Consider the following 139,572-nt stretch of genomic DNA (forward strand, 5'->3'; position numbering starts at 1 on the left):
ATGAGAATCCAGAATAAAACACAATGAGGAAAAGTTTAGAAATGTGCACTTTGCCCAGGAAGCAAGGGCGTGTGAAACTGGGGCTGAGGAGAGTGGCTGCTGGAAGGCTTGGTGCCATGAATAAGGAGAGAGCTCAAAACTGGCGAGGCGGCCTGAAGTGAAGAGCACTGGACACAAGCCAATTCCCAGCATATCTGTGGCAGCTCACAACTGTCTGCAACTCCCGTTCCAGGGGATTTGATGCCCTCTTCTGGCCTCTGCAGGCCTCAGGCATGCACATGGTGCATGGACACACATGCAGGCAAAACACCCATTCACACAAAATAATAAAATAATTTACAAAAATAGTAAGATAAATCTTTTTTAAAAGAGAGCTTGTGTTTGGAGAGAAAGCTCTGTCGGTAAAGGGCTTGAATTGCAAGCATGAGCACCCGAACTGAACCCCCAGAACTCACATAAAAATGCTAGACACATAGGCATACATTTGTTTGTTGTTTGTTTAAGACGGGATCTCACTCTGCAGACCAGGCTGGCCTTGAACTCACAGATCCACCTGCCTCTGCATCCCGAGTGCTGGGACTAAAGGTGTGCACTACCACAGCCAGTAGTGGCATCTTTGTAACCCAGGCACTGGGGAGATAGAAACAGGCAGATTCCTGGTCAACCAGCTTACTGGTCAACCAGCTTACTTGGAAAGCTCTGGGCCAATGAAAGACATTCGTATCAAAGAAGGCAGATGCTTTTCCTGGGGATGACAGCAGACGTTATCCTCTGCCCTCCACACACATGCCTGCACACACACCAACGTACATTAAAAAGGAGAGAGAGATTTGGTGAAGTACATCTTGGATGTATCGATGAGGGCATTTCCAGAGAGGATTAGCTAAATGGGGACAACTTGCCCAGAGTGTGGGGTCACATTCCATAGGCTAGGATAAGAGAAGTGATTCCCTGAGCACAGGCAAATATTCTCCATCTACCCGCTTCCTTTCATGCTTTGGGGCCATGACCTGCTCTGCTGTGTCACATTCTCCCTGCTAAGATAGACTGAGGCCTCTGAAATGATGGGTGAGCAGAGATCTCTCCTCCCTTAAACAGTGTATGTCAGGTATCTGCCAGGAGCTCTGTTCCTAGTAAACACTGACCCATCATTCCCCTCTCCCAGCCCACAGAAGCCCCCATTATTCTCCCTCCTGTTTTCTGTGGTTCTGACCATTCTGGGGCCTTTGAATTAGTGGAATTACTAAGTGTGTGGGGTTTTGTTTTGTTTTGTTTTAGGTTCACCCATGCTGAAGCATTTGTCAACATTTCTTTCTTTTTTAAGATTAATAAAAGTTTATTACACATACACACATGGAAATTTTTTCAAGATTAATGATAGTTTATCACACATGTGCACATGAAAATTTCTTTTTTAAGATTAATAATAGTTTCTCACACATGTGCACATGTTGTCTAGCCACTCACCTGAATAAAGACAGTTCTGCTTCCACTTTTTGGCTGTTGTGAATAATTCTGCTTAGAAAGTGAATGTGCTACTGAGGAATCCCCCCTCGCACCCCCCCAAAAAAAATCTCCTTCAACTTCATTTGCTCTTATTGGCTTAAAGTCACTGATTTTGGAAGCCGCACAGCTGGGCAGTACATTATTGGTGTCCCAGTAACTTCAGCAGCAGTAGCTCAGATTGTGAGCTGTGATAACAGCTGCCTGAGTTACTTTCCCGGGACTCAAAGGTTGCACCTCCTGGAAACACTGACTCTTGGGGCTATGGATGTCTGATGGATGGCTGGACGTCGTTGAAAAGATTTGGCATCTGTCTTCCTCTTTGCTGCTTTAACCTTTAACCTCTCTTCACCCTGCGAGGAGACACATTGATCATGGTTGACCTCGCCTTTCAGCACCGGCAACAGTGTTCGCAGCCACAGTCCTCTGGTGACACCCTCCTCCTCCACCACCCCACCCTACACTCTTCCTGAGCACCTAGAGTCCTTCAGGCAACAATGATGGTGGCTGTTAGCCTATCCCAGCAAACCAGTAAGAGTCCGCTCCTCACCTGGGTACCAGAGCAGCTTGGGCTGGCTGTCTCCCTTCCACTCAACAGCCAAGGCCTCATCAAAGCCAGGCACCTCTCCCTACACACTTCCTTATTTCCATCGCTTCTGAGCCTTTCAAAAGCCCCAAGTCTGCAGTGACGTGTATGTGTGTGATGATACCTCAACTTCTGGTTCTTTTAGGTGACTACCCCCAAGTGAGACTGAAGGAGCACATGCTAAGTTTAAACTTTCTGCCATTTCTGTAGTGACTGAACTATTTTACAAAAGTTGCCCAGTTCTCCACACTCTCCTTGGTAATTGCTCTGTTTGGGTAGTAGACATCTTGATAGGTATGAGGTGGTCTCTCATTGTGGTTCTGATTTGCATTTCCATAGTGGTCAGTGGTGCTGGCCATTTTCTTCATGTGAGTTTTGGCCATTTGTGTTTATTTATTTATTTTTATTTTATTTTTAATTTTTTTATTAAGGAATTTTTTATTCATTTTAGATACCAACCACAGATCCCCTTCTCTTCCCTCCACCTGTCCCTCCAGCCTCCCCCTACCCAACACACCCCCATTCCCTCCTCCAACAAGGTAAGGCCTCCCACAGGGAGTCAGCAGAGCCTGGTACATTCAGTAGAGGTAGGTCCAAGCCCCTCCCCCTGCATCAAGGCTATGCAAGGTGTCCCATCATAGGCAGTGGTGTCCCATCATAGGCAGTGGACCCAGCTCATGCACAACTGTCTCATTTATGCAGAGGGCTTATCCAGTCCTGTGTTTATTTATTTATTTTAGACATATCTAAAGTCTTTTCAAGACTGTGGTTATGCTTAGTGTATCAGTCACTCTGTGAGAATCGGTACCTCACTCCTTGGTTTTCCTTACTTGGTGTAGCATGAAACTTAAAAGTTCTTATTAATAAAATCAAACCTGTGAGCCAGGTATTGGGGTGAAGCTGGAAGATCAGAGATACAGAACAAGCCACAGCTACCTCACCTCGCCGGATCCTCAGCTGGGCCTGTTTCCTCAGACTGGAAGCCTCTGAGTCCTCATCCGGAATGGGTCTCAGCTGAACTGTGCTGCTCAAAAGCCTGAATGCTTAACCAGGCCCAATGCTTAACCAGCCAAATGCTTCTAGTTCCTGGTCCTCACGCCTTAGATACCTTTCTGCTTTCTACCACCGCTCCCTGGGATTAAAGGCTCGCTTTCTGAGATTAAAGGCGTGAGTCACCATGCCTGGCTGTATCCTTGAACACCTGGATTTCTGCCTCTGGAATGCTAGGATTAAAGGCATGGGCTACCACTGCCTATCCTAAGTATCTAGTGGCTTTTCTGTTCTCTGACCCCAGATAAGTTTATTAAGGCACACAGTATTTTGGGGAACACAGTACCACCACAGCTTGGTCTATGTGTTCTTAGTTTAAACGATAGGAAGCCTGTCCACTCGGCGTGTCTAAGTGTCACCCCCAATGAAGACTAACGCTACCACTAGCTCTGCTGGTCAAGTCACTCCAGGGTGCTTGGCCCCTTCCCATCCGGTACTACCTTCCCAGCAGCCTCCCCCAAACCTGCCCTCATGTTTATGCTCCCAACCCAGTGACAGCTGCCCAGCTGGCAGGGACCTCAGTCAGAATCCAGAACACCATGCCTTCATCCCCTGTCCTTCACCTTGGAGGAAGTCACAATCCAGGTAGAGAAAAAAAAGTTTACAAACATCCATTACTAAGGAGTGAACCAAGGGTAGGCAAAGCTAAGAAAGGACTGTCCTCAGAACAAAGAGGATGGGAAAGGGCCACGGTCAGGAGTCGGGCTCAGAAACAGGACAGCCTGTGCCTGCTAAGGAAGAAGCCTAGGAAATCCCCATACGGCTCCCAGAAGCTGGGGCTAACAGCCCTGGCAAAGGCAGGAGGAGCCGGAAGGGAGGAAAGTCCCAGCTCCCCTCTCTCCAGGACCTAACAAGTCCGCCCTCCCCACCATCTCCATCTCTTTCAGGCCCTGGCCTCTCCTAGGAGTCCTGGCCTCCCCCTCAAAGTACTCCCATTCTCCCACGTGGACATCTAGAGCTCTCTCCACGGCCTTCATCTGAGCAGGTCTCAGCTGGCACAAACCTCCTGGGCTACACTGTCCTTGGGATGGCGTCCAAAGCTCGATCACCAGGCTACATTCCTTTTCTGCCTCCATCACAATCCAGGCTCCTCTATTGGGGCCTTCACTGTCCCCCTGCAGGGCCCAACAACCCGGCGCATTCTCACGGAGCTTTTTCTACCTGACTCTTCCTGGCGGGCTTGCCTCCACTCTGAGGTTGTGTAGGAGCCCTTCCATCGAAGGACAGGGCTGGGCAACTGTGACCACAGGCTCTGAAGCCTGGACTTCGGGGAGGGGTGGACTGGGTTGCAACCTTGCAGCTCCTCTACCCGCCGGATGAAGCCCACATTCCCAGGCTTGGAGTCCTGCTCTGCATGCCACTTCCGCCAAGGCCCTCACCCCTGACCACAGACTCTCCACTACTTCTTCAAAGCCGCCCCGCCCAGCGCTAATCCCTTCCTCCTAGGCACTCGAGGGACACCTGATACCTCCATTGTTGCACCTGGCACCAGCTAGCGGCCAGTGAGAACTTACCTCGGGAACTGGGAGAACCTTCGGAGTTCCCCGCCCCTCCCTGCCCAGCCCACTGCGACGTCCAGGTAGGTTGGCGTCTTTGCCCACCACCCAGTCCCGAGTCCATGGCCTGTCCTGCAGCGTTGAGGGAGCAGGAGGAAGAGACCCAGCTGGACGCACAGACCTCTGGGACTCATCCTACTTCCTTCGCCCTGCACCCCTCGACTGGGCTGAAAGGCCAAAGGTTGGGGCTGGGAGCGCGGCTGGAGCCCTGGCTTCTGGAATGTGGTTGTTAACCCTTCGGCCCTGGGCCAGGGCGCTGGGCATCTGTACGCCGGGTCCCGCAACCCTAGCGGAGCCGAAGCCGGAGGGGAGAGGGGGTCAGGTGCACAGGGTGGGGAGACGTGCGGGGCCGAGCCGGGCCGGGGACAAAGGTGACCGCCAGTCTGGCGGCCCGATCGATTGCTCTGGGTCGGGTGGACAGAACGGGAGTTGGTGCGCTCAGCCTGTGGGGTGGCGCTGGAGAGCCTAGCTCACCTGCTGCGGCTGGCCCGCCCTAACCTGGTTTCCGGGGGGCGGGGCGATACGGGGGCGGGGCGCGCCGGGGCGGAGCGTGCCGCCGCAGACGTCAGGGGACCCGCCGCGCGAGGCCGCGGTCCGGCGCTCTGCCCGTGGGCTCGGCCGGGGCTGCCGCCAGCGTGCGGGCCGCGCCGGGCATGTCCTAGGCGGCGGCCCCGCCCAGCGCTCGGCCGGGCGGGCGGAGGGCCGGGCTGGGTCGGGCCGCGACCAGGCGGGCGAGCCGCGGGTCTGGCGGGAGCACAGGTAAGACGCAGGAGGGCCGCGCCGGCCCTGCGCTCCCGGCGGCTGGGCCTCCAGCACCGCACCTGCGCGCCTCGGGGCCACACCGGAGCGGGGAGGGCCTGGACAAAGGCGGCGGCGAGGAGGGCGCTGGGCGAGGGCGCCTGGCACACCTGGCCCGGCCAGTGCCCTCCGCCGCCGATGCTGTCCAGGTCTGTGCGCGCCCGGGAGGGGCCGCCTGGCACCGGCGACAAGGCCTGGCCCCGCGCGTGTCTACGCGGCCTGCCGAGCGGGTAGACCTGGGCGCCGGGTCCCCGCCCGGGCACGGCCAGCGCTGATTCAGGAGACAACGCCGCTCCCTCCCCCTCTGGGCCTGGCGCGCCCGCCCGCCTCCCGGCCTCCTCCCGGCTGCCCGGTCCCCCCTCCTTCCCGGTCCCTCCCTCCGTCTTCCTTCTCTCGTTTTCCTTTAGCCGCCACCGTCTCCCGGCTCACCCTGCCTCCTCTGGGCCTGTCGGCGGCCGGGAGGGGACCTCGTTCTGTCTGCTCCTTTCATCCGCTGTGCTGCCCCCTGCCTCCTGCTTCTCAGCATCCGCATCGCCACCTCCTCCTTCACCTTCGGGTGGTGGCTCTTCTGGCTGGGGCGGCTGAGGGGACAAGTTTAGGGTGTTTATTATTCTCCCTCCTAGCAACGATGGCCGGGCTAGCCCAGCCCCAAACCTCTTCCAGCAGGCCCTGGCTCCGAAGCCTTTCCAAGTTGGACTGGCGGTGGCCGTGGTCACCCCATGACCAGGGTCCGGGCTTTGGCCTCCCCTCCTTTGAGGGACTCCCTGTGCCTGCTGCCCACAGTGAGATGGCAGCAGGTGATGTCAGAGTGGGAGACATCCAGGCTGGGTGGGGCCGGGCTGCTCAGTGACCCTCTGGGGGCTCCCTCGACAGCCCTGACACCTTTGCTGGTAGGATTGGGTCTTTCTGGGAGCTAGGACTATGGGGACGCCATGGGGGTCTGTGTCCTGGGGGCTGCAAGGGCATTGAAATCTTATTCCTTTAGTCCCTGCCCCTCTAGAAGCCGGGCCCTAAGGAAAGGGGGGCCCAGAGTGGAGTCAGGGGGTGTGTTCCTGCTACCTGGAGCTGTCTTCTACTGAGGCAGGTTTTTTTTTTTTTTCCTGATTTCTGATGGAGTGCTGTGGGATGCTCGGTCCCTCGGGCCTTCACAGATGGGCAGAGCCCCGTGTTCTTGCCCGCTGCTTACCCTGAAGGGAACTGAGACCTGGGTGGGCAACCCTGTGTTCGGGCCTCCAGGCATGGCTACTGGACATTACAGGACAGGGCCTGTGCTCTAGGATCACTAGTGTGTATGATCACACTTCCCAGAGAGATGAGGGAGGGCCTTGCATGGCTGTGCCTGCCTCAGTGATGGCTCCCACCCAGCCAGCCCTGTGCAGGACCCAGAGTCTTTGTGCACTGCTCTGCTTCTCATCTAAGTTCAGACTCTTGCATGCTGTGGCCCTGCCTTCGCCTCTGCTCCCGGGTGGTGGTGGGGTAGGGGGGAGGTGGGGGGTGGGGGGCAGCCACTCTCCTCTACCCCACATTGATGCCTTATACCTTGATGAATCTTCCACTTGTCTTAGTTATTCCTGCTATTTCTCAGTCTCCTGACTCAGTTATTTCCTTGTGAAGTGTGTGGGTGTATGTGTGTGTGTGTGTGTATGTGTATCTGTCTGTCTGTGTCTGTGTGTGTGTCCGTGTTTTAAGGTACAAGGGTTCAAATCCAGGGCCAGGCACCCACCGGGAGGGGCTATGCCACTGAGCCACACCCCAGCCACTGTACTTATTCTTCACAGTATGAGCTAGATTGTGATGCACTGGGACTCAGGAGCTCTGGACTGCCCTCTTGAACCAGTATGCCAAGACCATACCAGTTTGGTAACAGTACCAGCACAGAGCCACTGCCCAGACCCATGCTGGGGTTCATGCTCTGCTCTTGAAGCTAATTTCCTGTGTTTGAATAAGGCTTGGGTTTTCATGTTGGACTGGGCCCTGTAGATGGAGCCAGTCCTGTGCTCCGAGGACTTCTTTCTTGCCCCAGGATTTGCAGAGTGGCCTGCTGGGGGAAGCAGACCCTCTGGTATGTCCTGGAGACCTCCGTGGGCCATGTTGGGTACTACCTGGGAGCTATTTCTCAAGCTGGCTTTGGGCATATCCAGGGGACCAAAGTCCAGGCTGGGGGGCCCCACTGTTGGCTCTTTCCCTGCAGGGCCAGGCAGGCCTCCTCAGTGCCAAGATGAGCGTCACATCATGGTTCCTGGTGAGCAGCAGTGGTACCCGCCACCGGCTCCCACGTGAGCTCATCTTCGTGGGGCGTGATGAGTGTGAGCTCATGTTGCAGGTGAGTGGGGACTTCTTCCGTTTGGGAAGGTGGTTCAGGGACATCAAAGCCAGGAAGAGACCCCTCATTGCCTGGGCCCTAGACCCACAGGTGGGCACGAGCAGGGGTGTGAGTGAGTGTTCACAGACCTGGGCGTTTGCTCCTTTGTGTCAGACCTGTTTCTGACAAGAACATGCTCAGTGCCGGGGTCCAGGAAGGGTGGGAGGGTATCCCATGCAGATGGCGCTGAGGGGGCATCTTAGAGGGTACTGGAGGTGGGTCATTGTGTCCTTATTGCTACACTATAGGGGTAGCCCGAGGGCGGTCCTGGAGGTCTTGTTCCCAAATGTGTCCAGATGGTGGATAGTGCTGATGACTTCTTCATGTGCCCCGACAGCATAGGTCCCCTCCATGGGCCACCTGGCTCTCAGAGCCTGAGGTGGGTTTCTTGGGGCTTGTGCATCTAGCTGGGGAACAAAGGGTGGGATGGTGTGCTGCAAGGTCCATCCTGGCTTGGGCGTACAATGGACTCCCTGCAGGTCTGAACTGCTCCCACCCCAGCATAGAGCATGGGGTCCTAGCCTCAAGCCTCTGGGCTCCATGTCCTGTCATGGGACTCTGAGAAGGAAATGAATGTCCTGTTGGGCTCATCTGGTCCAGCTAGGGGGTCTGCTCAGGTACAGAGTGCCCCGGGAGTGGTGGCACCCAGATGGGTCTTGTACTTAAGTTTTCATGTACGGCATGGCCACCCCGCACACTCCTAGGGTATGTGAGGTTCCCAAGAGTGGGCTGAGCTTGAGCTGAGCACAGACAGCCGGACAGCCATCTTGATGCACCTGCCCAAGGCTAGCACAGCCCAGTGCCATTGCTGCTTTCTGAGAGGTGATGTTGGAGCTGGTCCCTAGTGGTGTGATATTAGGAGGTGGGGACATAAGGGTCCTCAGGCGTGGGATTAAGGTCTGTCTTAGGTTTCTGTTGTTGTGATAAAAACTATGACCAAAGGCAACTTGGGGAGGACAGGATTTAGTTCACCTTACAGCTTATACTGTGTCACGAAAGGAAGTAACCCAGGGGCAGGAACTACTGAAGTAGGGGCGGTGGAGGAACACTGCTTACTGGCTTGCTCCTCATGGCCTGCTCAGCCCACTTTAGTACTCAAGACCACCTGTGCAAGGAGAGGTGCTATCCACAGTGGGCTGGGCCTTCCCCTGTCAATTAGCAGTCATTCAAATGCCCCAGACTTGCATGCAGGCAATCTGGTAGACGCGTTTTCTCAAGTGAGCCCCCCCCCCCCATTCGACGCTACCTTGTGTCAAGTTGACAAAAAGCTAGCCAGGACAGGGTCCTTCAAAAGATGCCTGAGGCAACTTGTCCACCTGTTACACCATGTGAGGACCCAGCCAGAAGGTGCTGTCTGTGAAGTTGCCTGTCTTCGGCACCTTGATCATGGATACCCATCCCTTAGCACCATCAACAGTAAGTTTCTATCATTTACACATTCCACAGTCTAAGGTATTATATCACTCCACAGGCTAGAATGGGTCTGGATATTGTGGCTTTTCCCCAGATGATGTCTGGTGAGCTTCAACTTAACAAAAATGTCAGCTGCTCCTCCTGCTGGGAGACTCCTAGGTTCCCTGTACAGCCCTCTGTCCCTTCATGACTCTGCAGGGGGAGAGGAGTCAGATCTGTCCTGCAAAGTGCTGTGTGGGTCATGCAGTTTCTGCCATGCAGTGTGGCCTTGTTTACGTAGCACGAGAGAGTGCGGAGACTGTGGAAGAATACACAGCGACGCTTATTTATTTATGGACATTGGTTTCCCGAAGCCTGAACTAGCTCTGGATGGTTCTTCATCATTGGAAAGCGTAAAGACTGAGGAGCAGGTGGAGCTGCAGGCTGTGCTCCCAGCCTGGTACCCACAGCCCTAGCTGGCTGGGTGCTTCCTCATGGCCTTGGCAATGCTATCTTCCCCAGGGTCACCAGGATGGCTCCATGGAACAGGCAACACTTTGGGGCCTATGAGAGGAGCTGGAGTGGTCCTGGGGACCCAAGCAGGCACTGCTTCCTACTTGGACCTGGCCTTACCCCTGCACCAGGTCTCCTCCTCGGGGGTCACAGTACACAGAGCAGGTTTGGGGTCAGGTTCTTAGTTTCTGGGCTTGTCAGTGGTGGAGCTCTAACAGGACCATGCTGGGCAGCCCCTGGTCTGGTGCCCCTGTATCTCTGCCCTCCTTACCCCTGAGGAATGTGATTATTTATGGAAGGGGTGCCTCCCTCTCTCTCTCTCTCTCTCTCTCTCTCTCTCTCTCTCTCTCTCTCTCTCTCTCTCTCTCTCTCTTTGGTTTTTCGAGACACGGTTTCTCTGTGTAGTTTGGTGCCTGTCCTGGATCTCGCTCTGTAGACCAGGCTGGCCTTGAACTCACAAAGATCTGCCTCCCGAGTGCTGGGATTAAAAGCATGCACCACCACCACCGCCCGGCAGAGTGCGTCTCTTTTACATGCAGACACTGAAGTTTGGGAGGTCATGCAGGAATAGAATTAGTACAGAGAGGCTGAACCATCCAGCACTGCAGCAGGCCTTGCCCCCGCCCTGCCCAGCTGGCCCTTGTCCAGGCCACCCCTTCCTCTCAGCTGCCTGGTGGCCAGAGGAGTTACATATCGTTTGGACCCTCCCTGACCCAGCTCTGGGACCTTTCAAGTAGCCTAGGCTTGTCATCCTCTGTCCCCTCTATCTCCATCTCTGCCGGGGACCACACCCATCATTGCCCTCTGTTCCCTGACCCTGCACTGGGAGCCTCCAGCGTTTTCCCGCCCCACCTTACACCATCCCTTACTCTTCAGGGTCCGATTCACCGTCCACTTTCCTATTCGTGCTCTCCATTTCTCCCTGTCACCGCCATTGCCCCCCACCTCCCCCAGGCAGCTCCTCCTGTTCACTTCAGCTCTTGGAGAGTCTCCCTCCCTGTGGGTCCTTCTGTCTGGTGTCCGCTCCTCCACCCTTGGCCAGCCACAGCAATACACCTGCTTCAATCCCTGTGTGGGGAGAAATGTGAGAAGATGCTACTGTGGGTGGGATCGGAGGGCCGAGGACTGGCCAGACACATCTGCATGAGTGAAGAGCAGTGAGGAGGGGAGGGGTCACAGGGTTGTGTGGGAAGGACCTCTGCATAAGGAGCTGCAAGGTCCACTGAGGACAGAGGGGCAGCTAGGGGAGGCGAGCAGTCTCAGCAGGGCCATAGCTGGTTAAGAGACTATGGATGAAGTCTGGCAGAGGGGCCAGAGGAACCTTGGGGCTGTGCTCTCCAGGGCCTGCTGTTTGTTCAGCACGGTATTCCCAGTGCAGACCTGCCTGGCACAGAGCCAGCACCCATTAGCGACATGCTGTGTCATGCAAATGTGAACATATGCATACACATGCGTACATATTTTAGGTGTCTGCAGGTGGCTTTTTTTTATGTGTTATGTATGACATATGTGTGTATGTGTGTCTGCTGTTAGCCGAGACCTGGCTTCTGCCTCCACCTAGTCTGTTCTTTGGCTCTCTTTGGTTATGTGTGACACCCTAACCCAGAAAGCACATCCCAGAGCCAAGCAGCCTCAGAGGCCTTGTGCACAAAGCAAGTCCAGCCAGCTGCTGTGGGTACCTATGGCTCTGCTCTGGTTGTACTGGAGATGAGCTGGCAGGAAGGCATGCCCAGAGGTCGGGTGTGGCCACTGCTAGGGTCAGCACAGCCAGGACAGGGCTCTTCCCATGGAGGGTGCCAGGCATGAACTTTATAAACCTATAATTTTAACATTTTAAGTAAGCCCAGGCCATTAACTTCTCCTTTAGTATGTGTTTGGTGCTCTTCTGGCCACTTCGAATGCCTGTGATTGTCCACTCTCTGAGGCCAGCCCTGAGTGCTGGCCCAGAGCTACATCTGGCTGGGCTGGCTTCTAGCTTCTGAGCATGTGGGTGTGGCTAGGTGAACTTTACTACTGGCCCTAGGTGTTGGTGAGGGAACATTTCTGGCTGGGGGTGGCAAGGAGGCAACTACATTCCTACCCTCCCTGAGAGGGCCTTGTCAGGAGGGACAGTCCTAGGAGTTGGTGGGCTTCCAAACCTACCATGAGTGGGGCTCGTGGGAATCCTGTGTCAGAGGTTTTGGAACTAAATCAGAGTAGAGTAATACTGTGGGAGGAGAAGGGTGGACGCAGGGGAGGAAGGTCCTGGGTGGATGGCATCATGAGGGCTGGAACCCAGGCCAGGTGGGGATGTGATGTGACTAGAGCCAGTCTAGCCTGGCAGGGAAAGGGGGGTGTGAAGAGGCCTCCATGGCTTTGGGGCTCTGGATATGCGAGCCCAGGGGGCTCAGGAAGTTGCTCAGTACTGGGCAAGGACTGTCAGACCAAAATGGGGGGAGACCATGTTTTGGATGTAGACTGAAATCTGCTGAATGCAGAGGTCAGCAGAGTACCCCCCTAGGAATGCCCAGGGGCATGCTGGGTGGGCATTCCTGGAAGCATCCTAGAGGGTAGAAAGGGCTGAAGTGCCCGGGGCTGTCCAGAGTGAAGGAGGTCATCAGGTTCAGGGCATGGGAAGCTTCAGGCAAGAAGCTCTCCAGCCTGGAAGGGTCAGCCTGAAGCGCTACCTTCCCACCCACCCTGTCGGGTCTACAGAACCTAGGGCTGTCTTGGACCACACCTACATCCCTGCGCCTTCTGGATGTTGGCCCTGAGGCTGAGCTTCCCTGAAGCAACTGGTCTCTCTTGCCCCAAGAGCGTTTATGTCTGCTAGGGACTGAGAGGTGCTGGCCTGTGCACAGGGTTATCTGGCCTGGCCCTTGACCTGTGCCATCCAGGGCCAGAGAAAGAAGGAGGCATCTGCGGGTGCAGCTGTAGACAAGGAATTTGGACCAGACCAAGATGGCCCTTGGGGATAAAGCTGGCCAGCTCAAAGACGACAACACACTCTGTCGAGACCTGTAGCTTTGAGAACAGGTGAGCTGGACCAGGAACAGGCCTGGGGAAATCACAGGGAGACATTGAGCAGGTGGAATCTTAACTTGTATGTCCCTAGCGGGAATATGGGCTATGCTGAAGGAAGTAGCTAGAGGATGACCACCCCTAGACACTGCCCTCCAATTATATCATCCTTGTATCCCACCCACTCCCAGAAAGGACTGAGGATCCTGACAGGATGAGGTGTCTCATCCCCCAGAACCTGCCTCACTGCAGCCAATTCATCCTGGACAAGCCAGCTACCTTGGGCTGCAGAGTGCTTATTCCCCAGGGTCAGTGGCTGTGAGGCAAAGCGGCTCTGCTAAGGGCTCCTTGGAAGCCACTCAGCTGCAGTCCTGTCTTTAGAACCTCCCCTACTATCTCCTCTGAGGCTGGAAATATTCTCCTCTGCCAAGCTGGATGGCTAGCAGTAGAGGTGGGCTGGGCCAGAGCCCATGTCCCTCTTCTCCCTAGTCTCTGCTGGAGGCATGCTCACCCTGAATGGATTAATTATTGTTGGGGGCAGAGCAGGGTGATGGTACCTGGAAAGAAGAGGGGCTGGGTTCTAGTGATGGGCAGCTTGAGAGGCCCTGAGTAAGCAGCTGGAGGGGCCCGTGCCCTGACTTCTGAGCTGAGAACCCACACCCTGATACACCCTCTGTCAGCTGTGGGGCTCTCACCAGTGTGCTCTGGAGGTGGACCTTGTTTTTGGGCAGTCACTGCCTGGGTCATATATGCTTCATCTGAGCTCAGTGGCTTCCCTGAGTTGACTGGTTCTATGGTCCTCTCTTAGGCTGAGCTCCTCGGGGCAGGGAAGGGGGCCAGCCAGACACCACCGTGGCCAGCAGTGTGGGGCATATGTGGCATGGGGATGGAGATGAGCACTGGTGCTGGGTGCTGAGATAGTCAGCCTCGCAGACAGGGTGACGTGGACCCACACTGACAGTGCCTAAGCAAGTAGCGTGACCCTGTTCCCGTCTACATCCTGGGGGTAGAATCTGGGCCTCAGCCATGTGAAGAGCTGGGGGACTGACTAACTTGGGAAGGGTCCTGGACAGGTTGGTGGTCAGGAAAGGTAAGACCAACTTGGAGTAGAAATACCACATGTATGTTGAAATTAGTGCCACAAGCCCTGCTGGGGTGGCCAGTGGAAGCTGGACGGGGGAACCAAGAGACAAGTGAGCACTGCTGGCCTCCGTGTGTGCCCATCACGCAGGTCTGGTTGCTCCTGTGGCCTCCGTGTGTGCCCATCATGCAGGTCTGGTTGCTCCTGTGGGCTCCGTGTGTGCCCATCACGCAGGTCTGGTTGTTCCTGTGGGCTCCGTGTGTGCCCATCACGCAGGTCTGGTTGTTCCTGTGGGCTCCGTGTGTGCCCATCACGCAGGTCTGGTTGCTCCTGTGGGCTGGGCCTCCCCTGCCTGCCCGTGGGAGGGAACAGCCTGTTTCAGATGACCAGAGGGTTCCCATGCCCTCCCACACTGACCTAGGAGCCAGTGCTTTGCCCAGGGTGCTGGGGAGGACGCTCATGGAAGGAGAGGCTGGGGAGGCAGAGGACGGAGTGGCCCTGGTGTCTTGCACAGCTCTCTGCCTTGCTGCGGCAGCTGTGTGGTTTTGACTGCACACTGTGGGGGAGGGGGAGGGGGCGCGGGGACTTGAGGCCCATGGGTGTTGGTATCATAATAGGCATTGACAGCATGGGATGGGGCACCTGAGGACCACTGTCTGTTCCCTCCAGTCCCGTAGCGTGGACAAGCAGCATGCCGTCATCAACTACGACCAGGACCGTGATGAGCACTGGGTGAAGGACCTGGGCAGTCTCAATGGGGTGAGTGTGCTGGGCTCTTGCTTGGCCCCACCCCAGCCCTGATCGTACCCGCCTCTGGCTCCCTCCACTCCAGGGACCCGTCCAGAGCCCCTGTTCATCAGCTGTACAGGCCAGAGCTCTGTTCAACTAGGGAAGTACAAAGCTAGGAAAGAGACAGACAGACAGACAGACAGACAGACACACACACACACACACACACACACACACACACACACACAAAAGCAGTGAGATGTGCCCAGCCCAACCTGAGAAGGGGAGTGTGTGCCCTTTTCTCTTGTTCACTGAATGTGACTAGGGAAGGAGGGAGGATTTGGGTGCGAGGAGCTGGACATGGACTAGAAGGACAGCGATGGCCTCTCTGGGACATCATGTGTTTGTCCAGTGTAGACATGTCACTCTACGTTCGTTAGACGTGGTCCATCCCAGAACACTGTTTCAATCAGAAAACAGACGTGTGCGGTCCTGAGCAGGACCTGTCCCACAGCCACCCCAGTGTGCCTTGCCTACACAGCGTGAACCCGGGACCAAGGCTGGACATCACCTTCCACGCCCCTCCTCCCTGGTCCACCCTTCAGATAATGTAGTCCTTCCTACAGGGGCTCTGTGACAAGTAGGCCTTCCCTGCCACCCACTGGGCTTTGGAGGCCCCCTGGGTCATCTGGCCCAGTCCCAATCGGGACTCCACCTGGGCCCTGCAGGCTCTGCTACCTGAAAGGTCTGCTCAACTGCTCTAGGATAGTGAGCCAGGAATGCAGGAAGGCAAGGAGGGTCTGCTCAGGCCTCCTCTTCCCCTTTCTTCCTTAGACATTTGTGAATGATGTGCGCATCCCAGACCAGAAGTACATCACACTGAAGCTCAATGATGTCATCCGCTTTGGCTATGATATCCTTCTCTACTTTGCTCCCTCAGGACCCAGGCCCCCACAGTTGCTCTGCTGACTTAGAGCAGACTGGGGATTTCTTAATCACTGCTGAGGCTCTCAGGCTTAGAGGTTACCTGAGGCTGGACTTCCTCTGCCGGTGGGGCATTCTGTAAGACTCTAGCTCCTGCTTGTCTGCATGCTCAGCTTGAGGTCACAGAGGGGCTGAGGAACAAGCCGGCACCCTTTGGGACCCAGAGTCCTGCTTGGACCTTGAGTTGTAAAGCCTGGACATCCTGTATGAGTACAGTGGGGGCATGATTGGTGCTCCCCGAGAAGGGCCCTTTTCCCACCTCCAGGAGTGTTTGAGTCCACCTACTCACCGCTGACTACAGTGCTGGCCTCCATGCTCCAACCACAGGCCCTTCCTGCTCCTCCTGTTCTGTGTTCTCCTTAACTTGTAGCTACATTCCAACATGTACGTGCTGGAGCGTGTGCAGCACCGTGTTCCTGAGGAGGCGCTCAAGGTCAGTGTCAAGCAGGCCCACGGGCTAGGAAAACCCCGCTTTGCAGAGCTGGCTGTGAGGGCTCGGACCCATAGCCTGCTGTTCTCTGCTCCTGCTTTGGTCTGTTTCCCAGACACATTCCCCAGGCTCCTGAGCCACCCTCTGCTGGCTGCAGGTGCCGTGAACCAGTGCTGCTTGGCCTGTCCTGCTGGATGGCCCGGTCCAGCAGGTGAGAAGTAGTCATTACCCTCACTCAGGCTTATATAGCAACAGATGGTAGGGACAGCTGAGGAGGGGACGGGAAGGTGAGGCTGAGTGGAACAGATGGGGCTTTTTGAGCCCTACAAGATACGGCCTTGGACCTTGTAAGTCAGGAAAGGAATGGGAGAGTCTTGGCTCAGGAGATAGCCCAGCATGTGAGCTGGGAAGCAAAGGATGTAGGTGGGGCACTGGGATCACCTAACAGGAGGCCAGGCTCCACTGGGAGGAGAGTGTACTACCGGTGGGCCAAGCAGGGCGGAAAGCCAGACCGCACTCCTTCCTGGGGCCCTGGACCCACCCAGGGGAGGACACAAGGAAGGACCTAGTCAGGCCAAGAGGGACAGGAAGTAGAGTGTAAATGGAGGCCACTGGTATGTCCTCTGGGTTGGTGTCTTTGAGACTGCTAAGGTCCCATCAGTCGGCGTCTCATCCAGGGAGTTAGGATCCTGGGGGCTGTGGCAGGCCAGTGTTTTCCTGTTTGTGTAGGTCGTGGAGCTTTGAGCTCTGGTGTGAACCATGTCTGGTCTGTCTTTACCCAGGTTTCCAAATGAGTTTGTAAAGTTCAGGGCCATGTAGCTAGGCCCCTGAGTGCTTACCTTGCCAACGGCCTGTTTCGGGTGGGGCCTGGAGGATGGTAGTCTCTAAGACTCTGCTCTTGTGATCCTTGCTGGCTTTTTCCCTTCCAGAGAAGTGAACTACAGTTCTCTCACTAGCTCTGGGAACTAGAGAGTCAGTCTTCCATAGGTCTAGACCTTCAGCTGCCCACCAGATGGACTAGTCTTAGCTTCTTTCTGTTCTTTGTGGAGGAGAGGCAGGGCTGCCTGGGTTGTTTGAAAAGGCTGGCACACCACCCTCACCCTGTGTGCTTGTCCACAGCACGAGAAGTACACCAGCCAGCTGCAGGTGAGTGTCAAGACCTCTGCACCCAAGAGGGGTGAGACACTGCCAGAGCACACCCCCTACTGTGAGTCCTCACAGCCCAGACCAGAGAAAGGGGACCGAAGACATGGAGCAGGTAGGCCATGGGTGTGGGGACCGGGGTGGGTGGGGAAGGGCAAAGTTACAGAGCACCCCAAGGCCTGTCTGTCTCTATTTCCTGTCTCCCATTGCCCCCCTGTGTACCGTCTCCCCCTGTTTTACCGTACCCCCCTTCCCCGTGTGACTCCTCTCCCCAGCTTGCACTCCCATTCACAGCACAGCTCAGTAGTCAGGGCCCAGGCCTGCTTAACCGTGGGCTTGTCCTGTGTATCTGCACACACCTCCCCAAGCATGCCCACTTTCCTCAGGTCCTGGGAGCCTCTGATCATCAGATGGCCACCCTGGGGTCTGCAGCAGGACAGAGGCAGGCAGGTCTAAATTGCCCAAAGTCTGATTCTGCAGATCACATGGCCACTGGGGCCAGGGTGGGTAGGTGAGTCCAAGGTAAGGACCGGCTCATACATTTAGGGAGCTAGTGCAAAGGTGGGCAGTGGTATGTGAGTCCGGGTGGGTCTGAGGATGGCATAGCAGATAACAGGTGTAAGTCCTGCCTGGGTGTGCAGCGGCGGCGGGCTGCACAAGCTCTAGGTGGAAGAAGGTGTCCCAGGAAACCAAGGCTCATGTTCTTCTGTATCAGGAAGGTCACCTTGCTGCCCCAGTCTTGACCAGCATCTGCTGTGCTCTGTGGGTCAGCCCATGGACCCATTGAACTGCTGGCATGTGGCTGGGATGCAGGTGTGCCCTGCGCAGTGAGCCATCTGCCTCTGAAGCCTGACCCGTGCTTGTCTTTGGGAAGACTACTGGGAACTGGGCAGGTTTCCAGAAAGTCACCTGACCTGCTCAGAGCACCTGTCAGTGTCCAGGCTCTGAGTATACACAGCTGTGACAGTGGCTCGGAGCGGTCCCCGAGGTTACAGCAGGTGCAGCCAGCTGGGCAAGTGAGTTTCTCAGTCCTACAGAGCAGACACAGCACTTTGGGAGACTCAAGATAGGCTTGGAGCCAAACGCTTAGAGAGTACTACGCAGTGACAGACGCATGCTGCCTCAAGGGCCCCTACGTACAGCTCTGGGCAAAGAATGAGGTCCTTAGGCCAGTGGCCAGGGTGGCAACAGGAGAGGGGAGTGGATGGTGGAATAAGATAGTGTATGTGAGCCGGGCAGTGGTGGTGCACGCCTTTAGTCCCAGCACTCGGGAGCAGAGCCAGGCAGATCTCTGTGAGTTCAGGCCAGCCTGGGCTACAGAGTGAATTCTAAAACTGCACAGAGAAACCCTGTCTAAAAAAAAAGATCAGTGTATATAGTATACCACAGGGGAACGACATAATGAAACCCATCATTTGTTTAAGGAATATGTGGTAATTTTGTAAAGAGTAGAGTCCCTCGGGGAGCAGGAGACATGTACACAATACCAAGGGATAGCCTCCATTCTACAGGGACACTTGCTGACTGCAGGTAACCCAGCCTTCAGACCCTCTTGCTGCCTGCTGTGTGAGCAGCTGGGCCAGTAACCTGACTGTTGGACCCAGCAGAAATGGAAAGGGCTTATGGGGGACAGAGCTGTTTGTACATCAGAGCCAACACCCTGCCCGGGGGCACTGGACTCTGCTCTTGTCCAAATAGGAGCTGAAAACCTAGATTCATGGGAGGTAGAGTGTTAACTTCTAGACAGAGATCCAAACATTAAAATAAACTCACCAAACTGTCACATTGTCTACTCAGACCGTGGTGGCCCTCAGCCCCAGAACCATTGTGGCAGAGCCGTTTCTAGAATCTTAGAAGAGGCTGAACCTTGTTTGTGGACTCTTGTTGCCCTGTATACTGTAAGGCAGAGGGTGCTCCTCCTTGCCCCAGGATTCAGTGTCCTAGGATAGTCCTTCGTCACTACCCAAGAGAGGCCAGGCAGGGCTAGTGGTCATCTTTGCCCACAGATGTGGAAACAGGCCCAGAGTGGTCAACAGCTGGCCAGGGGCTTGAGGAGCTTCAGGTCCCCGCTGGGAGGTGAGACTAGGGCCTGGTCCACAGACTGGCCCTGTTCCAGATCGTCCTGTTGGAGGCCATAGCAACCTGAGTTCCGAACTCTCCCCTCCAGAGGCAGTAGCCTACCGCACCCCCCTGTATGGGCAACCCTCCTGGTGGGGTGAGGATGACAGTACCACACCACCTGAAGACCGGCACCCGGAGGAGCCCTACCCAGGTGAGTCGGTGCCCAGGCTGTGACGGGGTTGGAGGGGGGCTTTTGAAAGGCTTGGCCTGAGAACCCCTCCCTGCAGAGCGTCCCAAGGGCCTGGCCCAGCAAGATGGCGAACTAGACAGCTGCCACGCTCCTGCTGAGCCGCCGGACTGCTCATTCAGACGGGAGCCCAGCTACTTCGAGATCCCCACGAAGGAAGCCCCACAGCCCCCACAGCTCCCTGAGGTGCCAGCACAGGAAGTACCCACAAAAGACCAGGAGGCAAGCGGGGGTGGGACGGCCCCTGTGGTACAGAGCCACGCCTCCTTCACCATTGAGTTTGATGACTGCAGCCCAGGCAAGGTGAAGATCAAAGACCACATCACCAAGTTCTCACTGCGCCAGCGGCGGCCCCCCAGCAAGGAGGCCACACCTGTGGAGATGGTCTCAGCCGAAACCAAGGTGGCCGACTGGCTGGTGCAGAATGATCCGAGCCTGCTGCGCCGGGATGGCCCAGGGGATGACCGTCAGAGCACCAAAAGCGATCTTCCTATCCACACCCGTACTCTGAAGGGTAAGTACCTGCTGGCACCTGGCAACTTTTTTTTTTTCGTTTGTTTGTTTTAGACAGGGTTTCTCTGTGTATGCAGCCGTGGCTGTCCTGGAACTCGCTCTGTAGACCAGGCTGGCCTCGAACTCAGAGATCTGCCTGTCTCTGCCTCCCGAGTTCTGGGATTAAAGGCGTGCGCCACCGCCGCCTGGCTAGGCAAGTTCTTAAGCTAGCAGGCGGTCCATGTCTGCCTGTCCCCACACACTGACCGCATCAGTGAGGGCCCAGGTGGTTTAGCTGATTTTCCTTTCCCAGTGAATTGGCCAAGCACCGCCTGCCTGGTCTCGGGGGCAGTGTCTGGTGTCTTCTACGTCACTGAGCCACACATGCCCGGTCCCCAGTGGTACAGAACTTCCTTCCGCGTGGGAGTCAGTGTGGATCCATTCCCCGTGGGCGTGGGGTAGTGAGGCTCCCTGACGCCGCTCACTGTGTGCTGACGAATATGGGTTCCCTCAGGCCACAAGCACGAGGATGGCACACAGAGCGACTCAGAGGACCCCTTGGCCAAGGCTGCTTCGGTGTCTGGAGCCCCAACAGAAGCCAGTGGGGAGCAGGTGCGGCTGCAGAGGCAGATCAAGAGGGACCCCCAGGAGCTGCTGCACAACCAGCAGGCCTTTGTCATCGAGTTCTTCGACGAGGATACGCCCCGCAAGAAACGTTCGCAGTCCTTTACACACACCCCACCCGTGGACCCCAAGGCTGACAAGCGCCGGGGCACCGGGACTGCCGACAGGGAGCGTCCGGGTGTCACGGTCCGTGCGGCAGGGAGCAGCTCGGGACCCCAGAGGGCCAGCTCGCTCAAGAGAGAGAAGACGGAGGAGCGGCTGGGCAACACTTCCCCCATCCCCCGTGCCCCCACACGCCCCTTTGGCAGTGTGGGCCGCCGCTCCCGCCTGGCCCAGGACTTCATGGCCCAGTGTATGCGGGACAGCTCCCCAGCCGCCAGGCCCGTCCCCGAAAAGACACCTCCAGTGCTGCCTGCCCCCCTGACACCCCGTGGGGCCAGCCCCGTGACCCCCTCAACCACGCCACCGCCCCCCGCTGACCCCCAGCTGACCAAGGCACGTAGGCAGGAGGAGGAGGACAGCCTTAGCGATGCGGGCACCTACACCATCGAGACGGAGGCCCAAGACAGAGAAGTCGAGGAGGCCCGGAAGATGATCGACCAGGTGTGGTGTAGGGCCAGACGTCCCCTCGTGCGGGCTGTGGGGCGGGAGGGGACTCCAGGGCTGACGGTCACGTTGGGGGAACAGGTGGTGGCCCACTATCAAGTCATGTGTCTAGTCCAGCTGGGCAAGAGGACTCGGAGGAGGGAGGAGGGAGGAGGGAGGAGGGAGGAGGGAGGAGGGAGGGCCCCCACCCCTGCCTCCTACCTCCTACCTTGTCAGAGTAAGGCTTGTTTCCCACCCGCCACGCCCAGCTGAGTAGCTGGGGCCACATCTGGGTGGGAGTAGAGATCCAGGCACCTCTGACCCTTGCTCCTGTCTCCTTTCGGCAGGTTTTTGGGGTGTTTGAGTCCCCTGAACTCTCTAGGGTGTCCTCGGCTACCTTCCGCCCAGTCATCAGAGGTGACAGAGATGAACCCAGTGATGGAGGTGTGGCCCAGCGGATGGCTCTGCTGCAGGAATTCGCTTCCCGGGCACCAGGCATGGCCCCCCAGATGGAGCAGCAGGTATGAGGCTGGCCAGCCACCCCAAGAGCAGTCACGGGAGCAGAGGCCGTAGCTGCAGACCCGGCTGGGACTGAGTCCTGATACACTGAGGAGGCGGAGCAGTTGGTGGTGGCCGGGGTCACACGGGCCCTCCTGGCGGCTCTGGGAGGGGGTGTTGCCTGGGGCAAGTACAGCGTGGGGGGGCCTCTTCTAGACCCTGGCCTCTGTTCTGGGCGTGCGCCCCCCTTGCCGTGGGTCTATCTTCTTGCCCCTCTCCCTGCAGAGCCTCTTGGTCCCAGGCTCCCCTGGAGGTCAGAAGTGGGTTTCCCGATGGGCTAGCCTGGCTGACAGCTACTCAGACACTGCCTTGGCAGGTACGTGAGCCCGGGGTGGCTGTCAGGGTTGGGGGCCGTACCGAGCCGGCCTCAGATCCTGACTGTGCCGGCCTCAGATCCTGACTGTGCCTGGAAGAGGGTTGGGGCTCTGTGTGCACGTAGGACCCGCAGGCCTGCGGCCGCTCTAACCGCATTGGCCTTGTGCTTTGCAGAGGACGGTCCTGGGCGAAGAACTGGAGAGCCTGAGGGGGCCTTGCCTGTGCGCACGCGGCGACTGCTCCCTCAGTTGCCCAGTGACAGGGCTGACAGCCCCGCGGGCCTTGAAGCTGCCAGGCGGAGTGGCCCAGGGCCACCTGAGCTGGGCAGTGAGCAGGCTAGTCGCCTTATAGGCCAGGAAGATCTGGACCCTGATAGCCTCAGTGATGCCAGCGGATCAGATGGCGGCCGTGGCCCAGAACCAGGCCCAGAGCAACAGGAGGAGCTAGCGTGGGCCAGGGGTCGGCGCTCACCAAGAGCCCCTGGGGAGCTAGCCCCCACCTCTTTCTTCATTGGTGATCAGAATGGGGAGGCCACCTTCCCCAAGAAATCGTCTGTGGCTCCTGGAGAGGTGGATGGCCCGGGACGGGTGGTCCAGACCAGCCCTTCAGCAAGGGATGGCCTCTACGTCAGTGCCAATGGGAGGATGGTGATCCAGCTCCGCGGTGGTCGGTCCCCAGAGCCTGACACGGCTCCACCCAAGGAGGCCCTGGCCTTTGCCCGGCAAGAGAGCTTCACCAAGGAGCCAAGCAGTGGCCCCCCAGCACCTGGGAAGCTCCCTCACATTTCTAGTCACCCACTCCTACAAGACTTGGCTGCAGCGCGGGCCTCTCGCATGGACTTCCACACGCAGGACACCCACCTGATCTTGAAGGAGACTGAGACGGCCCTGGCAGCCCTGGAGGCCCGACTACGCTCCAAGTCTGCAGATGAATGTGAGGGGGGCAGCACCCCCAGGCCTCCAGAGGACTCCCTGTCTGGGGATTCAGATGTGGACACGGCCAGCACCATTAGCTTGCTCAGTGGCAAGAATGGACCCAGCCCAACAACCCCCCCGACTCCAGGGCCACAGAAGGAGAGCCTGCTGTCTCCACCGGCAGTTCCAGACCCAGGGGGTGCTGCCCAGGGCAGTGCCCGAGATCGACTGTCGGAGAAGCAGCACCGCCCTCCGGGCCCTGCAGACGTGGGCCATGGAGAGCCATCAAGGCGCCTGGCTATGCGGCGTGGCCATGGGTCCCGAGGGTCCCTGGACTGGCCTGAAGAGGAGCGAGGCTCTGGCCTTGCCCACCTGCCCAATTCTAACCATGAGAGCCCTGAGGCCACTGGGACAGGCCGACAAGGGCCCCGCCGGAAACCAGTGGCCCCTCCACCCTCCCCGGCTGCCAGTTCCACCACCGCTCAGAAGGTGCAGCAGGCACTGACCCGCTCCAACAGCCTGTCCACCCCGAGGCCCACCAGGGCCTCCCGACTCAGGCGGGCCCGTTTGGGGGATGCCTCGGACACCGAGGCCGTGGATGCCGAGCGGGGGACCACAGCCAACCCCGAGCCAGCAAATCGACCAGCCCCTGAGCAGGCCAAGAAACTGACACGCTTGGACATCCTGGCCATGCCCCGGAAGCGGGCAGGCTCCTTCACGGGACCCAGCGATTCTGAGACAGCCCCGGCCCGCACTGGCTTCTCTGGCCGCAGTGCTGAACTCTACAGCACCAACCGCAAGCCCACGATGGCCGAGGCCCGGGCTGCTGCCAGGAAGGCGGCTGCTGCTGCCGCCGCCAGCACGGGCCCCCGCCAGCCCTTCAGCAGGGCCCGCCCGGGCAGTGCCAGATACTCTTCCAGTGAGTGTGGGGTGACGGTAGTGGGGCGGTGGGGGGGAAGGATGGCCAGCAGCAGCCGAGCCCCGGGGTAAATGTGTTGTGGACCTGCACACACGTGTACACTGGCCAGATGTGCCCATGGCGCCTATGTGGCAGAAGACCCTCCCCAGGGTGCCTCCCCTCCCCCCAGGGGTCTCGGTGCCAGGACCTTGAGGTTGGCACTGCCAACCTTGGTATCCCGAGGCTAGCACTTGTAATGACTGCAGGGGCCTAAGCTGCCCACCTGGGAACCCGAGGAGGGCTCCCCAAGTTCTCTGTCCCCTGTGCTGCTGTGGCTGTGAATCCCAGGGAAGGGTATCTATCTAAGGGGAGCCTTTCTGACACCCTTGAATGCCCACAGAGCCCCTGGCCCGAGAGGGTTGTGTCAGTCCACATGAGCAGTGACCGCTGCTCCATGCCCTGAGCTCTGTGTGTACAGTAAGAAGGGACAGACAGACTGCTGCAGATGCTGGAGCTGGCCCCATTCCTGGGATGGCCGGGCCCAGTCAGTATAGCCTCTGTCCCCGCCGAGCCGGGGAGCTGTGCCATGGCCCAGTGGATTGAGGGGATTGGTTTGAGCCAAGGTGCCACAGCCCCACCCCTTGGCCTTGCTGTTCCTGGCTGACTCCACTTCCCCCCTCTGGCCCCCAGCATCTTCTCATAGACCCCTGCCTGCTGGGCCCACTGGGAAGGGACACTGTGGCTGCCTTGACTGGGGACTTGATTTGGCAGAAACTGCTGTCCCTGACCTGCCAGCACTGCTTAGCATGCAGGCCACCCACCCCTCATCCAAAGGGTTTGCTGTCGGAGCTGTTTGGGTCTCACAGCAGCCCTAAGCCAGGAGCCTATGATCCTACCTGGCAGCCATACCTGAGGATATGTGTCTGATGCAGGCTGTGGGGGCCTGGCCTCACCCGCCGGTGTGAGCCAGCTGTGTAGGACCATAGCTGGTCCTTGTGTGCGGCTTACCCCATTCTCTGCCCAGCACCCTTTCCTGGCGCCCAGGGAGCAGCTCACAGGCACAGCATCTACTCCTCTGACCCCTCCCACCCCCCTGGATGTTGCACCGGCCCCAGGAGTGCCCAGTCCCTGGCTCTGCATGTCCTCTGGGCTGGTGGTGCTTCTGCTGGGGGGGGGGGGGGGGGGCGGTGGTGGTGGTGTCTGGGGACAACTGTGATGCATCTTGTCCTTCAGCACAGGGCCCTCCTCCTGAGGGGCCCTGGGGCTACCGATGCACTGAGTGTTCTCTGTTCTGTTCTCGCTTCTGAAACCAACCCACTCACTCAAGGCACACGGCGGCGGCAGCAGGGTTCGGATTACACGTCCACCTCCGAGGAGGAGTATGGGTCCCACCACAGCTCCCCTAAACACACACGCTCCCATGCCTCAACAGCCACACAGACCCCAAGGGCCAGCAGCTCTGCCCGGGCTCGTTCCCAGGCCCCCGGCCCCCGGGACACAGACGACGATGAGGAAGAGCCTGACCCTTACGGCTTCATTGTGCAGACAGCGGAGATCGCGGAGATTGCTAGGTGAGTGATCAGGCCGTGGGTTCTTCCCCTTGGCTGAGTGCTCGCCTGGGCTCCTGACCCTCAGTAGGTGTGGAGAGTGTTTGGTGGGTGGTGGATAGACGAGTGGATGGCTGGGTAGGTGGACAAATGAGTGATAAATGGGTTGATAAAAGTGAATGAGTGAGTTCATGGATGAATGGATTGGTCCCTAGGGGATGGCTTAGTAGGTAAGTAGATTCTTGGATAGATGGATGAGTAGGTGGATGGGTGAATGTTTGTCTAGGACGGTAGGGAACTTTGAGTTCAAGCAGCTAGTGTGACCACAGTTTTTATTCTAAATAAACTTACATGGTCTTCTCTGGGTGTGTTCTGGGGAGGGGTGTGCAGGGGTGGGTCTAGTTGAGCTATGGCCAGTGCCCTGGTGGCCGGGCTCTGAAAGGTAGAGGACCCCCAGGACCTATGTGGACATCCGGGGGTTTTGTTGAAGATGCTGAACTTGGGAGCTTCTGAGGCACTGAGAAGGTGACCAGAAGCAGATGGCTCTCGGGAGAGTGGCCGCGTGGGGGTGGGGACCCAGTTGCTGGAATGAGGTCATCTAGGGGACAGGGTAAGAGATGGGTTGAAGAAGAGAGGCCTCCTGAGAAGCAGCGTGGCCTGTGGGGGTGCACGGCCTTCGGGCGAGAAGCAGAGGGATGGGCTCCCCGGGTCTCCGCCTAGTGTAAGGAGGAACACAACGAGGCATGGTCCTGTGGGATTCTCAAGCTGGACCCAGGAGACGGGCGCAGTGTGCCTCTTACAGGAAGGAACTAAGAGTGGGACCACTGGGGGAAGTGGCGGAGCCCTTGGAAGTTGGGTGTCGTCCAGAGTCAGGGGCCTGCTTCTGTGTCCTCTTGATTTCAGAACCATGGGACCAATGACGGGCCCAGACAGCCCTGTCGGGAGACCATGAGGGACCTTCTAGAGAGGGACAAGTGTAGTAATGGCCCTGGGGCAGCTGGGACCAGATCGCTGGCTAGGGTGCAGGTCCTAGGTAGACCCCTGAGGATAGCCATAGGGTAACCCGAGTCTGGTGGTAAGGGTTCAAGTGGGTGGACCGTGATGGTAATGAGCCCCAAGAACCTTTAAGGTAGGCCGGGCGATGGTGGTACACGCCTTTAATCCCAGCACTAGGGAGGCAGAGGCAGGTGGATCTCTGTGAGTTAAAGGCCAGCCTGGTCTACAGAGCGAGATCCAGGAAAGGCACAAAGCTACACAGAGAAACCCTGTCTCCAAAAACAAAAACAAACAAACAAACAAACAAAAAAAAGAACCTATAAGGCAAGAGACAGACTGTGGGACCTCCCTAAAAAGGGGTTCAGCCATGTGCTTAGGAGCTTGGGTAGACCCAACCGGGGCCTCAAGGCAACAAAGTCAAGGAATTGCTGCTGCCTCCTTGGTCCTCTGTCTTCTGGCTGCCCTCACTGGGACAAGCCCAGGACCCTTGTCAGCACAGAGATAGATATGTGTTCCCCCATGGTGTGAATCAGAACTGAGTTCTCAGCCATATTGGAAGAGCCACAAGGTCCCTTGACCCAACTCTAACCCTTGAAATCAGGAGCCCCGTATGGTAGCTATGGTGGTCTCCATCCCCACACCTCCCCTGCCTCCATTTGCCTGCTTGCCAAGGTGGTACCCACACTCTGTGCTTGGGTTGTATCCATGCCGGGGGCCCAGCAGCCACTGTGTCTCGGTTTAGTGTGCAGGGAGAAGAACCTTGGTCTGGAGGATTCCTTCTCACTCTTCTTTCTGGAGCCTTCCCCAGTAAGCCCAGCTCTGACAGGCCACACACCCCGGGCCAGGCCTTGACCCAGCACTGCCTCAGACAGTGAGGTTGTGCTCCCCTAACTCAGTGTGCATGGGAGGTTTGTGGGTCCCCACCACCCCAGAGGACCCCTAGCAGAGCTCATTTTTTCCTGTTGGCCACAGGCTGAGCCAGACACTAGTAAAGGATGTGGCCATCCTGGCCAGGGAGATTCATGATGTGGCGGGAGATGGGGATTCACTGGGCTCCCCAGGACCCACTCGCAGCCCATCTCTCGGGAATATGCCCAGCACCCCTGCCTCGACCATCTCAGCCCGTGAAGAGGTGAGTCCCCAACTTCTCGGGTGCACCACGTTGGGGAGGGTGTTCATCCTCCAGGGTAGAGGTCTCACCTTGTGTTTCTGAATTTGAGGGCTCCCTGCAGAGTCCCTGAGGGTTTGTGGTGTGGGAACTTGTCCTCAAGCTTAGCTTTCTACTTCAAGAATGTAGATGTTGGGAGGAATCTTGAGCAGATGGGACTTGGGGCTTGGCTTAGCCCTGGTCCATTTGGAGCCTTGGAGGCTCTCTCCACCCCTGGTGCCTGTCTGCATCAGGCAAGCCAGTGGTGCCTGGCTCTGTTCTCCGCAGCTGGTACAGCGCATTCCAGAGGCCAGCCTCAATTTCCAGAAGGTGCCACCTGGCTCCATGAACTCTCACAACTTGGATCAGAACATGAACGACAGCCGTGAGGATGCCCTGGCCAATAAGACAAGGCCTCGGAACCGTGAGGAGGCACGGTGCCCCCCACCCCCCCACACACACACACTGTGTAGCTGAGGGTCGGGGAATGCCTTGGACAGTGTGTCTGGGTTGTAAGATGGAGGCCAGCTAGCTGGGGGGGGGGGGGGGCGCGGTAGGGCTGCAAGCATACTAATGCCCAGGTCCCTCCAGGTGATCTTTGATAATCTGATGCTAAACCCGGTGTCCCAGCTGTCACATGCCATTCGTGAAAACACAGAGCATCTTGCTGAGAAGATGAAGTAAGTAGGCAGCCCCTGGGTGCAGTGCCAACAGGGTTACATGTGCTGGGCCTAGCATCAGTATCCGAATGTGCAGCCTGGTAGGCCGTGTGTGGGTAGCAAGCTCCTCATGCCTACACTGCTCCCTGAGGTTGGGCCCGCCTCCTCTCTTCAGCCCTCGTCTTGATCCCAGCTGCCCCTGCCAGAGTTGTTCCTACCTGGAGCATCAGGCAGCTAGTCGAGTTCCTGTTCTGGACTTAGTTTCCCTCTTAACTCCAGAAAGGGATGGCATCAGCTTCACTATGGCAAGAGAGAGGTCTGCGAAGGTCCCATTCCATGTCTCTGTCACTGCCCTTGTCCCTGCTCCCTTCCCAGGATCCTCTTCCAGAACACAGGCCGGGCATGGGAGGACCTAGAGGCCAGGATCAATGCTGAGAATGAAGTGCCCATCCTGAAGACATCCAACAAGGTCAGAGACAGAAGGACCCATCCTTGGACATGGCTCCCCACCCTGTGGGCTTGGCTGAGCTGGTCTGGACCATAACCTCAGTCTTGCTCCCAGTCTATCCAGAGGATATGAGGCCCTGCATGTTCTTACTGTAGCTTACCTCCTCTCTGTCCTTCCCAGGAGATCAGCTCGATCCTGAAGGAACTAAGACGTGTACAGAAGCAGCTGGAAGGTGGGTGTGGCCCAGGCCTAGGGCAGGCAAAGGCAACCCTTATGGGCTTATAGCCAGGTTCTCAACTGGCCTGACTCTTGGCTCTCTTCCAGTCATCAATGCCATCGTGGACCCTAGTGTGAACCTCGACCTGCTCATGGGAAACAGAGCTCCTGCAGGACCCACTCAGCCAGGGCTTGGGAAAGTCCGGCCAGCAGCTCAGAGCTCAACTTCACCTGCCTCGGTGGACACCTTGCTGCCAGCCCTGCCCCTCAGGAGCTTCCCACAACGGGCAAACTGCGGGCCCCCTGGCCTCCCGGAGCCTGCCTTTCTTCCTGATGCTGAGAGGTTCCTGATCTAATCTGTGGATGGGCAAGGCCAGCCTTCTTATGCGTGTGTCCTGTGCCTGCCTGTGCATCATCCCACAGCCCACCTGCCTGGCTGCAGGCGGTCCTCTGTGAAAACCCCACATGTGCCATAACCCCATGGACGGGTGCCTCCCAGGCCCCTCCTCAGCCAGCACCCCAACCACTTCATCCAGCCCATGGCTACCCCCTCCTTCACAGGCCTCCTAGCCTAGCCCCTGGGGTACCCACTGCCAAGGGCCAGCCGCTGAGGCCCCGTATTCACCTCCTCTCCATCACTTGTTTTGTCCCTAGCTTTCAAGGAAAGAGTGTTTCGCCCCACTGCAGGGCTCCACGGGCCTGACTTAGGTGCAGCTCCAGCCCGAGGCCTGTGTCGTCTCTATGTTGTGCTCTTAGGCCAGACAGAGAAAGGGGCTGACCCTGGGGCCAGTCAGTGCCAAACCCAGAAGCTGGATGGCTTGGCAGGTCCCCCAACCGTCCAGGAAGGAGGCTACTTGCTTTGTGGCCCCTGTCTGAATCCATGGCCGGAGCTGCTGCCGAGTCCGTCAGCCTGGGCAGATGAGTGGCCCCGGGAGGTATTTGGGGCAGGAACCCCACGGCTCTAAGCCTTTGGTGCCAATGCAACTGCCAAACCCACTGAGTTTGGGTACCGCCCCAGCGAGTCCTCCTGAGTGGGTTCTTCCCTACTAGGGACCTTGGACTTCCTTACAGTGGGACTGGATGTAGCTGGGTGGGCTAGCAGTCCCTTTGGTTGTGGTGAGTGCTTTACCAGTGTGGCGGAAAAAAGAGATTTGGAAGCTCCTGGCTTTGTGATCTAAACCGTATACCCCTGCCGTCCCAGATGCTGTGGGCACAAAGTGGTAACTGCAGCAGGCCCCTGTGGCCTGATGCTTTGGGGGGGCCTGGCAGGGACAGGCCCACTACTGGTTATGCTTTCTCAGGATTTGTTTGGCTGGGGCCTGCCAGGTGAGCAGAGTGTGGCTGCCCTGCTGCTGCCCCTTGCTGGTGTTTCTGGAGGCACTAAGCCAAAGAGCCCGTTGGCTGGAATGGGATGGGGAGCGTCCCATATCAACCAGGCTGGCGTGGGTATGCGCTATGCCCTGCCTGATGTGTGTGTGGGTGTTGCTCCTGAACAGGGAGCTGGGGCCGAGGTAGCTGCGGCGGGAGACCCGGAGCCCTCAGGGGCTAGCATGGGTCTCCCTGTTTACACTTAGATGATAGAGATTCATGCACGGGTCCTGTGTGCCTCTGCCTGGCCCACCTGATGTTTACGTGTGTGTGTACAGCCTGCCGTTTGTCTGGAGGAGGTGCCAGCCCAGCCTGTTGGCTGCTCCCTCTGCATGTCCCACACATTGCCCACAGCCTGCTCCCCATAGGAAATGGCTGTCCTTCTGCAGAGTCCATGCCTCCCGCCCCTGGTCGTCACTGCACAATTTTTTTTTTTAATGCACAAATTGGTGTTCCTCCTCACATTTAGCTCCTTCGTCCCTCCAGCCTTCGACCTGGCATTGGTATCCTACTTGCCTGGCTTCTTGAAGGTATCTCTGTACATTGTTCTCAGGTGGTCTTGTGGATGTCTATCAGAAAATGGTTATTTTATATGATTTGTCATGGAATTTGTTCTAATAAATCATTCTTCCACGTGGCAGCACACCAGCGCCTGCCGCCTTGGCTCTCTGGGGATGGTGTTGGGGTAGCTATGTTGTCTTGGCACAAGGAATCTCTTTGTGGGCTCAAGACACCAACTCAGCTTATGCCTTTGAACCAAGAACTTGGGAGGCAGGGATCTCTCAGTTTGAGGCCAGCCAGGGCTACACAAGACCCTGTATGTATGTGTATGCGTATATGTGCGTGTTTAAAAATCCATTCATACAATAATCCCTACTGCAGCCCCCCTCCTCCCAGTTGCCCCCCTACCTCCCTTCTCCAGCAGATCCACTGCTCCTCAGTTTCCCTTCAGAAAAGAGCAGGCCTCCCAGAGATGTCAACCAAACATGACATAACAAGATGCAACAAGACTAGGCAAAAACCTTCATATCAAGGTTGGGCGAGGCAACCCAGTAAACAGGAAAAGGGTCCTAAGAGCGGGCAAGAGAGTCAGAGATACTTCCCCTCCCACTGAAAAATCCCAAGCTAAACAACCATAGTATGTATGCAAAGTACCTGGCACAGGCCCAGGCAGGCTCCTTGATTGCCCCTTCAGTCTCTGTGACCTCTGTTAGCCCTGCTTAGTTGATTCTGTGGGCCATGTTCTCATGGTGTCCTTGACCCCTCTGGCTCCTACAAGTCTTCCTCCCCCTCTTCTGAGGGGTTCCCCAAGCTCTGTCTAATATTTGGCTGCTGTGGCTCTCTATATCTACTCCCATCAGCTGCTGGAGGAAGCCTCTGAGAGTGAGTGACTCACAGAGTGTAAGTGACAATCAGGGAGCCCGTATGGGTCTGACCTAGGTCTTCTGCATTTATGTTATAGCTGTGTAGCTTGGTGTTCTTGTGGGACCCCTAACAGTGGGAGTGGGGGTGTCTCTGATTCTTTTGCCTCCTCTTGGGACCCCTTTCCTCCTACTGGGTTGCCTCGCCCAACCTTAATGTAAGGATATTGTGGGAGGCCAGCTCCCACCTTTTAGATAGAAAGATAGTGAAGAGAGAAAGACAGAAACACAAGATAGCTTCAGGGGACCTGGATCAAAACCCAACAGTCCTGTCTACCTCTTCAAAAGGGCTTTTTATAACAATGCCAAAGGGCAGGGCAAAAGACCTCCCCCTTGCTAGATCAAAGCACATTGCACAGCCATGTGGAGACCCTTCCAACCACCTGGTCACCACGCCCCTGGTCAAATCCATCCCCTTATGCAGCCCTGCTGGGTAAAGCAGACTCAGATTCTCGGACCCTGAGTAAGCTCTCACCAGGAAACCTCTGTGGGTCTCTACAGGATAGGTGCCGGTCACATTGTAACTTGTCATGCTGTGCTTGGTTGGTATCCCCAGGACACCTGCTCTTTTCTGAAGGGAAGCAGAGAAGAAGTGGGTCTGGGAGAGAGGGGAGGTGGGGGAGGGACTCGGAAGAGAGGACGGAGGGGAAACTGCCCATCAGGATTTAATATATGAGAGAAGAAATAATTATTTTTTTAAAAAGGAAATAAAAAGCCATTGCTGAAATTCAGATGTTGCCACCAGGTGGCAGCCTAAGCCAGGGAGCAGCAGATGTTTGCTTTGTTTAAAAACTGCGTATCGGTGTTCTGCCTCCGTTCATGTGTGCACTTGCGCATGCCAGTGGAGAGCAGAAGGGGCCGTTGGATCATCTGGAACTGGAATTACAGCTGCCATCTAACTAAATCTGGTCCTAAACACTGAGCCAGCTCTCCAGGCAGTTGCTGACAGATCAGAGAGCGAACAGAACCAGGGCTGAGCCGTCACCTCAAAGGCCCTACTGTCCCGCTTCTGCCGACCAGGCCCCACTGGCTGCATCCACAGTCTCTGCAAACAGTCTTACCTGCTGGGGTCCAAGTAGCCAAATCGTGAGCCTGTGAGGGGACAGTCCAGATTCAAACCATAACGAGGAGTCATGGGGGTGACAGGACAGACTCCCTCCACCCCCAACACACACACACACACACACACACACACACACACACACACACACACACACAAAGCAGCTTTCAGATGTGGGACAACAGACAGAGCAGGACTGTCATCCTCCTGAAGGGACAAGTGAGCTGTTAGCTGTCTCTACGGCATGGAAAGGGCTAGTTACCCCAGACATCATGGTACCCCGAGGAGAGAAATGTCACGGTTACGGAGGACAAAGCAACCCCACGTGACAAGGAGAGCGTGGGAGAGAGCAAGCTCTGGGCTGCCTAGATTGTCCGTGACCTGCGCCTGTGTGAGAAACTGCAGAAGGCTATGGACGCCAGCAGGGGGCGGGGATGGAGGCTGTGCATATGTCACCATTGAGGAAAGAGAGCTCATGACAGGCACACGGGGCACGGGCCTTGGTCTCCAGCGTCTTAGTAACCACCCCAGTGATGCTTACAGACAAGTCTCAAGAGGACAGCTTTGGCAGGATAAAGTCAGTATTCATTCGGGGGATACAGCAAAATCCAGCACCCAATAACACGACCCAGCATGCAAAAGTGCACGCGCGCGCGCACACACACACACACACACACACACACACACACACACACACAATGCAGTGAATGTGAGCCCAGCAGGGAGGCATGTCATAAGAAAGCGTCACGCTTTGCTGTTTTTGTTAGGAATGGAAAGATTATCCTCCAGGATTCCCTGCCGCCCCCATCTTGGTTCTTTGCACTTCTGAAGGAGAATTCACGCTGGGCACAGGTGGGTTAGGCAGTAGTCAGGGTTTATTTTTCGGTAGATAAGAAAGCAGAAGTGGGTGGTGAGCCCATGGAGCCAGGGCGGGGCAACGGCAAAGGGCTCAGGTGCCTGCACTTACGGGCCTCTGTTTACCAGTTCTGCTGCCTGTGTCCACTCCTGTGGTGGTCTGGGTGGTCTTCCCGGAATCTCAGAAGCCCTCCTTACCCACAATTCACTGTGTTGCAGTTAGATGCATTGAATGCAGAAAAGCATATAATAATATATATAAAGATGTAAAGACCCATAAACTGAGAAGTTTGCTAGAAGAGAGAGCAGTGCCCTTGTGTGCTCCCCAGGAAGGGAGCCATGAGGAGCCAGCTGAAACTTGCTTTGTGGTTTTTCCCGGAGCCCTGACCTTCCTCTGGTTAGCGTGGGTACCTCATATCCAGATGAAGCCTTCTTATTTATTTCCTCATGTCCCTGACCTTGTCATTTAACCCCAACTTTTATTTGAACTGTAACAGTTTCATATATTGTAGATAAGGCATGAACAACACTCAAAATGTATCACAGAAGAAAACAACAAAGCATTCACAGTTTGTGATAACACCAAGAAATCCAATTTAAGCAGGACAGCGGTGGCACACACCTTTCATCTCAGCACTCAGGAGGCAGAGGCAGACAGACGTCTGAGTCTGAGACCAGCCTGGTCTATAGAATGAGTTTCAGGACAGACAGGGATACACAGAGAAACCCTGTCTTGGGAAAAAAGAAAAAAACAGAAATCCAACTTAAAAGTAACCACAATTCCAGAAAAAGTCATGACAGAAAAAAATGTTCAAAGAAACAATGACAAAATAATTTCCAAGTATGATAAAAACTATAAACCCATGAGTCCAATAACCCAACCAAGAAAAGTACAAATGAAAATACTGAAAAACCCTCTGAGATGGCCTTTTGACACCATGACGTGATACCTGCCGATGGTGGAAGGGAGAGAGTTTTGCTTTGGTTCTTGGTTTCTCACATGTTGGTTCAAGGTCAAGCACATACGAGATGCTGGGTTTGATCCTTCACACTGCTGAAAAGGCAAGGCCCAGTCAAGGTTGGCTGGGTCCATTGCTCTGGGTTGGGGGTCAAGCAGGACCCACAGCAGTGGGAGCTTGTGGCAGAGGTGACCGTTCACCTCCCAGCAGCCAGGAAGCAGGCAGAGGGAGAGGAACCTGCTGTGGGATGTTCTGTATGTCCTGTGGGAGCCCATTCTCAGGTTCCTCGTGGCTTTACCCAGCAGGTCCACATAGAGGATGATTAGGACCACAAGCCTGAGTGCAGGTGTCTGAGATGGTCTGCACTTGGCTGTGCTGGGGGATGGTCTATATGTCAAGTTGCTCTGATTGGTCAATAAATAAAACACTGACTAGTCTGTGGCTAGGCAAGAAGTATAGGTGGGACTAACAGAGAAGAGAAATAAAAGAACAGGAAGGCAGGAGTCACAGCCTGCAGCCGCCACCAGGACAAGGAAGATGTAAAGTACCGGTAAGCCACGAGCTACGTGGCAAGGTATAGATTTATGGGAATGGATTAATTTAAGCTCTAAGAACAGTTAGCAAGAAGCCTGCCACAGCCATACAGTTTGTAAGCAATATAAGTCTCTGTGTTTACTTGGTTGGGTCTGAGCGGCTGTGGAACTGGTGGGTGACAAAGATTTGTCCTGACTGTGGGCAAGGCAGGAAAACTAGCTACAGGAACCAGCCTGGGAAGAAGTTCAGATCCTAGGACTATACCCTCAGTGACCAGCTGCCACCAACCAGGCCCAATCTCCAGAAGTTTCCATCCCCTCTCAATAATGCCATCAAATTGTGATCCTACCAGAGGATTAACCATATGCCATAAAGTCATTTGGTGGATCACACCTGTCACCTGACACACGGGCAGCTGAAGCATGGGGATGAGGATTTCAGGTCTACATAGTAAGACCCTGCCTCAAAAACAAAAAGTAGCTGGGTGTGACAGTGCACACCCTTAATCCTTGTTGTGGAATAGAATATTTGTTTAACTAAGTAAAGACGTGTTGCATTTGTTTGTGTTGCAGAATAATTGTTTAACCTTCTAAAGATGTGCTGCATTTGTTTAATTATGTAAAGATGCATTGCTGTTTTACCTTGCCTGCCAAAGGCACCTGATTGGTCTAATAAAAAGCTGAATGACCAATAGCTAGGCAGAGGAGGGATAGGCGGGGCTGGAGGGTAGAGAGAAAAGGGGAGCCAACTGTCAGCCAGCCAGCCAGACACAGAGGAAGCAGGAAAGCAGGATGGACAGTACATAGATGAGGTAAATGAGCTTCAGGACAGCACATAAATTAATAGAAATGGGTTAAGTTAAAGGAAAAAAAGCCAGCTAGAAACAAGCCTAAGCTAAGGCTGAGCATTCATAATTAACAATAAGTCTCCATGTCATGATTTGGGGTCTGGTGGTCCAAGAAAGCCTGCTACAAATCCTAGCACTGGAGAAGCAGAGGCAGGAGGATCTCTGTAAGTTCAAGGCCAGCCTGGTCCTATATAGTGAGTTCCAGACCAGCTAGGGCTACAAAGTGAGCACCTTTCTAGAAAAAGATGAAGAGGGGGGAAGATGAGGAAGGAGTATATTGCACTGTGATTAGAAAAGCTGCTTTGAAGGGACCTCAGGAATTGGCCAGAGCCAGGCTCAAGAGTGTGAGGGCAAAAGCTCATTTGACAGGCTTTGCACTGAGCAGAGTGCCAGGATACCCATCGGTGCTGTCCTCCGTCATAAGCTTGTTTTATTAGTTATTACTATCACCACATAAACAGCAGATTAAACTGTTTTGTGTGATACAACCATGTGTTTATTTCCTGACACCAGAGTTGAAGACTTCTGATTTGTCCTAATGTCAAGAAAGCAAGAATCATAATAAAACACTCTTTTACAACCCCCAACACCAAGGCAACCCTCACAAACCTTTTTGTATAAAAAATGAAAACTGCATATTTTTAAAAGAAAATACTGCCGGGCGGTGGTGGCGCACGCCTTTAATCCCAGCACTCGGGAGGCAGAGGCAGGCGGATCTCTGTGAGTTCGAGGCCAGCCTGGGCTACCAAGTGAGTTCCAGGAAAGGCGCAAAGCTACACAGAGAAACCCTGTCTCAAAACCAAAAAAAAAAAAAAAAAAAAAAAAAAAAAAAAAAAAATACTGTTTAACTTCCAAACCATTGGACATACAAGATCAAGAAAGTGTTAAAAAAAATTCATTAATTTCAACAACGAAAAAGGAAAAGGGCATCAAGGAGGCTGGGGTGTGGCTGTTTGCAGACTGCTTACCTGGTGCCTGCTGTGGAAGTGGAGGCAGGAGGATCAGAAGTTCAAGGTGATTCTCAGCTACACGGGCAGCTCTGTGGTCACCCTGGGCTTTGTGAGACCGAGTCATAAACAAAAACAACAAAGACCCCGCCTTCTGTTTCCTCTTTTAAGCAGAGAGGAAAAGCGTAGGAAATCAAGCTCAATGCGGGTGTTACAGGCCCGTGAACAAAGGCATGTCAGTCAAGGAGAGAGCACATGCCATAGCTGAGAAGACAAGGGGGCTGGAAGCTCCCTCACACCTGGGGATTCCACAGCCGCCATCAGGGGCCAGCATATGACTCACATGTGTGTGTGGCACTGGTGTGAATCAGCCCACAGCATTGCCCATCCTGTGAAAGTGTGGCCTGTTCTTCATGCACAGCATGTTGTACTTGTGATGGTGATGTCATGCTGATGGAGTCACCCTGCTGCATTCTGAATCAGTCCTAGAGTGTGCTCCATCAAGTGTGACCAAACAAAACGGCGATTTCACCAGCAGCAGCCTCATGCACTTTGGGGTTTGTGTGTGTGTGTGTGTGTGTGTGTGTGCGCGCGCGTGTGCGCACTTCAGGGGTTCTGTGTGTGTGTCTCTGTGTGTATTTCAGGGGTTCTGTATGTGAGTGTGTGTGTGTCTCTGTGTGTATGCACTTCAGGGGTTCTGTGTGTGTGTGTGTGTGTGTGTGTGTGTGTGTGTGTGTGTGTCTGGGTCTGTGTGTGTGCATGCACTTCAGGGGTTCTGTGTGTGTCTGTGTGTCTGTGTGTGTGCACTACTTCAGGGGTTGTGTGTGTGTGTGTGTGTGTGTGTATAAGCCAGAGGAGTCTATTATGTTCTGACATTTTCTCTGTGGCCACTTTGTCCTACAATGTGGCATGAGAAAAGACAAACCCCAAGGATGGTTCAGCATCCCAACTGTTTAGATGCTGTGTGGTGAAGCTGAAGTCTGCTGAGCTCTGAGTGGCCAGGAAGGACCACGAGGGAAGAGTCAGGCTGCTCCACAAAGCAGAGGCTGGAGAAGAACCAGCTCCTCGAGGTGTGGGGAGACGTGGGGACAAGTGGGTCTCACTTGGGTCCTCATGGACAGTTGGTCTCCTTCAGTCTCCAATGATCAAAACCAATCTATCTGTTTGTCCAATCTGGACACAGGGTATCACCAAGCTACCAGTCATCACGTTGCCCAGAGACCTGTGCTGGGTGTCCACCAGCCCCTATAGGTCCCCAGGCTCCCTTAGATAGACTCAAGCTGAGTCTATCCCAAGGTGGTGCCGCATGCCACGCCCAGACCTGCCTAAGATGTGGTGGAGGAGAGGAGCTGTGGCTGATGGGCTTGGGCTTCCTTGAAGCCACAGGGCCAGTCAGTCCTTCCATACCTGAAAACTATTTATTGAGAGCTTCAGGAAACCTAAGGTTCCCTGCCTGCCCTGCCTTCAGGAGGAAAGTCCACTGACCAGTACAAGAAGACGCCGACTGAGTTCTATCCTGCCATGTTTATTGTGGTCTGTTTCATTCAAAATCCCTGAAGAACCATCCCTCAGGGTGGGTACCTGGAACACAGTGGTATTCAGGAATGCAGTGTCTTAACCTGAAGAGGCTACCTTCTGTGTCCTAAAGAGGATAACCAACTCCAAAGTTATGCCACAGGAAGTGAAGGACGGGACTCTTCCATGCACTTTCCGAACACAGGTCACTGAGGTCAGGCCCTGCCCTCAGGAATGCTACCCACCCTGTGAAGTTGGCCTCCTTCCCCTGAGGACAGTCTGAGGCCAGACCCTGAAGAGAGGCCCACTTGCCTGCCGAGGAGGAGGGAAGTCAACCTAGACCCTATTCAAAGTAGGGGCTGTTCTCAAGACCCTGATCTAAAGGTAACTAGGTTTGGCCTTCAGGAGGTCCATCTTGGAGCGTGTGGGGAGACAGAATCACTGCAAGGAGCCACTAGCCACCCTAGTTTTATGGTCAGGCCAGGGGACAGCCCGACTTGAATTCATCAGCAGGGTAGGTCATGGCTGCCTCCACATCCCAGCTTCCCTTGCAGCTAGGTCTGGCCCTGTGACCAAGTCTAGATCAAGTTGTAGGTAATAGATAAACGGAAGTACCTTGTTAAACCTCCAGAGATCTCCTCTAGGGTTGCTTCATTCTCTCCTAAGGACATGGAGGTGATGGTCTGTGAAGTTTGGATCCCAGGGTTTGGAGGCTGAAAGCTAGATTCCCAGTGACTGCGGCACTGATAAGTCCTCCAGACACGAGTCCCCGGGTATGGTTAGTGCATCAGTCAGTTTCTCTTCATTGTGACACACACCTGAGACAAACCATTTAAAGAAGGAAGGACTTATTTTGGCTCACAGCTTTGGAGGTTTCAACCCATGGTCAGCTGTTGCCTTTGCTGTGGACCCATAGTGAGGCCAGGCATAGAGGCAGGAGCAAAGAAAAAGGAAGCAGCTTGCCCTGAGGCAGCCAGGAAGCAGAGAGAGAGAGATGAAGAACCCAGGCACACAATAATACAAGATATGGCCTGCAAAGTTCCGCCCCCAGAAACCTACGTCCTCCAGTCAGACCCCATCTTCCACAGCCTCCACCTCCTCCCACTAGTCTACCCATCATGAATGTATCAATGGACCAATCTGTCAATTAGCTCGTGATGCTGTTGAGTCCCTGGTGCCTACAGTCGAACTTAATTCTGACATTAGGCATGTGACTGAGGGGCCCTCTCTAGGAGTAGGCAGGGTAGATTTTCTCTAGAGGAGAAAGTTCTCAGCTCCACCCTCTAGAGGCCCACTTGGTCCTGAGGTGGGGGTGGGGTGCTCAGAACAGAGAGGAAGTGGATGGAAGGGGAAGCAACAGGCCAGAGAGCAGGCAGGTGCCACACAAGCAAAGCCTGCAGGCGGTGGCTGGAGCCATGATGGACAAGCCAGGGCACCTAGAGGTAAGTGCCAGCCAGGCTGGGGCCAGACAGAGGACCTCGGGAGGGGCTTCTGTCTACCTCCCACAGCTCCATCCTCCCAGCACCCCATATCCCACAAAACACCCAGATTGGCCTGCAGACAACCACTCTTCACTTGATCTATGAATCCAGGACCTGGATACCAGGGTCTCCAGTCACCGGGCAGCCAAATCCTGTCCTGCAGCTTAGCCCACAGAGCAGGAACTCCAACCTTTGAGGCTAGGGAGGCTCAAAAACCCAGCTGCCAGCTCACCCCACTCCTGAGATGCCAGTACCAGAGAGTGATTTTAGATAGACAGCCCCACTCAAAGGATGAGAAAGATCCAAAGCCCCGAGATGGGACAGATCTGCAGCTACTTAGAGACACCCTTCCTGGCTCTCCTTCCCTGGCCTCAGGTTCCCAGTGGCCAGAAAGAGGTCAGAGCTCTGTGGCCCTTAGGGGTTCTAGATTAGGGCTGCTGTGTTCTTGTCCTTCTGTCTGTCCAGGAACCTTAGGGAGTGAGAACATTCTCTCAGAGGAGCCAGGAGAGGTGGGCCAGCAGCTCTGTGAGGGCTATCTCTAGTGACCCTGGCCCAGAACCTCATGTCTATACCTCCCCTGGAAGTTATAAAGATGGGTGGAAGCCAGAAGCTGGGCTTCCAGAGCTGCCCAAGTCACCTGAGCTGCCCCCTGTGAGTTAGGGTAGCTCCAAGAGCATGAGCGCTGCTCTGGGGTGGAAGTGACCTCCTGACTCCCCACTTCTGGGAACTCTTGTAAGAGGGTGCTGGGCCTCTGTGGGTGACTCTGCCTCAGCACCCCCCTCAACTCCATGCTCTCACTGTGGTTTCTAGGCTCCACTTCCCTCTAACACTGTGCTCCAGGGCAGACACAGCCCCAGACCTGGCTCATGAAGTCCACTCCCTGTGCTGAGGCTAGCCACATTCTCTGTAGTGCTGAGGCTAGCCACATTCTCTGTAGGCCGCCTTCTAGCACAACTCCTAGTGGACAGTGGGATGGGGCTACTGACCCTCAGAGCTGAAGAAGCCCCCAGATTCCAACACCCAGCCACCTACAATCATCCAAGGCATCCAGGCTGGGAGTGATGTCAGCTCCTGTCCTTATGGGTGTCTTTGCCAGGGCTGGGTGACCCATTTGCTGTGACAGGATTTCCCCATCTGAGGCCACACTCAGAGCTTCAGGGCCTCCTGAGGGGGCTGCCTTGGCTCTGTGTAGAGTGACCACTCTGAGCTCACAAAGCAAGTTCTCCATCCCAAATAGCTGCAGCATCCCTTCCGGTCCCTTGCCCTGGACAGCAGTGCAGGGGTCCAGACTCAGCTCTCAGTGGCCCTTCTGTCGTGACCCACTTTTCAGCCAGCTGTCCATCCTGGGGCCAAAACAGGGGGCCAGTTGGGGAAGGGAAGCAGCTGTTCATGGCTAATAAGGAAGAGTGGATGAGGCAGACAAAGCAGAAATGGTACTTTCAGACCCGGTTTCACTTGTGGTTGGAACAAGGAACCGAGACACACACACACTCAAGATGTCTGCATCGGGGAGACCAAGGGGAGCCAGCGGGGACAAGCAGCACCCAGCCTGAGTGGGCCCCACAGAAGGCCTCGTCTGTGGGCCAGATGTCTGGGGTCTGGAGTCCGGGCTGGCCCCATGCCTGAGCTGTGATTGGCATCTGAGCGTTGGGGTGTGCATCTGTAGGGACTGCTTAAGGAGGTGACACTCACACTGTTCTGTACAGACGCTGGCACCTCTCCAGACAGCAGTGGAGGTCCCCAAGTGGCCACGCTATGCTTCACCCCATGGTCCACACGGCAGAGCTATCATGGTAGGCAGGTGAACCTAAGGGAGGGCTGGCTGGGGACTCAGCATTCTAAAAACAAGTTTGAACCCAATTTCCAAACAGAACCATGTTCAAATTTTGTTTCCTAAATATTAGATTCTAGGGCTTGATTAAAGAGTACAAAACCAGCCCGGTGATGATGGTGGTGGTGGTGGTGGTGGTGGTCATGGTGGTGGTCATGGTGGTGGTGGTGGTCATGATGGTGGTGGTGGTGGTGGTGGTGGTGGTCATGGTGGTGGTGGTGGTGGTCATGGTGGTGGTGGTGATGGTCATGGTGGTGGTGGTGGTGGTCATGGTGGTGGTCATGGTGGTCATGGTGGTGGTGGTGGTCATGGTGGTGGTGGTGGTGGTCATGGTGGTGGTGGTGATGGTCATGGTGGTGGTGGTGGGTGGTCATGGTGGTGGTCATGGTGGTCATGGTGGTGGTGGTGGTCATGGTGGTGGTGGTGGTGGTCATTGGTGGTGGTGGTGGTGGTCATGGTGGTGGTCATGGTGGTCATGGTGGTTGTGGTGGTCATGGTTGGGTGGTGGTGGTGGTGGTCATGGTGGTGGTGGTGGTCATGGTGGTGGTGGTGGTGGTCATGGTGGTGGTCATGGTGGTGGTGGTGGTGGTGGTGGTCGTGGTGGTCATGGTGGTGGTCATGGTGGTGGTGGTGGTGGTGGGCGTGGTGGGTGGTGGTGGTGGTGGTGGTGGTGGTTGGTGGTGGTGGTGGTGTCAGTGTGGTGGTCTGGTGGTGTGTCATGGTGGTGGTGGTGGTGGGTGGTGGGGGTGGTGGTGTGGCGTGGTCTGGTGGTGGTGTGGGGTGCCATGGTGGTGTTGGTGCTGGTGGTGGTGGTGATGATGGTCATGGTGGTCATGGTGGTCATGGTGGTGGTCATGGTGGTGGTGGTGGTGGTGGGTGGTTGTGGTGGTGGTCATGGTGGTCATGGTGGTGGTCATGGTGGTGTATGTGCCAGGCCAGACCAAGGCCATCTGGACTGCTGCATATCTTGTCCATGCCTCATCACGGCAGGTAGGACTGTAGCCCACCGACTCCATCTAGGCCGTGCTCTATGTACCCCTCATCTCCCCTTGCTTACCCCCAATCCCTTCCCAGAAGCCTGGACATCATCTCTTGCAGTATAGGGAGCGATGTCTTGGCTGCTAGGAAGTCTGTGGGGATGTCTCCTCCTGCAGGTTCTGGGGATGCTGGCTGTACTGGGGCTCAGCTTTGTGACTCTCACACTGATCCTGGGGCAAGTGCCCATTCCCCTCACCCGTCACCAGATGTGCCCTGAGGAAGTGCCCTCCAGGTCCTGGGAGACCCTGGGAGGAGATGCTGGGCAGCAGAGTAACTCCTGTCAGTGAGTGAACGCTGGGGGGTCTCTCGGGGTTGTGGGGGTATGTGTCCTGGCTGGGTGCATCAGTGGACCCCTAAGCGGGTGATGTAGGTCACAGAGAGGCCTTGATTATCCCAGGAATGGAAGCTGGATTCCCCAAGGGAATTCCTTGTGGCCTCTTCTAGGCTGAGCATGCCCCTCCCTCAGGATCCTCGCTGTAAATTCTCCTGAGTATCCCCACACTTAGGGTTTGCGGGGCTCAGCCTAACCCTCCCCACTTCACTGCCCCTCTTCTGTACCTCTGACCTGGGTTCGGGCCCTGGAGCCACACTGGGGCCAGTCCCTCCAGCTGGGCAGCAGGAATGGAGCGCACAGGTGACTGGGCCCCTTTTGGTTCTGTCCCAGGCTCATCCTTGTGGAGAGTGTCCCCCAGGACTTGCCGTTTGCATCTGGCAGCCCGGCTGCCCAGCCCCTGGCCCAGGCTTGGCTGCAGCTTCTGGACTCTGCTCAGGAGAGCGTCCATGTTGCCTCATACTATTGGTCCCTCACTGGACCTGACATTGGAGTCAATGACTCATCTTCCCAGCTGGTTGGTCCTCGGTTTTACGTTCTGGTTTTGCTTTTTTGCACTCAGCAAGTCAGGCTCAGCCAGGCCCAGGGCTCAGCTCTGGACTGGGGCTGATGTAGAGGAGCAAGGCCAGCCGCACCCCCCCCCCACCGTGGCTCCTGGGAGCGGGGGCGGAGGGACTGGGACAGAGCACTTGGCTGTGCATGATGTCGTTTATTTGGCTTCTAGTCATGGGCCAAGACTTGGCCTACCTTGAGCTGTGAAAGGGGCCAGCCTGGGGCAGCTTCTCATGCTGGCTTGGCCTTTCAGGGAGAGGCCCTTCTACAGAAGTTTCAACAGCTCCTGACTAGGAACATCTCCCTGGCAGTGGCCACCCACACCCCAACATTGGCCAGGACATCCACTGACCTCCAGGTCTTGGCTGCCCACGGTAGGTGTCTGCACGTTGAGGCTCTGCTGCACTGTGTGGCTGGCACCATGGCACAAAGTCAAAGGCTAGCAGGATTGCGAGGTGTGTGGGAAGGCTCCCCTATTTGCTAGGACCCTGGAGGACTTGAGCCCAGGGTCCACGGCGCAGAGAAGGGGGACTTAGATAAAGCCTGGGGATGGAGGCTACCGTGAAAAACACAAGGTGGTCGGCATAGCCATCTCCAAGGCTCTGGAGCTGGGCTGCCTGGAGGAATCTCAGGTCAGCCTGTGCCTTTACCTCCTCACTGCAACAGCCTGGATCAGCAAGGTCGTTCTGAGGGTGAACGAGTGAACTCAAAGGCACATCTCTCTGTTAGGCTGTCCTGAAGTCAGCATCAAAGAGCCAGATCTCTGTCTGTCTGTCTATCTATCTATCTATCTATCTATCTATCTATCTATCTATCTATCATCACAGGTGCCCACATACGACAGGTTCCCATGAGGCAATTTACAGGAGGTGTCCTACACTCCAAATTCTGGGTCGTGGATGGGCAGCATGTCTTCGTGGGCAGTGCCAACATGGACTGGCGGTCCCTGGCTCAGGTGGGTTCCAAGACCCAGGGATGGGAGCCCAGGAGCAGTTTCTCTCCTCTCCATCCTCAGGGGCTATGTTTGTGTCCTCGGGAGTCCGAAGAAAGCTGGTACTGTGACAAGTTAGCAAGCAGAAACTTGGGTCACATGCCAATTTTGTCATGTCTCCATAGTGGGGACCAATCGTAGAGCTGGTTCCGCCAGTTCTAGGATTTTACATGACCTTGCACTCGGGCCCTGGAACAGCTTTTAAGAACTTGGACAGGCACTCAGGCCACCGCTCACAGGGAGAACACAGCTCACAGTTTTGGGGAGACAGCTCAATCGGTGAGGCGCTTGCCTTGTGTAAGAACCTGAGTTCTAGCCTCAGAATCCATGTGAACAGCGGGGCATGGGAGCAAACACTTGAGGTTCCCGTGTTGGGGGAAGTGGAGACTGGTTGATCCCTGCGGCTCGCTGGCCGGCCAGCCTATCAGCAAGCCCCAGGTCCCAGTGAGGGACCTTGTCTCTAAAAGCAAGATGGAGGGTTGAAGAGATGGCTCATCAGTTAAGAGCACTGGCTTAAGATCTTCCAGAAGACTGAGGTTTGATTCCCAACAGCCACATGGCAACTCACAATAAACTGTAACTAGTTCCAGGGGATCTGATGCCTTCTTCTGGCCTCTGTAAGCACCAGGCACACACAGGCATACATGTAGGCAAAACATAGTCATACATATAAAATAATCATAAACAAGGTGGACAGCTCCAGGAGTATGATACCTAAGTTTGTCTTATGGTTTCTACACATGCACATGTACCTGCACACACATGGACACACTTGCTCGCATGTACATACATGTGTACAGAAAGCAAATGCAGGTTACAAAGCCCAAGGCTTTTTAGAAGTGATGATTTCAAAGACTTGAGTAGAACAGTATGTGATTAGCATCTGCACATCCCTGGGTTCAATCTATGTCAACACATGCATACATGCACACACATACACACACAGCTGTTAGTGCAAACGGTAGATATAAACATAGCGTCAGGAGTTACGGCTCGACTGAATTTAACAACGGTTTTATTTCCTTTGTGTTTTCATGCATTTTCTACTGTATTTGCTTTGAGCATTGGAATAGCATTAAGGAAAACAGGGACCCTGGTGCCCCTATCCCACCCTGGAGTTGATGCTGCCTAGTGTCTGCTAGCTGAACAGGAATTGCCCCCCTGCCTTACATCCCTGGTGGTTTCCACACAACCCCAGGGGATCTTTGCTCTCCATGTCTACTGACCCTGATCCCTGCAGGTGAAGGAGCTGGGTGCTATCATCTACAACTGCAGCCAATTGGCTCAAGACCTTGAGAAAACATTCCAGACCTACTGGGTGCTAGGGACTCCCCAAGCTGTTCTCCCTAAAACCTGGCCTCGGAACTTCTCGTCCCACATCAACCGCTTCCATCCCTTGCGAGGTCTCTTTGATGGGGTACCCACCACAGCCTACCTCTCGGTAAGATAATGGCCCTGGGGCTGCTGCAGGAGGCAGGCTCCAGGCTAGGCAGCATCCACACACAGCACCAGCAGTGAGAGGTGCTGGGAGGTGGCAGACCTGAGGTCCAGGAACCTCCAGGCTGTTGAGGGGGGTTGGGAGCCCAGAGGCAGTGGCTGGGCTCTGGAGAGGGTAGGAGAGGCCCAGAGCACAGGTTACTCTTTACTCCGAGGGTAGGAGAGGCAATCACAGCAGCTACCCTCCCACCACAGTGGAGGAAAGCTCCATGTCAGCCCAGACACTGGCCCAGACCAGAGACCGCAGCAGATGGAGCAGAGCCCACTTAGGTGTGTAGAGCCCATCTGGAGAGAGCAGGTCTATTTCCCAGGCAGGACAGCCCATGAACAGTTAGGCCAGCCCCCGGGAACCCAGGATGGCCAGCTGCTTTAGTGGCTCCTATCCAAGCCTCAGGAGCACCCCTGCCTGGGCATTGGGAGACTGCCTCTCTCACCACACGGGATTTCTGAGGGTCACGCAGGGTGTGCAGTGGGGTCAGGGAAAGGCTGATTCAAGGGTGGTAGTTAGGGGGCGGTGTTCTGAGAGACGCGTCTCCCCCACTACAGGCCTCACCACCCTCATTCTGCCCCTATGGCCGCACCCGGGATCTGGACGCAGTGCTGGGAGTGATGGCGGATGCTGGTGAGTTCATCTACGTCTCCGTGATGGAGTACTTCCCTACCACGCGCTTCACTCACCCTGCCAGGTGGGTCTAGATGAGGTCCGCCCTCCTGACTGGCAGCTCCTAGGCACAGTTTGCCTCCAGCTGAGACTCCTGCTCATCCTGGCTTCCGGCAGAACTCTGATCCCCTCTTCCTAGGTACTGGCCGGCACTGGACAATGCACTACGGACAGCGGCCTTCAGTAGAGGTGTGCATGTACGCCTCCTGATCAGCTGCTGGTTCAACACAGACCCCACCATGTTTGCTTTTCTGAGGTCCCTGCAGGCTTTCAGCAACCCCTCAGCTGGCATCTCGGTGGATGTGGTAAGAAGCTGACCTTATGGGTTGGGGGAAAAGGAAGTTTCTTCTCCCACCCTGCCCACCCTAACTCACTCTTATTCTCGGAAGAAACTCTTCGTTGTGCCTGTGGGCAATCACTCCAACATCCCATTCAGCCGTGTGAACCACAGCAAGTTCATGGTCACAGACAGGGCAGCCTACATAGGTGAGTGACTGGGATATGGCACGGGAGGACAGACAGCTGGACAAGAGAGATGCACTTGAATGTTCTGGGAATCGCGCACTTGGCCCAGCTTGCCAGGTGAAGTCCTGGTGAAGAGCCGACTGCGCCCGCATGAGGGGCTGCCCTGTCTGCAACCTGATGGCAACAGACTAATCAGTGTTCTGAGCTGCCCCTCAACCTGTGGCAAGGGCCACAGCACAGGCTGGACCTGCCGGGGACACGGGCTCAGGGACCGGGGTCTCTCTCCCTCCAGGTACCTCTAACTGGTCAGAAGACTACTTCAGCAGCACCGCTGGTGTGGGCCTGGTTGTCAGTCAGACGACCCCCGATGCCCCGCCAGGCGTGACCCCGGTGCAGGAGCAGCTGAGGCGGATCTTTGAACGCGACTGGAGTTCCCGCTACGCTATGGGCCTGGGCAGTCAAGTCCCAAGCCAGGACTGCACCTGAGGCCTGACCCCTTTGGCTCTGGCCTGCTGCTCGAGGTGGACACCAGGCTGCCATTCACTCAAGCTCGGAAGCTTAGAAAGCAGAAGTCCGTCCCTCGGGGCCTGAGGTCGTCATCTGCTGAGAGAGCTCCGGGTGGCTTTTAAAGGAAGGATAAAGCAGAGGAAGGCCCTCCGTGACACGGAAAGAAAGCCACCACACATAAGTGACCCCAGAACCCAGCTGTCCCCCTCTGGCCCATCCATGATCCGTTGCTATGGTTGTCCCCAGATGTAACGTTAGTGCTGCCAGCTGTAACCACCAATAAAACCCTGCCACTGGCTTGCAGACCCGACCCAGGTCAAGAGTAGGCATCTCTGTGTCATTTATCCCCCACTCTTATTTGGGGTGTGTGTACCTATGTGCATGCAGGTCCACATGCCATGCATGTACAGTGGCCAAAGGTTGGCACTGGGTGTCCTCCTCCACGTCAGTTTTTCAGACAGGGTCTCCCTCTGAACCCAGGGCTTGCTGGATTGGCTGGACTAGCTCGTCCACAGGCCCCAGGAATCCTGTTCCTGTCCCACCCCCACCCCCGGCATCAGCATTACAAGGCACTTGGCTTAAACCTGGGCGCTAGAGATCCAAACTCGGCTTCTCATGCACTCACAGCAGGAGCTTTACCTACTGGGCCATATTCCTATTCCCTGTGAGTCACTTTCTCACTGTGTGTGAGCCCTGATTTCCTGCCAGCCTCCAAGTGCATGCTTTATCATGACCGCACCCACAGGCCTCTCCTGCCCGGGCAAGGACTCTGCCGGCAAGTGCTCCCAGGATCAGGAAGGCTTAGCCCCTACAATGGACGTAAATTCACCCCCTAGGCCTACCTCCATCAGGAATCCCTCAGGATATCCCTCTTTGGATACCCCCAAACAGCAACGCTGTCTCATAAGCAAGGTGCCCTGCAGAGTGTCCCGGCACCCGAAGCAACCTCTGTCTCTGCAGGGAGTCCCAACGACTTCATGAATATGGCCCTCCTGCCAAGCCCTGTGTTCATGAAAGGAAGTCTTGTCCAACCCTGGCCCTCAGAACTGGGGCTGGGTCGGGTGGGCACAAGCAGTATGAGCAACTGAGGAGCCCACTTTCCAGCCTCATCAGGAGCTGGAATTGTGGCCACTGTTGTGTGGGGACAGGGCTGAGGAAGTGGGACAGGGTGGACCGATAGGGATGAGGCCAGGGCTGCAGGGGCATGGCTATTATGGGGGTGGGATCAGGACCTGTCCAGAAATAGTGGGTGGCATCCTGAAGACCAGTATTAGAACTTTTGACGTCAATCCAGAAGGACTGGATGCAGCCTGCAGGAGCTCACTCTATCCTGTGTGCCAAGGCAGGACATGAAGCCATGTTTAGAATGGAATCCTGACTTTTTAAAATCTATTTATTTTAATCCTGGTCGAAGACTCCCACCCCACCCTCCCCTCCCAGTACTTCTCCCCCGTTCTCTCCCCCGACTCCCCAATCCCTTCCTCTTCCATGTCCATCCAGGAAAGAGCCGGTCTCCTATGAGTATCAATAAAACATGGCCTATCAAGTTGCAGTAAGACTTAATACAGTACCATGTATTAAGGCTGGGCAAGGAGACCCAGTATGAGGAGTAGGGTTCCAAAAGCCAGTTAAACCGTTGGAGGCAGCCCCTGTTCCTGCTGTTAGGAGTCCCGTAAGAGGACCAGGCTTCCCAACTGTAACATAGATGCAGAGCGCCCAGGTCAGTCTCAGGCAGGCTCCTCAATCGTCAGTCTCAGGCTCTGTGAGGCACTGTGAGCGCAGGTTAGTTGGTTGTGTGAGCCTTCCCGCGGCATCCTTGACCCCTCTGGAGTCCTGGCTTCTGGTGCTGGACTGTGTGATACTGAGTTGGAAGCCTGCCTCAGCACCCAACCTCCCCCTTGTTTCTGACCGAGACTCAGGCCCACCTGCTCTGCAGCTGTCCCAAGGGTCAGAGTGACAGGAAGGTTTGGTGGTGTGAAGATCCTGAACGGAAGTCCAGGGTCCTCTGGGGTCTTGAATGGCCTTCTTTGCCCTCTCCGTCCCTCTGCACTCAGGGAGAGCTAACACGGTCACACCAGGCGGGGATCAACCCTCTTGCTATTTCAGCAGGCGCCCTTGAACCCACCTGCCTGAAGGACACCTCAGGCATCAGCATCCCCATCTGTGCAGAGGTCCCCTAACCCAGCCTGCCTCCCTACGGATTGTGTGCGGGCCTGGAAGTGTGGCTGCCCGAGGCCCGGAATCCACACAACCCTGCAGGACTGGACAGTTGCTGGGGATGAGCCAGGCCAAGCTCTGCCACGGCTGTGGCTGCTCCCTGTAGCATCCCACCATGTTCCAGGTCCTCCGGCTGAGAGTCACACCTCACTCAGGAGCAGCGTCTGCCCCTCCAAGAGCGCACACATGGGTTTGCTCTGTGGGCCCTGCATGGCTCTCAGACATGCTCCAGGAGAGATCCGGGTTCGCGCTGTCCTGCCGGCTCGGCCAGGAAGGTTCTGTCTCACTCACTGGTGTCAGTACTAGACTTCATGGTCTGTTCTAAAAGAGACCCAGCTTGACAGGCTTAGGAGACCCTGGGGGTATGGTACCATGACATGGCCTTTCTTTCTTTTTTTTCGGTTTTTCGAGACAGGGTTTCTCTGTAGCTTTGGAGCCTGTCCTGGACTAGCTCTGTAGACCAGGCTGGCCTTGAACTCACAGAGATCCACCTGCCTCTGCCTCCCGAGTGCTGGGATTACAGGCATGTGCCACCACCGGCCGGCGACATGGCCCTTCTTGATGTGGCAAACTAACTCTTAATGGGCTCTGTGGTACCCAACTCCTGGTACTCACACCTCTATGTACTATCACCTTGAGTGTGGGCAAGACTCATGCCTTGTTGTCTCTAAAAGGACATACAAGGGAATGTCACCTTGCTGTGGGATAATGCTCTTGTACACTGTAAAGATTTGTCACTAGAATTGGTTTAATAAAATGCTGATTGGCCAGTAGCCAGGCAGGAAGTATAGGCAGGAAAACCAAACTGATAATGCTGGGAAGAAGGAGGGCGGAGTCAGGAGTCGCCAACCAGATGAAGAGGAAGCAAGATGAGAATGCCACACTGAGAAAAGGTACCAAGCCACGTGACTAAACATAGATAAGAATTATGGATTAATTTTGCTGTCCAGACACAGAAACTTCTGCCTACATCACCTCCTCAGCTGAGTGACGTGAGAATGTACCATCATCTGGCTGGACGTCTGTCCCTTGATGGCTACGCGGTTAAGTCCATGTGATAGAGTACCCAGTGGCCTCCAGGCAACAAGAAGCTGAGGCCTGTTGTGTTCACCACTCCCAGGTAACGGACACAGCCAGCAATCACGGCAACCGCAGTGGCTCCTACCCTTCCATCTGGAAATAAGACATGGCCCCTGCTTACATCTGATGGCAGCCTTGTGGAACCTTGGACAGAGGGCCCACCTAAGACAGGCAGGACTCACGACCCTTAGAAGCCAGAGATCACAAATGTGTGCTAGACAGACACGCTCTGTAGTGCCATTGGGCACACACCAAGTTTGCCTGGTGTTTGGAAGTCAGGCCAGAGGGAAGCGAGGTACCCTGGGCAAGGATGACAAGCTGACCAGCTTCCCAGAATTTTCTGTCTCCTCAACTTGGATGACACTCCCATACTGTGTAGCTACTCATGGGGACATGGAGAGAAGGCCCAACCTCTCCTCCCTGACCAATCCCTGTACCTGTCAGCTGCCACGCTTCTGGCTCTCTCAGGGCATCCTTGGGGGTGGCCAGCACCGCCCCCCGCCCCCAGTCTTCCAGGATAGCTCAGTCAAGCCACAAGCCATCCTGTCTGAGACAAGGAACACCTGTTTGCAGGGCCGTGGGAATGTACAGTAGGAACAACTGGTGTTTAACAGGCTGACCCGCCAGACCCGCCTGATGGGGAGCCCCACCTGATGGGGGGCCCCACCTGGCCAGGCCATGGGTCACTGCTGTGGAAACCGGTTGTTTTCTGTCTGTAATTTCTCTCATGTGCTACCACATTTCTCCACTAAGAACTGCTATGGGTGTCTCCCACTGCTTGTGTGTTTATCTCAAGAATATACTCCATCTTTGGGCACACGTAGAGCTGAGGATGTTCTGGAAGATGCTTTCTGTGTAGGCTGTATAATCCTGATGTATAGAAACAGAACTAGGATATTTTACATTATCAGGCTGACATAAGGTTCTCAGTCACCAAGACAGCCTTGTACAGACAGCGAATTTTGGACTTCAGAACAAATTCAAAGCAGACTAAACTGCCCCTGCAGAAAATACTTAAAGTGTTTTAAAACACTTGATTCCCAAGTGTTGTTTATTGCTAAATCAAGGCCAGGCTGTTTACACTGAGACACAGTTTCTTGCAGTAGCCCCCTTTCTGCGCATACCCTGAAGGCTCAAGGCTCAGTCACTTGTTTACTGTCTGGGATCCCTCGCCAGCTTAGAGCTACGTGCATGGGTCACTGTGACATTACGAGCCTAAGAGAAACTATGTGACTTATCTTGTGTGAGGAGAATGCATAGGGCGCTGAGAATGTAACACAATTGTCCAGAGTTTGGCTGTGAGGCAGCGGAGGCGGAGTGGAGAGAGACGGCTGTGGGGAGCTGGGTGGAAGAGAGAGCTGTGTGAAGGAACTGTGGAAAGAGCAGGCCGTGAGTGTGTGTGTGTGTGTGTGTGTGTGTGTGTGTGTGTGTGTGTGTGTGTGAGTGTGTGGGTTAGAGTGTGTGGGTTAGAGTGTGAGTGTGTTAGAGTGTATGGGTTAGAGTGTGTGTGTTAGAGTGTGAGTGTGTTAAGAGTGTATGGGTTAGAGTGTGTGTGTTAGAGTGTGAGTGTGTTAGAGTGTGAGTGTGTGGGTTAGAGTGTGTGGGTTAGAGTGTGTGTTAGAGTGTGAGTGTGTGGGTTAGAGTGTGAGTGTGTTAGAGTGTGTGGGTTAGAGTGTGAGTGTGTGGTTAGAGTGTGTGTGTGTGGGGGTTAGAGTGTGAGTGTGTGGTTAGAGTGTGAGTGTGTGTGTGTTAGAGTGTGAGTGTGTGTGTTAGAGTGTGTGTTAGAGTGTGTGTGTTAGAGTGTGAGTGTGTGTGTTAGAGTGTGAGTGTGTGTGTTAGAGTGTGTGTGTTAGAGTGTGAGTGTGTGTGTTAGAGTGTGTGTTAGAGTGTGTGTGTTAGAGTGTGAGTGTGTGTGTTAGAGTGTGTGTGTTAGAGTGTGAGTGTGTTAGAGTGTGTGTGTTAGAGTGTGAGTGTGTTAGAGTGTGTGCGTTAGAGTGTGGGTTAGAGTGTGTGTGTTAGAGTGTGAGTGTGTTAGAGTGTGTGTGTTAGAGTGTGAGTGTTTGTGTGCAGAAGGAGCTGAGGCAGGAGAGAGAGCAAGAACGATTTTCAAAGAGAAGGGGGCGTGTGTAAGTGTGTGTGGAAAATGTACATAAAGAGATGTAACTGTGTGGAGACAGAGGTGTTTTCAGAGAGGGGATTTCTCAAGTTGAAGTAAAGAGAAAGTTATCACCAGAAAGCATGTGTGTTTCCTTATTATTTACTCCTCAGATAGAAAAAGTCTAGCCGTCAGATATGTAAGAATTTTTCCTAAGCCCTGGCTGCCTTCGTGGACTTTCTTGCATTACCCTGGTGGTAGTTGGGGGCTGCCCCCCCTAAAGCTACCAATACTTGTTGCCAAGAGCCTCTGTGCATCAGGAGGGAGCTGGGTCCAGGTTCCAGTGGTACCCTGGGAACAATGAATACCAGCAGGGTGTCAGCGGGCAGTTGGGGAGGGGGGGGGTGCCCCCAGCTCGGCCCCCAGGTCAGTTGCTCTCTGTTGTCCCTCCTGTATGTGCCGTGCTCCATCCTAGCCCTGATGACCAGCTGCCAGGAGGGGGGCCCTATGGTGAACTCAGAGCCCCGTTTTCTTCTTCTGTAGCCATGGAGGTCTCCGGCCATGGGTGTGGACAAACATGAGAAGTGGCAGTCTCTCTCTAAGATGAAGCTCAGCTTTGGTTTCTGGAGTTACACAGGAGAGGTGGAGACTGAAGTGCGGGGGAGGGGGGCAAGCATCGGCATAAACCAGGACACCAGAGCTAAAGACCTCAGCACACTGGACACTGGGTGCATATTCTCTTTATTGCTCAGTAGGAGGTGGCTGCGTGGGACTGTCTGTATGGGCCGCAATCCGTTCACGAGGTGCTCAGGAGCCAGAGCAAAGGGCTTGTACACACCTGGGAAAACGGTTGACACCGGCAGACAGGTAGACAGAGAGACACATACCAACAGACAGTAACAGCAGACCCGTGTCTGCGATGTACTGGGTCGCAGATAACCCACAGTTATCACTGAGCGCAGTCAGCCACCGCTCAGACCCTTCTGCTACACACACCAGCCTAAAAGAAACTACGTGACCTATCTTGTGTGAGGAGAATGCATAGGGCGCTGAGAATGTAACACAACCGTCCGGAGTTTGGCTGCGAGGCTGCAGCGGCGGAGTGGAGAGAGGCGGCTGGGTGAACGTCACCACAGCCAACGTCCCAAAGCTTGCCAGTAGTGAAAACGGTCAACAAAGGAGGAAGTTCGTGAGCAACAGGGCAAGGGCTTTCCCAGGCCGCACCGCGTTCTGCCTGACAGGAAAACCGAGCTCACCAGGATACAGCGACAGTGCGGCAGAGGTCACACCAAAAGCTGCTTCAACTCACAGACACGGGAGCGTCCGAGGCAATGGTGCTCTCCTGGCATTGGGTGGCCTCTTGCGACTTACCCCACAAAGGCCAGCGGAGTTCTCCAGCAGTAACTTGCGGCCTTCATTGCTTCCAAGGCTCGGAAGCAGCTAGCGTTATTTTCGGTTTCATGTAGGAGGGCTGTGTGATGTGACAGACGCACTATTCATTTCTGCGCTGTTTTCGAGTCTGTGGATCAAGGTGGACAACATGCATCCTAGGGGAGGGTGCTTTCGCGGTGCCCAGCTCCTGGCTTTTAGCTTAGCTTGTCACTTGCACTGACTCTGACCTCCGGCCCTCACTGGGCCACAGGCCTGGGTGCAGATTTGTCACGGGTGTCTTTAGTCTGTTCCAACAGTACTAGTTCTGTTCTTGCAGAGGACGCCACCATCGCTTTGGAGCTGGGCCTGGCATTGGTCACCTCTGTCTCGGCTTCCTCCTCCTCCCCTTCCTCGGGAGAGAAGCTTTCTCGAGCGTCAAAAAAGGTGATAGTTTCTTCCTGGGGTCTCTGCTCTGCCTGCCCTTCCTCACCTTCAGTGCTTTTGCTCTTCTTGGTGGGCGAAGAGGAGAATCCTAACTTGGGAAACCGGAACCAGCCTGCCCTCTCCTGTTTCCGGGGCAGGTCAGGGTCCGGCCGAGCTGCAGGCTGGACGTGGACTGGAGCCGGTCTTTGGGCGGCGTCTCTGGAATCAGCAGCCGTCTCTTCCACAGAGGAGAAGCCAATGCTTGGAAGCCAGGACCACAACAGGCTGGCCTTTTTACCTTCTGACTTCTGTTTGGTAGCCATCTCAGGGGTCTTTACCTCCTGGCTGTCCTCGGGAAATTCAAGAATCTCGGCTGGCTCTTCATCAGAGGTGCTGTCTGCAAGCTGGGGCCCAGGAGGCACTTCCGGTGATAGCGGCGGCATGCCAACACTGGAAGAGATCATTTCGAAGGGTTCGCCGGCATCAGGAGGGATATCGCCAGCAGCTGGCAGGGGAGCTCCACACAAGCCCTCTTGCGCCTGGGAGTCGGGAGCCACAGTATACACACTAGGCTGCACAGGGGGGTCTGGGATTTTCACTTTCAGCAAAGAAAACCCATAAGAAGGAATCTGAACTGTAGAAGCAGGAATCTCTGACTCCCGCACAATCTGAGTGGAAAAGGCTCCGTGTGCTGAGGAATCCGCACCCTCTCGTTCCACCCTGCTGCAGATCATGACTTCTTGACTCTCGCCTTGAGACCCCTGAATGTGCACTCTGACCTTAGAAATTGGGGATGCTTCCAAGGACTGCTCAAGGCTTGCTGGTGGCGCTCTGGGATCCTCAGCTCCCGTTTTTAGAATGCTGGCTTCCCAGAGCCCAGGGCTGTCTTTATGCACGGCACTGCCAATGCTGGCCTCTGTACACTGCACCTCCCTCACCACGGGGAAGAATACATCAGCCTCGGAGCTGGAGGCTTGGAAGGAGAACTTGGGCACCTTTAGTTTGGGGAATGTTACAGTCAACACAGAATCCTCCCAGAGCTGACTTGTGCTCACCACAGAGACCTGGGATGGCATCTCAGTGAGGGAAGCCTTCAGCCTCAGAGGCCCTTGCGGCTGGGAAGGCCAGCTTCCTGTTCTAGCCTCCGCCTCAGCAAGAATGTTTCCTCCTATTCCTTCTGGAGGAAGTTGGGGTTCTGAGACTCTCACACCAGACATCTCAAGGGAGAAGGAGTCCTTAGCTGGATGCGTCCCTGACCCAGGGGTGGACAGATGTGTCTCGGACATCCCAGCAATGGAGCTGTGCAGCCTAGGGCCTGTTCCATGGAGATCACGTTTTACAACATCTGCATACGTCAGGCTTTCTGGGGTCTTCACACTGGTCCCTTCCTCCGGGGACCCCAGGGAGACATGTGCCCCTACCTTCGGCTCGGGCGCGTGGGACAGCTGCACAGTGGCTAGTGCTCCTTCTGCCTCTAAGGGCACGCTGGCAACAGGAGTCTGGGTCTGAGCGGCTTCCTCTTCTCCAGCCCCATCCCGCTCCTTGGAGGAAGAGCGCCTAAAACCAGGGACTCGGAACTTGGGCATTTTGAACCAGCGCTCATGCGAGCCTGTTGACATCTCCTTTGCTGTGGGATCCATCTCAGGGCTTTCCGTGGTGGAGGCATGATCTCTTTGTCTACAGGATGGCTGCCGGTCTCCAGTTATAGATGCTGTCAGTTCCCCAAGGGGCTCACTTGCAGACACACCCACAAACATATGACTCTCGCTGTCACCTCTGACATCCAGGTCAGTCGCCCCTGAGGTCATGGAGGGGGAGATGACACAGGGCGCTGGAGTGACATCTGTTGAATGAGTGCTCCCAACATGCGTATCACTGACAGTGGTTTCTATGACTACCAAGTCAACTCCAGCTGTGGTACCAGTAAGTGAGGGCTTCACATCTCCCTGGAGCATGCCAGCCCGCCCCTTGGAGCCCTTTATCTTGGGTAGTGCAAGTCGTGGCATGGAAAAGCTCAGCTTCCGGGTCCTCCCCTTCTCTGTTTCCTTCTCCATAGATGCAGGCTGGTGGGACTCCACTGGGGAAGAACATGTCCCAATTTGAGTGTCCGTTTCAATCATAGAGAAGCCTAAACCAGTTACAGGGTCAGCCTGAAGGGACTCAGAATCACTTGCAGACCCTCCTTCCTTTTTCGGGGACCAGTTGAATGGAGGGAGCTTGATGCGTGGCAATTTGAAGGAACTTCCCTTTCCTTCATGATCAGATCCTTCAAATGACGATGTCATGGCAAAGTCAATGGAGGATTCATCCAAAACAGGAGAAACAGGGGGACCTGAAGATGGAACCATGGAGCCTAAAGAATCTGAAATAGCGGGAGGAATAATGGAAGAGGGAATGCCATGCTCAGAAACAGGCAAGTCATATTCTGATAATGATGGTGGAAGGGAAAACACAAATTTTGGTTTATAGAACTTAGGAAATAAAATCTGAGCTTTAAAAGAGTCAACAGAAGTATCAGAAGAGTCATGAGATTGCACAAATGTACGTGAAGAAGAAGAAACAGGTGAAAGAACACTGGGCAAGGATACTTCAAACTCAGGGCCGGTCAGCACACCCTTGGGGCCCCTCACGTCCACTTTGGGGCCCTTCAGCTCCACGTGCGGGCCCTTGAGGTCCACCTTGGGCATCTTGAGGCTGGGCATCTGCACCTTGGGCAGGTGGCCCTTCAGGCCGGCTCCTGCAGCAGCCTGTGCGGCCAGCTCTCCCTCGGGCAGCTGGCCCTCGGGCAGCTTCACGCCCACCTGGCCGGCCTTGACCTCCAGGTCGGCGGCGGGCAGCTGAATGCTGAGGTCAGGGGTCTTGAGGTCGCCCTGCACGGAGGGCAGGGCCACGTCCGCCTCCACCTTGGGCGCCGCCACCTCCAGCGAGGCCTCCACGGAGGGCTTGCCAGGCGCGGACACGCCGAAGGAGGGCATCTTGAACTTGGGCATCTTGAACTTGCTGTCTTTGGCGCCCGCGTCCTTGTCGGCCAGTGCCAGGTCCCCCTCCAGCTTGGCACCCGGGGCCTGGATGTCCACCTCCACGCCGGGCAGGCTCACGTCCACGTCGGGGCCGCTCAGCTCGCCCTTGGGGCCCCTCACGTCCACTTTGGGGCCCTTCAGCTCCACGTGCGGGCCCTTGAGGTCCACCTTGGGCATCTTGAGGCTGGGCATCTGCACCTTGGGCAGGTGGCCCTTCAGGCCGGCTCCTGCAGCAGCCTGTGCGGCCAGCTCTCCCTCGGGCAGCTGGCCCTCGGGCAGCTTCACGCCCACCTGGCCGGCCTTGACCTCCAGGTCGGCCGAGGGCAGCTGAATGCTGAGGTCAGGGGTCTTGAGGTCGCCCTGCACGGAGGGCAGGGCCACGTCCGCCTCCACCTTGGGCGCCGCCACCTCCAGCGAGGCCTCCACGGAGGGCTTGCCAGGCGCGGACACGCCGAAGGAGGGCATCTTGAACTTGGGCATCTTGAACTTGCTGTCTTTGGCGCCCGCGTCCTTGTCGGCCAGTGCCAGGTCCCCCTCCAGCTTGGCACCCGGGGCCTGGATGTCCACCTCCACGCCGGGCAGGCTCACGTCCACGTCGGGGCCGCTCAGCTCGCCCTTGGGGCCCCTCACGTCCACTTTGGGGCCCTTCAGCTCCACGTGCGGGCCCTTGAGGTCCACCTTGGGCATCTTGAGGCTGGGCATCTGCACCTTGGCAGGTGGCCCTTCAGGCCGGCTCCTGCAGCAGCCTGTGCGGCCAGCTCTCCCTCGGGCAGCTGGCCCTCGGGCAGCTTCACGCCCACCTGGCCGGCCTTGACCTCCAGGTCGGCGGCGGGCAGCTGAATGCTGAGGTCAGGGGTCTTGAGGTCGCCCTGCACGGAGGGCAGGGCCACGTCCGCCTCCACCTTGGGCGCCGCCACCTCCAGCGAGGCCTCCACGGAGGGCTTGCCAGGCGCGGACACGCCGAAGGAGGGCATCTTGAACTTGGGCATCTTGAACTTGCTGTCTTTGGCGCCCGCGTCCTTGTCGGCCAGTGCCAGGTCCCCCTCCAGCTTGGCACCCGGGGCCTGGATGTCCACCTCCACGCCGGGCAGGCTCACGTCCACGTCGGGGCCGCTCAGCTCGCCCTTGGGGCCCCTCACGTCCACTTTGGGGCCCTTCAGCTCCACGTGCGGGCCCTTGAGGTCCACCTTGGGCATCTTGAGGCTGGGCATCTGCACCTTGGGCAGGTGGCCCTTCAGGCCGGCTCCTGCAGCAGCCTGTGCGGCCAGCTCTCCCTCGGGCAGCTGGCCCTCGGGCAGCTTCACGCCCACCTGGCCGGCCTTGACCTCCAGGTCGGCGGCGGGCAGCTGAATGCTGAGGTCAGGGGTCTTGAGGTCGCCCTGCACGGAGGGCAGGGCCACGTCCGCCTCCACCTTGGGCGCCGCCACCTCCAGCGAGGCCTCCACGGAGGGCTTGCCAGGCGCGGACACGCCGAAGGAGGGCATCTTGAACTTGGGCATCTTGAACTTGCTGTCTTTGGCGCCCGCGTCCTTGTCGGCCAGTGCCAGGTCCCCCTCCAGCTTGGCACCCGGGCCTGGATGTCCACCTCCACGCCGGGCAGGCTCACGTCCACGTCGGGGCCGCTCAGCTCGCCCTTGGGGCCCTCACGTCCACTTTGGGGCCCTTCAGCTCCACGTGCGGGCCCTTGAGGTCCACCTTGGGCATCTTGAGGCTGGGCATCTGCACCTTGGGCAGGTGGCCCTTCAGGCCGGCTCCTGCAGCAGCCTGTGCGGCCAGCTCTCCCTCGGGCAGCTGGCCCTCGGGCAGCTTCACGCCCACCTGGCCGGCCTTGACCTCCAGGTCGGCGGCGGGCAGCTGAATGCTGAGGTCAGGGGTCTTGAGGTCGCCCTGCACGGAGGGCAGGGCCACGTCCGCCTCCACCTTGGGCGCCGCCACCTCCAGCGAGGCCTCCACGGAGGGCTTGCCAGGCGCGGACACGCCGAAGGAGGGCATCTTGAACTTGGGCATCTTGAACTTGCTGTCTTTGGCGCCCGCGTCCTTGTCGGCCAGTGCCAGGTCCCCCTCCAGCTTGGCACCCGGGCCTGGATGTCCACCTCCACGCCGGGCAGGCTCACGTCCACGTCGGGGCCGCTCAGCTCGCCCTTGGGGCCCCTCACGTCCACTTTGGGGCCCTTCAGCTCCACGTGCGGGCCCTTGAGGTCCACCTTGGGCATCTTGAGGCTGGGCATCTGCACCTTGGGCAGGTGGCCCTTCAGGCCGGCTCCTGCAGCAGCCTGTGCGGCCAGCTCTCCCTCGGGCAGCTGGCCCTCGGGCAGCTTCACGCCCACCTGGCCGGCCTTGACCTCCAGGTCGGCGCGGGCAGCTGAATGCTGAGGTCAGGGGTCTTGAGGTCGCCCTGCACGGAGGGCAGGGCCACGTCCGCCTCCACCTTGGGCGCCGCCACCTCCAGCGAGGCCTCCACGGAGGGCTTGCCAGGCGCGGACACGCCGAAGGAGGGCATCTTGAACTTGGGCATCTTGAACTTGCTGTCTTTGGCGCCCGCGTCCTTGTCGGCCAGTGCCAGGTCCCCCTCCAGCTTGGCACCCGGGGCCTGGATGTCCACCTCCACGCCGGGCAGGCTCACGTCCACGTCGGGGCCGCTCAGCTCGCCCTTGGGGCCCCTCACGTCCACTTTGGGGCCCTTCAGCTCCACGTGCGGGCCCTTGAGGTCCACCTTGGGCATCTTGAGGCTGGGCATCTGCACCTTGGGCAGGTGGCCCTTCAGGCCGGCTCCTGCAGCAGCCTGTGCGGCCAGCTCTCCCTCGGGCAGCTGGCCCTCGGGCAGCTTCACGCCCACCTGGCCGGCCTTGACCTCCAGGTCGGCGGCGGGCAGCTGAATGCTGAGGTCAGGGGTCTTGAGGTCGCCCTGCACGGAGGGCAGGGCCACGTCCGCCTCCACCTTGGGCGCCGCCACCTCCAGCGAGGCCTCCACGGAGGGCTTGCCAGGCGCGGACACGCCGAAGGAGGGCATCTTGAACTTGGGCATCTTGAACTTGCTGTCTTTGGCGCCCGCGTCCTTGTCGGCCAGTGCCAGGTCCCCCTCCAGCTTGGCACCCGGGGCCTGGATGTCCACCTCCACGCCGGGCAGGCTCACGTCCACGTCGGGGCCGCTCAGCTCGCCCTTGGGGCCCTCACGTCCACTTTGGGGCCCTTCAGCTCCACGTGCGGGCCCTTGAGGTCCACCTTGGGCATCTTGAGGCTGGGCATCTGCACCTTGGGCAGGTGGCCCTTCAGGCCGGCTCCTGCAGCAGCCTGTGCGGCCAGCTCTCCCTCGGGCAGCTGGCCCTCGGGCAGCTTCACGCCCACCTGGCCGGCCTTGACCTCCAGGTCGGCGCGGGCAGCTGAATGCTGAGGTCAGGGGTCTTGAGGTCGCCCTGCACGGAGGGCAGGGCCACGTCCGCCTCCACCTTGGGCGCCGCCACCTCCAGCGAGGCCTCCACGGAGGGCTTGCCAGGCGCGGACACGCCGAAGGAGGGCATCTTGAACTTGGGCATCTTGAACTTGCTGTCTTTGGCGCCCGCGTCCTTGTCGGCCAGTGCCAGGTCCCCCTCCAGCTTGGCACCCGGGGCCTGGATGTCCACCTCCACGCCGGGCAGGCTCACGTCCACGTCGGGGCCGCTCAGCTCGCCCTTGGGGCCCCTCACGTCCACTTTGGGGCCCTTCAGCTCCACGTGCGGGCCCTTGAGGTCCACCTTGGGCATCTTGAGGCTGGGCATCTGCACCTTGGGCAGGTGGCCCTTCAGGCCGGCTCCTGCAGCAGCCTGTGCGGCCAGCTCTCCCTCGGGCAGCTGGCCCTCGGGCAGCTTCACGCCCACCTGGCCGGCCTTGACCTCCAGGTCGGCGGCGGGCAGCTGAATGCTGAGGTCAGGGGTCTTGAGGTCGCCCTGCACGGAGGGCAGGGCCACGTCCGCCTCCACCTTGGGCGCCGCCACCTCCAGCGAGGCCTCCACGGAGGGCTTGCCAGGCGCGGACACGCCGAAGGAGGGCATCTTGAACTTGGGCATCTTGAACTTGCTGTCTTTGGCGCCCGCGTCCTTGTCGGCCAGTGCCAGGTCCCCCTCCAGCTTGGCACCCGGGGCCTGGATGTCCACCTCCACGCCGGGCAGGCTCACGTCCACGTCGGGGCCGCTCAGCTCGCCCTTGGGCCCCTCACGTCCACTTTGGGGCCCTTCAGCTCCACGTGCGGGCCCTTGAGGTCCACCTTGGGCATCTTGAGGCTGGGCATCTGCACCTTGGGCAGGTGGCCCTTCAGGCCGGCTCCTGCAGCAGCCTGTGCGGCCAGCTCTCCCTCGGGCAGCTGGCCCTCGGGCAGCTTCACGCCCACCTGGCCGGCCTTGACCTCCAGGTCGGCGGCGGGCAGCTGAATGCTGAGGTCAGGGGTCTTGAGGTCGCCCTGCACGGAGGGCAGGGCCACGTCCGCCTCCACCTTGGGCGCCGCCACCTCCAGCGAGGCCTCCACGGAGGGCTTGCCAGGCGCGGACACGCCGAAGGAGGGCATCTTGAACTTGGGCATCTTGAACTTGCTGTCTTTGGCGCCCGCGTCCTTGTCGGCCAGTGCCAGGTCCCCCTCCAGCTTGGCACCCGGGCCTGGATGTCCACCTCCACGCCGGGCAGGCTCACGTCCACGTCGGGGCCGCTCAGCTCGCCCTTGGGGCCCCTCACGTCCACTTTGGGGCCCTTCAGCTCCACGTGCGGGCCCTTGAGGTCCACCTTGGGCATCTTGAGGCTGGGCATCTGCACCTTGGGCAGGTGGCCCTTCAGGCCGGCTCCTGCAGCAGCCTGTGCGGCCAGCTCTCCCTCGGGCAGCTGGCCCTCGGGCAGCTTCACGCCCACCTGGCCGGCCTTGACCTCCAGGTCGGCGAGGGCAGCTGAATGCTGAGGTCAGGGGTCTTGAGGTCGCCCTGCACGGAGGGCAGGGCCACGTCCGCCTCCACCTTGGGCGCCGCCACCTCCAGCGAGGCCTCCACGGAGGGCTTGCCAGGCGCGGACACGCCGAAGGAGGGCATCTTGAACTTGGGCATCTTGAACTTGCTGTCTTTGGCGCCCGCGTCCTTGTCGGCCAGTGCCAGGTCCCCCTCCAGCTTGGCACCCGGGGCCTGGATGTCCACCTCCACGCCGGGCAGGCTCACGTCCACGTCGGGGCCGCTCAGCTCGCCCTTGGGGCCCCTCACGTCCACTTTGGGGCCCTTCAGCTCCACGTGCGGGCCCTTGAGGTCCACCTTGGGCATCTTGAGGCTGGGCATCTGCACCTTGGGCAGGTGGCCCTTCAGGCCGGCTCCTGCAGCAGCCTGTGCGGCCAGCTCTCCCTCGGGCAGCTGGCCCTCGGGCAGCTTCACGCCCACCTGGCCGGCCTTGACCTCCAGGTCGGCGGCGGGCAGCTGAATGCTGAGGTCAGGGGTCTTGAGGTCGCCCTGCACGGAGGGCAGGGCCACGTCCGCCTCCACCTTGGGCGCCGCCACCTCCAGCGAGGCCTCCACGGAGGGCTTGCCAGGCGCGGACACGCCGAAGGAGGGCATCTTGAACTTGGGCATCTTGAACTTGCTGTCTTTGGCGCCCGCGTCCTTGTCGGCCAGTGCCAGGTCCCCCTCCAGCTTGGCACCCGGGGCCTGGATGTCCACCTCCACGCCGGGCAGGCTCACGTCCACGTCGGGGCCGCTCAGCTCGCCCTTGGGGCCCCTCACGTCCACTTTGGGGCCCTTCAGCTCCACGTGCGGGCCCTTGAGGTCCACCTTGGGCATCTTGAGGCTGGGCATCTGCACCTTGGGCAGGTGGCCCTTCAGGCCGGCTCCTGCAGCAGCCTGTGCGGCCAGCTCTCCCTCGGGCAGCTGGCCCTCGGGCAGCTTCACGCCCACCTGGCCGGCCTTGACCTCCAGGTCGGCGGCGGGCAGCTGAATGCTGAGGTCAGGGGTCTTGAGGTCGCCCTGCACGGAGGGCAGGGCCACGTCCGCCTCCACCTTGGGCGCCGCCACCTCCAGCGAGGCCTCCACGGAGGGCTTGCCAGGCGCGGACACGCCGAAGGAGGGCATCTTGAACTTGGGCATCTTGAACTTGCTGTCTTTGGCGCCCGCGTCCTTGTCGGCCAGTGCCAGGTCCCCTCCAGCTTGGCACCCGGGCCTGGATGTCCACCTCCACGCCGGGCAGGCTCACGTCCACGTCGGGGCCGCTCAGCTCGCCCTTGGGGCCCCTCACGTCCACTTTGGGGCCCTTCAGCTCCACGTGCGGGCCCTTGAGGTCCACCTTGGGCATCTTGAGGCTGGGCATCTGCACCTTGGGCAGGTGGCCCTTCAGGCCGGCTCCTGCAGCAGCCTGTGCGGCCAGCTCTCCCTCGGGCAGCTGGCCCTCGGGCAGCTTCACGCCCACCTGGCCGGCCTTGACCTCCAGGTCGGCGGCGGGCAGCTGAATGCTGAGGTCAGGGGTCTTGAGGTCGCCCTGCACGGAGGGCAGGGCCACGTCCGCCTCCACCTTGGGCGCCGCCACCTCCAGCGAGGCCTCCACGGAGGGCTTGCCAGGCGCGGACACGCCGAAGGAGGGCATCTTGAACTTGGGCATCTTGAACTTGCTGTCTTTGGCGCCCGCGTCCTTGTCGGCCAGTGCCAGGTCCCCCTCCAGCTTGGCACCCGGGCCTGGATGTCCACCTCCACGCCGGGCAGGCTCACGTCCACGTCGGGGCCGCTCAGCTCGCCCTTGGGGCCCCTCACGTCCACTTTGGGGCCCTTCAGCTCCACGTGCGGGCCCTTGAGGTCCACCTTGGGCATCTTGAGGCTGGGCATCTGCACCTTGGGCAGGTGGCCCTTCAGGCCGGCTCCTGCAGCAGCCTGTGCGGCCAGCTCTCCCTCGGGCAGCTGGCCCTCGGGCAGCTTCACGCCCACCTGGCCGGCCTTGACCTCCAGGTCGGCGGCGGGCAGCTGAATGCTGAGGTCAGGGGTCTTGAGGTCGCCCTGCACGGAGGGCAGGGCCACGTCCGCCTCCACCTTGGGCGCCGCCACCTCCAGCGAGGCCTCCACGGAGGGCTTGCCAGGCGCGGACACGCCGAAGGAGGGCATCTTGAACTTGGGCATCTTGAAATTTAGTTCTCTTTGTGAGCACTCTCCTTTTTCGGTAGTTTTTTGTTCCTCTTCCCTGGTCTTTGTTCTCTCTCTGTTTTCTTTCTCCTCTGTTGTGTCTCTGTCCTTTTCATAGTCTCTATGTTCTCTCTGTACAGCCTCCTTTAGTGTTTCCTCATCCAGTGTTTCATAGTCTGATGTCTTCAATTCCTGTCTGGTTTTTCTTGCTCTTACTTCCTTTGTTGGAGACCATCCAAAAGTTGGTATTCTGAATTTGGGCATCTTCAGCTTCATTTGTTCTATTTGTGTTACCTGTTCCTTGTCTTCTCTCTCATTCTCTTCATTTTCCCCTGTTCCTTCTTGTGAATCTCCTTGTACCTGCATCTTTTTTCCGTCCCTGTACCCTGATTCTTGCTGTCCTCTGTCTGCTAGGACAACTTCTTTCATGTCTCTTTTTGTCTCTTTCATCTTGTTTTGGGAAATCCCAGTTTCCCTGGTTTTCCCGTTGCATGGTGAAACCTGTGAGCTGCCTTGGTCTGGTTTGTCTTGCAGAGACAATCTTGCAATGCCTATTTCCAGGCTCTCTACCTCTTCCCATTCGTCATCCCAGCTCTTTGCTCGGGCTGTCTCAGCTCTATGCTGGCCAAGTGTCTTCTCCCTTTCTTGTTTTGCCAACTGCTTCTTCTTTCTGTGATGTCTGTCTGTTTTCACTACCATTTCTCCAGGGCCTTCCTGGTCCAAGTTGGGATGACTGGGCTTCTTCGTAGGCTTCTGCATAGTTAGAGCCGACCTGAATCCGGGTGCCTGTGTCCCGTCCTCCTGGGGCTGGGACTCTTGCAGCACTCCAGCATGATCCTGTCTGTCCTGGAGGTCTCTGCCCACTTGCTCATTTGTATTTGGGCCTTGCCCTGAGCTCATCCCAAATCTCAGGTTCAGGAACCTCCTCCTCCGTCTTCCTGACCCTGCTTTCTGCTCTCGGCTCTCAGCTGTCAGCTGGGCCTCTGTGTCTGTGCTTGTGGGGGACACATCACGTGTGTCCCTGTGCTCTGAGGCTTCTGAGGAACTGTGTGAGCGTCGGGGGCCTGTCCCCCGCTTGCTCCTTAAGGCTTGAAATTTTGGCCAGGAGAGTCTGTCCTGGGGCCGCCTCTGGCGACCATCCCTGGACTTAGAAATAAGCCTTTCTCGGTCTCCATCTGCCTCTAGCGTCTTTGTAGGGGTCTCCATGTATCCCTCCGCACTGTCCTTGTCCTGGAACAGAGAAGAAGCTGTTTGTTTTGGGTACAAGATTCTGTACCATAGACAGTGCTCACAGGAAGGGGGTCTCTAGTGCAGCTGAGGCTACCTTAGATCTCACTGGGCAGGACCTTACCTGTTTTTCCTGGCCTTTCAAGCCTTGCTGAGATTGCTGAATGGCTGACTCCTCTCCCTTGCTGGCAGAGAGTTTCCGTTTGATTCTGAACTGAACTTTGTATGGTTCTGAATACTGAAGGATTTTAAGAGCATCTTCATATTTCATGTGGTCAAAGAATATGGTTGCACTGAGAAGTTGATCCCCTAAAGGAAGAAGAAACCAGGTTCAGTGCCCCTGTCCCCACCAGAATAGAAGTGGTCTGGGGGCCACATTGGTAAGGGGAAGCCCCTCAGCCTATGTCCTGCTCCCCAGTGGCACCTCAAACAACATTCGGAAAATCAGGGCACAGTGGGCAGTCCCAGCCCGGAGAGGCTGAGCAAAGCCCTTGGGGGCATCCCGAGCCTTAGGTGAGGCCCACCCCTCCAGGTTTCTCCATTTCCCCCTCATCCTGGGTTGATGGTGGAGCCCCCAGGGATGGGACAGCTGTGATACCTTCTTTCAGGCTGAATAGTTTGGCAGCGGAGGAGTCCTTCAGGACTTGCTTGACAAAGATCCCCTGGTCCCCTCCACCTGTGACAGTGTAGCCACTGGCTCCTGACTCCACCTCCGTCTTCAGTGTCACCTCTGTTGCATCCTGTGTAGACTGGGGCAGAAGGAGGGCATGGTGGGTGTTTGCCTATCTCATATAGGCATCACTGTAGTGGCCAGTATCTCCCCAGGATGGTGATCTGTGCTGCCTGGGTAGAAGCTGGGGTACCATCCAAGTGGGCCAGGCTGCTGGGTCTGGGGTTTAGAGAAAGCCCAGCTGCAGGAAGCCTCTGCTGGAATCAGGGGACAGCCTGTCTAGGCGGCCGAGTCTAGGACCGAGTCAGGGGAGAGGCTCTGGCCAGCCTTCCTTCTGCTGATCCTTCACTGGTTCGTTACAAATGTGTGAAGCATCCATCCCATGGAAAGCACCAGGGCTGGGTCCCAGGAGGGACACAAACCCTGGGGACGTCTGCAGGCCCCCTGATCCTGCAAATGATGGCCGCCCACTTTGCCCATCCAACTGAGGCTATCCAGGGAAGCACAGAGGCGAAATGACCCTTCGTGGGCACCCAGCTGAGCCCCTCCCGTCTTCCTTGGCCAAGGCTCTTCCTCACCACAGCCTGGGTGCCATCGTCCACAGGGTTGTCCACTGCACACTGAAGTATGGCTGCACGTATGCTCGTCAGGCGTCAGACTCTTCCCATTAGAGGGTAGACACCAGCCTCTGCATCTGCCCCTCCCAGGCCTGAGGCACAGGCCCACTATCCCCGGGGCATAGCGTATGCCCCTCCCTCCATCTCCTGGGGCTGACGCCCTTGAGGAAGGGTTATTCCCCTGACTCTCGCTGGTATGGCACCTACCTCTGGATGATTCATACTGGAGAAGGCTGTGGATTCTCCTGAATCCCTCTTCCACCAGGATCTCCGTCTGCCAGAGGAGCTGTGCCTGCCCTGGTTGTTTTCCTGCAGTCAAGGGGTTGGGAGTTACCATTTACTCTGCTAAGGAGACGTGAGCATCAGGGAGGCTCCGAGCAGGAGAACCCAGGATGAACCCAGGATGCAGGGATACAGGAACTCCGGGTGCGGAGTGTACCGGGGAGCTGAGTACCTAGGACCTCACTGGGAAAGGCAATTCTCAGCCTCCTGTTTCCTCACTGAGGAACAGGTATGCCCCCGACCCTGTAGCAACTGGAAGTACTTTAGAAGGGGGAAGACTTTCAAAGTTTAAATGAGTCTTTAGCGCAGACAGGTCTCCTCTGATCCCTGCCATGGCTCCTCTCCCAAGGAAGTCAGCAGTCTCCTCTCCAAGATGGTATGAGTGTGTATGTACGGGTGCGCTATGAAGGAGCATGCCCCTGCCACATCCCACAGTGGGTTCTCAGAGTTGGTCAAACACACACACACACACACACACACACACACACACACACACACGAGCTGCAAGTGTCCCCATCTCCACCGTGGCTCAGGCAGTTCAAGGGCGGGGCAGTGGAGAAGAGGGCAAGAACAAATGCCCACGGCAGGGCGGGCAAGCGGGCTGCACAGACACTCGTGAACAGGGGTAACATGCCTGTGGGCCACTCCTGAGCCTTCCTTCGGTCAGCAGTTCTGCCCTGCAGCCTTACCTGGGCTCCAAAGCCAGCACCTTCAACTGTGTGTTCATAGACAGGGGAGGACCCCTGCGGCCTTGGCCGAATGATCTCACCCACGGGCCCTTCGGTCACCTGGCGGAAGATAATAAAGTTACCTCCAGCTACCAGCTCTCCAGCCTGGGGGGGGGGGGGCGGGGCGGGGCTGAAGAGGAAGGGGTTCCCCTTGGGGTGACACTCACAGAGTCGTCCTCTTCCGTCTCAACCCCCGGCTCCTGGCTCTGCAGCTGCCGTCCAGTCACTGCAGAGACAAGAGCGGTTAGTGGACGTGAGGGCGGTAGGCTGTAAGGTGAACATGGGAACAGGGTAGGCAAGGGTGAACATGGGCCTGGGGGAAGATCCAGAGACCCTGGGTGGAGCAACCGCAGGACAGCAGTGGATTGCAGTGGATTTGCAGATTTAGTCCAAGAGAGAAACACAAACAATAACTACCCAGAGCCTGAAATGAACATCCAGAGTTGCTGCAATATGTTCTGCTAAATGTCCTGTGTCCATCCCACAAATCACAGGCAGTAAAAAGAAACAAGAAGGTGGAGCTCCACACTGAAGAGCAAGGCAAGTGACGGACGGGGTCTCCAAGAGTCCGCAGACTCCAACTAACCGCTAACAGATTGTTTCCAACGCTAAAGGAAACCATGCATAGGGCTAAAGACTGACGGCGGGCTCTCAGAGAGAGAGCTTACGAGGGTGAGAGATGTAGTTAAATTGGTAGACTGCTTGTCTAGCATGCACAAAGCCCTGCTTCGGTTTCCAGGACTGCAAACCCCAGCATGGTACCCACAGCTGCACCCCCACCACTTGAAGGGTGAATGCAGGAGAACTGGGGTTCAAGGTCATCCTCAGCCGTATGTTTTCAGGCCGGTCTGGGATAGATGCTACCACGCAGCACATAAAAATCAATCAATTCGACCCTGAGTTTTTAAAGCCAAAATTGTGGAAATTCTGGAGTGGAGTGTGTATTAGAGACTCAATGGTAGATGGGAAGAGCCTGGAGAAAGCACTTCAGACTGAATTTCATAACCCCTTTGAAGAACATGAGAGAAAAGCTGAGGAAAGATGAGCACAGCCTCGGGAATCTCCGGGGGAAGAAAAAGAGAAAGAGGCGGGAAACCCTGCTGAAGAGGCAATGGGAGGAACTAGTGGACAAATGCCGAGCAGGAGAAACATGGAGATCTTCACGGAACAAACCACGGCCAAAGAAAGTGGCCCAGCACACAGAAAGACACAAAAACACCCCTGACAACCAGCTTCTCGGAAGTATGGAAGAACAGCCAGCCCCGGACCTGGTGAGACAGACGCCTCAGCAGGTAAAGGAGCCCCCGGGACCCACGTGATGAGTGGGGAGAACTGACCTCCACGTAAGCACCGTGGCATGGGCACCTGCGTGCACAGTCCAGGCGACACAAGACCAGGACTCGGTTAAAGAGAAGGCAGCATGCTGGCCCTTGTTTTTAATCCCGGCATTCCAGAGGGAGATGCAGGCAGACTGCTGTGAGTCCAAGGGCAGCCTGGTCTACGTGGTGAGTTCTGAGCTACCCAGAGCTACATTCTGAAACCCTGGCTCAAAAATAAGATTAAATAAAAAACTGTGGAAATAAGAAGAAAATTCAACAACATTTGCAAAGACTGAAAGAAAAAAAGTTGTCAGGCAAGAACTTGATACCCATTCTCCTACAACAACCATTACACTTGTACACATTGAAAGAAAAAAGAAAAGAAGAGAGGGAGGGAGGAAAAAAGAAAGAAAGCCTGAGTTGGTAGGTGAAGTCCCGAGTGAATGTGTATTATTGGCAAAGACCAATGCCTCGAGCTCCTGGGAACTGGCAAGACGTTCCTCTAGTCCATGTGTAAATGCTGACAGAAAGCCTGACTGCAGCAGCCTCCTCCCAGATGGACGGCAACCGAGACTGCGCCCTCTGGAGACTTCCAAGCAGACTCGCATTAGATTACCCTCCTTGAACATAACGAACTGCACCGAGGTTGCAGGCTGTGTGGTTGCAGCTGCTCTGTACCAGCTTTTCTGTGTGTGCGTCTGTGTGTCTGTCCTTTCTTTATTCCCTTTCTTTGTTTCCAGAACCAATCCATGCAGGACAGGCTTCCACAGAACTCATCTTTTTTTAAACGTGGGTGTGATGGCTTGCACTTGTAACCCTAACACTGGGGAGGTGGAGGAAAGTGGTTCCCTGGGGCTCACAGGCCAGTCAGCCTGGCCTACAAGGCGGTGAGAGACCCTGCCTCAAAATCCAGTGCGAACAGTATCCAGGGAACAATGTCTGAAATTGGCCTCTGGCCTACACACACACACACACACACACACACACACACACACACACACACACACACACACAGAGAGAGAGAGAGAGAGAGAGAGAGAGAGACAGACAGACAGACAGACAGAGACAGAGACAGAGAGACAGACAGAGACAGAGAGAGAGAGATAAAGAGAGACAGAGAGAGTTCAAAATTTGCATGCTTTACAAAGGATGGTGTGAAAATGGTCAATTAATACAAGAAAAATTGGCCAGCCCCCTAGCGAAATGCAGATTAAAAAGCCACAAAGCAAAGTAGACCTCCCAGCACCATAGGAATGGAAGCCTCTTCTCAGTGAGGGGTGCAGGGGCCACTGGACATGGGAAAATACTAATCTTTATTGCCAACTCAGTCACAGAGCACACTGATTTTATGTGAATTACAGTTCCAAAGATGAAGATTTAATAAATCTTAAAAAAAAAAAAAAAACAGAAATTACTTTGGGAGAGAGCAAAAAAATCTTAAACAAGACACCAAAGCTGGCGAGATGGCCCTCGGGTAAAAGGTGCTGGCCACCAAGCCTGGTGACCTGAGTTCAGTCCTTGGGACCCACAAGGTAGAAGGAGAGGACCGACTCCCACATGTTGTCCTCTGAGCTCTCCATGTCCTGTGGCACATGCGTTTCAACACACACAGAGACACACACCCGATAAAGAAAGAAAGAAATGTAACTTTTTTAAAATTAGCCCAAGTGAAATAAGTGAGAAACCAGTCTACCTTAAAATTTAGAACTTCAGTCAGGCAAAGACCCCGGTGAGGGTGTGGAAATTCAGGCCCCAGCCTGGGCAAAGATGTTTGTGAGACATCTTTGTAAATTAGCCAATACAGGCGCCCTGCCCGGAAAGTCCAAGCAGTTCTTGTAAACCAAAAGAAAGGCCAAATGACCCAGAGAAAACCAGGCAAGGGCTGGAGCACAGGTCAGTGGTAGAAGGGTTTGCACTGGAGAAGCCATGAGTTTAACTTCCAGTCGGAGGAAAGGAGGAAGAAGGGGGGCAGGAAAGGAGCTGGGGAGGGAGAAGAATGGACAAGGGGGGCATGCACGTAGGATGTACAACTGGCCTTCCAAATCCACAGCGAGGACTCATGCCGTTCCCAGAGCGGCTGAAATGAAAAGGCCTGGGTATGCTGAAGGAGAGGAAGACGTGGGCAGCTGGGATTCCTGTCCCGTCCTAGGCATGAGCTGAACTGGGACAATCGGTTTGGAAAATGGCCTGCTGGTATTGACCAAGGCCATTGCCGTCTACTGGCTGGCCCTGCAGCTTCACAGCCAGGCACAAGCTGATAGGCACCAGCACGTCCCCATGGTGCCAGCATGGTCTGCTGCTCCGGTGACGCTCATGCTCATCTCCGCCCTACAAAGGTTTTTTTTTCCATTTTTGGTTTTGTTTTGTTTTGACATAGGGTTTCACCATGTAGCATTGGCTGTCCTGGAACTCACAGAGATCCAGCTGCCTCTGCCTCCTGAGTGCTGGAATTAAAGGTGTGCGCCACCACACCCAGCACCCTACAAATTTTTAAGTGATCTAAGTCAACGTACTTTCTCTGTGCTGAAAATAGTGTTTATTAGTCAGAAAATAGAACGGCAGTGAGCGGCCTCTCTAGTCCATTGCTGCCTTTGCAAATAAAGTTTTATTGGGACACAGAAAAAAACAAACAAAATTTCCCCTCACATAGAACTCCAGCCTGAAGCCCCTGAATTCTACTAAATATTTAGAGGAAGAACAGCCCTGATGGACATGGACCGGGCTGGGCCTGGGCTCCAGGACTACCTCCACGAAGGAAGCAAGGCTGAGGATAAGGCCCTACCACTGCCTCAGGCCTGTCCTGAGGGGTGGAGTCCCTGCTACACAGACACTGTCGCTGTCAGTAATGGAGTCTTGTGCACTGACCTTGACATTCTCGTAGCCCAAGGAGTTCCAGGCCCAGCAGGGTTCTGGATGTAGCTACTATGCTCTGGCCAACCTGGATTTCCGCAGGTATGCTCAGAGGCCACCCTGCCAGTCCCGACACACCTGTCCCCAGAGGCACCCCAGGAGTTGTGCCTATCAGCACTTGACACTTAGCTTCTTCTCCTGCCTTTTTTGCTGTTGTTCTTTTAAAAGTGGCTCTGAGAGGGTCAGGGACTAACCCCAGAGATTCCTGGGGTTAGTCCTCCCGAGGGAGGTGGGGAGGGTCAAAGACCACCTGTCAGGTCCCACCTCTCCTTCCTGTTACTCTGTGGGCTAAACCATAGACCCTGACCTCTAGGACATCAGGAAAGTCACAGTCTCCATTTATAAGACTGACCTGAGGCAAGATAATAGTCAAGGAACTCGATATCCCTGGAATCCCCATGTGCATGTCCCATAACCTAGTGATAGAAAGTGTGCCGATCATCTGTCTCCATCATCATCCCCGCCCAGTCTTTGTCCATGCACCCCACCACCACTGGGGGCTCCCAGGACTGCTCAGAGAACCCACACTTTGCCCTAGCCACATATTGACTTAGGGGATGTGGAAAGGGGGTAGCTATAGGAGGGACTCTGGGTCAGCTACCCTTCCTGGAAGCCAGGCAAGGGTAGATGAACCTACGTCTTCCTGTTTCCCTGGCCGAAGCTGGAGCTTTGGCCAAGGTCCAGGCCTAATACTGGGCCCAGCTGGTGCTGGGATGGGGGTCCCAGAGTGGAAGACCCCCATGGCCAGGCAGTGACCTACCCCTGAGAAGTTGTATTCCATATCTGTTTCACAGGAGTTTCATGGGTGTCAAAAGCCTATGAGGAGGGCTGGAGAGATGGCTCACTGGTTAAGGGCACTGGTTGCTCTTCCAAAGGTCCTGAGTTCAATTCCCAGCAACCACATGGTGGCTCATAGCCATCTGTAATAAGATCTGGCACCCTCTTCTGGCCAGCAAGCATACATGCAGACAGAACACTGTATACATAATAAATAAATAAATTTAAAAAAAAAAAAAAAAAAAAAAGCCTATGAGGAAAGGTGTTGACAGCTGGGACGTGGGAAGCATGAGGCAGACCAGCCCTGGCCCTGCTGGCTGGGGTTCAGGCCCCTCCTCAGGCTCAGCAAGCTTCAGTATAGCCAATCCCACCCACACAGCCCCCCTTCCTTGTGAGGATGGAGAGCAACGGCCCTGGGAAGAGGCATGAACTCTGCCATGAGGCTGCACTCCAGGCTTTAACAGGATCCCCCGCCCAGGAACGCACAAAGAGGAAAGCAGAAACTCTACTGACTGCTAGATAGAGAGGCTGCCTCCACCCACCAGCTGTGGGGATGAGGGAAGCCTCGGGGCAGAGTCTCATCCACCTAGAACATGACTCCCAGATCGGGGGGAGGGGAAGGAGACAGGGAAGCACCCTAACAGCCTGCCCACATACGTCTCTCTCAAAGACAGCTCTGTAAGCAGCCCAGCCTTGAATACTGCCACCTAAATGATACAGGTTGTTGAAGGTCACCAAAGCGCTGTTTTATAGAGGAGGAAATGGGGACACACCTGAGCCAAGCCTAGCAGGTCTGGCCACTGTCACCTGACGGTCCCCCAAATTCCCTGGCCTACCCCCTAGCACCCCAAGCCCTTCACACAGTTCCAAACATTGCCGCTGACATCCCACTCCTACAGACACAAACCTGTACTCAGGAAGGGACCACGGGAGCCCGGGGAAGCCACTCCCCCGCCTGGGCATGCTGGTGCCGAACAAGGACGCGGCGGGGGCAACGTGGGGGCACACCTGCTTTAGAGAAGATGGAGTTCTAGGAACTGGACTAGGGTGAGGCTGAACAGGTCAGCCCCGGAGGAGGGTAAGGGAGCCAAGCAGGGGCTGCATAGAGGGCCATCCTGCCCCCATGATCCATGGCCACTTTCCTGTTCAGGGCCATCCCGGGAGCAGGGCCGTGGAGGCAGGGTGGGGCATGTGCCTAAACAAAACTGGAGTTTGCATTCAGACTGCTTGACTTCCAGGTGGGGCCTGGTTCAGTAGCCATGTTTGCATGTTACCAGGGCAGTGGGATCCTTAGGAAACTGGCTGAGAGACTCTCCAGCTGCCTGAGGCTTGTGTGTATGGGTGCCCAGGGCAGGCTCACACTGCCGAGGCCACTGCTTTCAGAGTGGGATCCGAGTGCCCTCACAGGCTCACATGCAGCCGGGTCCACCCCACATTGCATGCGCCCAGGCCTCGCCCCATCCTGGCACTTCACAAAGCAAGCGCCAAGCTGGGCTGACTGTCATGAGACCTTTAGACCTCGTGAAGCAACAGCCAGGCGGTGGCAGGCCTGCCCACTCCGTCCCCCAGTGCGTCTGCAGATGAGTCTGAGGACTAGGGAACCGCGCCAGCTCCGAAGGGCGAGCCGCACAATCCAGGGCCAGAGCTCTTCCCCACACAGGCCAGCTACACCCAGGAGGATGTGCCCATGTTTCTCTCCCCAAACAAGCCCTGTGGAATCACCTGCCTCAGCTCACTGCTTCCTTCCGTGCCCAGGCCCTCTCCACTGCTGAACTCTTCACAGACTGCTCCCCCACCCCACGCCCCCAGAGGCAAACTCACAGGCAGCGAGGTCATCCTGTCGTTGTTGCCTCTGCGTTCCACACACTTGGAGCTTGGTATACAACAGGGACAGAATAAATGCTAGTACAAGAAATGGCTAAGGAGGGAAAGAGAATGAGCTGGTCAAAACTCCTGGCCACGCCGAGTGTGGTGGCGAGTGGCCATTATCCCAGCACTCAAGAGGCAGAGACAAGGAGAAAGGCAGCTCAAGACCAGCCGGAGCCCCACAGGGAGTCCCAAGCCAGTGTGGGTTACGGAGAAAGAACCTGCCTCAAAAACCAAAATACAACGGCGATGGGCGGCCCTGCCCAGACTTAGAAGGACGCTGCATCTGTGGGCCGTAGGAACAACAGGTGGGCCAGGCCAGCTCCTGCATCTGGAGAAACTCAGACATGGGAAAGTATACTAGCCCATCGACCCCCAAAGATTCTGAAGCCAGCAGGAAGGGTCACCACACCTTCAACCATCCAAGAATAGACCAGCTTCCCTGGTCCTTTGAGTAGAAAGGCAAAACTCCGGACACCAGGAACAGTGTGGCCCATCATGGGCAGTCCACTATTCCAGTCCCACCTTGGGTAACCCCAGGGAGTGAGTCAGGTCTTGTCTGAGCCACCTTCTACAACCATTCCAGGCCTCTGTACACCAACCCGGGTCAGCGGCCACCATCTGAGGACCCCTCCCTAGGCCACCAGGCCCAACCTTGCAGGTCTGTGTCCTGCTACTAAAATAGCGACTTGGTACCTTTGGCACCAATGTCCCTCACGCACTAGGCTCTCTCCGAGCAAAAACCACTAGTCACACCAGGCAGGGGCAGGGGCAGGGGCAGGGGCAGGGGCAGCTGGGAGTTCTGTGCCACCCCACAGCTGGGAATACAAGCGGGGAGGTACTGCTCCAGGGCCTTCTCGGCTCCAGGCCACCTGGGGTCCAAACAGCTCTTCGCTAGCATTTTCCCAAACCAGCCTGGCTGGCCCTGGCACAAGTCAGCTGCGGCCACCACCGAGAACTGACACCCCTATCCTTCAACATCAGCAGGAAGCAGAACAGGAGGAAGGTGCCCAGCCCAGCTCTGCCCCTCCAGCCTCCCTTGCTGGCTGCCCATCCGGCCCCCTCTGACCTGCTGAGTGGCGAGAGAGAGGGAGAGGGGCAGGTGTTGCGGGCCTGAGCCCAGGAGGGGACGGGGTGCAGAAGGGTGCAGCCACTTCTCCGAAGAGGACACGTTCCCAAACTTGTGTAGAAGAAATCCTGGGCTGGCTGCTCCCACCCGTCCCTCCCTCCACAGCCCCTCCCCTGCGGTCCCTCCTCCCATGTCTTCAGCCAGGCTCAGGGCCCTGCCAACCCCCCTTCCCCGACACACACACACCCTACCAGAGGGAGTGGGTGGTTCCCCTCACAGGCTCGACTCTGGGAGCCAGGGACCCCACCCCAGCTCCCCACCCCCACCAGCCCAGGCAGCTGACCTGGAGAGGAAACGCCTGCTGTCTGACTCACAACCACCAGCCCAGCCAGTTACCCACGGTGTGAGCAGCAGCTGCTGCCTGTTGTGTGGCTACACAGACAGAAAGCGGGTTCTCCCAGGCCCAGGTCTTGGGCCTCAGTTTCCCTGTGATGGTTGGGGGCTCAAAAAAGGGGAAGGGGCTGGATGTGGTGGTCCATGCAGCACTTGGGAGGTAGAGATAGGCAGATCTCTGTGAGTTTGAGACCAGCCTAGTCTACATGATAGGTTCCAGAACAGTCAGAGGTACATAGTGAGACCCTGTCTTAGAAAAAAGGAGGAAGAGGAGAAGGAGAAGGAGGAGAAAGAGGAGAAGGAGGAGGAGGAGGAGGAGGAGGAGGAGGAGGAGGAGGAGGAAGTCTGGAAAGGCTAGCTCGATCCTCAACACGCCCAACACAACACCTTCCTAGTGCTCTGGCAAAAGGCATCTCCTGCACTTGGGGATGGGGTGAGGGGTACTGCATAATACATGTGTAGCTGGACCTCAAAACTGACGTTTGCATTTCACTCCCACCCTTAGGTTCTGGAGACTAATGGTGGCTGAGAAAGCTGCCTCCTTGGTCTTCAGATCTCAAGTCACGCACTGCCCAGAGCTCACACACCTCCCCGGGCTCCTCGGCTCCAGCCCCTCCTTGCTCTAGGGGGACAGCAGGCCTGAGCAGGAGCTACCAGATGTACCAGCTGTAGCTCTGCTGGGATCCCGGGGCCGGCTGTGGGCACCTGAGCCTAAGCACAGGCTGCAGCAGGCTCTCAGAGCTAACTAAGGGGTCCAGCCCAGGGTTCCAGGGTAGGGGATGTCAATATGGGCGGTCCTGCCAAACATACCAGGCCCTAGATCAGCACGTCGGCCCTGAGATGAGAGCCACTAGAAGCATCAGAAGAGCCAGGCTCTCTACTGGAATACAGAAGCCGAGAGCAGCCTGAAGTGGAGACCAGCTCAGAGAACGCCAAGGACAAGAGAAGGCAGGCAGGGGTCACTGGCGAGCAAAGAGGCAAAGGGGCAGAGCTTGAGGGGCACCCTCAGTCCTGGAAGGGGAAGAACCGGCCGGCTTCTCCCACCCTTGCCCTAAAAACCTAACGGTGGTGACAGAAGAAAACAGCTCTGTTTACACTGCACAAGGAAGCTGGCTAGGTCTGCTCCCCACCTCCCGCTCCAGGGCCCATCTCCCAGGCAGCTCTCACCTGGGAACTCTGTTTACTGCCTGACACCAGACCAAACTGTCAGCTCTAGGTGGGGCAAGGCTGGCTGAGTCAGCAAGGCGCTGCAGGCTGGGGCAGTACAGCGGGAGGGGAGGCGGGAAGGATGCTGGCATGAAGTAGGTCTCCTGAGCCTGGCAATCAATCCCGCCAGGCCCCTCGGTCCCTGGGGCCCAGTGCACACTGCCTTCTGACTCCCCCAGCTTCTTCTGTCCCTTGCCCCACCCACCTGGGGTGGGGTGGGGTGGCGGATCTGAGATCACCACGGCCATAGCCTGGGAGTCCCACCTCACTATAGCCGGAGGGATGGTCCCTGCAGAGGGACAGGCTGTTGGACGGCTGAGTCATCTTCCAAACCCGAGTGGGTCATGATCCCCCAGCGCGGGCTCTGCCACAGAAAAAGCACTGGCATGGGCCATCTCCATCCCCTCCCCCACCTCCTACCCCTCCCCCCCCCCTATCCCCCACCTCCCACCCCCCGAGCCGCTGCACCATTGACTCCTGAGATGACAGGGACTGGGACAGGGTGACAGCAGGGAGGGAAAGTCGGGATCGCTGTGATTCTGGAGGACCTCACGAGCTGCCTCTGCCCAGAGCCGACCCAGAGGGGCTCACTTGACTCTCAGCAGGCTTTGCCTACCTTGGATCCTAAGGATGCTCACACACACACACACACACCCTGCTCAACCCTTGATTCTGTAGAGCAGGGCCCAGTGGTCAGGTGTGAGTCAGTGGAGGGCTTGGGCATCTGCGAGTCACATGTCACAGACCCTAAGACTTAGGTGTGTCAAGTGACGACCGCTGCACGTCCAGCTTGAAGCTGCTGGGACCCCAGCCCAGCCCTCTGATACCATGGGAACTTGGCAGTGACAAGATTGGGTGGGGCCGGGGCAGGGGGTGGGGGGGCAGCTGATGGTGACTCAGCCCAGGGCATTCCTAGGGGATGTGTCACAGCACGTCCTGGGTGCCACTGCCACCCTCCCACCCTCTAGCGAGGCCTGCCAAGGAAGGAGCCACCCCATGGTGGGCTGGCCCCAAGCATCTGCGGCAGGCTGCTCTTCTTCCTCCCACAGAGGGTCCCGCTCTCAGGAAACAAAGGCCACCAGGGCATCAAAGAAGACATGGGAGGCAGACCAGGCACCTGGCCTCCATGCCTGCAGGCTGGTTCCTGTTCTCACCTCCACTCAAGGCAAGCAGGAGCCTTGACGCAGCTGTAAATCCCAGGGCTGGGCAGCTCCTAAGGGGCGGGGGGCAGGCCTGTGGACAAGGAGGCCCAGGTCCAGTGGAGGCCCTGAGCTGTTTGTGCCCTCACTGCCAGCACTGTATCCTGGCAGGGAAGGGACTTAAGGTCCCTTCCTGGTCTGCCCCACAACACCCAACAACTCTGCCCACCGCTCCTCCTTCATCGTTGGGATGCAAGGACCAAGTGTGCAGCCAGGACCCTGGAGAGGGACCTCAGCACCGTCCTCTGTCCCCACCTGTACACATGGGAGGGAGCTCAGCGGCCAGCGGCAGGAGTGGCTGGGAGTGTTTCCGCCGCCATGCGTGGGGTGTGGGAGGTGGGGAACACAGCCTCCCGCCCCAGGCCTCCTGGGCCCAGACCCAATTTTCCATCTGAGAAAGTGCTTCTGACTATTAAATATTTATCCCAGCAAGGCAGGCCTTGGCTCCCTTGGCCCATGACTTCCAAAAAAAGAAAAATAAAGGGAAACCCAGAGACAGAGGCAGGGAACAGGAAGACAGGGTCCCTGGAGACATGCTCTTCACAGGACAACAGCTTCCCTTAGAGTGGGGTCCAAAATTGGGAGTCAGTGTCTCCACCAAACTAAGCCTCCCCTCCCTCTGTATAACTCCATTTGCCCAGCGCCTGTCCCCTATCCAAGAACTGCCCAGATCCAGCCTGGTGAACATGGTTACTGCTGCCTGTGGCCTCCCTCCTCATGGACACCTTTGAGCCCTCCATGACACCTCCATATACTGGGGCCACTTCCCACTTGCTAGACAAGCAATGAGTGAATCTCTGCTCTCCCTCCTAAGTCTGGGGACCTCCAGGAAGTAATGTACCAGCTCTCAGGCACAGGTGGAAAGGTGGACAGGCAGAGATGAGTAGGCATCTCTCATACTTGAGACCATCCCTGGGTGCAAGATCTGCCTCCTCCTGGGCAGAGGACAATACCAGCGAGATCTTGACTTTCTGTTCCCATGTGGCCGTGACACCCAGATAGATAGGAAGGGTTCCTCTCTTTCTGCCAGGGCTCAAACCTCTCCTCCCTAGCCAAGCTGGTCCAGGCTGCACCTGAAACACAAACATCTTCAGTGAAGGGTGTGGAGGAGGTCACAGAAGGAAGGAAGGAAGGAAGGAAGGAAGGAAGGAAGGAAGGAAGGAAGGAAGGAAGGAAAGACACAGAGGCTGGAGTGAAATGCTCTTGTCAGGGGCAGCCACTAGCGTAGCCCAGGACAGACGAGCCTGTCTGAGCAGAGAGAGGGTCAAGGCATTGCTACAGGACCATAGGTGGAGGTGGGCACAGCTGCCCGAGCACAGGAGGTTGGGAGGCTGGGGGATCTGCCAGCCCAATCCTCCTGTCTACTCTCAAGCCCAAACTACCCCTTTCTTGGCTGACAGTAAAAAACAGATACAGCCCGGGGCTTGGAGAAAGCAGGATGAAGCACAGTCCTGTCCCCTGAGCCATCCAAAGAAAGAGCCTTGCTGGGTGGTGGTGGCACACGCCTTTAATCCCAGCACTCAGGAGGCAGAGGCAGGCAGATCTCTGAGTTCAAGGCCAGCCCGGTCTACAGAATGAGTTCCAGGACAGCTAGGGGTATGCAGAGAAACCCTGTCTTGAAAATTAATAAATAAATAGGGGGGAGGGGAGAAAGGAAAAAGGAGCCTCAGGTGTTGTTAGCAACTGATCCAGCCCCCAACAGCAGCTTTTAATCTCACGTCATTCAAGTAGGGAAGTAGTCCAGGATAACCCCCCCTGTTCCCCCTCGGTGCCCGTCCACAGATACGTGTAAGCTGAGGGGGAGCCACCAGAACCCAGCCTCTTTTGTGCCCTGCCTGGTAGAGCAGGACAGCTAGTACCTCTCAGAACCACCTACCGCCTCTCTCTACTGGGTGTCTAGCGAGTTCCACTGTGACGCAGGGCCCCGCAACCCTGCTCCCTGCTTCCGTATCCCATCTTCAGAACAAGAACACAGATTCCTACCAGTGTGGCAACCCTATCCAGGAGATGATGAAGTGGTGAGGGCGGCAGGTGTCCTCACTGGGAACACAGCTCTCTCCCAGCATGGCAGCCCGGGCACTCCTGGGCACAGATGTCAGGTCTGGACCTACGTCCTGACCCCAAGGCCGGGCACCTAAAAGCTGCTCTGACCCTATACTCTCTGGGGGAAGGAGCTAGGCACTCCATGGCCCCCGGCCCCAAAGAAAGAACATCCAGATATCCCTCATGATGTCACCGCGCCGGGGACTCCCCAGATCCCGCAGCGGCTTCTTGAAGAACGCTGGGAGTTAGTGCCTAGGCCGTGCCAGGCTCACGCAGGTGCGGCACAGGAGCCACCGTTGGAAAACAGGACTCGCCCTAACTCTGTGACTCAGCTGTGCCTCTGGGAAGACACTCACACGCTTGCCCGGAGCGGTGTGACAACCGGCACCTGTGGTAAGCTTCTTGATGTCAGTCTCACAGTGGGTGAAGGCACTTGGGCATGCCTGGGGTGGGTGGATCCCTATACAACCTCACCCCTCCCCACCCCTGCCCAATCTTGTGTAGGTACATTCCCAGCACATCCACCAGGGGGCAGCCTCTGAGCAAGTTAGCTGGAATAATGGTGGCTCTGCCATGGGCTGTAGGAGGCGGCAGATGACCAAGGGTGTGCACCAGGTATGCCTGGCACAGGAGGGCAACTCTGCCCTGTTGGGAGTGGGCCACAGCTGGTAAAGGCCTAAAGCCAATCCTTCCCCTTCAACCCACACTGAGTATCCTTATGAAGCATGTATATCCCTGGGCCCCTGGACAGAGTGGAGGACAGCCCGGGCAGAACCATGCAGGCCCTCATCCTGAAAGCCTCCTACCAGAGCTGCACAGAGGCCACTGCTCTAACTCCCTAAGAGCAGGTAGACACAAGGAGAAACTGCTCCAGACAAGCTAGGGAACCAGCAGTTAAAAGAGGGAAGAGACGCCCTTGAGTGGGAGAGGCACACCCTTGTGGGGTGAGGTACAGAATGTCAGTGAGGTGGTCCCTCAGCCTGAACCTAAGAATACGGAAGCCACTCATGAGCACTGGAGACAGAGCAGTCCTGTGCACCTGGGCTTCTTCCCTCTGGGGAGGCCCATCTGCAGCAACGTGGGCCAGGGCCAGCAATGGGGAAAGAGGAGAAGGTGGGGGTCCATCACTCTCCCACCGCTAGTGGGGCTGGCTAGTCAGAGCCCTTGGACTCCCATCTGTATGTGGGAGAGTCCCAGCAGGAGAACCCCTGGGATAGCAAAAGCCAGTTCTCAAAGAGCCCCAGGCTCCAATCCGGCCTCAGCCCACCCTGGACAAATAGGCCACAGGAAGGGCTCTGGCAGCTCCACTGAGTGGAGAAGGTGCCAGGCAGGGCCACCCCTCTGCATCGCACTCTGCATCGTGAGTGGCCTCGTCGCCATAACTGTTATCAACTTGTTTTCCCCCACAGGGAGGGGCTCAGCCTGTACCAGTGCAGCGCCTCTGTCCCAATCCCCTAGCCAGTGACTGGCCAGGTGCCCTGGGTGTGGCCAGGCTGCTGCAGGACTGACCCCGGGTCTGAAGGGCAGGTCCTTGCTGCCCCACCCTGCCCTCCAAGACACCAGAGGTAGGTCCAGGACAGGGACCATCATATAGAAGAAGCACCAGGTGCCCACTCTGCAGCAGATGCTCAGCACTGACCATGGGGTGGGGTCAACCGCCTCGACTGGGGCAACAGGACCCTACTCGGGCCCCTTGGGAAGGAAGCCCCAGACCTCAAGCCTCACCCTGCCCCAGCCACACCTAGTTGTCCTTCCGTATACATAGTAGCCACACAGTGCATCCAGGACAGTGCCTAAGCCTGGTAGCCCCAGTCTAAGCCTTGGTCTAGCCAGGATGGTCCTCCCCAAAAGCAGGTCAGAGGCTAGATCTCGCAGGTCTCCTAGTCTAGGACTGATGACCGATCACCTGGGCCTGCTCCATCCAGTATGAAGCACACGTGCCTCTATAGCCACCTCACTGGGCAAAGCAGCGTCCCGGGGGTTACAGGAGGACCGTGATGAAAAGGTGAGAGGTAGGAAGGGACAGCGAGCAAGTCCGGAGCGCAAGGAGCCACACGGAGTAATGCAAACCCAAGAAACAAAGTGAGCAGCGGAGATGGGGAGAGCAGTGAGAAGAACGATGCAGGCACAAGGACCAGCGAGATGCAGAGACCCACAGAGCCAGCGGAGGACCAAAAGCACCGGAGACCCGCCCGCCAGCCCCCATCCACCTCCCCTGCCCTTCCTCCCACGCGCAACTTGTCCCGCACTGCGCGCCCCCCCGTCACGCCCCGGCGCGCCCGCAGAGCCCACCCGCCCGAGGGAAGCGGGCTGCAGGCGGGGGTGAGGCGCACCGCTGCCGGGGGCTCCGGGCCAGGTGGGCAGCACCACGTGGAAGCAGTCGCACATCTTGGCGGCTGGTGGTGCGGGCCGCCGGCGGCCGGCCCTGCGCGTCCAGTCAAGGCCAGGAGCTGATGCGCCTGGAGAAGGGCGGAGCCCACGGCTTCGGTACCCTGCGCTGCCGCGGGCAGCCGGGCTGTGACTGCGGCTTACGCTTGGGGTACCTCCAGACCTTGGCTACGGCCCCGCCCTGGTCCGCCCAGCCCGCGCTGACCACTCGGCAGAGACGGCGAGGGCGGTTACCGCCGGTCTCATTCAGCCCATTGGTTGCCGCAGCTGAGGCCCCGCCCTACACCGGACCCGCCCCGTCGGACCCAGGCCCCTGTGGTCTGCCCTACCCCCAGCTGACTTCACCCCCTCCCTCCTTCAGATTGCGTTTCTGGGGCAGAGATTTGTCAAGTTTCTCCAGGGGCCACCGGATCGCTGCACCCGGAATCCAGGGCTTCCTTCCCTCCAGCTTGACAGTGGGGCACCGCAGTCCAGGGAAATGACAGCTGGCGATCTGAGCTCTTCAGGAGAAGATGGGGTTCGGGGGCAAAAGATAAGAGACGGGGTAAAGCCGATGCAAGGACAGGCTAGAAGCCGATAGTTGGTCATGGGGGCCTGGGCAGATCCCCTGTAGGCCGTCCGGGAGAACAGGGCCAGAATTGGGGCCACCCTACAGCCCCAAGGCAGGACTTGTCTTTTCACTGTTTTTTGTAAAGAGCCTGGCCCCTGGGACCTGACCATGACAGGACTCTATTGGCTTGGCCCCGGCTGCACGGCAGCGAAGGTACAGCCTGGCAGTGCTGGATGGCTAGTGGGGGCCCCTGGCAGGTTCCGGGCAGCCTAGGGGGCTGTGAACAAGACAAGTGTGGGAACTATTCCTGTCAGTGGGGAGGCAATATTGGTTCTCAGGATGGGCATGAGAGCAGGTCCGGAACATGGCCTGAACAGGCACCGTCAGGGGCTCCAGGTCGAAGCTTGGGGGAGGCATTCTGAAAAATCATGAGCTGCTGGACGAGGGCAGTGAGGTTGGGTGGGATTTCAGCCATCCTGGGACATCCTGGATGCTAACAAAGAGGACTGGGTAAGGCCTTGCTTGACAGGAGAGGGCAGGATCTCACCGGCCGGCCTCTACCTGAGCACCATGCAGGAGGGAACACGTTTTGGGGGGAGAAAGGCCCAAGAAGTTTCCACAGAAGCAGAGTTGGCTGACCCCAGCCTGGTGCAGGTCTGAGGGAGAGAAATGTCCCGGACAGTGTGCCAGCCATGCCAGGTGGACAGAGAGGGAGGTATGCACACCACTTTTTCTAGGGCAGCAAGATGGGGTGGGAGCCAGGGGAGGCTAAGACGCAGCAGAAGAGCCACACGGACCCAGGAACAAAACCATGCACTCAGGCCGGCACACACACCACAGGCCACCTTGGATTTGTCCCCGTATACTCAGACATGTGCACACACACACCCACACCAAGTGTAACAGGACACAGATGCATATGCACACAGGAGCACACAGTCTTAGGTGCAAGCGGGAACTCCCCACAGAAGTCAGGGCCCAGGTGAGCCAGTGGGCATTGGAATGACTCACCCTCGGCAGTTCCCGTTAGCTCGGCTGCAGTGCTGGGCAGCCTGCCAACAACACGGGTCAGACAGACACCAGGCACTGCTGGGAAGGAGCCTTGGCAGCCTTCCCCTCCAGCTGAACAGGCCTCAGCCCTGCCTTGGTGGGACACGGGTCTCATCCCGTCCCCGGGGAAACGCCCTGGATGAAGAACACTACCTTGTCTCTGGGCAGAGGGGCCTCTGGGTTCTGGGGTACATCTCTGTCTGCTGGGTAGGCTGGGAGGTCTCAGTCTGTCGGTCCGGTGCATCTGAATCCGGCTTCAGGTTCTGAGAGCAAGGGCCTGAGAACAAGGCGTAGTTTTGTATCACCAAAGACCTTTGGGTGAAGACCCGGTTATGTCCCTGGTCTCTCGGCAACGTCGTTCAAGCAAAGTGGTCTCAGGTTGTCTAGCGTGATCCACCTAGGGCTGTGGCGGCGCCCATCAGCTCTTTTGGGATGTGGATGTCATCCAGGCTACCCCAGTTCAAACAGGCCGTCACGTTAGGGGCACAGTGCTGGGTAAGAGGTACCCAGGTGTGCCAGCTCGCTCCCATTTGCCACTGTCAGGATGAGTTGAGCTTGGTCATGAGGCCTTCCTTGAGACACCTGAGACCCTCTTGAGCTTCCTCCATGGGGCCTGGACACCCTTGACCCAGTGAGAAGGTGACCATGCATGGACCTGGCCGTGCACGGTCGAAGCGTCTGTGTCTGCTCTGCTGGGGCTTGAGAAAAAGACAAGGCTGCTCACCGCCATACTCATTTGCAGCCTTGAGGGTTGCTTCAGGGCTGGCTTAGGTCCCAGATCCAGGATGTGGGGTGGGAACCCAAGGGCTCTGCCTCCCTTCTCTCGCCCACTCTGACTCAGGGCTGGTAGGCAGATCCGTGCTGCTCGGGGTCCAGCACTTGGACTACAGCTTGAGGGTCAGGGCGAGGTGAGGCCTAACATGGGGAGTCCAGCTGCCGTCTCCCAGATAATCCCCCTTGGACTAGAGGTCAGACCAGACACTGTGGGGGACAGACACCTTGGGGTATCTGCCTAGAGAGCTTTCCACCCCAGGAAAGAGCCACAGACGGAAAGACAAGACCATACACTCACACCAACACACATGCCGCAGACCACCTTGGATTTGTCCCAGTATCCACAGACATGCGCACACACTCCTGCACACACACTCAGGTTCACGTGCACAGATATGTACACTCCTGAGTAGTGCCTTTGGAAGACCCTGTTACGGAAGCCACTTACCTACGCGGGTGGACCAGCCACAAGTCAGACTCCCTCCCCAGGGCCCAGCAGACCCTTCTAACACCAGTAGTGTTCTGAAGCCTAAACCTAGCTATGGGATCACAGTGAACAGGAGCAAGGGAGAAAAACGTATGTGGTAGGGACCTGCCCTGTTCCGCGGGCTGTTCCTTCCCCCAGTCTGAAGCCTGGCCATCCTCTGCTGCAGAGCGATGCACTGCCAGGAGTTCCCGTCACCACACTCCGGCTCCAGCCTCCTCCCCATGGCCTCCTCTGGGGACAGATGTCCTGCTGGGGAAGGCCTCCTGCAGCAAGGTCTAGCTCAGGAATTTATACCCCCTCCCCAGCATGTGGGGAGATGACCCAGCTCACAACCACGCCCAGCCCACAACCAAAGGCTTCACACCTCCTGTAAACGTCAACTCAGGGGTGTTGTGCGGCTCTGTAACACCCCATGATCTTTCCCCGCAAAGGCTGGGTCCCGGGGAATGGAGGTAAAGAGAGGATTGGACCCGATGTGGTCATGGCTATCTCACGTCTGCCCCTCCCCCACTGGCCTGACCCAATGCTCCACTGCCTCTCCAGGAAGGCTGACCATGATGCCCAGAGCATCAATGATTGATGTATTATCCTGCAGCAGCCGCAGCAACATGGCAAAAATAGTTTTGCTAGCATCATGGCCCCGCCCCACCTCAGCCCACAGGCACGCGGAAGGCAGTGGCATCTGTGGCCACTCTCCCCGAAGACACCCCACTCATCTCAGTCCTTTGCTTCAGTCTTTGTTCAGACCATGAAGAAGGGTCCAAGCCTGCAGGTCCAAGAAGCTGAGGGCTGTCATAAGTAGGTGGGAGCCCCTTACCCAGAGCCCTCTATTTCCATGACCACAGAGGCCCTGCCTCGACTTCCTCTTCCTCAGTGCTGAGTACTTGTGAGGTCTGGGCATGGTCCCAGGGCCTCCCAACCCCTGCACCCACACAGCTCAGCACGCAGCTGGGGTCAGGAAGTAGGGAGATGATGGGGCATATTGGAGTGTTCTGCTGCCCCGACGGCAGTGGACTGTGGCCCACCTGGGACTTGAGGAAGCTCTGGACCACACAAACCACAGGCACAGAAGCGGGCGTGTGACCTCCCATGTCACTGGGAGACATCAGTGGTTTCTGGGACGGTCTGTTCAACCGGTCCTTACCATCAGGTGACCTCGGAAGGCACCAGGGTGACTGTAGGCTTTGGGTAAAGCAGCACTACCCCAGGCAGAGGAACTGGGGGCCGGAGAGGGAGAAACAGGTGAGGGGATGGAGAACTGTTGGGGCTCGGCCAATTCACGGTCGCTCGGGACTCAGCCCACTCTCTCACACCTTAACTTTAGGGGCCGCTCTAGCCCAGGCTGCCCTAACTTAACCAAGGAGAGCTGCTGCCTCCTTTGCCCACCCACCCGGGCCGTCTGACCTGCTCTTCAGGCAGCACTAGGCACCCCTTCCTCACGGCGGCACGTCTTTAGTGGGGTCCCCGGGGTCACCCAGGTCTGTCGGTTCACTACGTCTGCTGCAGAAACATCACTAATGGACTGGACTAAACTGATACACACTTGTTTTCCGGCAGCACAGGCTTTCACACACCTACCTCTCCATCCCCTCCTCTCCCTCCCTCCTGCGAGATAGGGTCTCGCCATTTAGCCCAGGCTAGTCTCAAACTCGCTGGTTTCTAACTTCTGATCCTCCTCCATCCGCTTCCCAGTGCTGGCATGACAGGCCTGTGCCACCACACCCAGTGCCCCTTTGTAAGGACTCATTTCCCCTGAGCACAGCTACAGGACCCAGGACTATCTCCCCATCTCCAGATCTCCACTTGAACCCCACACAGCAGATCTATCCATTTTCTAAGGTTTCATATCCGTGGCTTCTGGAGATTAGAATGTGGACATCTTTGGGGAGCATCCTTCCGCTGACTCGCTGTTCACACAGGCACCCCAACCTGGGCCTGTGACTCAAGAACTAGACCCTTGAGCATTCTCCAGTCTTCCCTCCTCCCTGACAAAGCTGAGGCCTAGACAGACTCCGGAGGAACTGGGGGCGGGAAGGACTGCTCCTGCCCCACTCTTCTTCCCAGTCTACGTGTCCCACTTTGAGCCCAGGACTCAGTCCTCCTATCTTCTTCCAGCTCCCCTGAACCTCAAGGACAGCAAGGGCAGTGGGCGAGGGGAATTGGAGCCGTGCAAAGGGAGAGGAGGACCTGCTGGGTCACAGTGAGACCAACAGAAGGCAGTGTCTGCAAACACAGACAGTGTCTGACCCCATCCTCCTGGGCCACTGAGAGCTGGAATGGCTCAGCCAAGACCTTAGTCCTGAGCTCTCTGCCTGCCTTAGAGAACAGTGCCAGGCTGGTCTGCCCAAGGGAACAGCGAAGGCTGTGGTCCAAGATGCAGAGAATGATCTCATCTTGTCACTTTTAAATCAAATCTCCCAATAGTTCTGAGGAGGCTGGGGATGAGAGACCGAGTAATTCATGCAAGGGCAGGGCCCAAGGAAGTCCAGGGCAGGGGGAAATCTGTGTATGGAGGACGGGGCTAGAACTGGGTTTAGATGCAGGCCTGACCCACCTGTTTCCCAGGGGAGGTTGGTAATGGCTGCTAGTCCAGGATGGCTTGGGTAGGGATGTGACATGCTGCAGGTTGACTTCATGAACCTCGAAATTGGGGACAGATGGGAAAGGGCCAGGGATTTCTGTGGCTGGGGGCAAGGCTGGTTCATCGGGACCCTTACGCCGCAGCACAGCTGGCTGCAGGAGGCCGTGAGAGTCTGATTGCCCATGACCAAGACTGGCCCTGCCCTGCTTTGAGACTGGCTGGTGACCAGGCCCAGACTGTGAGCACATGACAGAAGTCAGTGGCTCCCCTGCTCTGCAGACATTAGACCCTCATCCTCACTCAAGGGAGAGTGGTCTGGGATTGGGCTAAATCAGCGAGGCACTTTTTCCATCGTACCCACGTGGCCTCCAGTCTTGAGAAACCATTCAACAAGAGCGCAGGAACCAGGGCCAGCAGGGTGGGAGGGTGTAGGCTGAGGGGCCAGCACCCTGGCAGTGGCTTTACTCCCGGGTGTGTGACTGCAGGGGACACATCGAACACACAAGCACCTGGCGCCATAACAAAACGAGAACCGCTCATTTGTAGGGCGGAGGAGGCAGGAAAGCCGGCCAGGATAGCAGGCTGGATCCCACTAGCCATGAAGCCATTGCCCTCTCCTCTGCTCCGCAAGTTGCGGCCCCGCAAGGGTATAAAAAGGGCGGGGCATGGACGGGGGCGCTGCTGGCCACGCCACGCGGTGGCGTGCTGACGCCACGCGAAGCACGCCGGAAGCCTGCGGGCGCGCACCGTTGCCGGGCAACGCGCGGCGCCGGCTTGCAGGGCTAAGCTGGCTGTGGGTATCTCCCGGCCGGGCGCCGGGAGGCGCGTCGCGGTGGCCAAGGTGGGTGCGCGCCTTGCGGGCCTCTGGGAGCCCGGGACCTCCTCCGCTGGGGCCTTGGACCTGGTCTCAGAGCCCGTGAGACTCCCGCCTGGGACGCGATCCCCGAGCTCCCTGCCTTCAGCCAGCGGCCTCGCAGACCCAGTTCTGCGGCTCATCTGTCCACAGGCCTTCCTTCGCCTCACTTGTTTGGCCCTAGGACACGCCCCCGTGCAGGACTGGCCACCCGCGCGTGCCAGGAGGGGTCGACTCCACAGAGGCACGTGAACACTCCCAGGAAGCCCTGGGCAACTCCAGCTCAGCAGCTGCATGTTTTCTGAGCAGCTTTCCTTCGGGTCGGCTGGCCTGGCCACACCAAGATGCAAGGCGGGCAGGAGGTGAGGAGAGAGGCAGTGAGTGACCTCGCACAGGAACCTGGAGAGGGGTCCCTTCACCAAACAGCTGGAGGACGGAGTGGTGACGGTTTGGAACGGAGGAGAATCTGCTGCGATGGTCCCCTGACTCCTCTGCCTGATGCGAAAGCTAGCGGCTCCAGACTGGAAGAGGGTCTTCCCGCCTGCATGCTCAGCTGTCCACACCCAGGGGAGCTCAGCGGAGGCTGGGGAGAGTTCGAAGGCTTCCGGGAGTCTTCAGCTAAGTCCGAGCAGTTTTCTCAGTCTTTTGAACTCCTAGGAAGAGCCGCAGAACATCAGCCGCTGAGAACCCCTTCAATCCCAAAAGAGCATGGTTCTTGCCAGGTGCAGCAGGGTGGACCCTGGGTGACAGGAACTGCTGCTGGCCCGTCTTCAGAGGTATTTCTGTGGTTGAGTGCGAAGTATTTTTACGTTAGAGTTTGCCCAGGCTTCTGTGTGCTGAGGGCGTGGGAGTCTTGCCAGCCTTTGAGCCCCCTCTCTGGTCTGTCTTTTGCTGTGTGGTTGGCTGCCCTCTGCTTAAGAGGGGGGACAAGGAATGGAGGGCTTGGCCAAGGGACTCCGAAGAAAGGGATCTGAACAAGGCACGGTGGGGGTCCAAGCTGGGCCGCTTTCTCTGAACTTTCTCCTGGGGCCTGAAGCCGCACTTGTGTGGTCCTGTTCAGGGCACATGGGGAATCCCGAATTTGCAGATTTACAAAGTCTCAAACCTGAACGTCAGAGCTCACAGTTCAGTTTTGAGTACTGAACCAGGTCGTGCCAGGCCAGGGTCCTGCTCAGCCCTCAGAACTGACCACACCTTTGCCTCTGAGCCCTGCCTTCCAGCCATTCTCCTCCCCAGTGGCTCGCCCCAAACACGGGTGAACAAATATGGGTACAAGGAGAAAGAATGGAAGGAAAGGGTGCTGCTGGGTAGACACTGCTGGGGAGGCCTGTCTCCTTGGACCGCCAAGGAGGACCATTATTACTGTAGTCAGCTGCACCTTAACATTGGTTCTGAATCGGGGGCTTTCTCCACCATATTAGAAATGTCAGAAAACATTTGTGCATAACAGGAATTTTACATAGAACACTGGATGAGTGTAGGAATGTGCTGAGCTGCTGCACACGGGCACACCTAACACTCACCCAAACACTTGCCAGCCGCGCTCTGCTACCACCTGGTTCAGACTCTGTCCACACCTCCTCACCTAACTCAGCGTGTGCGAGGTAAAGTATGTCTCCACTGCCGTTCCCATGGACTTCTGAGCCCCTTGACATGGAGACAGGGGCAGTATTGACAGTCCACCTTCTCCATGTGTCCCGACAGTCCACCTTCTCCACGTGTCCTGACCAGGTTTGAGCTGTGCACTCCTTTCCTGCAAACCCATGGCTCTCACTGTGTCTTCACACAGCCTGGAGATTCTGAGGAATAATATCATCAGTGATGGCCACACCAACTGAGCATGCAACCAGGGACAAAATGCATCCATATTAAAGTCAATTATTTGGAATAATATAATGTATACATTGCTCCTAACATTGGAATGTTCTCTCTTTCCAGTCCATTCTCAGCTATGAGAAGGTTTTTAGGTGTGCGTTTCAAGAAGTCCCAGTGGAACGGGCAACTGAAGACATTTGTTCTCTAGACCATTTCTTAGAAATAAGCAGTGAAGAAAATGCTGGCCTTGCATCTGTGCCTAGACTGTGGTAATGAACTATGATTGGGACCAAGGGTTGTCAAAGCAACTTCATCTTTGTCTCCAGAAGTGGTTTCACAATGCTTTTTGATTGTTCCTAGAGAGTATAGCGTCCCTGTAGCCACCTGTAGGCCACAGCGTTCCAGAGGGACCAGCAGCACAGATGGACACTCCAGCAGTGCCCCTGGTGTGGCCTCTCTGGGCTGCTGCTAGGGATTTGGCTCAGTGGCAAGTTATGACCCGTATGACCTCAGCCACAGTTATAGGAAACACCCCAAGAGCCATCACTGACCTTTAGGATTACCTGTGTGTGCTTCTAGAGAAAATCACACATAGAGTAGTGTCTGGCTGGCCATTTGTTAGGGGTGTGCTCTCCACTGACAGTAACAGTGGTAAGGGGCCAGAATACTAAAGAGAAATTGTCTTGAAACACTGCGTGAAGAGAAGGTAGGGTGAGCAGGCTGTCTGTCACCCAAGGCTCAGGGAAAGCTAGCTGGTCTGCTTCGGGTTTCTGCATGCCTGAGCAGGCCTGGGCATTTGTCAGAGCTCTGCAGACTCTGGACTCTTATCCATCATGACCACCATGTGGGGCCAACCCAGAACCTGCCCTGAAGACCCTCCACCAGGGCCTAGGGATTTAGGCCTGGAGCCCAGGGGCTGTGACCAGCAGTACCCAGCTGCCTGGCGCTCCTGTAAAGTGTAGCCTATCTGGAGCACCTGCCTCAGGGCAGCCCCAGCTAGAGGTGGCTGTGCTAATGTCAAGTTTTTCAGAGGCCCAGGTGGCCCAGGTGTCAGGTTTGGCAAGGCTAGACATGCTGGAACAGGGGGATGGCTATTGCTTTAGGGCGGAACACTCTTGTATGTTCAGAAACGTGAGTGTTTGGGAAAAGATGACCCAGCATTTGACACATCCTGTATGGCCTTGCAGCTACTGGGTGCCATTTTACTTCTCACAGGCTCAGTGCACACGGCACACAGCACTAACATGGCCACAGTCAACATTCCCCTATGGGTTTCTTCATTGACTCTCCTGAGTATGCGTTCTGTATTGCATGCACCTGTTCTGTGACCAGTACAGTTGTAGACACTTGAGTGAATAACACCAATAAATCTGGCCTCAGGCTTCTCCAAGAAGACACATAGGTAGAGGACGTGTTGTTAGTAAATGTTTGGGTTTACAAGAGAGGAGCGCCCAGGCCTGAGTCCTCATGGGCCAGTGCCCTCTGCTGTAGGGCTGGGCTTCAGTGATGTGCGGGGGAAGTCTTTCAGGTCTCCGGTCGTGACTGCATCTTTCTCCCAGCTCTGAATCTAGGAAACTCTGGAGAGCTCTTCAGAACCCCGACACTGCATCTGCTTCACAGCGTCTCTGGAGCGAATCTCACTGTTGGGAAAACCTCTTTCCTGTCCTTGGGGTAGATGCTGCTCAGAAGGTAAGGAGGCCCGGGGAGTGTGGCAGTCAGGCCTGCTACTGTGCTGACGTGCCCAAGCAGAATACCCGGAGGGGGGAAGAGATTTATTTTGGCTCAGATTTTAGCTGCTTCAGCCTGTGGTGGGCTGTTTCCATGTTTCCGGGCCTGTGGGGAGATGAAGGGCATCACAGAAGAAGACTGTCACAGTGGACAGAAGCCGAGAGAAGCAGTAGCAAGCAGGGACCAAGGCAAGATAGAGCCTCAGGGACACACCTCCCATGACCCACTCCCTTCACCCAGGCCTCACCCCTAAAATTTCTGTCACTTCACAGTAATGCTGTGGGATTATGAACCCATTGGTGAATTAATACATGCATGAAGTTAGGGTCCTCAGGATCCAGTCACTTCCAGAAAGCCATAAGCTGGCAACAAGCCCCCAGCACAGGAGCCTGTGGGGGGTTTTTCATATTCAGGAAACTGTTACAGGAGGTGGAGACTACACTGTGGCCGGTCAAGCTGGCCTGGCACACTTTGGAGACCACTGACCAGGGACAGGGTGGGTGGTGTTGAATACAGACTCTGTAGTAAGGGCACCTACCTGCCATTGCACTGGGAAGACCATCTTCCACAAGGTCTTGATGTTCTCCTCAGACTGGAACAGGGCAGAGTTGGGGAGGGCAAGGCACGGCATGAGGGTAGTGGGGTGGGATGTCCTGTCGCTCTTGGTGGCATGCTGTCCTTAGATTCATGTGCGTGACTCCAGCAGGAGTATACACCAGCAGGCACGAGGAGACAAGGTGTATGTGGGTCACGGTTGCATGAAAGGAGGTGATACCGTGTCATAGCAGAACGCAGTGATGTGCTACCCTGTCGGTGGTAGGCCTCTTGGGAGCCGCTAAAGGGAATAGAAGCAGGTAGAGAAGAAGGATGGGCAGGGGCCAGGTGCCTGCCAATGGAGGTGCATGTAGAGCCAAGGCTACAGCAGCACACAGGAGGGGTTGGGAATGAGGTCAAGTTCTGCATGGATATGTGGTATGTGTGGGATCAGGCACACTTGAGGCACCTCGGCGATGTAGTGGGTTGATTTGGTGTATACCTGAGAGGTGGTTTAGGTGGCGGTCAAAGCCATCAGGTACCCACTAAACATATGGTGGTCCCAAGAAGAAAGCCTGATGTCTGAGATGGGAGCCAGCCAAGTCCAGGGCAGAGCAGCAGGAGAGAAAGGCCCAGGAGGTGGCTGGAGAAAGTAGTGGACAGCGCCCAGTGAAGCATGAGCATGCACAGGTCAAGCCCCTGAGTTTCCAGAGATGTTACACCTCAGAGCCAGAGGTCAGGTGGCCAAGATCTTTTCATTCTTAAATACTATGCAAAGCTTTAAATAGAGAAACTTAGAGGCCAAGAAGGAAGGAAGCTCGGACCTGGTGAGGGCAGCGATGTGGGCTGGTTACCTTAGCAGCCCAAGGTCGTCAGGCTGGTCAGGAAGTGAGTGAGGAACTGGGAGGAGAGAAGAGCATCCTTCCAACCCCTTCCCACCCACACCCCACATAGGAGGTCAGCCTGACCCTATGATGCAGGAAACATTGAACCTGAAGGCTAGGAAATAGGTTCCTGGGTGTCAGGCTCCAGAGGGACAACTCCAGGCAATGGAGAGGCGAAGGGGACTTCCTGGAGGTGACTATGAAGACATTCTTTTTCTGTTGCTGTAACAAAGTACCTAACACCAGGTAGTTTATAACATTCACACACTCGTGTGAGTCATAGTTCTGGAGGCTGGAAGTCCAAAAATGTGGCGCTGATGCCTGCTTCAGCATCCGGTTCCATTACAGCACGGCTCAGCATCATGAGGGAGACACAGCAGGCATGCCAGTGCTAGCCTCTCTGCTCTGCTCGTAAAGCCACTAATGCCACCATGGAGGCAGCCTGTGATAACCTCTAAGCCTAATCACCTCCCAAAGTCTCCCTCCAAATGCAGTTAACTTATGAACTTAGGAATTCAGTTCATAACACCTAACCTTTTAGAGACACATCCTAGCCACGTCTGGAAGGTTGCAGAGCGCCCCAGTTCTTGAGGCTCATGAACCAGGTGATGTTCAGCAGGTGGCAGGCAAGGGTGGGAGGTAGGGCCATGGGTCTGACCCTCTGAGGGACCCAAAGCATCCAGAATTAAGATTACTGTGATCTTAGAGTGAAATTGGCAATGCTGTAACAGAGGTTTCTTTCCTTAGAGCCTTTCTGGAGGCCAGGGTCATGTTCTAGAAGGTTCTGACCTCAGAAAGCCTGAAGAGCTGCTGGCAGTCAGCAGTTTCCGCCTACACCACTGCAAAGCCCTGATTCAGACCAAGGTGAGCAGAGTCAGGAGCCCCATCCCTCAGAGTGCCAAGGACCATGGACTGTTAGTCAAGAGCACCCCAGGACCAGGATGGGTGTCGAAAGGCCAGGGTGGCTATAACCATTGGGTCAGAGGCTGGCAGAGGCACCTACAGGTCTGGGGAGCAGCACTTCTCAGGCTGAGGGTCCTTCTGCAGCCACCCCATCAGTCCATTACAGCAGGGCCCAGCCGGAAGAGAGGTGTGGACTGGAAAGGGGTCTTGTTCCTACCCCTCCCTTTTACCAGGGAGGAAGAGCAGGCCTGTCTGGACTGGATCTCGTACCCACCTTTAACCAGACACTTCAGGAAGGGCTGTCTGTATGTGTGCCCAGGAGACAACCAGTAAGGCAGGGACTGGGGTACCTGCCACAAGGATCTGCTTTGTAGTGCTGGGGAGAGGTGACAGGAGGGGAGGGGACGGAATACAGCCCTGTGTCTCTGGGAAGCCAAGCATCAGGGCACAGTGGTGCCTGGCGCCCAGCGGAGGCGAGCTGCAGCCTTGGTTGATATATGGGGCAGATGATGGGCTCTATGGCACTCAGGAATGGGCATCATTATGAACTAACAGGGCATGATGCCAGAGGTCCCCTGAGACTATCCCTCAGCTTTTGGAAGGACAAACCTCTGAAGGAGTGCTGCAGTTGCCTTTAAGCAACAAGACATTTAGAATGTTCATCCTTCACCATAGTACTTGGAGGATGTCCAGCAGCAGCTCTGAGGGTGGAAATCTGTGAGGTCCACCAGATGCTGGAGTCAGGAGTGCAAGGGCTGAGGTGGTAAGACCCAGTGCAAGGGCCAGGAACACAGTAAGGAACAGACCCACCCTGCTTTTGGACAGCAGGGCAGTCACAGAATTGTAAGGAACTTGGTCTGGCCATATGGGAAGTTATGTGGCAGTAATTAGATACAGGGAGGAGAGGCCAGGGCAGAGTGGATGACTTCTTGTAGCCTCTGTCCTCACCCTCTCGATGGTTCTCTGGTTGAACTGCACATTGAGGCCAAGAAGGGAATCCAGGGGGGCTCCAGGGTATGCAGGGAACCTATCCAGGTTTCTTTAGTGTCAGATCTAGTACCTGATCTCCACTTTCCTCTCAGCTCTCAGGGACATCTGGCAGCAGACAAGGCAGCCTGATTACCTACAGCCTGTTTCTGAAGACACCACTACAAGGAAATGGGCACTACATCACCATTCCACAAAAAAAGATCTTTACTCCACGCAACCTAAAAATGGCATTCTTTAGTAATGATGTTTGCTAAAAGCAGGAGTACTTTGTACCTCTGTGAGATATTTTACATTCTTACTGGTTTTAGTACTGAGAACTATTCTATGGCATTGTTTCCCAGATCCATGATTGTTTCCTAGGACCTCTATCAACCTACTGTATACCTAATGCGCTCAGATCTGATGGGGTGCACAGAGGTAATGTCCTAGGGCAGAATCAGTCTCCATAGTTTCTGGGGACACTGTAGGCTGGCACCAGGTGCCTGATGACTCCTGCCTGGCTCATAGTTGGATCCATGAGTCACTTGCAGGACCCCACCCTGGCCCTGGCTTCCCTCGTGCTGTTCCCTAAGATGTTAATGCATACCCCTGTGCCGGATCCTTCCCTCACCCAGCAGCCTTGAGACAAGCTTTTCTCTTGAGTAGAAGGGTGGGTGGGAAACCGCACTGGGTGTCCCAGGGGAACAGCTGGATGAGCATCTGCTGAGAGAACTTTTTTCTTCTAGGGGCATACTCAAGGCAGCACTGAATTTTGTAAACTTTTATTAAAAAGAAAAGACTATGTAAGCCTGTGTTCTTATTGACTCATTAGCTCTTGGAGATGCTACTGTGGGGCTGACTTGCTCAGGAGACACTAGCTTCACTATTGACTGAACTGACCAAGTTGTCCGGAACCAGACAACAGTCTAGACAGGACGTATGGAGTGTTGGAACTGCTCCCGTCAGTAGAGGAGAAGAAAGGTGCTGGTGATACATCTGATCCTTGTACTCAGCCACCACTAGGTGACATATAGTTTGAGGCTTATAACGAAAGGATAACCCATTATTTTTCTTTTATGTGGGGAGGGGGTGTTTGTTTTGGGGGGGTTGCCAGATGTTTAGGAAAGCTGCCTTATCTGTGCACTTTCAGAAAGCAGCATTAACCAGCACATGGCAAGAGGAAGCTACAACTTCCCTGTGGCTGCAGATGCAGAGGTACTGCTGTCTGGAAAGGAAGCAGTGTATAAGTTACTCAGACTACCCAGTAGAAAAGATAACTGGAGTAAAAAATGCTTCTCAGAAAATGTAAATGAAAAAAAAAAACATGTAAAGGCCAGTAGGCATATGAAAAACATGCTTCCCACCATCAACCATAGAGAAGTGCAGTAAGGCTCAGTGAGGCACCACACTCCTGTTAGGATAAAGATGAGCTGGCAAGGACATGATGAAATGTAGACGAGAACAACTATTATGGGAAACAGTATAAAGAGTCTTTTTAAAACAACTCCCATGTGATCCAGCAATCCTGCTGCTCGGGGGCCATATCCAAAGGGAGGAACCGTCTGGAAGAGCTGTTTGTGCCCTGCTCAGTGCAGCCTGGTTCAGTGTCCGAGATGGTGTCATCTGGGTTGTTCTGCAGTGGATGAGTGGATAAGGAAGAGTACTGTCTATCCAGGAAAAGATGAAACCCTGATACTGCAGCAACATGGATGAGCCCAGAGACATTAGGATGAGTGGGTAACAGGTGCAGAGACAAGCAGATGACTCTTTCAGGGGGTGGGGGAGTGGGTCTTAAAATGTGAAATTCCTGGAGTCTGAGTGGCAGTTAGCAGGGCCTGGTGGAGATGGTGTCCGCCACAGGCAGTCTCGGGTCAGCATTCAAGACTCCTACAGTGGAAACACTGGGCGTGCTTAACAATTACGAAGCTGGAGTGGTGGTGCATGCCTTTATCCAGGCACTAGCCTGGTCTACAGAGTGAGTTCCAGAACAGTCAGGGCTATGCAGAGAAACCCTATCTTGGGAAAAGTGAATGTTCTCAGAAATCACTGAAGAGATTTAGTATTCTCATTACTCAACTAACTGCTGAGGTAATGCCTTCGGTCACCAGCTCCATCTAGCCATCCTAGACGACTGAAAACATCATATGCCTAAATGTATGCAGTTCCCGTCCACTGAAGCAGGAATGAACAGACAATGTAAGGCAGAGCATGCTGTGAGGACTCTGAAATGCACTCTGCTCTTGGGCTCCTAGCAGCTGCAGTGAAGTGACGCTGACAGGCACTTCTCAGAACCCATGGATGCTGAGAGCCAGGGGTCCAGCTGCCTGGGACAGCCAAGCTTGAACTGAAGACGGCACCTGAACAGCACAGCACAGGAGAGCAGCAAGTCCTGCGCAAGGCCCTTGCCCTTCCCACTCTCTTCCTCACCAAGAAGTGGGCTTTGAGACCTACAGGCAGGAGCCAATCCCCAGCCTCACTCAGGCTCTGGCCAAACAGGAGGTAAGAGGCTTAGGTTTGAGGCTTCCTTGGCTGTTAGCTTTGCTTTGGGTGTCACTGTGTGCCTGGTTCCTGTTCCTCACTCACCCTTCTGCCCTCCTCAGCATGGTGACTTGTCCTGTTTCATGTCCTGTACTGAGCTGAAAGGGCAGGGTGGGGCTGGCTTCTATCTGGCCTGCTTCAGCTTAGGGGCAGCAAGGGCCCTCATCCTCACTGGGTTTGTGTCCTGCACTCTGCTGTGCTGTCACACTGGTGGGGTCAGCAGTGAGGCAACAGACATGGAGCATGGAGGAGGGCAGGGGTCAGCACAACACTGCTGTCAAGTGTTCTCAATCAGCTGGGCAGTGTTCCACTCACCTCACCGCAGCGGCCTAGAAGCTCTAAAGCAACACATCAAAATTAACTAATTGTCTGGAGGGATGCAGTGGGAACTGAAGGACAGGTAGGATGCGGTTCATATATTTGGGACTTAAAAAAAAAATACCCATTTTATACATGTAGTCATTTCATCCTGTCTTCCTCTGAACCCTTCTTCCCACATCTCCTTACCTCCTCCATGTCCTTTTTTTTTTTTTGGTTTTTCGAGACAGGGTTTCTGTGTAGCCTGTGCCTTTCCTGGAACTCACTTGGTAGCCCAGGCTGGCCTCGAATTCACAGAGATCCGCCTGGCTCTGCCTCCCGAGTGCTGGGATTAAAGGCGTGTGCCACCACCGCCCTCTCCATGTCTTTTTTAAATGTGACTTAATTAAGTTTTGCACAACCGTGGGAACATTATTTATTGGAGAATGGGGACCACCATATCAATGGCCACACCACTTAAGAAAATGATATTCCCTCCCCCAACCTTTAACTGAATAGATCATTAGATGGGTAGGGCCTCATGGACCCCACCCTATCCCTTATGAAATGTTGTTGGGGCCAATATGGTACACATTTGGGGTACTTTGCAAAAAAAGATGAGGTACATGCAGTCCTAAGCATGAAAAACCTGGGACAGCTCTGAGCTGAGTGCCTTTGAGCCCAGTCTGCACAGAAAGCAGCTGTGGGGGCAGGCTGCCAGGAGCACCTACATTCCCGGCCTGCCGCTGACCAAATGGTTACTCGAGAGGCATACTGACCAATGATCCCTACCACAGGCCTGCCTTGATACTACCTAGATTAGCTTTGAATTTTTGGCAATCCTGCTTCTCAAGTGCTGAGATTTTAACACTGCATTCCTAGTTAAGTATTTGTAAACAAATCAGTGAACACATGGGAAATTTGCTTCTAAGCAGTGGTCAAATTTATATATCATCTAAAAATGTCACCCAAAGGTGCTTGGGAAATTCAGCAACTATACTCTGGGGCTCGCTGCCTTCTGAGGTCATTCTAAGGTCCAGGCAGAAATGTAGGATACGGCAGGGTGAAAGGTCACTCAGTCTCAGGTCTCCCAGCAACTTTCTAAAAACAAGCATCTTAAAGCTGGCACACCTCATTCTCCGAAGATCTTACTTTTTAAGGTTGCCAAGCACACTGTAGCTATCAGAAGGAGCAGGAATGCTTTAAACAAGCAAACCCTGTTTTAGGGACTAGACAGACTGCTCAGCTGTCTGTGGACCTGAGTTCCATCCCTGGGCCCATAGGGAAAGCTGACTCTGAGAAGGATGTCCTCTGACCTCCACATGGGCACTATGACAAATACATCCCACCATAAATAAAATGTAAAAGAAAAAACCTGCTTCAGGTTTATTTAGTAAAACACACCCTTTCAACTAGCTTTTGTAAGGACACAATATCATTGTCATAGACCGGGGCTCAGCCAGTCTGTTCCTACAGCTTAGAGTCCTTAGGCCCAGGAAGGCAGTAGGGGCTGAAAGGTAAGGGAGAATTTTGCCTTGGGAGCCACGAGGTCAGGAAAATAAATCCATTGCCTATTTAGCACAAAAAAGTTCTTTGCCTACATTACAAAGCATATAAAATGCTGAAACCACTGAAAGCAAACTCAGTAGAAGGATTAGGAGGAAGAAAGTTCATAACACATTCCATTTGCTGGATACTTTTAATAAGTTTACATTGTTGATATTAAAGTATAGTTAATACAAACAGAAAAAAAAAAACAGCAACAAAAAAAACCTCTTAGGCTCAGGTGGGGAAATCCAAAAAAGCACATGAGAAACAAAAACATGCAGGGGAGAGGAGTGTGACACATGATCAGGTAGCAGAACCTTGAGATCCAAGCTGACAGCACAGGGGCCACCCCAGGATGAAGGGGCCTAAAATTATATGAACTCAGGTTGTTTTTAACCTTAAGATGTTCGAGCACCATTTCAGAAGCAGGCAAGCATGGGTGTTCCCTACTGAGGACATGGGTGAGGGGACATGCCCTTTCCAAGCACAACCACCATGCCTGGTACCCAGCAGCCTCCATGTACACACTTGACATGTAACAGGAGGCGTTGGGTGTTGTTAGGATGTCGTGTCTTCCTGTCACACACAGTGCTGTGCTGTGAACCAGAAAATGGCCAGGGACAAGAAGACTACAATAAGGCACTGCCTGAGACAGAACTGGTGGTGTACTCCAGACATCTGATCTCAGCCTTCAGTGGCATTTACATATAAATAGGCATAATAAAACCCTCCTGCATGAAGCCCAGGAAGACAATGTGCAGAACAGACCCAGGGAGGGGGCAATGGAGCCGTGCATGGTTCTCATTTCAGGCACACTACTAGAATGCAGACCACGATGGAGCCTCTCATGTAAACACCTGGCCAGCTACATTTACACTGTTGCCTTGGGATTGTAGAGACTCATCACCAAAAAAAATACTTTCTATTTAAACCTTAAAAATGACACACACCAATTGTAATTATTTAGGTTATAAATGTTTCTAATGTAGCAGCAAAGGATGTTTGTAGAAAAAATATACTTTTAAGAAAATAGCTGAAAAAAATCTAAAGTATAAAAAGTTTAAAAAATATATCTTAAGACAAAGTATTGCCCAAAACATATAAAACTTAATTTTAGAAAGTTCGCCTACCTAATTTAAAATGGACTAGACACAACTGTGGCACACCATCCTCCACAGTGATCCCACAAACAGGAAAATGAACCCAGGGCCCAAAAGCCTTCAGAGAGCTCAGTTCCTGGCAATGGCTTGCTCTGTCCTCAGGGATATAGCCCTGAGGCAGCTCCAGGGCTGCAGCCTTGCATAGGAAAACCTGTCCAGGACATTTTCAGAGTCAGAGAGTCAGAGCCCCCTTAGGGACAAGTGCTTGTCTGTCTCTGGATCATAGTACATGTGAGCTCCGTGAGGTGTGTGGCCTTGTCCTTGGCCCATCGGGGGCCTCTTCTCAAGTCTCCACCAGAATCTCTACTACATGGTCCAGCTCAGCCAGGTCAGACTTGCAAGTGGAGCTGGGAGGTGGGGCAGCTGCAGCAAAGCCCTCAAGGCCATTGCAGAGGCTGGGCTTGGTACCACTCATCATTCCTGTTAGCACTGTGTCCAGGTCATAGTAGGAACTGTCCACATCTGAGAAGAGTTCCTCCACTGAACTGGGGTTTTTGTTCTCCAGGGTCTCAAATATCTGGTCCAGTGACTTCTGAAAGCTTCCCCGGTTTTCTTGGGGGTTGTCCATCTCCCAGAGGCTGCTCTGAGGGTTCCTTTGCCCCTGTGCTGAGCTGACTATGGGAAGCTCAGAAGCTGGGCTTTGCAGGGGACCATCTTCCAGTTCAGGAGTGGGGTGCTCCCCGTCAGCTCCCCTGACTGTATGACACAGGATCTCTGTGGAGACTAGGCGGTCAATTGGTGCCCGTTCTACATTCTGGGGTGCCATCCCATGCCACACACCATCCCGACTCATTTCCTCCTGGATCTGACGGACTGTGTTGGCGATGAGGACTGAGCGGCAGAGGTTGGGCTCCACTAGCATGTGGCAGAGCTGGAGCTTGACCAGGGACATGTCCAGGAGTGACTGCCGCTGCAGGCTATAGGAAGGGACGGTGCCCAAACCTTCTACTACCTCCTCCTGGTCACCGTATTTCCTCTTCAGCCCTCTAGCAAACATCGTGTCCTGTGGGAACCAAGGAAGACACCATTTAGCATTCTGCAGCCTCCCGGCTGACAGTACCCAGGGCAGTTTCTAACAGCTAGAGAAGTGACAACACAGAAGCGCCTGAGACACCATCTGGAGGCTGCCTGACACAGCCACTGTCACACAACACAGCTCCAAGTTGTAGCATAATTTTCATCAACAGATAAATGAACACAAATAGGAGGAATATGTTATTTGTATAAAGCGGTGTTGTTGCTTTGAGATAAGTATCTTGCTATGTAGCCCAGGCTGGCCTTGAACGTGTGACCCTCCTGCCTCAGCTTCCCAGAGCTGAGATTAAGAGTACACCACTACACCCATCTACAGAAATACATTTTAAAGAGAATAAAAATCTGGGTACTGGGATAGGAACTTTGGTCCTTATGTTTGTGGGACAAGATCTTTTAGCCGCTGATTCATCTCTCCAGCTTTTAAATTTTTATTTTAAAATAAAAATATTATTTTAAACAATAAATTTGAAATTAAATGCCAAGTTGTTCTCAACAGAATCTCCAAAATATGTAAACTTTAGGATTTCTTTACAGACACAAAAAGGCTACTTTTTCTTCTTCCTTCCAAAGTCAGAGACCTTTACGTAATTTATGTGACTTCTTGAGTATTTATTCCAATGAAATGAAAGCTAAGGCTCATGTAAAAACTTGTACAAGAACGGTCGTAGTACTCTACTCACAGTTGTCCCAAACTGGAAATAATCAAGTTGAAATGACCGGAGCTCCCATTGGAACTACAGACCAGAGAAAAGCCAGTCGCCAGTCTCCAGAGGCCACACCCCAATCAACTCCATCCTCCTTATTATACTCATGCAGGAGATCTCAGGGGAGAGAACATGCCTGGACAAGTGTGCTGGCCACAGAGTGCCCAGCTCCCAACACATCACACGCAAACCTAAGCGAAAGACAAGTGACAAGAGGAATGCAGAGTCTCAGGTTCTTTTGCAACTTCATATAAACAATTACAATCTCAAGATAAAAAATTAAGAGACCTAATGCTAAGAGCTTCTTTTTTTCCTATAAGACCATGCCCAGGAAAGTAAGCAGCTGTTCCTGCCCATGCCACCCCTCAAGTTTTATCATCTACTTCGTAGTGAAGGAAAGGAGCTTACCACCAAAGTACAAATAATATCAAGAGAGGCCAGAGAAATGGCTCAGTGGTTAAGAACACTGGCTGCTTTCAGATGATCCAGGCTCAATTCCCAGTACTTACATGGTAGATCAAAGCCATCTATAACTTAAGTTCCAGGAAACCCAATGCCCTAGTCTGACCCCCAAGAACACCAGGCACGAACATACATAAATGCAGGAAATACACAGAGAACATAAGTCTAAAAAATAAAAGACTATTTCATGAGGCCAGGGCAATAATGGTTCAGCAGGTTAAATGCTTGCAATTAAATCCTTACTACTCATATAAATGCTAGAGCTTGGGAGGTAAAGATAGGGGATCCCTGGAGCAGGCTAGCTCTGGACTCAACTGAGATCCTGCCTCAATAATTAAAGTGGAGAGCAAATGGGCAAGATACCAGACATCAGCCTCTGACCTCCATCCATACACACACACATGCACACAAGACACAAACACAAAACAACTAAATTGCTCGGTAAGAATATTCAGGGTTATGTTGTTTTTGAACTAGGGTCTCACTAGGTAGTCCTGGCTAGCCTGGAATTCACTGGGTAAACCAGGCCAGCCTCTGCTTTCCAGGTGCTGGGATTGTTAAGGTATGTGACACCATGCCAGGCAAATGCTTTTTAAACTTCTGTTTGATTTGGAGCTGGAGATGGGCACCCTGATTCTATTCCCAGCACCTATATGATGGCTCATGACCATCTATAACTTAGTTTCCATGGTATCCAACAGACACCCTCTTCTGGCCTCTGGAGGCATTGTATGCATATAGTGCAGCCATACATGCAGACAAAATACTTACACACATAAAATAAAATCTTTTAAAGACAAATAGCTGGGTGGTGGTGGTGCACCTTTAATCTCAACACTAGGGAGGCAGAGCCAGGTGGATCTGTGTGAGTTCAAGGCCAGTCTGATCTACAGAGTGAGTTCCAGGAGGCACCAAAAACTACACAGAGAAACCCTGTCTTGTAAAATAAATAAATAAAAATAAATAAATAGCCGGGCGGTGGTGGCGCACGCCTTTAATCCCAGCACTCGGGAGGCAGAGCCAGGCGGATCTCTGTGAGTTCGAGGCCAGCCTGGGCTACCAAGTGAGTTCCAGGAAAGGCGCAAAGCTACACAGAGAAACCCTGTCTCAAAAAACCAAATAAATAAATAAATAAATAAATAAATAAATAAATAAATAAATAAATAAATAAATAAATGTAGGTTGTGTTTGAGCACTTGGTCCCCAGGTGATGGTACTGTCTGGGAGGTTACAGAACCTTTAAGAGGTGAGGCCTTGCTGAAAGAACTGCAAACCCAGGACTGGTTTCAAGTTGTATACTTGGCTCTACTTTCCGTTCTCTGCTTCTGTGTGCGGATGACATGTGATCGATCACTGGGCTCTGGGCTCCCTGACAACCAGACTGGCCTCAGCCTTGCACTGCTGTGCCTTCTCTGCCACGATGGACTAAAGCATCCCTGCTATAACTGCACGTCCAGACAAACCCTTTCTCCCTAAGTTGTTCTTTGTCAGAGTATTCTATCACAGCAGCAGAAAAGCAACTAATATAACTTTGCATTACAGAAATTTCTTCTTTGGTGGTGGTAGTATGTGTATTTAACAGGCTGTTCTCTTAACTTCAGATCCTTCTGCCTCAGCCTCCAGAGTGGAGGGATTACAAATGTGGGTCCCTAAGTCTAAATTAGATTTTTTTTTCATTTTTTAAAAAACAATTACATGTTTAAAGCCACTGGGGGGGAGGGGTAAAACTGCTAAGTTTATTGAGAATTAATATACTATGTCAAGGGCTGTGTGGTGGTGGCACATGCCTTTAATCCCAGCACTTGAGAGACAGATGCAGGCGGATTTCAGTGAGTTCGAGGCCAGCCTGGTCTAAAAAGTGAGATCCAGGACAGCCAGGACTGTTACACGGAGAAATCCTGTCTTGAAAAAAATATATATCTAGGCCAACTGTATCAAGAAACCCTGGATTAGGGGGTGGGAAGTCCCAAAAGTTCCTTTTTGTTTCAGAGTTATCTCTACAATTTCAACTCTTTGTGATTTAACACAGATCTCAAACCAAACTTGCTCATATGTCATGAATTAAACCCTGTTTTGCAGACAGAATACCTAGCTGCCCACTCTGACCCTGAGAATCTGAAAGATAACCCAACTGGAAGGCAGACTGGTCCAGGGAGGGCAGTGTGGCCAACCAGAGGATGCATGCAGTGGGGAGAACTCACAAAAGGACAGAGAGGAAGGAAAAATGGGCTCCTGAACTGGAAGTTTCCAGAAGGTGGAGTACAGGCTGAAGAGAGATGTCATCAGTGGTGCAAACTACAATACCAATCTCTAAGATAAAAGATGCTCACTGGAGAGACAGTGACATGACTATTACGAGATAACCAACTGCTTTCTGTTTGGATCTGAAGTCTGCTCCACAGGACAGAATTCATACCTGGTATTGTAAACCTGGTCAAAAGCCCATGGCTACAAGGTCTAATCCCCTAGGGGAAAGCCTACTCCTGTTATCTTCCTAATGGATGTGATGCCCAAACTACCTTCTAAATATATTTAAACCCCTAGTCAGAGCAACTTCCACCATTTGCAATAGACTGTATTTAATGCAGAAGAATAAGGAACTAGTGAGTGCTTAGCCTTAAACCAGCCATCTGTATCAATATGCTCCTTGGCTCCAAGGCTCAGGAAATATCCTGGAAGTGAGGCAGACAGAATCTAAGAGGTAGAGGATGAAGAGTTTTGTGAAACAATAATGTCAAGACATGACATGCTGCTACACACATGAAATCACAGCAGCTGTGGTTATGTGCAAAGATGGGACCCCGTTAACATTCCTTCACAACTGAGGGGAGGTGCTCGGGAAAGGTGGCCAGGGGAGGGAGCCACCAAAGAAGGTTAAGTTGCCCATGCTCCAGTAAACTCCTGCCCATGTTCATGCCAACAACCCTGATCAAACTGAGGGTCACAAAACAAAAAGAAAAAAAAAAAAGATAAGCAGGCTTCAGCGACTCACACTTCATATGCAGAGACAGATCAAAGGACATTAAAGCCAGTAACACGTGTGCTTTTGAACCTTGTATTCAGGAGGCAGGACGATCACTGGTTTAAAGCCAACCTGGGCTACACTGACACCCTGTCTCCAAAAAAAAAAGTTAATACTAAGCACAAGGCTCCTTGGTACCTCAAACCACAAAACCCTGGGTGGGTACACCCAATGAAGAACACCCAATTCTGAAATCCAGACAGGGCTCTAGTGCCTCTTTGGGGATGGAAAGTTGACTTTGTACTGAGCCACAGCCAGACTGATCAGCAGTCAGTAGTGTTAAGAACACACCACTGCCAAAAAAGCAAGCCCAGAAGTACCTATGAGCATACACTCTTATAAGAGACAAAGTACAAATGCTTCTGGCTGGAGCAGAGGAAACAATTCTAAACCATAATCTTCAATGACCAGCTCAGAAGGCTCACCTATAAGAACAACTTAGAAACCAGCAACCTCTCCAGGACACTAATTGGTAACTGCCCAACAAACATCCTATAGCCAGGATATAAAAAGATAACAGCATCTCGGGGTTGGGGATTTAGCTCAGTGGTAGAGAGCTTGCCTAGCAAGCACAAGGCCCTGGGTTTGGTCCTCAGCTCTGAAAAAAAGAAAAAAGAAAAAAAAAAAACCTCAGGTCATCAGGCTTGTGTGACAAAAAAGATAACAGCATCTTGTTGTAGAATATTATTTAACTAGGTAAAGATGTATCACATTTGTTTATGCTGTGGAATATTACTTTAACTGTGTAAAGATGTATTACTTTTGTTTCACTTTGCCTGCCTAAGGCACCTGATTGGTTTAATAAAGAGCTGAAAGGCCAATAGCTAGGCAGAGAAAAGATGGGCGGGGCTGGCAGGCAGAGAGAACAGGAGGAGAAATCTAGGCTCAGAAAAACAAGAGGAGAGAATGAGGGATATGCCCTGGGCAAGAAGGCAAGCAGCCTCCAGCCAGCAGACACAAGTAGTGAAAGTAAGATATACAGAAGCAAAGTAAAAAGCCCCAAGGCCAAAGGTAGATAGAGAAACAGGTTGATTTAAGTTACAAGAGCTAGCCAGAAACAAACCTAAGCTGGGTCAAGCATTCCTAACTAGTAAGTCTCCGTGTTATGATTTGGGAGCTGGTTGATGGCCCCAAAGAAAAAGCTTAGTACAGCATCTCTGGTGCCATCTCAGGACTAACCAAAGTGGCAAATACCTACTACAACCAGTCATAGAACCTAAGAAACAAATGACAGTCTTACTTATTCATTCATTCAATTTTTTTTTGTTTTTTGAGACAGGGTTTATCTGTGTATAGCACTGGGTCCCTGTTTTTCCTAGGTAGCAGCTGGCCCTGCTTGTCTAGGTCCCCTTAGTTCATCCTAAGGTTGCAAAGTTTCAGTCTGCCATGTGACTAAGTCCACAATAAGAAAAGGAGGGAATCTGGAACCCCATTAGATGAGGCTTTGTGCTCTGAACTAATTCTGGGGAATCCATCAAGCAGGCTATGCTAGACAAATGTGAAGATTTTTATCTCTCTGGATAATCAGCCTAAGGGAAAAAGAAGACAGAACTGTAGTGTGATGGTAAAAGCCTTTAAATCCCAACCCCAAAGGCAGATGGATCTCTGCCAGTTCAAGGCAAGCCTGGTCTACATGCAAGTTCCAGGCCTGCCAAGGATACACAGTGAGACTGTCTCAGAAAACCAAAAAGGCAGAATTTTTCACCAGGGGCTTTAAAAACTACTCCTTGTGCCAAATTGAGAAGCTATTTTTGCTAGGCTGACATCTGTTTCTGCAGAATCATAAAATTAAAGCTGTTTTGCTTCTTAAATTTGTGATTACAGAATGAAAGTATTGGTTCTCACATAGGAGATGCTCATCACCTAGTCAGCCCACCCCTAGCCACCCCGCTGCAGAGCTTTCCTCAAGACTGCAAATCAGTGATGGGACCGACCAACTCCGAGCTACAGGAGCCCTGCTATACGGCCAGCCTCCTCCTGAGCTACAGAAGCCCTGCTGTACGGCCAGCCTCCTCCTGCTCTCACTTGTTTGGTTGCTTATTTCCACAGTTCACTAGACAATCTGGAAGAGAATCCAAAATCACAAAGAGCAATGCTCCACAATTCTAACCACTCAGAGAAAACCTGCCATCCTCTAGATTCCTTTTTCCCAGCCCTTTTCTTCTTCCTAAGCACTAGCTTTCACTTGTGTTGAGTGCACAGCAGTTCTGCTTATCATGTTATGTAACAAGTGGATCATCTCTGGTGAGTGCCCACTTGTGCGCACAAGTATGCCAGGCAGTCTACAGCCAGGACCCTGCAGTCTCCAGTCACCGATGTTTTCTATTCTTGGCACTTGGTTTCTGTGCCCTTAATTCCTGATTTAGTACTAAGACTCAGGGCAGAAACATTTAAGGCCCTTGATAACCTCATCACACTGTTTTCTAGGAAGCGTAAGTCCTCACCAATTTCTTTCTACATTAATTTTTGCATATTTGCTATCAAACTACCTCTCCTGATATACTAATTTTGCTTAGGGTACATACAACTCTTGCACAACAGAGCTTTAACCTGTTGTATGAATTTTAATTCAGATATATATATATATATATATATGGTATATATATACCAGAGCCAGATATCAGGGTGAAAGCTCAAAGATCAGAGAAGCAGAGCAGCCAGGCACTAGTTCTTCCCTCTACGAAATCCTCAGCCTCAAGAGTGAGTTCCTGTTTCCTCACACCTTATGTACCTTTCTCTGCCCTGCCATATTACTTCCTGTGATTAAAGGCATGTGTGCTTCCCAAGCAAAGGCATGAGATCTCAAGTGCTGGGATTAAAGGTGTGTGCCACCAATGCCTGACCTCTATGTCTAATCTAGTGGCTACCTCTGCCCTCTGATTCTCAGGCAAGTTTATTAGTGTACACAATATATCACCACATTAACCAACACTCCTTATCTTTGCTAGTGCCAGATGCTGTCCTTCAGACTTATTCACCATCCTCAGATTTAGAGATTTAAAACAAGGTGGGACTGAAGAGATGACTCTTACAGATGATGAAGGTTGGGTACCCAGAACTCACATGATGGCTTACAACTGCCTATAACTCCAGTTCCAGGTATCCAATGTCCTCTTCTGGTCCCCGAGGGTACCTCCACACACATGGTGCACATGAACTCATGCAGGGTTGAACTCACCAACACATACAATTAAAAAAAAGGGGGGGGGTCCCCACAAGATAAACTGTGGGGTATTCACAGAACAAAAGCCCTGGAATGAAATATCCAATTGTGGGTGCTTACCTGCTGCTCTGCAAGAGGAAAGAGGGAACTTGAGGTTAAAGACCTGTATCACCAGCACATGTTCTGACCAGCCCTAAATGGTTGAGCCCTAGGGGGCTCTCCTAGACTGGCCTGGATACAGCTCCCTGTGGCCACCTGTGTGCCCGTCCTGAGGTTGCTTAATCTTTCTACTGAAGGATGACATGCAGCTTCCTGGGCTCTGACCATGAGTTTAGGCAGCCATCAGTCTTGGTTTTACCTGAATAGACCTATCACAACCAGGGCTTGGACTGTAGCCACAATTAAGCACTAATCTGGATGTTGCATTTTTAAGTTGAATCAGGATTTAGTGATTTCAGAGCTGGGCATGGTGGCACACGTCTAATCCCAACACTTGGGAAGCAGAGACAAGAAGAGTAAGAGTTCAAGGTTATTTCTGGTTACAGTGTCAAGTCTGAGGCCAGCCTGGACTAAAGGAAACCCTGTCTCAAACAACAACCATAACTGCTTTAAACTACTTCCTCAAAAAGAGAGTGGGAGGAGGGAACAAGTCGGGAAATTGCTGGGGCCAGTAAACTTGGTGGTTATTTGATGGAATTTATTGACCCACTATTTCTGCTTGAGATTTTTGTATAAACAGTTAACTAAAAGGTCCTTATTAGCATTATCCTTGGGAGGACCTGGCGCTTTCCTATGCCTGGAGGTATTCCAGTGATAACCTGAGGGAAACTTCCTGACTCCTTCTAAGACTAGCCCCTCTAAAATGGGGAGGGGATTCCTCACTGCATTTTAAATTTCACCTATAAAACCTCGACGAAGCTGCATGCAGGAGGCTGATGGGGCAGTTTCCTGTGGATCAATTAAATCAATGGCTGGCTCAGTCCTGCCATCTGGTAGTCAGATACAAGGGCCACCAAGAGAAAGTATAAGGGTTCTGTCTGGACCAGTACATCTGTCCCAGGTTCTCGGAGGCCCCCCCTTCCCTGGTGACCCTATTTGGGTGAGAGACACTATAGAAAAGGTCTCCGGCTCTTCTTTCTAGTCCCATTTAGCCTCAGGCTAGATTAGGGAACACCAAGCTGGCTTCCAGTCGATTCTCAACGATGCCAGTGTAGGCAGTATCTACCGGGCCACAGATGATCAGTTCAGAAGGAAGTGGGGTCTACTACAGTAGGGGAAGAGCAGGCAACCCAAGACACTTGATAACCTCAGGGGAACTAAAATTCAAGAAACAAAGGGGAAAAAAAGAACTCAAGGCCAACACTCACCAGGCAGGAGGCTGCAGGGGGCCCACCCTGACCTCTCGGAATCCGTCCCTAGCCAACAAGCAGAGGCTGGGAGCTCGGCGTTGCCAAGAGCCAGGGAAGAGTCCACTGCCCCACAACTGCGGCCCACGCGCAGTTCTGAAGACGGACGCACAGCAGGGGCGGCCAGACGGGCCACGAACCGTCGGGTGGAAGACCGACCCGGGCTCAACCAAAGGAGCGCCGGAGGAGAGAGGCAAGCAGAGGGGACACAGAAAGGAGGGCCACGGCAGGAAGAAAGAGCGGAAGCCAGGGAGCGTGGGCGGCGGCGGCGGGCGGGAGAGCCGGCTCGTCCCCGCCGCTCCGGCTCTCGGTATGTGTCACCCGGCACGCCGCGGCGTCCGGGACGCGAAAGGGCGGCGGGCGCGGGCGGAGGCCCGGGGCCCCCGGCGCGGCCCGGCTGCCCTGGAGGCCGCGGAGGCTCCGAGGAGCCGACGAACCAGCCGCTTACCTGGGCCGCAAGGCAGGCCGCTACTCGGTTCGGGAGGCGAGACCGCTCAGCGGCCACAAAGGGTCGCCATGGCGCCGCCGCACGAGCGCCAATTGGTGGAGTGCGGGGCGGAGCTCCGTTCAAACCCACGCCGGGCGGAGCCTCCCCAGGGCGGGCTCCCGCGCGGCGTCTGCAGCCGTTAGGATCGCGCGCCGGGCCGCCCCGCCCCCCACTCCCATGCCTCCCCGCGCCTCGCTCCGCCCCCACGCCTTGTCTCTCGGCGGCTCGCCCTCCCCCCGCCCCGGTCCCAGGATGCCGCGCGCTCGGGCTCCCAGGATCCCCCGCGCCCGGCTTCAGCCTACCCCCCCTGCCCCTTCCCCCGGTCCCAGGTCTCCGTGCGCCCGGCCCCGCCCCCGGCCCCCCGGTTTCTCGCGCTCGTCCCTACAACCCGGTTCCCAGTCTCCTCCCTCCTGCCGGCGCTTCTGGCTCCTCGCCGTCGAGCAACCTGGCGACCTACGGTCGAACCTGGTGGCGGCGGCGGCGGCGCTGTGCACCGCTCCACCCCGCGCCTCCTTGGAAGGTATAGAAGAGCTGAACGAGCCCCCGCTGGTGGAGTCCCCGGACAGGTCCTGGTTCGAACTCCCAACACCGACACATACAGTGTCCTGGTAGTGCACAAGTTCTTAAAACAGGACACCAAGCCCCGACGCCGTTGATTAGGGGGAGCTGGGTGGATGCTGCATGTCCAGCTGAAGGGAGGATACCACATTAAGGCATGAAACAAGCTTGTTTGCGGGGAAGGACTGGAAAGCTCCCCACCTCGGCTCCGAATGAGCAGAGCGTTCAAGAGAAAAGCCGGTGCCAAACGAGAAAATGTATCAGTGCCCTATAAATGGCTGTAGACATCGTTGCCCTATGTTTTGTGGACTCTGTCCTCAACTCACGAACCCACTCCCATTCTTGGGCGTACTTTCCCTTTCTTACTCTGCTGGAAAGGAATGTTCTCTGAATTTAGACCATGCTTTTCCTTTTTAGTTACTATTAATTTTTGGGCTTTATGTGCATTAGTGTTGCGCCAGCATGTATGAATGTGTGCTTGCAGATGTCACTGGCAACGAGGTAAACTCAGCATCTCAATCTGAGGAGCTCTGCCCAGGATCTTAATGTACACTGCAGGAAGGTTTCAGGAATCTGTGAAGCAAGATTGGGGAGGGAGTGCACACCCAGAGGGGTGTGTGTGTGTGTTTGTGTGTGTAGCTCAAGAGAGTCCTACTTGAGCATCGTAACAGCAGTCCATAATTTTGGTGGCTTTTGAAGTTACTTTGTTCAAAGGATATCATCTAAAAGATGAATAATGCAGTGGAAGTTCAGGACTCTAATCCTATCCCTCAGGAGGCAAAGGCCAGCAGATTTCTGTAAGTCTATATGGAGAGTGCCAGGCCAGCCAGGCTATGGAGTGAGACCCTGACTCAACATTTTTTGTGGGGGCTGGTGAGATGGCTCAGTGGTTAAGAGTCCTGGCTGTTCTTCCAGAGGATCAGGATTTGATTCCTAGCACCCACATGGTGGCTCACAGCCAGGCATGAAAATGGTGCGCAGACATGCATGCAGGTAAAACCCCTACACAAATAAAAAATTTTTTAAATGTTTTTTGTCAAAAGGGTTTTGGTTGGTTGGTTGATGGGGTTGTTTGTGAGACAAGGTCTCACTAGGTAGCCCTTAGCTGACCTGGACCTTGCTATGTAGACTGGGCTGGCTTCGAATTTGCTGAGATACACCTGCCTCTGTTTCCCAAGTGCTGGTATTAAAATTCTGTGCCACCACCACACCCACCATAATGATTGTTTTTGTTTTGTTTTGTTTTGTTTTGTTTTTGTTTTTTTGTGGTTTTTGGTTTTTCAAGACAGGGTTTCTCTGTGTAACAGCCCTGGCTGTTCTGGAACTAGCTCTGTAGACCAGGCTGGCCTGGAACTCACAGCGATCTGCTTGCCTCTGTCTCCTGAGTGCTGGGATTAAAGGCCTGCACTACCACTACCTGGCTAAGTGCTGTGGGATATCTTTGTATGCTGTGACTATGTGTGACTCCCATTGGATAATAAATAAAGCTGTTTTGTCCTATGGCAAGAAAGTGTACAGCCAGGCGGGAAATCCAGGCAGAGATACAGAGAGAAAAAGGGCGGAGTCAGGACGAAGGAACAAGATGTCCGGTAACACCACAGCTTCGTGACAACATACACATTTATAGATATGGGTTAATTTAAGATGAAAGAGCTAGCTATCATGAAGCTGAAACCATAGGCCATAGAGTTTGCAATTAATATAAGCCTCTGAGTGCTTATTTGTAAGCAGCTGAGGGACCTGGGCTGGGAGAGATATAGCCCGACCAAGGGGCAAGGCAGGACTAGAGAAACTTCCAGTTACAGCTGAGTTGTTTTTTGTGTTTGAGTGTTTTGCTTGCTTGTCTGTAAGAGCACCGTGTTTGTGCCTGGCGCCCTTGGAGGTCGGAAGAGAGTGTTGGATCATTTGAAGTTGCAAATGGTGAGCTAATGTGTGGGTTCTAGGAACTAAACCCACATCCTCTGCAAAAGCAGTAAGTACTCTTAACCACTGAGCCACCTCTCCAGGCCCCAAGATTTTTTTCTTTGAAAGTGAGATTATAGAGAGGTAGGAGGTGTGTGAGAAACAAAGATCCTCACTTCAGGCAAGAGCACTGGAGACCAGAGTGGCCCAAGTGGCAATTTACTTTACAACCTTCCAAAGCCACTGTTAGCCTAGGCTGGCAGGCTCTCTGTCTGAACGCAGAGAACAGTTTTCATAACCCTCATACAAGCCCCTTGCCCCCTTTCTTCACGGCTGATGAGTAGTCGGGAGGGTACAAGGTCTTGTGCCACCTGGGTCTTATTCCTCCCTCTGCTGCTCTTCTCCCTGATGTTTGCCCTTTTCTCAGCAAAATGATGACTGGGTTCTGTATTCGAGGGCAGTAAAGAAACCACTGAAAAGGCCGATCCATGGGCGGAAGGTTTTTATTGTGGGTAAGAGAAAGAAAATATCCAGGAGCGTCCGGAAGTCTGGAGCAGAGAGAAAGAAGCAGACTGGACATGGCTAACTGAGAAGAGTGGGGCCAGGGGGAAAACCTGGCCATTATAAAGAGAACAGGGGTGGGGCGGTCCTGGAATAGCCTGTGGCTAGGATGGTGAAGGAGAATTAGGGGAGCTGACAAGGGACAGAGGATAGCTTGGGGGCTTGTGAAGAATACCTGGTACTTGTCAGTAGGAACTGAAGGAGCTTGGAGGCCAGCATGGGATTTGACAGGCAACCAGGTACATGTCAATGAAGAGCCATCTGTCTCTTCTCCCAGAGGCAAGGGAAATGACTCCTGTTGGGGAACAGAAACCTGTTCCACAAGTTCCCTAGGAATGCTGGCTTTTGTCTAACCATCAGAAATCCTAGAGTCCAGCTTGAATTGGACCAAGGCTGTCAATTTTGCACACATGCACTACCTGAGATCTAACAGATTTACCTCTATCTTATCAGATACATGACCTTGTTATGTCTTCAGGCAAGCTTGATTGGAACTGATTTTCGACTCTAAAACTTCCAGTTTGGGTATGGGGTAATACTAACAGAACTTGTGTTGTTTGTTTGTTTGTTTGTTTTAAGTTTATTTATTATGTATACAGTGTTCTGCCTGCATGTATGCCTGCACTCCAGAAGAGGGCATCTGATCTCATTATGGATGGTTGTGAACCACCATGTGGTTGCTGGGAATTGAACTCAGGACCTCTGGAAGAGCAGTTGGTGCCCTTAACCTCTGAGCCATCTCTCCAGCCCTGTTTGTTTGTTTTTACTTCTGGGGCTTTTTTGACTCTTTGGGTGACCTAACACCCAGCTCCCAAATAAATCACATGTGGAGTCTAAGTCTTACTTATAAATGCCTGGCCTTAGCTTGGCTTATTTCTAGCCAGCTTTTCTTAAATTAGCCTGACTACCTTTGCCTCCGGGCTTTTTCCTTTTCTTACTTCTGTATATCTTTCACTCTTATTCTGTGGCTGGCTGTGTGGCTTGATGACCGACCCTGGAGTCCTCCTCTCCTTGTTCTCCTGCTCCTCGATCCTTCCCCCCCCCCAAATTTCTTCTTCTATTTATTCTCTGCCTGCCAGCCATGCCTGTCCTTTCTCCTGACCTGCTATTGACCATTCAGCTCTTTATTAGACCAATCAGGTGTTTTAGACAGACAAAGTAGCACAGCTTCACAGAGTTAAACAAATGCAACATAAAAAAATACAACACATCTTTGCTTCATTAAACAAATGTTCCACAGCATAAACAAATGTAACACATCTTAAAATAATATTCCACAACAGATTTGGGTGGAGGTAACTAACTTAGCCTGTCACCAGGGATCCAGTGTTTCTATTTATCCATAATTAGACTTAAGTTGACTCAAGATAATTGGGAAGCCAACAGTCCCAATGAAAAGGTCCAACATGGGGACACATGTTTCCACGTAAGACTTGAAAAAGCTTAAAAAATGTTCTAAACACAAAATGGAGCCAAACATGGCTTCCTAGTTCCTCAGTCTCTCATGAGGGCCACGGTACAGAGGTGTCTCCCGGGCACTGCCTGCTGGCTTGAGCCACCAGTGCATCATGAGCTGAGCTGCGCGGCTGTTTAAGGTTTTGCTCATGCAGACAGAAAAGGTTACAGATATTCAGTAAAGCAGGTTCAGACAGAAAAAAAGCCTCTAAGCAGGTTACAGTGTGTTTAACAATGTGCGTAAGTTAGCCGGGCAGTGGTGGCGCACACCTGTAATCCCAGCACTTGGGAGGCAGAGCCAGGAGGATCTCTGTGAGTTCGAGGCCAGCGTGGTCTACAGAGTGAGATCCAGGACAGTCACCAAAACTACATGGAGAAGCCCTGTCTCAAAAAAAAGTAAAAGGGTATAGACAGTCATAAAAAATAGTTTTAAAATAAGAAAGAGATGCTGGGCAGTGGTGGCGCACACCTTTAATCCCAGCACTTGGGAGGCAGAGGCAGGCGCATCTCTGTGAGTTCGAGGCCAGGCTGGTCTACATAGTGAGTTCCAGGAAAGGCACAAAGCTACACAGAAAAACCCTGTCTCGAAAAACCAAAAAAAGAGAGAGAGAGAGAGAAGTAAAGCAATAATTAACAAAAAGAATAAGCCACATAAGGATGGGGACTATATAAAATACAGAGAGTTTGGACTTCATATGGTGCTTTGTTAATTTTGAATTTTTTAAATGCTAATGAACAGACAACAGCTGCTGAGAGACATTGGATTGTGGAAGGGACTGCTGAATTAAACCAACCTATATACTTTAGGAATGCCTTAACTTTAAAATGGAAGTAAAAAATGTATTACGCTGGGGAGAGGTTGTGCTTTTGTTTCCATATGAAACAAAAAGCTATGGATTCTTTCAAAGATCAGATTACTAAAGATCAGATTTAACCAGAAGAGACCACCTGAGGATCTCGGCTACAGATGTGAGGGAGGAAGCCAGGAAAGACTGCAGGACAGGTGACCTGTGTGCTGACCCCCTACGTGGGGACAGCTCTGAGACGGAATGAGACACGATAAACCTTATTGGCTAGAGAGCCCTCAATCAATTTGATTATACAGTCCAAACAAACAAAGTTAACAGATGCCTTTTACCTGCTCAAATATAAATCATCTTTCGCTGGCATGTGCATGCTGCGCATTCCATACTTGTTTTAATACAGCTATGTATGTTACCTTTCAAAGTCTCTATGTTTTCATAACAAAAGGACTGGACACAAATAGAGATAAGACAAGTAGCCCAAATGATTCAGCCTCTCAGAATGCCTCAGTTACAGTTTCCCAAAAAAAATCTACATCCAGAACAGTTTCAATGCTGCTAGCTGAGATCGTCCAGCCTCACAGACTACTCCAGCCAGGACTTCGGATAAGCCCTGCACTCTCCCATCACACAGAGACTAAACAACAAATGATACAGCTGGCACCTCCAGGACTTGACTATTATCCCAGTTTGCCCAGCACCCCAGACAGCAGGAAGCAGTCTAGAGAGCATGACACCTACATACTCAAGAGATGGAGTGGGTGGTTTTCGGTCATTCAGTGGGTTATGGATGTTTGTCATCATTTAGAGGGGTTGATTATAAGTTGGTATTATATGGTATTGGAATGGTCAGGAAAAAAGCTAAACAAAGAAGATTAGATTCAGGGATCTCCTTCTGAAAAGAAAAGGGGGGGTATAAGAATGATAGGATAAAAGGGTAGATTATTGAATCTACTTTCAAACTAAAAAAACTATCAAAAATTTATATTGGTATGGATTTTTGTATATTGATGCAAATTTAAGGTTATTTTTGTTAGTACATACTGTACATATGTTCCTACTCTTGTTTAAGGTATGTAAAGTTTTAGTCTTTGAAAGCTATTTAGGATATTAAAGAAATACAGCTTTCAAAAACTAAAACTTTATATAACCTTTTAAAATGAGCTACATACGTACATTACCTTAAACAAGAGTAGGTATAGATGACTATAACAATTGAACTTATAGTCAGGTATGTTTTCAAGGTCATACATGAGAGGACTGAGCAGATGCCATAACAGGCTGCTCAGTCTTCTCTCAGAGATTAGGCCTCAATTTCAGTTTCCTAAGACCTATCAAGCAGTTTCTGAGGGAACCACAAACGAAGGATAATCAATCTCAAACACCCCTAACAGCAAGGACGAGGAGGCCTGGTACATGCAGTACCAGATCAGGCCAGGCCTGATCCACATCAGCAAGCTCAAGGAGATAACCAAATAAGGACAAAGCCTAGGACTTGTCCAGGCATTCCCCAAAATGAAAAACTGTACCCCTGACCAGTCCCTGACTAGCCTTGGTCAATTAGAATGTACCAATATGATTGCCACTTGCTTAAACCAATCATATCTAAAATGACCTGACTGCCTTAGAACCTCCCTTTGGCTGTGCTTAAAAGGAGCCTGTGAGCTCCTCTTGGGGTCATTGCCATTTTGCCTTTGTGTAGGGTGGAGGCCCAGTATACTGGAATCTTTCTTGAGATAATAAACACTCTTGTTGATTGCATACATGGATGGTGGTCTTTTGTGGGGCTTCTCCAGAATCCTACCAATGGAGAGATATATTTTAGATAGATAGGTGATCTTCAAACACTTCAAGGACCTACAGAATAGGATACTTAAAATGTTTTAATAACATAAGGCTTTTCATGACAGTGAGAAATACCTGCTCCTGGCGCACTTATTTACTTCAAAAAAGGATGATGGGCATCAAAGACCCTCCATATGAAGTTTGCTTTCTCTGTGGCAAAGCTAGCCATTTGGGAAAGAGGTCACCCTTGTGTGGTGGTAATCTAATTGTACTGAAATGTGATTTTGAATGTATGTTAATAAATAAAGTTGCCCGGGGGTCAGAGCTATTAGAGCCATAGCAAGAGTGTGGCGGTGGTGGCACACGCCTTTAATCCCATAGATCTCTGTGTGTTCAGGGATACAGCCAGCATTGGAGACATATGCCTTTAAGACCTAGGGGGCTGTACATTCAGACAGTGATGAGGCAGTCACGTGTTTGGGTTTACAACCAATGAGAAGGCAGAACAAAATACTATAAATAGACGAACAGACAGGAAATAGGTCTTTTTCGGGAAGCTGGGACACCGCAGGCGGAAGGGTGAGATTTTAGCTCTGAGCTCTGACCTCTCGGCTTTCTCCTTTACATTGTTTCTGTGTTTCTTATTTAATAAGACGGTTGGTTACATCTATATCTGGCGCCCAATGTGGGGCAAGAGTTTCCACCTAAAACCTGAGAAAAGATTCTAAAACGGAACTAAAAACAGCTTCCTAATTGTCTCTCTCAAAAGAGCAGCAGCCTGCTGGTTTGAGCTACTGGTGGGTTCCTAGAGTGTGTGCTTGACCTGCAGTATGGCAGGAATGAGGCCTCAGCAAGTGGCACATTAAGCTGCATGGTGGATTTAGCCTTTGCTAGTACAAAACAAAAAAAGAGGTTTCTGGGCTACACGCTGCTTTGATAAGAAGCATAGACCCACTATTTCTGAGAGTTGATGGCTCCCAGAGCTGGCGGAAAACATACCACCGCCATGTTGGGAAGCTGAAGTGGGCGGAGCCAGCAGCCACAGCGCTGTTTTAGGCATAAAAGGCTGCAGTTTAAAGCAATAGGCTCAAGGTAATATAAAAAATAAGGCATGTAAAGATGGCTACCACACAGAGAATCTGGATTATGTTCTCTTTGATATTTGTAACTGAAGAAAAACATTTGATTGCAAAAGCTGTTGAGTTATGCCAAAATGTGTATTTTAAAGGTACCTTGACTTCGAAATTTGGATATAAGGATATATTGCTTTGGAAAAGAGGCTCTGCTTTTGTTTCTACAGAAAGCCAGAGGCTATGGATTTGTTCCAGATTAAGATACATCAGGTTTGACCAGCCAAGACCACCTGAAAGGTCTCTGATGACACCATGGCCCAGATGATCCAACATCCAGAACCATTTCAAGACAACTGGCTCAGACGATACAGCCTCATGGACTACTCCATGATCCTAAAATTTTCTTTGTGTCCCCATAAGATACAGCGGCCCCCTCCAGCAGGAAGTAGTAAGAGAAGCTATGCCCAAATTCCCAAATATACCAAGCTGGCTTTGCGATGTGTAAAAGTTAAAACCTTCCTTTTTAAAAAAAGAAAAGGGGAAGTGCTGTGGGATGGTCTGTATGTCAAATTACTCTGATTGGTCAATAAATAAAACACTGATTGGCCAGTGGCCAGGAAGGAAGTAGGTGGGACAAGGAGAGAGGAGAATTCTGGGAAGCAGAAGGCTGAGGCAGAGACACTGCCAGCTGCCACCATGACCAGCAGCATGTGAAGACGCCGGTAAGCCACCAGCCACGTGGCAAGGTAGAGATTTATGGAAATGGATTAATTTAAGATATAAGTACAGTTAGCAAGAAGCCTGCCACAGCCATACAGTTTGTAAGCAATATAAGTCTCTGTGTTTACTTGGTTGGGTCTGAGCGGCTGTGGGACTGGCGGGTGACAAAGATGTGTCCTGACTGTGGGCAAGGCAGGAAAACTCTAGCAACACCCTTGCCTCAACTGCTGCCAGTATGCTATCCAAACTGGACAAGCAGTTTACAAAGAAAGTGACTGCCAAACTTTGCCAAGACAAGGTAGGGCAGTCCTTCAAAATTCCTGCTTTACAGAAAAGTCTGTCAGATATTCTAGGCCTGGAGGCTGAAGACAGATGCCCCAACATTGCAGAGGAACCTTGGGTTGACCTTCCAGGCAGCCAGATGTCTCTGCCATTTCTATAGTTTTAGAAGTTGTTTTCTCTGCACTTCCTGTTTACTCAAGTAATATTTTATCCTTCTTGGGTCTCTGATTGGGGATTTAAAACTAGATACAGTTTTACAGTTTTCCTTGTTACCAAATTCAGAAAAGAAACTTACAAAAGAGATATAAAGTTTATAAGGTTGAGAAATATAAAAGCTTAAGTTGTTTATCTAAAAAGATGTCTTAAGGTCTAAAAAGATATTTTTAGGATGGTAATATAAGTTGTGACGAAAAATGGTTTAAGTATAAAACTTTGGACTAACAATAGATAATGAAGTATTTTCTCTGAAGTATGATTTCCTTTTTATTTAGACAAAAGGGGGGAAATGCTGAGGAATAACCTTTTTGTACATTGTTAAGATATATCATTCTGATTGGCTTAATAAAAACCTGAAAGGCCAATAGCTAGGCAGGATTTTCAGGGCAGACAGGATGCTGAGAAGAAGAAAGGAGATGTGAAGAGACACAGAGCAAGCAGAATGGGCAATAGGGAGATGAGGTAATAAACCATGAGGCAGAAAGTAAATTAATAGAAATGGGTTAATTTAAGTTATAAGAGCTAGTTAGAAACAAGCCTAAGCTATCAGCTGAGCTTTCACAACTAGAGTATGATTTTTTTTTTCTTTTGGAGACAGGGTTTCTGTTTTGCCCTTGCTGTCCTGGAACTTGCTGTATAGGCTGGCTTTGAACTCACAGAGATCTGCCTGCCTCTGGTCTTTCATAATTAATAATAAGTTGCCGTGTCATTATTAGGGAACCAATGGTCCTGACAAAAAAGTCTGACTACACATCAGGGTTTATTTCTTGCAGGTGTACTATTACAGAGTTGATAAGGTTAAAAACAAAAGCAAAATTTGGTCAAAGTCAAAGGAATTTTTACTATAGGTCACAAGAAGTTTAAGACATGTTTTAAACAGGATTCATAATCTTACAAAATTCTCTCAGGCAAGTACAGGTTTGGGGGTTTTGGATTATTTTTTTCTGGGGTGGTGGGGTTGAGACAGGGTTTCTCTGTGTAGCCCTAGCTGTTCTGGAACTTGCTGTATAGACCAGGCTGACCTTGAACTCAAAGATCTGCCTGCCTCTGCCTCCCTGCTGGGATTACAGGTGTGTGCCACCACTGACAGCAAGTACGGGCCTCCAGCCCCAGGGACAGAGCCAGGAGGCAAACGGAAACATCCCCATCGTCCCACCTTGTTGGATGGGAGCCAGCCTGGAAACCCCAGGGTGTCCAGAGCTGGGAGCCCCTGCAACCCCCAGGACAAAGGTCATCTGAATGACACAGCAGTAATGGAAACTGATTCAAGCTCCTGGCACAAGCTGTTTTCAAAATGCTCTTCTGACAGCCTGTCTGCATCCCTGTCACTGCTGGGCCAGGAAGACAAGTATCCCAAACCTGAAGGGAAGCCTTGGGGGCGGGGGCTTGGCACGCTCCCTGTCCTGCAAGTCTGACAGCTGTTTCTTTCTTTTTTTTTTAAATTAATTTATTTATTATTTACAGTGTTCTGTCTGCATGTATGTCTGCAGGCCAGAAGAGAGCGCCAGATCTCATTGAACTCAGGACCTCTGGAAGAGCAGCCGGTGCTCTTAACCTCTGAGCCATCTCTCCAGCCCAACAGCTGTTTCTTAATTTGTCTTCACTCTTCATGTCATCTGCATGCATACACTCAGCCAGTCAGGACCCACCTGGGTCTGTATAACCCGGTGTCCTGGCTCTCGGTAGATTGGACCACTTCTCAGAGAAAACGAGGATAAAGACTGTTCTTGCGTTTAAGAACTGGGACAGGACAGGCAGTGGTGGTCAGCGCCTTCATGCTAGCACTCGGGAGGCGGAGGCAGGCCAGGCACTAACTTGCTGACTCCTGCCCTTGAGGGTCCACTGGCTCTGAGGCCTGCTCTCTCCATGGACTTGGTTCAGGAAGAACGGCTGGCATCCCGAGGCTTGCCTGAGCACCCAGAGCTGTATGTAACTTTCGCGGGTAATCTCTCAGTCCCACCATAGCCGAGGCTGTGGGGCCTTCTCTTTCGCCCTGCTCGGGTTGCTCCTCCTCGGGCCTCTCTGTCCTGTTTCTGTTGTTGCTCACACACAAATCAGACCTCCCCATTTGCTCACTCCTTTCTGTCTGCCCACTTCATTCTTGGAGAGGGCAAGATAAGAGCCAGCTGGAGACAGGAAGGTTGACAGTGGGGGAAGGGTAAGAGACTTGGTAAAGATGACTGCGTGAAAACTTACACCTGAGCATGTGAAATATAGTCAGTGACAAAGACCAGTTCCTTATACACAGTCGTCCTGCGCCTGGAAACAAGATCCACAAACAGATGGGGTGGCAAACAAAATGAAACACGCCAAAGCAGCCTCCAGAGAGGCTGGCCTTGTCAGAACGGGCAAGGCAAATGGGCCATGGCAGATGCTGCCTTCTGCCTATCAAGCGGACAGAGAAAGAAAAAAACGTAGTTTATTGCAGATTGGAAGTGCAGTCAGGCTCAGGTGTGAAAAAAGAAGGACATTGTGTCATATTCAGAGGAAGCCGGACGGAAAAACATCATGTTTTCTGTCGTGCAAGATCTAGATTTAAACATTGCTGTGGTGGAACATTAGTGGGAGATGTGTCACATTTATGCTGTGGAATATTTGATGATGCAAAGATGTGTTGCATCGTTTTATGTTGCATTTGTTTAACTCTGTGAAGCTGTGCTACTTTGCCTGTCTAAAACACCTGATTGATCTAATAAAGAGCTGAACAGCCAATAGGGAGGCAGGAGGCAGAAATAGACAGGGCTGGCAGGCAGAGAGAATAAATAAGAGAAGAGAGGGAGGAGCAAGAAAAGGAGGAGAGGAGGGTGCCAGGGGCCAGCCACAAAGTAAGAAGGAAAGCAATACACATAGAACAGAGAAAGGTAAAAAGTCCAAAGGCAAAATGTAGTTAAGGAAAAATGGGTTAATTTAAGTTAGAAAAGCTGGCTAGAAACAAGCCAAGCTAAGGCCAGGCATTCATAAGAAAGAATAAGTCTCCATGTTTATTAGGGAGCTGAGTGACTGGCCCCCAAAGAGCAACAAGTTTTAAAAAAAACAAAACACTACACATTGCGTTTTAAAATAATCTATGTAATGACACAGAAGCAGAAGGGGACTGTTTGGGGAAGGAGGGGACCAGCAGGAGGGTAAACAGGGGAGGGTCAATGGGAGAGGAGTCAATGTAAGCAACGCATAATCATATCCTTTCGTGAAGATTTCATGAGGTCCGGTGAGATAGGTGCTTGCCACCAAGCTTGATTTTTAAGTGCCCATGCTTACTTACTGGGCCAAGGTTATCTGATACAGCAGGTGAGAAATTAAACCACGCTTAGGTTGGAGAGGCCACAGCAAGACTGGGGCTATGACAATTGTATTGAGAACAATCAGATTTTTTATACCCTTATCAGAAACAGAATATACTATCAATTGCCAGGATCAATACAGTTGTCATTTCCAGGATCAGTGATGTTTGCAAACTTTACAGGATACACAAGATTGATGTCTAAGACCAATTGTCCCATCAGCTCCCATGCTTTCTTGACTTCCAAGGGAACTTACAGAGAAACACAATTTGGCATAAATGCTTCACCACCTGAGGGAGTGCCTTGATTTTTCAGGAACTGAAAGACACATGGTGCCCCAGGAGCCATGGGCTCTAACCTGAAAAACCTATGCTGTGTGCCTCCCAAGGCAGCTAGGCCAGGGCAACTCCATGGTTCCTTTACTTGATGACCTGAGTCTGAGTCCTGGACCCCATATGCTGAGAGGACAGAACTAATTCTCATGGGTTGTCCTCTGACCTCCACAGGCATGCTATGACATGCGCTAGCCATGCCTCCAAACAAATAAGCAAATAAATGTAAAAAAAAGTCATAATGAAAACCATTATTCCCTATGCCTAAGGTCTTAGTTTCTTTTCCTGTTGTTATTATAAAATACTCAGCTGGGTGGCGGTGGTGCATTTCTTTAATCCCAGCACTCAGGAGGGCAGAGCCAGGAGGATCTCTGTGAGTTCAAGGCCAGCCTGGTCTACAGAGTGAGATCCAGGACAGGCACCAAAACTACACAGAGAAACCCTGTTTCAAAAAACTCAAAAAAAAAAAAAGTTAAGAGAGAAAGGTTTAGCCGGGCGTTGGTGGCGCACGCCTTTAATCCCAGCACTTGGGAGGCAGAGGCAGGCAGATCTCTGTGAGTTCGAGGCCAGCCTGGGCTACCAAGTGAGCTCCAGGAAAGGCGCAAAGCTACACAGAGAAACCCTGTCTCGAAAAACCAAAAAAAAAAAAAAAAGAGAGAAAGGTTAAACTTATCTCACAGCTCAAAGTACTGCCTGTCATGGTGGGTAAGTCTCGGCACCAGAGCCTGAGGGAGCTGGTCACAGCACATCCACAGCTAGGCAGAGATTGATGATGCTGAGCCAGGTGTACCGGCTGGTTTTGTGTGTCAACTTGGCCCAAGCTAGAGTCATCAGAGAGGAAGGAGCCTCAGCTGAGAAAATGCCTCCTTGAGATCCAGCTGTAAGGCATTTTCTCAATTAGTGATCAATGGGGGAGGGCCCAGCCCATACTGAGTGGAGCCATCCCTGGGCTGGTGACCCTGGGTCCTACAAGAAAGCAGGCTGAGCAAGCCATGCAGAGCAAGCCAGTAAGCAGCACCCCTCCATGGTCCCTGCATCAGCTCCTGCCACCAGGTTCCTGCCCTTCTTGAGTTCCTGTCCTGACTTCCTTTGGTGGTGAACAGCAGTGTGGAAGTGTAAGCTGGATAAACACTTTGCTCCCCAACTTGCTTTTGGTCATGGTGTTTCATCACAGCAATAGAAATCCTAGCTAAGAAATTAGTGCTCAGTTTTTCATTGTACAACCCAGGTGTTACCCACAGTTAAGATGGATCTTCCAACCTCAACCAACACATGTGAGGTACCTGGAGGGTGTCACACAGTCAAGATAACCCCCCCACAGGCATGGCCAGAGGTCCGTCCCTTGGGTGATCATAGATTCTGTCAAATTGGCAATTAATCCCATCACACCAACTTTAAAGAAAATTACTCTCTAGAGTAAAAATGTGTTCCAGGGCCTCTGCCCCCTCATTTTACCTCATCTACTCTTTTGAAAGATCTATAATTTAATCACATATTAACAGGCATTCCAGGCCATAGGACCAAAATGAGAAGAAAAAAAAAAACATGGAAAACAAAAGAAAAAAAAACAGGGTGGAAACAGATTGGTGGGTGACTGATACAGAAGTTTTCTGGTTGTAATTAGCAGTGATCAGTGTGTTTGGGGAAATTGAAGAGAAACATAACCAGTATCTATGAAAACTAAAACAGTCTTGTACTGCTCCTTTTCCTTTCCTGCTTCTGGCTTCTCTTCCCTGCCTCCTTCAGGCCCTTCAGAGCTGCCTCCCACTGGCCATTGCCTTTGCAAGCCCACTCACTCCCACCTGCAGCCGACAGAGCCCCCTAAATGCACCGTTGCTCAGGACCCCTCAGTAGCCCCATTTCTGGTGCTCAGAGGAAACCGCAGCATTGGTGCCTGGCTTCCCAAACTGCCGAGCCATGTCCCATTCCCATGGTTCCTGCCACCCTCCAGGTACCTCACGTGTGCCCTGATCCAGTCTTTACCCACGCCTTGCCTAGATCAGCTGTAAGCCTCCTTTCCTGTCTTCCCAGCTTGCCTTCAAAGCATCTGCTTTAAGAGACTACCCTCTCTGGCAGATAACCACCATTGCATTACTAATTCCAATTAATCTTTAAAACAAAACAAAAACAGTGAACTTCCATTGTCTCACAAATAAGGACAGTGAGACCGAGAAATTGGGTGAACTGTTCAAGATCCCGGAAAATAGTTGGTGGTTCCAGTGTCTAAGTTCAGCTTCACTGTCTCAGTGTGTGAGTTCTGTGCATCCACAACAGGTATCATGCTCTTTGCTCTTTCCAAGCCATGTAGGATGGAGTGCAATAGATTTGTTGGACAGAGGCAAGCTGAGTAAACTCCATGTTCAGTCATAAGCAGCTACCCCACCAGCAACACACTGTAGCCAGTGCAGACAGTAATAAGAGGGCTAAGAACCACGAGCTTGGGAAAACCCAGCTTTGAGTTCTGTACCATTGGATAGGATGCTGGCTTTTGGCCTTGATGTCCCCCAACTCCAAAGCAAACCAACTTTGAGCCACATTATTAAAACACACACACACACACACACACACACACACACACACACACACACACACACTACATAAGATATGGCAGTTTTATGTAAAAGCTAAAAAACAAACCCATTTCCTCAGAGAAGTGAGTATCCAGTGATTCCTATGCTTAGACCTACCTTGAGTAGCAAAGTCCTTCATCTCAGAGACAGGGGTCTCCTGTCTTCTGTCCACATCTGAAACAATGGCATGCTCACCTGGGGCTTGGGCCATGGCTGGGATGCAATTTGTGTGTGTTATCCAAAGGCTTACATGTTGAAAGCTTGGCCCTAGTGTTGGGAAGAGGTGGGAACTTTAAGGGGTGGGACCAGAGAAAAGTAAGTAGGTCTTTGGGGGAGTGGTCCTCAGAGCATGTCCCAGGATTGAGAGTTGTGAAGAAGCAAAACTGGCCCCTCTCTACATTCTAGCTTCCTGTTTTGACATGTGATCTTCTTATGTGCGTCTACATTGTGATGCCAGCTTCTGTAAGGCCCTCACCAAAGCCAAGCCAATGCTGGCGCCATGCCCTTGAAGTTCCAAACTATGAGCTCGATAAACTTTACGAGGACCAGGTTTTAGCCTACCAGCCAAGACCGAATTAGGAGGCTGGAGGAGCCAGGATTTGTTGAGCAGACAAAGACACATTGTGGAAGAGGAATCTGAGGAGCCTCACTGTTAAAGAAGGGAGTCTGTATTAGTCAGGGTTCTCTAGAGAACTTACAGAATGAATCTATCTATATCTGTATATTTATACATCAAACGGTGATTTATGACAATGGTTTACAGGCTGTGGTCCAGCTAATCCAACAATGGCTGCCTGTGAATGGAAGGTCCATGTCTTAGGGTTTCTATTGTTGTGAGACACCAAGACCACAGCAACTCTTATAAAGGAAAACTTGTAGTTGGGGTGGCTAATGGTTTCAGAGGTTTAATCCATCATCATCATTGCAGGACGTGGGGACGTGCAGGCAGACGTGGTGCTGGAGAAGGAGCTGAGAGTTCTACAGGAAGTGAACTGAACTAGGCATACCTTGAGTATATATAAGTATATATAAGACCTCAAAGCCCGCCTCACAGTGGCACACTTCCTCCAACAAGGTCACATCTACTCCAAAGCCACACCTCCTAATAGTGCTACTCCCTATGCGTTTATAGGGGCCAAATTACATTCAAGCTACCACAGTCCAAGAATCTAGTAGTGTTCAATCCACAAGGCTGGTTGTCTCAGCTGGTCTTCAGTATACAGTAGAATCTTGAAGTAGGTCCTAATGCCAGTGAAGGAGTGGACTTGCTAGCAAGACTAAGAGCAAGCAGTCAAGGAGAAAGCCAGTTTCCTTCTTCCTTATATAGGCTGCCAGCAGAAGGTGTGGCCCAGATTAAAGGGGGATCTTCCCACCTCAAAGATTGGATTACAAGTAGGTCTTCCTATCGAGGACTATGGGGGTCCAGCCCCTCGATAATCCCCCTCCCAGGGTCTGGGAAGAATCTACAACCAGCTAATGATTAATCTTTGAAGAAAAGAAATGAATCTATGTACACCTAACTCCTTAGTCCGTATACTTTATTATTCTGTCAGTTCTCTCTCTACAAGCTTATACTCTGCTCTCATTTTTAGCTCCTTTCTTGCCCAATTTCTCTTTACATTTATCTGTTGTCCCCTCTAGGTTCTATCTTAATTCCTTCATCTAGTTCTGCCCCTTCTAGGTTCTCATCCATCTAGTTCTTTCCCATATCAGCTTCTCTCCCATCTTGTTCTTCCTCATCTTATTCTTCCCCATCTGGCTCTTCCTCATCTTCCATCTTGTTCCTCTAGTACTCTCTTCTCACCCTTCAATCTAGTTCTTCCCCATCTCAGTTTGTTCCTCTCAAGTTCTTACCCATCTAGTTCTTCCATTCTCTTTTCTCTTCTCCATCCTCTCATGCCCTGGAAGTCCTGGTGTATATACTTGCAAGCAGTAATCCCTTGGCAGTGTGAAGCCAGGCTTCCAGGGTCAAATGGAGGGGTGATAAGAATCACATAGGGAGGCAGTAATTGTTAATTACCATTTGCAACCCAAAAGGGAAGTGACTAATGGGGAAATGAATAAACTAAAAGCTAAATTTGGGTAATATCTAAAAAGAGGGATCTTATTTGCTCCACTATAGTCTTAAACGTGATTGGTAAAAAATGTTAAGATTCTATAAGTTGCTAGGTCAATGGGAGAAAATAAAACTGTCTACTTTTTTCCTGTGGCTCCTATCTGTCCAAGCTATCTGCCATTTTTCTGCAGGGTGGGGGAAAGTGTGCTTGGTCGCTAGGCAACCTGTGTACAGCTAGATGCCTCTGGTGATAGTTAAAGGGAGATCTGGGGCTGGAGAGATGGCTCAGAGGTTAAAAGCCCTATGTGCTCTTCCAGAGGACCTGAGTTCAATTCCCAGCAACCACATGGTGGCTCACAACCATCTATAATGAAATCTGATTCCCTCTTCTGGCTTACGGCAAACTTGCAGAAAGAACACTATTTACATAATAAATAAAATAAATCTTTAAAAAAAAATAAAATAAAATAAAGGGAGATCTGGAACTAGAGGTAAGATTTGGGAAAGGAGGAAGTTAAGCTTAATTGGCACATCCGTGAGGCCTTCTCAAACAGGTATCCTGGATGCTTAAGTCTGTTCTTAGAGAATACATAGGTATCTCTGATAAGGTACTTTCCTCCATCTGGGGATGGACCTGGCCGGATGCTGCCAATGATGATAATTACAGGGAGGCTTGAACTGGGGTTCTGGTTAAGCATAGCTGTCACAGCACAGAAGGTTATCTAAATATTCCTAGAAGTGGTTAGGTAAGGAGTTCGAGGTCTATAAAGTTAGTAAGGCTGTAAGAAAGGAGGGTCTGAGCTGAATTGTGTAAAACTATTACTTCATGTCCACCTGACCTAGGTGGTGTCTCCTTGTGGAATTTACCTTAAATCAGGAGACTTGCATGTGGACTGTTATTACTGTTAGTCCTTGAAAGTGGCCAAGGGAGATATCTGATTCCAGAGAAAGCCTTTCCTGAGGCTGTTCTCCAAATACCTTGAATGTGTATGTCCAGAGAGTGATCAGTCCACACTGTTAGCCCTTCTTAGTGAAAAATCAATTGGGAAAACTATGAAGGCACACATATTTTTCATAACAGAAGACAGATAATATATATATATACCGAATAACACCAAAAGCTCCTTGGAATTTGGCTTCCTCTGGAGGAATTCCTTGATCCCTCCAGGTAGTGACTTTGCCATAACCAGCTGAGTTCTTATGATACATTCCTGTGGCCCACAGCATCTTCCAGGGGCTGGAGAGATGGCACAGTGGTTAAGAGCACTAACTGCTCTTTCAGAAGATCCAGGTTCAATTCCCAGCACTCACATGGTAGCTCACAACTATTTATAACTCCTGTTCCAGGGGATCCAACACCCTCATACAGACATACATGCAGGCAAAACACCAATGTAAATAAAATACAAATAAATAAATAAAATAAGAAGTAGGTCTTCCCACTTCAGATGAGTGAATTAAAAAAAAATCCCTCACATGCATGCCCAGCCATTTGGGTTTTAGTTAATCCCAGATGTAGTCAAGTTCATAACCAAGAATAGCCATCACAAGTCCATCCCTTGTCAACCTGACACACAACCATATATCTTTATGTGATGCTTAATTTCCAAATGAAAAATATAACCAGGTCATAATCATGTTTAACATGATGTAACTACCCCATATACAGTAGCACATGCATTATAAATTTAGACTATATGGCAATGTCCCTTGAGAGATATTCTTTCAGTATCTCAAACTTAAATATAATCACTAAAGTTCTTTTTTTTTTTTTTTTTTTGGTTTTTTGAGACAGGGTTTCTCTGTGTAGCTTTGCGCCTTTCCTGGGACTCACTTGGTAGCCCAGGCTGGCCTCGAACTCACAGAGATCCACCTGGCTCTGCCTCCTGAGTGCTGGGATTAAAGGCGTGCGCCACCACTGCCCGGCTCACTAAAGTTCTCTTAATTGATGTTACATTTCATGATAAAGAAATCAAAGAAAGAAAACGCAAATATCTTTACAAATACATTCCTAACAAAATATGACAGAACCACTCATGAAAATTATAAACCTAATTTCTGCAACTGGTCACATGGCCTTAGCTGGTATTTATAACTACCTTTCTCTACTACCCATTCTGTATTTCCTCCAGGCATGCACCACTGTTTCTGATTCACTATTTTTCCTGGCAGAGATAATTCTAAAGGCTTTCATTTAGTCTTCCCATAATAGCCCTCAATCCACAGGTCAGGGAACCAATGTGAGAATTCTGCCAACTTCTAAGTATATCTGTCCCAGTTACATATTCTGGGACTGGAAAAATAACCACAGGATGAGTTCAGGGACCCACTGGACCCACTGTGAGTTGGAGTTCAGTCAAATCTCCATTAATCACTTGCCCTCCATAAGCCCCTACTTTAACTGGAGGGACACAATATTTCATGGGGCCTCACAGAATCAGCATTAATTCAGAACCAGTATCCAACAGACCCCAGAAAGTCTGATAATTTCCTTACCCCAGTGTACAGTTACCCTTGTAAAAGGCTACAGTTCCTTCCAGGAAAGGTCTGGAGAAGGGCTAATTGTAAAACCCTTAGGTATTTTTATCAAGATCCTTCCTCGGGGGAACCTGGCCTTCCCTTCATACAAGGAGTTTTGTGTCGACAAAGTGGCTCAGGTCTGGAAACTGGTTCATGGGCCAAGGGACTGAGATTCTCTTCTGCCATGATCTAGTGGTACCTTTCTTTCATTTGTTTGAGCATTTTCCCACTTATACAGAGCAAATAAAAATGCAGTAGCATCCTTATCTACTTCATGCCAGGGACTGGGATACTGCTGTGGCGGGCCTGCCCATGCTGGTGTTTAGAGGGATGTGGAAGACTTGGGAACTTTAGACCAGAACAGCAGTTGGACTCTGAGTGGGGCTTAATGGGCCATCCTCGTAGAAACATGAAAGACAGTGCTGAGGGAGCTCAACCCTGGAGGTTTCAGAGGGGAAGAATATTAGTAAGCAGCCTAGATACTGTTCTTGTGAATTTTTGACAAAGAATATGGCTGCTTTCTGTCCTTGTCCAAAAATTCTACCCGAGGCTAAATTGAAGAGGTTTATATTAATGGTCTTGACAGAAGGGATTTCAAGTCAGCCAAGTATTGACTGTGTTACGTGCTTAATAGTAATCACTCTTATGCAGCTTATAATGAAAAGAGGCAAGCTGGACAAAAAGAAATACAAAAGTACAGTTTGAGGAGAAAAGGAGCACCAGGAAGTGTAGTGGAGCCAAGTCCTGTGTTCAAGGAGATAAAAATTTCAAAGGAAAGCCTGATGCTTAATGGAATATAGGGAGTGGTGACCTCAGGGTACCTCCTGGTACCAGCTTCTGCCACAGTTACTGTTCTAATACTGTGACGGGACACCCATGTCCAAGGCAACTTGTGTGGTGGTTTGAAAGAAAAGGCCCCATAGGGAGTGGCACTATTAGGAGGTGTGGCCTTGCTGGAGGAAGTGTGTCACTGTGGGGACAGGCTCTGAGGTCTCCTATGTTCAAGCTATGCCCAGTGAAGACACAGTTCACTTCCTGTTGCCTGCTGACCAAGATGTAGAACTCTCAGCTCCTTCTCCAGCACCATGTCTGCCTGCACACTGTCGTGTCCTGCCATGATAATAAGGGATTAAACCTCTGAAACTTTAGCCAGCCCCAATTAAATGTTTTCCTTTATAAGAGTTGCTGTGAAGACAGGCCCGGTGGCGGAGACAAGCAGATGCAGGTAGGCCCACGGAGGCGGCCCGCAGAGGTAGACGGGCCCGGCAGCAGTGACAAGCAGAAGTAGGTAGGCCCGTGGCGGCAGCCGGCAGAGACATACAGGCCTGGCGGCAGCTGGCAAAAACATACAGGCTCGGCGGTGGCCCGCAGAGGCAGACAGGCCCAGTGGCAGCTGACAGGGACAGGCCCAGCGGCGAACCACAGAGGTAGACAGACCCAGCGATGGAGACAAGCAGACACAGCTTGGAACAGGGACGCCTCTAACCCCAACACCCAGGGAAGAAGCTATCTTTGTGGGACGGAACCAGAACGAATCTGAATACTCCGTCTGAGGACAACCCAGGGCCCAGCTGCTGATCCAGTGAAACCCAACAACTTGGAGGTGTTGGTGAGACTACCCCGCTCAGCTGAAATCCATCTGGGAGAGGATTCAGATGCCTACTGTTTGAAGTCTGAAGAAACAAGATCAGCTGAGGAGTTGACGAATGAACAAAACGTGACCTGAGAACACAGAAGAAGGCGCTGCCCAGCCACCAAACCAGATCACCAGAATCATGTGTATACTTCACCGACTGAGATCAGCTGCCCCTGAAGAAATAGCCCAATAGCACCAATTTAACCAAGAACCCCTACTAAACCAAAACTAAAAATTAGAACAAGAGAGGCACTTTCAGACACAGACACCACCTGCACCGCACAGAGGAAGAGATGAGTAGACGCCAGTGCAAAAATACAGGCAACAACATAAAGACCTATATGGCAACATCAGAATGTAGTGATCCTACACCTGCAAGACCTGAACATACCAAGACAGAAGAAACAGAAGAAATCAACCCTAAAAATGACTTTAAGAAGATGATAGAGGCCCCTTAAAGAAGAAATAAAACATTCCCTCAAAGAGGAAATAAAAACTTTCCTTAAAGAGGAAATGAAAAACTCCCTTAAAGAGGAAATAAAAACTTCCCTTAAAGAGGAAATGAAAAACTCCATTAAAGAGGAAATAAAAACTTCCCTTAAAGAGGAAATAAAAAGCTCCATTAAAGAGGAAATAAAAAACTCCCTTAAAGAAATGGAAGAAAAAATGAACAAAAAATGGGAAGAAATCAAAGAAAGCCAAGAAAAAGCAATTAAACAGATGAAAGAAACATTCCAAGATCTGAAAAATGAATTTAGGACAATAAAGAAAACACATGCTGAGGGAATGCTGGAAATAGAAATCCTGACTAAATGAACAGGAACTACAGAAACAAGCATAACCAACCGATTGCAAGAGATGGAACAGAGAATCTCTGACACTGAAGACACAATAGATAAAATAGATTCGTCAGTCAAAGAAAACACTAAAGTGTGGTGGTATTCTAATTGTACTGAAATGTGATTTTGATTGTATGTTAATAAATAAAGTTGCCTGGGGGTCAGAGCTATTAGAGCCATAGCAAGAGTGTGGCAGTGGTGGCACACGCCTTTGATCCCATAGATCTCTGTGTGTTCAGGGATACAGCCAGCATTGGAGACATATGCCTTTAAGACCGAGGGGGCTGTACATTCAGACAGTGACAAGGCAGTCACGTGTTTGGGTTTACAACCAATGAGAAGGCAGAACAATGATACTATAAAAAAGACGTAGAGACAGGAAGTAGCTCTCTTTCAGGAAGCTGGGACACCGCAGGCGGAAGGGTGAGATTTTAGCTCTGAGCTCTGACCTCTCGGCTTTCTCTTTTACATTGTTTCTGTGTTTCTTATTTAATAAGACGGTTGGTTACATCAATACTAAAGACAAAAAAGTCGTAACACAAAACGTCCAAGAAATTTGGGACACCATGAAAAGACCAAACCTAAGAATAATAGGGATAGAAGAAGGAGAAGAATACCAACTCAAAGGCACAGAAAATATATTCAACAAAATCATAGAAGAAAACTTTCCTAACCTAAAGAAAGAAATACCTATGAAGATACAAAAAGCTTACAGAACACTGAATAGGCTGGATCCAAAAAAAAAAGTCCCCTTGCCACATAATAATCAAAACACTAAACACACAGAAAAAAGAAAAAATATTAAGAGCTGCAAAGGAAAAAGATCAAGTAACATATAAAGGGAAACCCATCAGAATAACACCTGACTACTCAGTAGAGACTACAAAAGCTAGAAGATCATGGACAAATCTCATGCAGACACTAAGAGACCACGGATGCCAACCCAGACTATTATACCCAGCAAAACTCTCAATCACCATAGGCGGAGTAAACAAAATATTCCAGGATAAAACCAGATTTAATCAATACTTGTCCACAAACCCAGCCCTACAGAAAGCACTAGAAGGGAAAATCCAACCCAAAGAAGCTAAACACATCCATGAAAAATCAAGCAATAGATAATCCCACAACAACATACAACACAGAAGGACAACACAACACAACCACAAAAAATAACAGGAATTAACAATCACTGGTCATTAATATCCATCAATATCAATGGTCTCAACTCACCTATAAAAAGACACAGGCTAACAGAATGGGTAAGAAAACAGGACCCATCCATCTGCTGCATATAAGAAACACACTTTAACTTCAAAGACAGACACTACCTCTGAGTAAAGGGCTGGGAAAAGGCTTTCCAAGCAAATGGACCTAAGAAACAAGCTGGTGTAGCTATCCTAATATCTAATAAAATAGACTTCAAACTAAAATCAATCAAAAGAGATCAGGATGGACATTACATATTTATCACGGGAAAAATCCACCAAGATGAAGTCTCGATTCTAAACATTTATGCTCCAAATACAAAAGCACCCACATTCATAAAAGAAACACTACTAAAGTTTAAAACGCACATCAAACCCCACACATTAGTAGTGGGAGATTTTAACACACCACTCTCACCAAAAGACAGATCTACCAGACTGAAACTTAACAAAGAAATAAAGGACCTAACAGATGTTATGACTCAAATGGACCTAATAGATATCTACAGAACATTCCATCCTAACACAAAAGAATATACCTTCTTCTCAGCACCCCATGGAACCTTCTCAAAAATTGACCACATGCTTGGACACAAAACAAATCTCAACAGATACAAAAAAAATTGGAATAACCTCCTGTATCTTATCAGACAACCATGCCTTAAAGTTAGACCTCAACAACAACATAAATTATAGAAAACCCACAAACTCATGGAAACTGAATAATGCCCACCTGAAACATCAATGGGTCAAGGAAGAAATAAAGACAGAAATTAAAGATTTCCTAGAATTCAATGAAAATGAAAGTACAACATACCCAAATTTATGGGACACTATGAAAGCAGTGCTAAGAGGAAAATTCATAGCTCTAAATGCACACACAAAGAAGATGGAGCAATCCCATACCAATGAATTAACAGCACAACTGAAAGCTCTAGAACAAAAAGAAACAAACTCACTCAGGAGAAATAGACGCCAGGAAATAATCAAATTGAGGGCTGAAATCAATGAAATAGAAAACAAGAGAACAATACAAAAAATCAACGAAACAAAGAGTTGGTTCTTTGAAAAAATCAGCAAGATAGAAAAACCCCTAGCCAAATTAACCAAAAGGCAAAGAGAGAGCACCCAAATTCACAAAATCAGAAATGAAAAGGGAGACATAACAACAGACAACGAGGAAATCCAGAGAATCATCAGATCATACTTCAAAAACCTGTACTCCACAAAAATGGAAAACCAGGAAGAAATGGACAATTTTCTGGATAAATACCACATACCAAAATTAAATCAAGACCAGATAAACCATTTAAATAGACCAATAACCCCTAAAGAAATAGAAACAGTCATCAAAAGTCTCCCAACCAAAAAAAGCCCAGGACCAGATGGTTTCAGTGCAGAATTCTACCAGACTTTCAAAGAAGAGCTAATACCAATACTCTTCAAAGTGTTCCACACAATTGAAACAGAAGGAACACTATCAAACTCTTTTTATGAGGCTACAATTACCCTGATACCCAAACCACACAAAGATGCAACAAAGAAAGAGAACTACAGACCAATCTCCCTCATGAACATTGATGCAAAAATACTCAACAAAATATTGGCAAACCAAATCCAAGAATACATCAAAACAATCATCCATCACGACCAAATAGGATTCATCCCAGGGATGCAAGGATGGTTCAACATACGAAAATCAGTCAATGTAATACACCATATAAACAAACTGAAAGAAAAAAACCACATGATCATCTCCTTAGATGCTGAAAAAGCCTTTGACAAAATCCAACACCCCTTCATGATAAAGGTCTTAGAAAGATCAGGAATACAAGGAACATTTCTAAACATAATAAAAGCAATTTATAGCAAGCCAACAGCAAACATCAAATTAAATGGAGAGAAACTCAAAGCGATACCACTAAATTCTGAACAAGACAAGGCTGTCCACTCTCCCCATATTTATTCAATATAGTACTAGAAGTTCTAGCTAGAGCAATAAGACAACAAAAGGAGATCAAAGGGATTCAAATTGGCAAGGAAGAAGTCAAACTTTCACTATTTGCAGATGATATGATAGTATACATAAGTGACCCCAAAAACTCTACCAGGGTACTCCTACAGCTGATAAACTCCTTCAGTAAAGTGGCAGGATACAAGATCAACTCAAAAAAATCAGTAGCCCTCCTATACACAAATGATAAAAGGGCTGAGAAAGAAGTCAGAGAAACATCACCCTTTACAATAGCCACAAATAATATAAAATACCTTGGGATAACACTAACTAAACAAGTGAAGGACCTTTTTGATAAGAACTTTAAATCTCTAAAGAAAGAAATTGAAGAAGATATCAGAAAATGGAAGGATCTCCCATGCTCATGGATAGGTAGGATTAACATAGTAAAAATGGCAATCTTACCAAAAGCAATCTACAGATTCAATGCAATCCCCATCAAAATCCCAACACAATGCTTCACAGACTTGGAAAGAAAAATACTCAACTTCATATGGAAAAACAAAAGACCCAGGATAGCTAAAAGAATCCTATATGATAAAGCAACATTTGGAGGCATCACCATCCCTGACCTCAAACTCTACTATAGAGCTATAGTAATAAAAACATGTTGGTACTGGTATAAAAACTGACATACGGACCAATGGAATCAAATTGAAGACCCTGACTTTAATCCATGCACATATGAACACCTGGTTTTTGACAAAGGAGCCAAAAACTATATAATGGAAAAAAGAAAGTATCTTCAACAAATGGTGCTGGCATAACTGGATGTCAATATGTAAAAGATTACAAATAGATCCATATCTGTCACCATGCACAAAACTCAAGTCCAAGTGGATCAACGACCTGAACATAAATCCATTTACACTAAACTTAATAGAAAAGAAAGTAGGAAGCACTCTTGAACGCATTGGCACCAGAGACCATTTCCTAAATAAAACACCAACAGCACAGACCCTGAGCACAACAATTAATAAATGGGACCTCTCGAAACTGAGAAGCTTTTGCAGGGCAAAAGACACAGTCAATAAGACAAAAAGACAGCCAACAGAATGGGAAAAGATCTTCACCAAACCCACATCTGACAGAGGATTGATCTCCACAGTATATAAAG

General features: G+C 53.1%; 5 protein-coding genes and 1 long non-coding RNA gene across 11 annotated transcripts; 4 read left to right on the forward strand and 2 right to left on the reverse strand.

Annotated features, from left to right (window-relative positions):
- Window positions 1–5,290: 5,290 nt before the first annotated feature.
- Window positions 5,291–30,847, forward strand: Cep170b (centrosomal protein 170B). 2 transcript variants are annotated; one of them, XM_028883697.2, is made up of 19 exons: window positions 5,291–5,454; window positions 7,685–7,816; window positions 14,511–14,600; window positions 15,405–15,483; window positions 15,929–15,987; window positions 17,104–17,242; window positions 19,295–19,399; window positions 19,476–19,949; window positions 20,442–21,154; window positions 21,484–21,657; window positions 21,920–22,010; window positions 22,184–23,842; window positions 25,149–25,392; window positions 27,337–27,496; window positions 27,800–27,943; window positions 28,103–28,191; window positions 28,546–28,639; window positions 28,799–28,850; window positions 28,943–30,847. In XM_028883697.2, the coding sequence occupies exons 2-19, from the start codon at window positions 7,712–7,714 to the stop codon at window positions 29,188–29,190; spliced, it is 4,719 nt and encodes a 1,572-aa protein (XP_028739530.1). In that variant the 5' UTR covers window positions 5,291–5,454; window positions 7,685–7,711; the 3' UTR covers window positions 29,191–30,847. The 2 variants fall into 2 exon arrangements, with proteins under 2 accessions (XP_028739530.1, XP_028739531.1); XM_028883698.2 differs by having other exon boundaries at window positions 25,254–25,392.
- Window positions 30,848–39,666: 8,819 nt separating this feature from the next.
- On the forward strand, window positions 39,667–48,014 carry Pld4 (phospholipase D family member 4). 2 transcript variants are annotated; one of them, XM_028883695.2, is made up of 11 exons: window positions 39,667–39,782; window positions 41,528–41,614; window positions 42,807–42,973; window positions 43,355–43,538; window positions 43,827–43,947; window positions 44,401–44,528; window positions 45,805–46,005; window positions 46,608–46,747; window positions 46,862–47,027; window positions 47,112–47,208; window positions 47,480–48,014. In XM_028883695.2, exons 1-11 carry the CDS (start codon window positions 39,756–39,758, stop codon window positions 47,671–47,673), a joined length of 1,512 nt encoding a protein of 503 aa, XP_028739528.1. In that variant the 5' UTR covers window positions 39,667–39,755; the 3' UTR covers window positions 47,674–48,014. The 2 variants fall into 2 exon arrangements, with proteins under 2 accessions (XP_028739528.1, XP_028739529.1); XM_028883696.2 differs by lacking the exon at window positions 41,528–41,614.
- Window positions 48,015–53,810: 5,796 nt separating this feature from the next.
- Ahnak2 (AHNAK nucleoprotein 2) lies at window positions 53,811–83,709 on the reverse strand. The gene is given in 19 exon segments (XM_028883694.2): window positions 53,811–58,610; window positions 58,613–59,470; window positions 59,473–59,547; window positions 59,550–59,978; window positions 59,981–60,256; window positions 60,259–61,068; window positions 61,071–61,274; window positions 61,277–62,092; window positions 62,095–62,523; window positions 62,526–62,801; window positions 62,804–64,050; window positions 64,052–64,559; window positions 64,562–66,230; window positions 66,352–66,536; window positions 66,826–66,976; window positions 67,722–67,823; window positions 68,486–68,584; window positions 68,692–68,750; window positions 83,640–83,709. Coding segments are annotated over 19 exon segments (12,144 nt in total). The 5' UTR covers window positions 83,695–83,709; the 3' UTR covers window positions 53,811–54,714.
- A 6,226-nt stretch (window positions 83,710–89,935) lies between these two features.
- Clba1 (clathrin binding box of aftiphilin containing 1) lies at window positions 89,936–97,629 on the forward strand. The gene is made up of 5 exons (XM_028883690.2): window positions 89,936–90,765; window positions 91,928–92,073; window positions 93,364–93,493; window positions 95,698–95,814; window positions 96,936–97,629. Exons 1-5 carry the CDS (start codon window positions 90,334–90,336, stop codon window positions 97,095–97,097), a joined length of 987 nt encoding a protein of 328 aa, XP_028739523.1. The 5' UTR covers window positions 89,936–90,333; the 3' UTR covers window positions 97,098–97,629.
- Window positions 97,630–98,634: 1,005 nt separating this feature from the next.
- LOC119089030 lies at window positions 98,635–107,696 on the forward strand. Its single transcript, XR_005092873.1, has 2 exons — window positions 98,635–99,321; window positions 106,646–107,696. It is a non-coding gene; the product is annotated as an uncharacterized LOC119089030 (long non-coding RNA).
- On the reverse strand, window positions 101,338–112,762 carry Cdca4 (cell division cycle associated 4). 4 transcript variants are annotated; one of them, XM_037210904.1, is made up of 3 exons: window positions 112,606–112,762; window positions 104,081–104,295; window positions 101,338–103,368 (listed from the first exon to the last, which is right to left on the reverse strand). In XM_037210904.1, exon 3 carries the CDS (start codon window positions 103,360–103,362, stop codon window positions 102,649–102,651), a length of 714 nt encoding a protein of 237 aa, XP_037066799.1. In that variant the 5' UTR covers window positions 103,363–103,368; window positions 104,081–104,295; window positions 112,606–112,762; the 3' UTR covers window positions 101,338–102,648. The 4 variants fall into 4 exon arrangements, with proteins under 4 accessions (XP_037066799.1, XP_037066800.1, XP_028739525.1 ...); XM_037210905.1 differs by lacking the exon at window positions 112,606–112,762 and adding an exon at window positions 112,119–112,519; XM_028883692.2 differs by lacking the exon at window positions 104,081–104,295 and having other exon boundaries at window positions 112,606–112,761.
- Between the last annotated feature and the right edge of the window lie 26,810 nt (window positions 112,763–139,572).

The sequence above is a fragment of the Peromyscus leucopus genome, chromosome 14 (assembly GCF_004664715.2).
Source record: "Peromyscus leucopus breed LL Stock chromosome 14, UCI_PerLeu_2.1, whole genome shotgun sequence".
Classification (NCBI taxonomy): domain Eukaryota; kingdom Metazoa; phylum Chordata; class Mammalia; order Rodentia; family Cricetidae; genus Peromyscus; species Peromyscus leucopus.

Bases quoted from the DNA above. Each gene is read 5' to 3' on its own strand.
- Pld4 (XM_028883695.2), top strand. From the start codon at position 39,756: ATGATGGACAAGCCAGGGCACCTAGAG. The intron at 41,615-42,806 runs GTAGGCAGGTGA...CTCCTCCTGCAG, and splicing joins CACACGGCAGAGCTATCATG to GTTCTGGGGATGCTGGCTGT. The intron at 46,748-46,861 runs GTGGGTCTAGAT...CCCTCTTCCTAG, and splicing joins CGCTTCACTCACCCTGCCAG to GTACTGGCCGGCACTGGACA.
- Cdca4 (XM_037210904.1), bottom strand. From the start codon at position 103,362: ATGTTTGCTAGAGGGCTGAAGAGGAAATACGGTGACCAGGAGGAGGTA.
- Cep170b (XM_028883697.2), top strand. From the start codon at position 7,712: ATGAGCGTCACATCATGGTTCCTGGTGAGCAGCAGTGGTACCCGCCAC. The intron at 21,155-21,483 runs GTGTGGTGTAGG...TCCTTTCGGCAG, and splicing joins CCCGGAAGATGATCGACCAG to GTTTTTGGGGTGTTTGAGTC. The intron at 21,658-21,919 runs GTATGAGGCTGG...CTCTCCCTGCAG, and splicing joins CCCCCCAGATGGAGCAGCAG to AGCCTCTTGGTCCCAGGCTC.
- Clba1 (XM_028883690.2), top strand. From the start codon at position 90,334: ATGCAAGGCGGGCAGGAGGTGAGGAGAGAGGCAGTGAGTGACCTCGCA. The intron at 93,494-95,697 runs GTAAGGAGGCCC...TTCTTTCCTTAG, and splicing joins GGGTAGATGCTGCTCAGAAG to AGCCTTTCTGGAGGCCAGGG. The intron at 95,815-96,935 runs GTGAGCAGAGTC...CTTTCCTCTCAG, and splicing joins AAGCCCTGATTCAGACCAAG to CTCTCAGGGACATCTGGCAG.